Genomic DNA, 131110 nt, shown 5'->3' with positions numbered 1-131110 from the left:
CCCCAGATGGTAGCGAGCCAGTGTCTGAGCGGGCATGCCATCATTGCTTAGTATTCACAATAGAGTGCGGAGGCACAATGTAGAAGCCGTGACGGAAACGTCGGGGAATGCAAAACCGCCTTGATCTCACGGTTGACCTAACGCTGGACGCGATAACAATTCTGTGCCACGAGACCAAAAAAAGTGAACTGATGCAGCTTTGCACTTTCCTGCAGACGTGGAGCGGTGCTTTAACAGAATGGCAAAGGTACCAAAATTTTCCTAGGTACACCGTTTTAGTGAAGTATCGGCGTTCCAAGAGGGGGAATTCGAAGTACCTGGCTTCTTTGACATCACTTAGAAGAGTTTGCAAAACGAATGACCAGATGCTATTCTGTATACCAAATGCAGTGAAAGTAACTCCGAGTATTGAAATCTCAGGAGACCACTGTAAAGGCGACGTGATGTTGATATGACCGCTGGGGTTGCCAATGCAAAAATACTGGCTTTTAGAAAAGTGTAACCTTGCACAAGAGATAATACCGAAATCATGGAATGTATCAAGAGCATGCTGCAGCGACTGTTCATTGTGTACATATAGAGTAATATCATCTGCATATGCAGTGACCTTTACTTGAGTGTTACCGGGTAGAGGTAAGCCACGAATCTGCGGGTGATGTTCAATGGCCCTTAAGAAGGGTTCTTATTCAAGGATAAATAACACTGGGGAGAGGGGACACCCTTGACGGACCTCACGCGTGACTCTAAATGCGTGACTCTCACGGGAATCTAAGTAAAGGGTACTTTTTGAATTAGTGTCCATCGCATGGATTAGGTCAATGAACTTATCCGGGAATCCGTATGCGTGTAAAATATTTAGTATGTAGCCATGTTTTATGAAATCAGAAGCTTTCTCTTGATCTAATGAAACCAACAGTCCTTGCGCACATCGGCTAGTGGTGTATTGAATGATATCACGCGTTAACCACGTATGGGTGTGTGTTTCTCGGCCTGGAACAGAACAGTCCTGGTGAGGAGCGATTAATGTTGCAAGAGATGGACTGATTCGGCACACCACAATGTTGGCCAAGAGCTTGTAATCTACATTGAGCAGGGTAATAGGGCGCCAATCTTCTGGTCACGTGGACATTGGGTCTTTCCGGGGAACTAGTGTTATACGGCCTTTGTGGAAAGAGGTTGTAAGTGTAATATCTTGGAAACACTTGCGAATAACGCGTGACATAGTTGGACCAATGATAGGCCAGAACTGTACATAAAACTCTGCAGGGAGTCCGTCAGGCCCTGGGGCCGATCCCTTTTTCATTGCGTCTAATGCGCCCTTGATTTCGTCATCGGATGGCGGTGATAGCAGGACGTCATTTGACATGTTGGAATCATGAGGTAAATCGTTTAGCAGAGGATGCGAAGAAACGGTTTCTGGGTAACAGATATTAGCACCAGATTGAGCTATTGACTGAAAGTGTTGAGTGAATTCCTGAAAGTCTTGCGTACCCGCAGCAGCTGGGGCGGGAGAGTTCAGCGAGTGGGCAGGCGGGCCTGGTGGACGAAGCAGAGCTCTGCGTGCATACCTTAGAACCTCAGGGTGCGCACACGGTGAACGTCTACAGCGCCAAGCTGCAGCCGAGAGTAAAGAAGCGCACATAATATGTTGGTACCGTTCAACGAGCTCCTCTTGCCATGCCCGCATTACAGTGGAAGGACTGGGATCTCGATTGGCAATGCGTATCTTCTGGATTAACAATGACGCATCTTTCGACATACGGGTGCAAAGTCCTCTGCCCGACGCACTGCAATGATGGCGCCACTGTTCTTTGAGGCGATCCCAATCAGCTACATCCGCCCCAATGAGCGATTCGCGTAATGCTCGGGATAATTTCTCCGTAGCCTGAGAGTCCTGGAGGACGCGGCAATCGAGACGCCATGGTCTGTGAATCGTTGGCGTCCCCGCTGGCAGGCGGAGAGAGAACATAACCGGCCGATTGTCGCTAATGTACACTGGAGTCGGTGGCAATGACATTACCCCGGTGTAGTGAACTTAGGTAAGGAGACTGGGGGATGCATACACGCGATCAATTCGGCTGCTCGACGCTGCTCGACGCCAAGCATAGGCATAATTACTGCCAAGCACACTTTGCTGAATGTCACTCAATGCCAATAGCTGCACTAGACTTTCGAGTTCTGTGACATTCCAGTTTGACTGGCCGCGAACCGGACCTCGAACGTCTGCGTGTGAGTCTAAGACACAATTAAAATCCCCTAAAAGTACCACATGTTGGGAAATTAAAAGGAACGCATCAAGAGATTGGAAGAACGCGTTTGAGTTCACACGTACCGCTGAGGCATACACGGCAACAAATCTTATTCTTAACAAAAAAAAGGTGCAGTCGAACGCCAGCACACGTCTGAATGCATCGAAGGAACCATTATGGTCACGTAAAAGACCTCGATTAAAAATAATGACTCCGACGCCAGTCGAACGCGTGCTGGCGTACGAAAAGAAACAATCAATATTGAACGCGCGCTTGAAAGCGATTACATCATTTTGGTCTTTCTGTTTGTCCACCGTGACGACATCCCAAACGACCGCAAACAATACCCCAAACGGCCAACGCCATTTACAGTGCCCACCAATATTGCTCAGGTTTCAGCGTTCACACATGTGCGATTGTAAATTATGAAGCAAATATAGCGCATATCTGAGGCACCTTAACCACACAGCAATATTCTGCATTTGTGTCTTTATACTAGAAAAGACATACATAAGTAATTCTAAGAACTGCAGCGTTTATCACACTGCGCTGTTAATGCAACGGTATGCACAAAAAGACAAGTGTTCTCGTCGCTTTGCATTCTACACCTTATCGCCTTTGTGACGGGCACGCACGCCTTCTTTCGTTTTTGAAGAAAACTGCCAGATAGTGCCCATGTCTAACGTGCCTCGATGCACTCGTTCGCCTTTACTGCACGGACCGAGACACACTAATGCAGCGCCCCCTGAATACGATTCACCAATTTTCTCGCGCAGATCATCAAATAAACGTTTTGTTCATTCTCTCAAAATGCAACACTATCGTCTTTCCAGGACATTCGCAGTGAAACATGCAGATACGGGGCCATTTTTTGTATTTTGTGCGATACTGATTACGGACACCGGCGCCTGCGGACAACTATGGTGCACGTGACTCTTGTTGCTATGTGATTACAGCTCTCGCTGTAAATAGTTGGAGGACACTAGAGCTTCGCCTTCAAGAGAAGAACGTGACGGCGTAATCGGGCCCCATTGTCTTCTCAGTTGACAAGCAACCTTCGGTTTTCCTGTGGTATGCTTAAACTGTGTCTCAAAGAAACTGACTTGTGTGCGTGTAAAAGTGGTCGTTGTGAACCATCCAAAGATGTCTTCTGCAAGTTGAATTACACAGGGTCCTCTACGCTGTAATTGTACGTGTATCGAATGAACAAAGGGCTGACTATAGAGCATCCATGAGGCAACATGCGAACCTACGCAGCTGCTCACTGTGCTGGTACTTTTGCAGATGATTGTGTTCATATATCTGAAGGCTTTGTAATTGATGCGCCCTTAAACACCTACATCGTTTCACAATTCACATGTTCTGACACCTGTGGCGATCGTATACCCTTCAGCCACAGAGTATTACACGGGCAAAGGAAACACCCCTACGTGACATTCATGCAGTGTTTCTTTCCGAAGCAGTGTTAAGGCAAAGCGTGGCTATGTGGCAAAACACCTGCTTGCCACGCAAAGGCAACGATGTTGGTCATCAAGCGAACCGAAGTTTTTCATAAATATCTTTTGCATCTTTCGTGATTTTTCTATCCCGGACAGAATTATCTCTTGCTCACAACCAACTGCGCCGACGTCGAAATTTTCGTGACACGAGTTCCTCGAGACTGTCGCATTACGAGGCTTTTCAAATCACGCATTTTTCACATAATCGTCATTAGCCCATTTAAGACAGAATAAATGCATAGCGCGTGAAGTTTATGAGAAAACTACCACAACTACAGTTATGGGGGGGGGGGGGAATTCACGCTTCTCGGCTTTTCCTCAGCGGTATTTTCTAGTTTTTCAGGCAACTGGCAAGTGAATGACTATGACTTCTGATCTCTCATTTTTGTTTTTTTTTGTGTAAATGTTACTGCTTCGCAAAAGCGCTAATTGTCCTCTCCTCAATATGCAGGGTTCCTTTCACTCTCTTTTTTCGTGCTATAAGACTTTTGCATACATGTAACGCAAGCGAGCACTACTGTTTCTCCCTAGCACCCACGCAGCCGAAGTCGCCTAAGAATGACTATCTAAACCCTTGAATAACTTTTGCCTGACGGTGATTTTACGCTTGAGGCGTCTCTGGTTGATTCTTCAACAAAGACCTAACTCCTATTGTAGTCAAACACTACGAGAAATCATCCATCATAGGCGAATCTAGACCAGCACGTATTCACCACGTATACGAAACCTGAAAAGCAACATGCTGTTAAGTTTCAAAACTCACAAGCAACAAGAAAGAAAAAATAATTAGATGGTGCCACAGAAAGCAAAATCACCATTATTCTATCTCCGTAAATTCAAGAAATCGAATAATTCAGATACGTTCTCTGGTCGTGGCCATGTGACGTATTGCTTAACGGCAAACACTCGTTAATTCGGATATATTTGACTGAAAACCGTTTATTATGACGTCTGAGTGCTTGAAGTGTACTCAGATTCGGGTGCAGGTTAAAGGACCCCAGGTGGTCAAACTTTCCGGAGCCCTCCACTACGACGTCTCTCATAATCAAATAGTAGTTTTGTGACGTTAACCCCCACAAATCAATCAATGAGTGCTTGAAGCAATAAGGTGCCTGAAATGTGTGCCAAAATGCGAGAATGGATCTTGCGAACAACCGAAACGGTCACGGGTGATCAGAGAGGCGTGGTCGCCATCCACAAGTTCCCGCAATTGTGTTGTTGACCACCAAGCTTCAAGTCGCAGTGGCAATAATGTTACGTTTGCCATTTTACTCGGAACACTTAAAATGTTTCTGCGCTAATTATGAACACGTCGAAAGCGACTGGGGTAAAAACTGCGACAAGTAGTACTTCTTTAAAACTTTACTTTCTACCGGTACATGACGCGAATCTGTCAATCTGGCTATTCCCACGACGTAACAGGGTGGTCGAGCCTCCTGGCCCTGTCGTGGGCGTACTGGACAGCCAGGATTGTATTGTCATAAGCTGGGGATCTGATGAGCCTTTCGAAGCGTTCACGCTTAATACCTGGCCCCAGTGAACCGTAGTCCCAGAAAATGTGGCCTAATGTGCATGCATTTCCGTTGCAGGCTTTGCATGTAATTTCGATTTCCTCCGCTTCATACCAATCACCGATTTGAACCGGTGAATAGTACGATTTTGTTTGTAGTTGTCCAAGTGCTATGGCTTGTGCTCTGTTTGCGTGGGGGTGTGGACACATTGTTCTGCCCAGATAGAAGTGTTTAGTGATTTCATTAAACGTGGTGAGTTTATCTATGTATAGTGGAATCAATATAGTGGAGTCGGCATCATCTGTAAAAGCGTGCTGGTTGGTGAGATCGCGGGCAACGCTGTTGGCCGACTCGTTTGGATTGACTATTAGACCTTCGATTTTACCGATGTGTCCAGGGAAACCAGCAGATGTACTTAATACCCATGCTTTTTATTTAACTGACCACTCTGGCCGCCTGCGGAGCAACCCTCCCCCTTGCTAAAAGCAGTGATGCCTACCTGGAGTCACTACAAATTTCCGCGCAATTATTGTTCGTGTATGCCATCGCTATCGCTACTTGCTCTGCGATCTCGGGTTTATTAGTCTCAACTGATGCAGCGTTTGTGCAGTCCCCTTTGTGATTTACTATAACTGCAGAGTATCTGGGTTGGCCCCTGTACTCTGCAGCATCCACATAGCAGGCACCCTTCAATGCTCTGTATAGTCTCGGAATCAAAGATTTAGAGCGAGACACCCTCTGTCCATGATTATATGTAGAGTGCATGTTTCTAGGTATACAACCACTATATTATTTGTAATCTGTTCCTGTAATTGAGCATAGCTTTCATTCGCTATTGTGGAATTAATCTTACTTTTATTAAGAATGTCTTTGCGTGTTTTATTTGAGGAAAGTCGCATTAACTGTGACGTTCTTTGTGCTTCCTATATTTCAGTTAAGGTATTGTGGATGCCTTGTTCTGACAGGCTGCTTGTACTAGTGCGCATAGCTAGACCAAGTGCTTTCTTGACTACTTTCCTGTTAGCAGCGTCCTAATTTTGTGCTTGGTTTTGCGACCAGCTATACAAAGCCGCTGGATATATGACATGACTGAGGACGAAGCCGTTCGCAAGCCGGAGGTGATCGTCTTCCTTCATTCCTCTATGTTTTCCTTCAAGTCTTTCGCTTATTCTGTAGACATTCTCTGCTTTCAGCACGATCTTTTAAGCAGTGTGTTGTACCCTCCTCTAGCGTCGATAAAATATCCCAGGACTCTAATCTCATTCACTCTGGAGATTTCGTCGCCATTGGTGGTGCATATTTTGATCTTGCATTCGGACAGTGGTTGCCAACCTTTTGGTCTTCCCCCTTTTTCTTTCCGGCGTAATAGTAGGTCGGAATTGTGCGAGGAGCATCTCAGCCCAGTGGGCTTTAGGTATTCCTCCGCCGTCCTGACTGCTTGGTCTAACGCGTCTTGTATTTGACCTTCGCTTCCGTGAGAGCACCAGATGGTGAGACCGTCAGCATAAACAGTGTGTTCAATATTCCCTATCTTATTTAAATCTGTGGAGAGACCTATCATGCTTACGTTAGAGAGTATTGGAGAAAAAAGTTAACCTTGTGCAGTGTCTTTGTCTCCGAGTTGTAGCCATTCCGTTTCATTGTCTACCACTCTAAGGTTCGCAGAACGGTTCCGAAGAAAATAGTTTACGAATACGTATATCATCTCCCCAAGTCCCAGATGCACGATTGTGAATAAAATGTAGTCATGTTTGACGTTATCGAAAGCTTCTTCCAAGTCAAGTTCTAGAATGGCTTTGATCGTTCTGGAGTATCCGTCCAATATGTGATGCTTGAGCTGTATCATAGCATCCTAGGTGTACAGGGCTGGTCTAATGCCAATCATATTGGGTGTGTATATTACTTTATTCTTTTAATGGTTTTTCAGCCTGTTAAAATAGCGTGTTCAGCTACCTTACCTACCCACGATGTAAGGGAAATCGGCCTCAGGTACTCTAAGGTCGGTGGTTTTCCTGGCTTTGGGATTAAGATAACCTGTGATGCTTTCCACTCCTCTGGCACTGTGCCAGTTGCCCATGCCTCGTTGATTAACTGTTAGCTGCAAGATAGAGGGTTCATTTAGGTTTCTAAGTGCTTTGTTTGTTACATCATCTGGACCCACAGGGTGGATCTTTTGTTAAAATCATGTAATACCCTTCTTACCTCTGCAGTCGTGAAAAACTTGTTTAAATCTGGCTGTGGCATACTTTTATATGTAACTGTACAGTTGATTATTTCTCCATTGTTCAATAGAATATAGTTCTGGGTCAGTTCTCACATGACCGTCCCCACGTCCTTGCTTTGCAGAGCAATATGTATGGCCCTTACAAAGTTGTGTATTTGATTAGTCCTAGCATTGTCTTCGTCAAGAAGATGTTTCACCAATTCCCATGCTTTCCCATTTCGAAGTTGTTTGTATTTCTTTCACAAAATTCATCCCATTGTTGTTGATTTAGGTGTGAGCAATATTACTCAATATCTCCGTTAAGGCTGGCAATCTGTTTTCTTGAATTCTTGTTTATTCGGCGTTTGTTCCAATCCCATGTGAGATTCTGCTTTTTCTCAATCATGTGGGCTAGTTTGGTGCCCATAGCCTCGGTATTAATATCAGTAATCATTTTCTTCGACGCTTCTTCAAGTCATCTTTAATTTGACTTGCCCATTCGTTAAGGTTTCGTGGAGTGTGAACGCCTTGTCTTTGGGATCTGGATCTTTCATTTACGCTCCGTGGCTTCAGAGCTACGAAGCCGCCGCCTGTTGTTTTGTGTCAGCGAGTCAGGTTTATTCAGCATCAGATGCGGTTCGTTTTGTATCTTGACGTCAGCCGAGCAGGTGCCATCAGGGCCACTCGAACGCTATCATAGTAGCCTCATCGACATCTACCGTTCTCGGCATCTGCACATGTATTGCTGGCCGCCAGACCGTCGTATTGTTCACCGTGCTTGAGCAGTTCCCACATTACGTAATTCTCGGTCTCGACTTTCTCCCTGTGCACTCTGCCCTTATCGACTGCTCCACGGGCCTTCTTCAGTTGGAACTGCTTTTTGACGCCGCTGTTGCCCGTGATGCTCAAAGTCACCGTTGCGCCACCGAGTTCCTGCATCTTCCGCCGCAAGCCGCGACTTACGTGCAGCTCGTGTGTGATCCGCCTGTGCGCGATGGTGCATATGTCGTTTCACCTATTACCGACGTTGTGATAAAGCACTCCAGTGCTGTCCCGCACACCGTGGTGAGAGTACGCCATAACCAGACCCATTTGTCTCTTTTGAACTTTGGGTTCTCCACGCACGGGCTGCTTGCTGGTATTGAACTAGGCGTCATGTCATCGTCGCAAGAGTGTGATATTTCTGAACTGTCAGCTGAGCAACCTACTCCGCACGTCAACTTGCTCACTGCCCCCAACCTTTCAAGCATTGACATTGCCAAAATGATAGCGCCAGATCTTTCGCCCTACGAGGCACAAGACCTCCACCGTCTGTTGACATCCTATGCGCACATATTCGATCTTGACAGCCACTTTTTAGGCCAGACATCAGTTGTGAACCGTCACATCAACACCGGCGATGCCAACCAATACATCGCCACCCTTATCGTGTATCCGCTGCCGAACGCCCTGTCATCCAGAAATAGGTCGAGAAAATGCTCGCCAAAGGCGTTGTCGAACACTCATCTAGTCCGTGGGTATCACCGGTCGTGCTTGTCAAGAATAAGGACGACACATGGTGGTTTGGCGTCGACTATTGACATCTCAACAAGGTCACTAAGAAGGACGTTTACCCCTTACCAAGAATAGATGACGGCCTTGACTGCCTTCATGGTGCAAATTTTTCTCGTCCATTGACCTTCAATCTGGTTATTGGCAGATCGCTGTTGACTCACGGGATGGAGAAAAAGCAGCATTTTTAACCCCCGATGGGTTATACCAATTTAAAGTAATGCCTTTCGGGCTTTGTAATGCGCCGGCCACCTTTGAGCGCATGATGAATTCCCTTCTGCGCGGCTTCAAATGGTCCACTTCCTTCTGCTACTAAGATGATATAATCGTTTTTTCCCCGACGTTCGCGAGCCATCTTGAGTGACTCTCCAGTATTCTCCTAGTATTCCGCAACTCTGGGCTCCAGCTGAACTCCTCCATATGCCGTTTCGGCCATCGCGAAATAACTGCACCTGGTCACCCCATTAACGCATCTGGAGTACATCCTGATCCGGACAAAGTCTCCGCAGTGACTCAATTTCTCGTACCCTCTTCTGCTAAGGATGTCCGGGGCTTCCTTGGTTTGTGCTTCCATTTTCGCCGCTTCATCCGGAATTTCTCCGATATTGCGCGGCCTCTCACCAAGCTTCTCAAAAAAGACGTCCCATTTACTTGAAGTTTGCCTCAAAGTGCTGGATTTTCTGTGCTCATTGCAGCCCTCACGACTACGCCAATATTAGCCCACTTCGATCAGACAGCCCAGACAGAAGTTCGTACTGACGCGAGTGGCCACGGAATTGGTGCTGTTTTAGCTCAGCGTCAGCATGGACGTGACTGTGTCATCGCCTACGCCAGCTGCCTTTTGTCCCCTGCCGAGAAGTATTCCATAACTGAAAGAGAGTGTCTTGCTCTTGTTTGGGCTGTCGCTAAATTTCGACCGTACCTGTTCGGCCGCAGTTTTACTGTTGTAACTGATTATCAGGCACTCTGCAGGCTTTCCTCGATTAAGGATCCCATGGGACGTCTCGGTCGTTGGTCTCTCCGCCTCCAAGAATACACCTTCTTGGTCGTGTATAAATCTGGTCACCTCCATCAAGACGCCGACTGCCTGTCACGGTATCCAGTGGATCCACCAGACGCCACAGAGAGAGCTACGGAGGCTTGCGTCGTATCAATATCATACTTTCTTAATATCGTTTCTAAACAACGCCGCGACCCGGATTTACTTCCCATCATAGAAAGCCTATGTTCCGCTACTTCACCCACTTCTCTGAACTTGTATTTCCTTCGTGAAGGTGTTCTCTGCTGCCACAACATGCGCCCTAATTGTCCTGACCGCCTTCTCGTTGTGCCTTCCCATTTGCGTGTAGATGTTCTCTGACAGCATCACGATAAACCTGCCACTGGTCACTTGGGAGAAACCCGCACTTATGATCGCGTCCAGCGCCGTTTTTTCTGGCCACGCCTATATCGCTCTGTGCAAAATATGTCGCCAGCTGCGACCTTTGTCAACGTCGAAAACGACCAACACCGCTTCCAGCTGGCCTCTTTAACCCTATTGAGATCCCTGCTGAACCATTATACCGCGTAGGGCTCGAACTTCTCGGGCTGTTTCCCACTTCTGCATCCGGCAACAAATGGGTCGCCATGGCGACCGACTACGCGACACGTTACGCGATCACCCGCGCTCTCCCAACCAGCTGCGCTACCGATGTCGCCGACTTTCTACTGCATGACATCATTTTGCATCACGACGCTCCTCGACAGCTCGTTATTGACCAAGGCCGATACTTTTTATCTCGCGTCGTCCACAATATCGTACGTTCCTGTTCCACGAACCACAAGTTCACAACGGCATACCATCCACAAACTAATGGACTAACAGAGCGCCATAGGGACGCAACGTTACCCTACGTCACCTTCGCTTACAATTCCTCCAGACATGACACCACAGGCTATTCCCCGTTCTACCTTCTTTATTGACGTGAACCCTCTCTGCCTCTTGATATACTCCTTCCCGCTGGTTCAAGCTCCCCTGTCACATATGTCCGCGATGTCATAGAACGAGCCGACGCAGCACGACTGATTACCCGAGAAAGACTCATACTTTTTCAAGCCTCTCAGAAAGATCGATACGATCGTCACCACCATGAAATTTCCTATGCACCCGGTTCCCTAGTACTCTTGTGGACCCCATGTCGTCACATCGGTCTCTCATAAAAGCTTTTATTTCGCTATGACGGACCATACAATGTCCTACCGCAAGGTCACTAACCTCACCTACGGTATACAGCGAGTCGTCGACGAAGCGCACTCAACGCCACCACAATCTACTATTGTTCACGTCATAAGACTGAAGCCTTATATGTCGCCCAACACTGCGCTTTCGTGACAAGCGCCGTGTCGGCGCTTTAACGCTGCGGGGTAGCGCCACAAGGCAGTAGTGGGAATGGGGCTTAAAGCGGTAGAGGGTCTCTGCCTGGAAGAAGAAAGACTAGGAAGTGGATAGAGACTAGATGCGAAGATTAATTATTTTTATTTACACAGAGCTGGTCTGACACTTTCCTTTTTTGTCCGTTCTGCGAAGAATCAGAAAACTATTGAACATTATTTTGGCTCTTGTCGTAACTATGCATTAATTAGGAAAAGACTTTTAGATATTCCATCTGCGAATCTAGGTTTAAATTTAACCACGGAAAATGTTCTAAGTTTTGGTGCCTCTCTTTTGGGAAATTGCCACAGAGATGCATTCGATGCGGTGTGTAATTTTATTCAAGACTCTAAACGTTTTTCAACATAAAGCCCACGTTAACAGATACCCCCCCCCCAAAAAAAAAAACGGGTCGAAAAGTAATTTTCAATTCTGGATAAATCCGTGACATACCAAATTAATCGGGTTTGGCGAAACCAACTGTCTGGTCGGCTCCTAAAATCAAGTTGTAGCTATTAGTGTCTACTTTGTTCTTGATTCTTTTTTCTCACTATCTATATCTTTGGTTTCTTTCTTTTTTTAACATACTGTCTTCACTATACAACTCCCCCAACCCCCCCCCCCTTTTTTTTGTTGTAAGCAATAATGCAGTTATCGTCCATATGAGAGTATATGTTCTCTTGGTCGATCCCCCAGAGTGGGTACGAGCCATGGATTAGAGGATACAAACAAACAAACAAACAAACTAGACGCGAAGCTGTGTGGGATAACCACCAGCAGCCCTACGGGTGTCGGGCGTCCGATCAAACACGCAAATAGCTGGTCGTGCTTTCTCTAGGGTTTTGGCCTAAGTTTGTGTAGTGGCTGTGGTTTTTTGTCTCTATTAGGTGTTCCTATAGTGCTTTTAAAGCTAAGTAAGCGCTTTTAGCGCTAGAAAGAGCACTTAGATGCCGTTTTCTTCACTTGGACCAGGGGCTTGCCTCTGGTCTGCTTTACTTCCGCCACAGTAAATACCAGTGGATCAGTTTCTGCGCAACGGCATTCCCGCAGTTCCTGTGGCCCTCGTCCCTTGCAATGACGGCTTCATTCGGATGAAGAATTCGAAAGTGGTCCAGGTGGAGCTTAGAGCTGCGACGTCTCACTTTCACAGCATCACAGAGGTCCGCCAGTTCAGCAGAGGTGGTATTCTATGTTTTTCATCTGATCAGCTCTGTGTTTAAGACCTATTGAAGTGCTCGAGTTTTGTGACCAATCCGGTGAGCGCCTTTATTCCCCCGCATCTGGCATGTGTGAAAGGTAATGTTCGCGGTGTCGATGTAAACTTGACCCCGTCAGAGGTATTAGAGATGTTTGCCGTGACTGATACTATCTCCGTTTATAGGTGTGGACGACTGGTAGAGAAGCAGAACATGCCGACTGAGTCGGTAATTGTAACCTTTGCTGGAGCGAATCTCCTAAGCGAAATCAAGGCATGGTCATTAATATACAGAGTGGAACCGCTATCACCGCGACCACTCCAGTGTACGAAGTGCTGACAATAAGGTCACACTATTAAAGGATGCAGGTCAGAACCCAGATGCCGAGTGTGTGGTGACAACCACGAAACAAATTACTGCAAAGCTAAAGAAGAGAAATGTTGTCTCTGCAACGAACAACACTGTGCAGATAGTTCTGATTGCTCAGCTAAGGCTCGAGAAATGCGAATTCTTGAAATTATAGGGCGTAGGCGCTGTTCTCGACGAGAAGCCCTAGCGGATATACAGGCTAGAACTCAGGAGTATGCCAGTGTTGCAGCACGACATCTCTTGGAAATAAATGGGTCGATTTCCCTGAATATAGTGGAGGCCATAGAAAAGGCTCTAGAAAAGGCCACGGAACGACTGACTTCTAACCTTTGCGATTCTCTATCTCAAATTTTGGCTAACCAAATGACCCGCATATTTGGTACAACGGGAGAGTCAGGCCTAGTATCCCCACATGTTGAGAGTTCACGACCAATAGCTGACGGTGAATCTGAAAATGCGCCATCGTATTATTCGCCCGCAGGAGCCTCTGCAATAGGCGTCCACAGCCAAAATGAGGAATTTGAAACCGCACCATCGTATTCTCCGTCTGCGGCACCCTCTGCAGTGGATATAGAGTCTAAGTGAGGACAAAGCTGCATATACAAAAGATTTCGATGACATGGATTTGGACCCTAGGTCCCTGAAGCGATCTAGATCTCCTGTGTCAAGGAAAACTAACTCACCGAAACAAACAAAGAACAAAAGTATCTGGAGGAAAAGGAGAGCCTTTTAAAGAGAGATTTCTTGAAAGAAAGCATTCTAGAGAAAGCTATAGCGGAAGCAGCTCTTTCGAAACCATAGGGTCACTTAAGATTCTCCATTGGAATCGCTGATCAATTCATTCTGCATCTACGGATTTGGTATACTTGACTTCTAAATTCGCTCCTGATTTTATAGCATTACAAGAGACATGGCTATCTGTACATAAATTGTTCCATTTAAATAACTTCCGATCTTTTCAACTAGACCGTCCATCGAGAGGGGGGGGGGGTCTAGCTTTCTTTATTAATAATAGAATTAGTATGAAAGTCATACAAACATATGTCGCCAGAATGCGAAATTTTGCCGGTAGACATTACACTGCCCAACTGCACTCTTTTCACTTTAGTTAATATGTATTTTCTGGATGGATTTCAAGACACACGAAGTTTGGATCTAGCTACAAAGTCGTGGTGCAAAGACAAAGTGTTAGTTGGAGCCTTTAATTCCCATCACACGAGTTGGGGTTTTAGAACTGATCTGAGTGGGAAACGCTTGTGGGAGGCTAATGACCTGACGTACCTCAACGTCAGAACCCATAAATTTATTCGTAATCACTCCAGGTTGGCCTTAGATTTAGGTTTTGTCAGTTCGGCGATTACTACTTCTTGGAAAGCGCTGGACTGTGACACCAACAGTGACCACTTACCGATAAGTTTTGAAATTTCTTGCCCGATGATTCTTCTTGTTCAAATGTAAGAGTATTTGTAAATTACACTAAATTTAGGAATGATCTGAAGTCAGCATTGGCTCTTCACTCGGAAGAGAGCGATGATACAAAATCACTGAAGATAAACGCAGTCATTAAAAGATCCTACAAAAGAGACGAATTTACGGTTCAATCCACAAAAAGGATATATAGCTGTTGATGGAATTATGAATGTACAAGAGAGCACCGACGACGTCAGGCAGCTTGGAAGCAGCTCTTACATCATCAATCCCCCCAAAACTGGGCCGATTATAAATTCATTGCTGCGGGCTTTAAGAGAGCGGTAGCTCAAGCTAAACAAGAATATGACAGAAGACATTATGAATACCTGTCGAAGCCTAAACATATGAAAGCACTGTTCCGATATATGAGAGCTCGGAAAATCTTGCCATCACCAGTTAATGCAGCTTGTGATAATCTGTCGGTGCAAGAAATAACCACTACCTTAGAGGCAATCGGCAAAGGTCTGGAAAGCATATTTACTTCAGTAGTGTCAAACAACTGGCACAAGTCTACAACAGAGTCTGACTTTGACGAAGTGACACAGACTGAAGTATCCAACATGATTAAACTTTACCCTGTGCGTCTCCTGGCCCACATAAAATCACAGTACCCATGATTAAAATTCTGTTCAATTTATCGCCTCGAGACGTCGCCAGTGTTATTATCTACTCCTTAAAAAACTCACTCATAGGTGCCGCAGGATTGGAGGATAGCAAAGGTGATTTCTATACTAAAAAATCCGGTTGTAGGATTAACAGTCGATAATATCAGACCAATCTCTCTAACATCTAACATGGTCAAACTAGTAGAGAGGGTCCTACATAGCCGAATAAGAATCTGGATGGCAGACAGTTTAGTAATAAAACCGGACCAAATCGGCTTTCGTAGAGGTATCTCTATTTGGTGTGCCCATGCTGATTTAGAAAGCCGAATACAGCTCGCGCAAAAAAGAAGGCAATACGCTGTTTTAGTAACGCTTGACATAGCTAAGGCGTATGACAGTGTGGAGGACTTCATATTGTTAAATACGCTAAAGAGATTGAATTTCCCACAATATTTTGTTGAGTGGGTGGCAGAATTCTTAAAATCAAGAGAATTCTACTGCGTCAAGGATGGATGTTCCTCATCTAGATTTAAACAAACGCACGGAGTTCCCCAAGGAGCAGTCTTATCTCTAGTATTATTTATTACTTTAATGAGCACAATTCTAACAGATCAAGAAGTTACTGTCTACATTTATGTTGATGACATCGCATTCTTTGCTGCTGACTCTGATATTTACTCACTACAACTTAAATTGCAAAGATATATTAACATGTTAGAAATTTGGTTGCAGTCGATTTCGTTATCGTTAAATGTCAACAAAAGTGCGCTCATGGCGTTTCCGCTTGCAGAACCAATTTCAATTTCAATTCTTTATAAACAGGAGCCCATCCAGCAAGTAAACTCTATAAAATATTTGGGAATTATTTATAATTACAAACTTAACTGGAATCCACACATAAAGAATATAACTACCAAAGTACAGCGGGCTTCAGGCTTACTACACAAGCTAAGTAACCGAAAATATGAGTTACGGAGGCACACCTTGATAACGTTGTACAAGATGTATATGCGCCCCATCATGGAATTCGGCTGCATAATATTCTCGGGAGGCCCTGCTTATAAAACGAAACCTCTAGTTGTCTTGGAGCGAGAAGCACTGCGAATGTGTCTGGGACTCCCTAGATTTGTGGCTATCAACGTACTGTACCAGGAAGCGCGCCTGCCTACACTACATTGTCGATTTCAAATTTTGACCGTACAAGCATTTGTAAAATTTTATAACGTACCGGCAAGAAGACCTCAATATGCTTTTATCGCAAACCCAGACGCCTTCTTTCTTGCTCATTGGCCATGGTTTCACACACCTCAGATAATGTTTGTACAAAAGAATCTACAAAGTATAAATGTGAACATTAGAAATGTAATTGAGACTAATGACTCGAATTGCCATGTTATTATTGAGTATGATGATATATTCCCCCAAAATGCCAAGTTACAATGTCTCAATTTTTTTAATAACATGCTATTAGATTACTTGGAGCATGCAGAAACTAAAATTATAATAGCCACAGATGCTCCCGTAAATAATCAAAAGGCAGGTGTAGGCATTGCCTCTGATTCGCTTGACTGGTCCTTTTCAGTGAGACTTTCTGATTTTACTCCAGTTTTTGAAGCGGAGCTCGTGGCGATTATTTTAGCTCTTCGAAAACTTCCATCAAATCAAAACAACGCAGTCATAATGACGGATTCTCTTTCAGTTTGTGCAGCTCTGACAGCTTCAGAGAACTCTCGAATTCTAAGCACATTCAAAACATTAGTACCCCCGCAGTGGAGACTACTGAGGTTACTATGGGTTCCGGGACACTATGGATTAAGATTAAATGAATTGGCCGAATTTTTAGCACGAGACGCACTTGAAGGGCCAGTTTTGTTCATACTGCCAGATGTGGAATATATCACGTCAATAAGATATCGATAATCAGCAATCTCCACTGATACGATAGAAAAAACAACGACATGGACAGAATATAACCACTTCATGTTTCCATGGCGACCCCACTGGAGCCAGTCTAGAAAGCTCGAAGTCTTAATTACTAAATTTCGATGTCGTGCCCCCCCCCCTAAACCTGTATCTACACAGACCTGGTCAGACAACATCACCCCTCTGCGCATTCTGCGGAGAAATGGAATCACCAGATCATTATTTTTTGTATTGTTGCCGCTACGCTATATACTTGGAAAAATGTTACTAGTTATGCCATTTCTGAAAATAGGCGTTAGATTGACGGTGGAAACGGCGCTAAGCTTTGGTGCCTCAGTTTTGGGACATTGCCACAGGGATGCTTTCAATGCCGTTTGCGATTATATTCAGGCCACCAAGCGTGTACCTTTGTGATCTTCAATGAAAAAATTATTATTTATTACTCCCCAGGGCAGAGTGAAGTAAACGCAGTTGAGTAGTAATCATAACACTTCAAATCTCAAAATTGCTCAACATGACTTTTTTTTTCGTTTGCTCTTTTTATGTTGTTTTTTACCTTAGTCTGATTATAATACCAATTTATTACACATAGGTAAAATGATCACAGAAAAACTGCACTACACTTTCTTGGCCAATCCCCCTGAGTGGGTATGAGCCATCATCCCAGGGAAACAAAACAAAACAAAACCAAACTGGTCCAAGCCCGCCAGTGTGCCGGGAATTGTCGTCCCGTGTAAACGTCGTAAATATCTGGAAATATACGTTTCCTTGTAAGAATATTTAGTGTTTAAAGGAACGTGTGAAGCTCGCGCTAAGCAGCTCAAGGCTTCAAGCAGCGTATCTAAACGATTCTAATGAATAATCTGGCTGCTTTCTCGGTGTTTTAGGCCTTATGTAGGTGACGCAGGTGGTTTCTTGGTTACGTCTATGTCATTGCTGGGCTTTAGCTACGTGATTCTCTGTAGATTTCAACATTAATGTGAGTGCTATAATCTAGGTTATTCTGAGTGGTAATAGGCACTAGTTAATTGACAGCCAGTCACAGACACGACATTAGCACGCTCGTGTTGGCATATAGCCATCCATCACTTCGGCGTCTTCCCGCAGCCCCCGTGGCCTTTCGTGTAACCTTGTATTCTCTCGTTGTACGTGCTCGACGTGTGCCTCCACTGTTTTGCAACCATTTTTAGGGGTAACTGCTGCCTTTCCCCGCTTAGGCGCTAGCCATGTCCGGCAATATACCACCGTCGACACTCGTATTGCAGCACCTGTTACACCGCTACGAAAAGAAACCACCTGCGTCATCCCTCTGTCCGTCCACGCATCCGTCTACTTGTCCGTCCACCTGTCCGTCGATGCATCTGTCTATCCGCACGTGCGTGCGTCCGTACTTTATACTAGTCACCAACTTCGAAGTAGACATTATGGACCTTCGCATTCCGTTTCACTAACTCCTCATTATTTACTTCGCGAAGATGCGTGAAGTTTTGTTGCAAGTGGGCAAAGAAATTTACGCGGATTTTTTTTTTGTTCATATTTGTTAATGCGAGTGATAAAACATCATAGAACGCAGACGTTTCTGCGACATACAACCACTTGTCCACCTAAATGTCATCTTCTTCCTTTTAGTGAACCAGTAGATAATACTGAAATTCGCAAAATTTTCGAAGCTCATATATGTGCTCTTACCCCTTGGCCGTGTTCATCGTGTGATGTCACAACTGATACTTTGGCGACAAAGGTGTGCGCCGAGCTACCCTTACCACGATATGTCACCAGGGATATATATTATGGACCAGCATATTAAATAGGTTTTTTATTTGCGTCATAAAGAGCGCAGCTCGCCTGCTGTTTATTGCGACACGCATACGCGTTGCGCTGGTACGCAGTGTCGCGACATGGTGTCAGAATTGAGGCCTGGCCTACTATTTCTCTGAGGCCGTGAACGGCAAAATTCCCACAAATTGACAGACAAGCCTCCAACGGTAATACAGGGGCTCCAGCAGCCACCACCACTGGATTTTGACAAAACGTCGGTGTGGATCGACCACTTCGAGACTACCGCTTCGCCAAAGCTCTCAACGAACGTTTAAGAGAGGCCCAAGTACGTACGCTACTTTACCCAACGGGCCACAAAGCCCACGAAGTATTTGCAACATTTGGGCTGACTGGCGAAGAAGCAAAGAGTTATGATGTCGTCAAGCAGATGTTCGACAGTCATTTCGTCAAATGAAGGAACATTGTTTACGCAACTGCGTGCTTCCACAGACACCAGCAACGGCCAGAAGATTTAGTGCTTCAGTTCACAACCACCCTTCACGTGTTGGCATACCGCTGGGACTTCGCCGATATGAAGAAGAGACACATTCGAGACTGGCTTGTCATCGAGTTCTGAGATGCTCAACTGTCTGTGGCCTTGCAGATTGACCCGCAACTGGCATCGGCTGTGGCGCTGGTCAAGGCCTGCATCAAGGAAACCGTGCGACAGCAGCAGAGCCTTCAGCCGGAAGGGGTCCACATCGGTAGCCTTGTCAAGTCGCCATCGGGGACGCAGTGGGCCATATGAATGGCCAGCAACACAACGGGGAACGATGTCCCTACCGCACTGGTGAATAGACGCTGGGGCAGTACACAGACGTGCTGAGTACACAGGCTGTGCTGAGTACACAGGCATGACTACACAGGCTGGGACTCATGCTTTCCGGGCACGACTCTCACTTCGTGCCCGACCGTGGCAGCGCAGCGCCTGCGCTTGAGTAACCTGGTAAAACACGCAAGGCGTGCTGCTCGCAAGATGCTTTCTGCACTCGACGCGTTGGTGCGCTTGATGCGGTATCGGCACACCTTTGACCACTCGACAATATGTGTTTAGAACATCGCGATGAGCAGTTATGCAGTAACATCATGAGAAGACAAAATATTTTGCTAATTCGTCAAGTCATAATGACGTCCCTCGATGAGGTCATAGTATGCGCTTTCTTCGAGGAAGTCACCTGGATTCTCTATGAGTGGACGGAAGCTGTCGTGCACCACAAAAGTCAAGGAGGTTTGTTATTTAAACGTGAGTCATTCATGCATAAGGCGAAGTGATCAGAAATGTAGTTCAATTCGTGAAGAAACTTCCCCTATGGGCATTCGTCTACTTACGTATCATTCTCATGCGCTTTCTCTTCTTTTGAATTATCGCCATTGCGAATCATCTTGGGGCACCTGGGATCTTTCATCAGTTCGCTCACACTATCGAAAGACGTAATTTGTCTGTCAGCAACCAAAAGTATTTTGTCCATATGCTCAAGGAACTGAATCTGTGTGCATACAACTAGTCTTGTCTGAAAAAAAAAACAAGAAAACCAGCTTACGCTCTAACCTAACTGCAGACATTCTTAAATAAACCACTTCAATGACAGAAAGCCGCTACTCGTACATTCGCGTTCACTGATGCACTTTCACAGGATACCAGTGGCGTACAGGGCGGGTTTAGAAAGAGTTTATATTCCTCCGAACTTGTTCCATTTCTCACGTGTATGTATTTACAGACAGATACGTACAATGGCATGTATTATTATTCATAGGGCATGTTCACCCCCCTCCCAATTTTCATAGGGGGGGGGGGGTGGCGTCCTACTTAGGGATATTAAACAATGCTTCACGGTTCAAAAGTCAGAGCGCCACTTTTAGGAGCTTATAGCCATTTGCTTATTAATGCATGAATTCACTAACACAGCTGTGTACTTATGCATGCGTTTGGAGCTTTGGCATTATGGCAGAGAGATGTGTCAAACTGAAGACATGCATTTTATAGCGTAATCTACAGTAGCCGAGGATGAGCACTTTGACGTGGCTTATCGAGAGCTGTGCGGCGTACGGCTGTAGAGGAGTGAAGTCACACGGCGCCCATCTGGCACGCCGGAAAAGGTGCGGATGCTCCTGGATTGACGTGTTACTGGTAGCCTGGCGCTTGACTTGCATGAGCGTGCTCACCAGTCCACCCTCACGCTATCTATATGCTGGCATAGCCGAGCTATGCCAAGTTTTTTTTTTTGGGGGGGGGGTGACACTGGTCTAAAAAAATGGACCACAACACTACCACCGCTGATTCCCGGAATATGTTAACCTTCCAGTGCTCTGTCGACCTCAAGAAACTGCCGTGAAAGCAGCTATCAACTGTATAAGCACATCAAGCAGGTATAGAACTGAAAGCGACATCATGTGTATCAGGGCAAGGTGTACTTTTACACCAGTTTCTTACACCACACTTACCCTCAGGGTCACAGCCACTAACGTTTTTTCGCATGGGGCGTGTGTGGCGCAGAATCGTCTTAATATTTAAGGTGTGTTTGTACGTCTACACGTATATTCACACACGCAATGTAAAACGTGGGAAGGAGGGGGCTGGCACCTTATACACTCCCTTGGTTACGATACTGCTTGCTATTTCCTAAAGAGTGAAATGAGTAGGGTACTGACATATTATACTTCAAAGTGAACAACTGTAATAGAAGAGTGGAAGAAGGGGTCTTTTTCTCTTCTCTTTCAGGGTCTGAGAACTGGCTAACCTCTATGTCCTTCCGTCTTTTTCTCCTTCTTTTCCTCATCTATTTTATTCGTTTATGTAACAGACAACCAATGAAACAAACCTCGAGTTAAAGAAAATATACTGAATAGCATATTCTTTATTCGTATGCTCCTCACGGCTTATTGGCTTGTTGGTTGCATTGGTAACTTCGAAAAATAGCAATTTAGTCTTGAACCGCGCAAGAAAATCTGCTGAAAGATGTGGTACGCAATGGCTGTTCAACTCGTATAATTCAGCCTAGCAGTTTACATGTCCTGCATTGTATTTGCATCACCTTTTTTCGTAGAATTCCGCGTCGGCCAATCACTTTGTGGAAGACCTCCGACGCAACATGCACGTCAAGCGCACTCAGTGTGTCGTCAAGAAGGTAGATAGTGCTGTCGCTGTACACCGCTCGAGCAAGGGCTATTCTCTGCTTCTGTCCACCACTTAGTGTAGCACCCTGCAGGTTCAAGGAGTAATACAGTGTTCATTGCTATAAATGTTAGAAAAAGATCGCAGTTTTACCGCGACGGTGGTGCAATGAATGCGATAGCAACAAATTGTGATGGAATACGAAGTCAGGCTAGCAGCTTGCCATTCAAATCTGATTTTGCACACCTGTACAAAACGCTGGTGTAAGAAAATATGGTCGGTCAAGGGACATCTTTCGTACGCCCTCTCCGCGTTGAGAGCGTAGAACGTAGAAGGGTATACAAACCATTCGCTGACGGCTGCTGAGATAGCAAGATAGCACACGCGTTGGTGATGACGACAGAATATTACACTTCACACTACTGCTCGAGCAGCACCTCCTCCAATAAAATAAAGGAGGCGTTGGCTTGAGCACCCCCCTCCCCTAGCACTTGTTCATGCTCGTTCAAGACGGGCGGGGCGTTTTCTTTCTCCTTGAGCATTCGCTGGCCAGTGTAGCACGCGTGGGGATTTTATCGCATGCGCCCAGCAAGCGACGAAGATGCGCGGGCTCGTTTGATCCCTGCCTCAGCAGTGTTTGTCACCCCTGCTTGTGCTCTAATAAATGATGGTAGAACGTACGGTGTGTCGGGGGATCTATCAATCTGAACGTTATACGGGATACAACGACTATGGTGACGGCAATGGCGACGGCCATAGAAATGCCCCATCTAGACTGTCCATATATTCGCTATCTCAATTAAATGCTGAGAACATTGGTACGCTTCCCTTGTCGTCAACAAGGAAAACGAAGCTCCATTTACAACGCCATACACAACTAAGGCAACATAAGGCCGAAGACCGGAGGCCCTGCGACACCATAAGGCCTCATGTCATGAAGTGGGATGACGTAACTGTAGAAACCAAATCAAATCAAATCAAATCAAATCTTTATTTTTCTTTTTCATAAAAGGATGGAGCGGCCCCAAAAAGCTACTGTGAGAAGTAGCTTGACGAGGCGGATGCCCCTGAATTGACAGCTTTGGAAAACACACCAAAGAATCACAGAGTCAACCATGACACAAAAAAACAGAAATAGCAGTACTGTACGCAGAGATGATCGCGAATGAACCACGAAAATACCAAAAAATCAACACCACCAAGAAACACTGATACCTACAATCAGAACGGTGATGAACGACGACGAACGACGACGGAGGCAAAAAGAGCACAAAGGACGATTGCTCACCTGCAATCGAATGTGTTTTAAAAGGTAGGACTATGAAAGTCAGTTTTACTTTGGTACACGTACCTACTCACTTGCGCAGCCATTTCAAAATCATTGAGGTGTGACACCAAATTTTTGCTAGGGAATATACTCCTCATGTAGAATATTAAGGGATTTTAACTGAAAGAACAGCACCGGAAGAGGACGCTGACGTGATGACACAAGCACGGCGGCAATGGCAGAAACACGCACGTCATTTCGTCTCTATCTTGTTCCAGAACAGTTGCTTCAGTCAAAATCACTATGTACAAACACACCCAATTAAAGACACTAATACAGATTTAGAGAACTGGCCGACACAGATGGTAAGAAGGCGTTATAATAAATTCCAAGCATTCTAAGATGTTAGCATGGGATATTATAGAAGAATTCTTAATAAAGAAGAAGGACCAGACGCTTTTATCGTGGCGCGGCCATCGGAGATTTCTTCCATCAGCGTGCGTCAGTGTAGAACTTTTTATATACGAGGTGCGTTAAAAAAACTGCATACTTGTAACACCGAATGTGATCTGGCAACATTGTGTCTAACGAAATGTCACAGATTTATCCGTTTATCCCGTCCACTTTCTTAGTCTGATTTACAACTTCGTACAGCCAACACTGTAATTCTGACAGTGCCATAAGCGGAATGAGTGAGTGAGTGAAACAACTTTATTCGGTCCACAATAGACGTGAGTTAACTCAGCGTCACCTGGCTAGGCGCACCCGGGGACGGTCAGGTTCAACCTGACCACCATCGCGCGGGCCCTCTGGACGGCCAGGATTTGAGAGGTGAGGTCCTGAGCCCTAATCAGCTTCTTCATTTCTTCTCGGTGGAAAGGAGGATCAGCAAAGACACAGCCCCCAAAACATGCTCGAAGTCCGCATAACTACCACACATGGGGCAATCCGGACTTGACAACCGCTCGGGGTATATCGTGTGCAGTGCCGCAGGGCTCGTGTAGGTTCTTGTTTGGAGGAGTATGCGAGTAACATCTTGGGCCCTGCACAGCGAGGAGTGTGGCAGAGCACAACTGTTCTTGTGAGATAATGGCGTTTGCATATCTCGTTGTACATGCAGACAGCCTCGGATCACCCATGAGAAGACGCGTGGCGTTCTTATGTGTTACAGAAAGGAAGCATCGGAATTGAGAACAGTGTTTTGCCATGACGTTGTGTGTTGAACCTGGTTATTCCATAAAGAGCATGGTCTATCAAGAACTCAAGCTTCCCCACGAGAAAAAAAACATTTTTGGGAGGCTGAAAAAACTTTGAAACTGAAGCTTGCTCAAGGAGGCCTGCAACTTCGAAAATTCACGAAAACGTCGAACGTGTGAAGGCTCCTCTGAGATCAGTGCGTAATTAAGAATAAGGATGATATATGAGGAGCTAAACACTTTCATTTAACATCAAAATTAGACAGACAACTTGAACGTGCAAAAACGTTCTTCGTGCGAGACCTGACATTGAAGGCAAGTGGGTGCTTCATAATGACGGTGCCCCTTGTAACAGTCCTCTTCATCAGTGAATAGTTTACCTCAAAATGCATTATCCTTGTTCCTCAGCCCCCTATTCACCTGAATTGAGTTCTTGTGACTTTTTACTTTTCTCGAAATTGAAACATGCCATTAAAAAACGTCATTTACAACTCTGGAGAACATTCAAAGGACTGGCACCGGCCTGACGATTTGAAGATGCGAAAGCGTAATTCGATAAAAACCAGACACTGCAGACAAGTGGTGGCTTCATGATCACAGTGCCCCGTGTAACGTCTCGGTGCATCTGGTCGGTTAACGTGATGTCGGGAAACATGCACAGTTGAGTAGCTGGTGAGGTGAATGAACGCTGCGGGGTTAGCGGCGAGATCTCGTATGCGAGTTCGGTAACTCGGCGAAGAACTCGGCAAGGCCCTATGTAGTGCGACAGGAGTTTTTCACTCAAGCCAACGTGACGCGAAGGCAGCCAGAGCAAGACCAGGGAGCCAGAGATGAAACGCGAGCCATGGTGGTGACTGTCGCAACGGCGCTTTTGGTCGGCCTGGGATGCCAGGAGTTCATCACGGACAACACGGCATGCTGTCGCCACGCGAACGAAAACACCAAAATGAGTGGTATAGGTCTGGCCAGAAAAACTTGTGCGCACACGATCACAAGTTTCGTAAAAACCCAAATCACCAGTGGTGAGAGCATCGTGTAATTGCGAGAGAATAAATTATCGCAGATGCTGAGGAACAACTAACACCAGTTCAACATTGTGTGGTGTCATATTGCGTTGATACAAAGTAACGACGTGCAGTACAAACATACAAAGACAGCCATTCTTTGGTGATGAGGTGAGAAGTTGTATAAGGGATCACAAATTGTGGTCGTGACGCTGTTCGTCGGTGACGTGTAGGAAGGAAGCCACTGAGAGACAAAATACAGGTATCCGAATCACTTTTGGTGGTGTTAGGCTGGTCAAGAGGGTAACAAAACAGGCATTCAGTGAACTTGTGTAGCCGTCCAGGCTTGTACGCCACAGAAAATGTGAATTCTCGGACACGTAATGCCCAACGACCAAGGCATACTGTAGGATCTTTAAGTGAGGAGAGCCAACATAAGGCATAATAGTCTGTTACCACGGTGAAATGCCGTCTAAACAAGCATGGGCGAAACTTACCAATGGCCCAAACAAGGGCAACGCATTCATCTTTTGTGATCGAGTAATTGCGCTCTGAAGGCGAAAGAAGGCGGCTAGCATAAGAGATTACCCAATACACAATTGATCTCCCCCTGTCGCTGGGGAAAATAGCGCCACTACTATGGCCACTTGCATGCGTACGAACTTCCGTGTAAGCAGATGGGTCAAAATGACCCAGAAGGGGCGGATTCACACAGCGACTCGTAAGTGCTGAAAATGCTTGAGCTTGCTCAGGTTCCTAACTGAAAGAGCTGTCCTTTAAAGAATATTGGCTAAAGGAGTCGCAATTTTGATGAATTCCTCAATAAAGCGTCTGAATTAAGAACAGAGCCCTAGGAAACAGGACGTCATCAGAGGTACGACGAGTTGGAAACTCGCGGACTGAGCGCACTTTGTCGGGAATAAGTGGTACGCCTGTTGCGTACACCAGGTGACCGATAACTCATGATTGACGACGGCCGAAATAACACTTCGCAGGATTTAGCTGTAGGCCTGCTCGTTGGAAGACGTCAGGGGTGGCCGAGTGCCGGTGGAGGTGGCTGTCAAACATAGCAAATAAACAATAATGTCATCGTGATAACATACGCATGTGAACCTTTAAAACCCACGTAGGAGAGAGTCCATATTGTGTTCTAAGGTGGCCGGGGCATCACATAGTCCGAAATTCTTAACTTTACATCACTTTGCATTCATCACTTTGCAGAGACCGTCTGGGCAGACAAACGCCGTCTTCTCACTATCTCTTTCATCGACTGCAATTTGCCAGTAGACAGAACGTAAATCGATCGAAAAGAAATTACTGGCACTATGAGTCCAGTGCGTCATCAATACACAGAAGCGGGTAAACTTCGTTTTCCGTGATTTTGTTCAGATTACGATAATCTACACAGAACCTCTAAGTATTTTCTAGCTTTTTACTGGAACGACCGTGGACGCCCATGGACTAGAGGAGGGCTCGATAATATTAGCACTGTTCATATTGCCACGTGCCATTCCTCAAGCTTTGTTATCGCCCCAATACACTACACAATCCTCAGCGCAAACCACGTCTGCAGTTTTCAAGAAGCTTTGGGACTGTAGTACATCATTTCGATAAGATCATGCCCACTCCACGAACTGTAGAGATTATTCTGGAACACTCGTCACCGCCAGCGATAACGCTAGAACATTCGATGGCAAGAGTATAAATGCCGACGCACTTCGCCGCTTGTCAGTAGTTGATCAACGGCGGACGCTCCGTTCGCCGCTATCAGTCCAAGACTGCTCCTTTAATCTGACTTTCGGTTTACTGGGCACAGGCTCGCCCAAGTAAACAGTTAAATTCCAACACAAAGTCTCCTGTCTTCGGCCACGTCACGACCCCGTGACAATATACTGTCGCGCTGCCTAGCGAAATTCAGGAGCGTCCAATAGGCAGACGCTCCAAGTGCTTCCTTGTATGGTGGTGCTAGCCGCAATGTTGACGCATTCGCAAGAAACTTACACCAACCACTATATATGTTTCGTGCATCATTGAATATATCTGACTGCCCGTGACACGATTAATCTGATTCGTTTTTGCGAGACGCGCAATTTTCAAGAAAACACGTCGCAACTGTCGCTTTCGATTAAAGCCCGCAGAGTACACATATCACTTTTGCTAGATTTTCTGCAGCCACTTTGGATAGTTAAATATTCTCGTCTTACCATCCAGTAAAACTCACCTTGTTTTACGTGCGTATAGCATCAGTCAGTGCTTTTGTAGTGCATGAACCCCAAAACATTCATTGTACCCGGAAAGTATCGCAGGTTCGCGATTTGCGTTTTCAAACCTTGACGTATACACAGTTACACTTGTTTTTTTACGTTAATTGATAGATGGAAGCACACTGCAAGTGATTCTTTTCTTGCCGGCTATCGTAGCGAAATGATCACCGCAGTGTCCGCACGGCGCACCCCATGTAAACGTGGTGAGTGTGCCGTATGGGTGTTGTGCGTGGTGAATTACGCGTTGTTGGTGCTACTGTATTCGTTTGGCGGAGAGAATCCCTCAGATTACTTTAGAAGTGGTGTTCACAGAAACCGTCTTGACGTCGAGGATTTTTTACTGGACATAGGTGGTTGTTAACGTGTTGAAAGTGACAGCGACGATGAACGATCAGCTTTTAGCTAACGAGCTGCGAGTTGCACTTCACATCCCGTCGTGCGTTATTATTGTTTTTTCACGCTGCTAAAGCGCTTTGATTGTATTTATTGTGTAATACCCTTCAGCAAGCTCAAAATAAAAGCAAATTTCTTCTTGTGCATGGAATGCCCCAATTAGATAGGATATTACAAAGCGCCGCATGCCGCGAGCACGCTCGAGCTCGACCAGCTAAGCGAAATGGTTTGAGCAATGAAATATGCAGTTACGACGGCAGTCCACGCTAACTTCTCCTTCACTTCATTGGTGCTGTCCGAACGACGTTGTTCGACAAACTTTCGCATTGTTGACGTTGCGAAAAGCGTTCGGGTGCCGATATATTTGTTTCAATCGCACTGGTGGAACCTGCAACATCCGAGTGCACAGAATTGCACATTGTTAGAGTTCGCAATGGTTATGGCTGGGACACAAGCACTACTTAATGAGAAGTTAAATGCTCGCGTTTCGTTGAATAAGCAGCTGCATGCTGCTTACAGCGCAACGAATGACGATAGCATAATATGTTTGCGAGTTATCCCTACGTTAAATATTCGGTCCTGTGCAGCCGCGATGGCACGCTACTCGCTAGTAACCTACTAGTACGGTGAATCCACCAGACAGGCTCGGCACAAATTATTTCAGAGTGACATTCAGTTCATATGTGAATTCTAGATCACGCATTTTTTGTACTACGCACAGATTTACGCAAAGCATCGTTGATACACGGTCGATCAGCTGACACCACCACCCTTTTCACTGTGGCAAGGAATGAGGTAGCGAACACGCAGCAGCAGTTCCTATCGGTTGGGAAATTACTTTGGCTCGATATACATTCATTTGACGATCAAGAGTTCATCCGGGGAAAGCGGCACAAGGAGTACGTCCATGTGTCCTATCTTTTCTTATGCTGGTTCACGGTTTGATCATCCTTCCGCAGCCATCTTGGATTGTACGGTGCGCCACCTATAGGCCGTGGGCATTGCAAATCCTTTGACGGGATTTTCTCGACTTATGTTTGTATAACGTGACGTTTTGTCGCCGACACACAATAGCGACGCCTATGGATGATCGTCGCGTCACCAATGTTGATCGGGTGAGTAACCAGGTGGGTTCGACCTAACGGACGATTATCTAGTCAAATATGTCTTTCAAATACATCTTCGTAGGACACCAAAACGCAATGAATGGTGTCTGCGTAAGAAGGCAGTAGGTCTGGAGCTCTCATTTTTGTGGATGGGTCATTAGACGGCGTCGTCGGAGCCGAAGGTTGAGCAAACTCAGATTGTTGTTCACAGCTGAGTGTAGATACTTTGGGGTCTTCAAGAGGGGCAACGCAGCTAGAGATACACACTCAGGAAGATCTTGTAGGGACGAGGTGAAGTTCAGGAGAGGAAGCCAAACGAGGTTGTTCGTGAAGGTATTGGAAGAGCTAGGGAGAGCTCTTCCAATACCTGTGGTGCCGCAGTAAGGCTTTGTTAAATGGAGACGCCACGTAATTGCTATCCTGAAGTGGTGAGCATCGCGACATAGGCACATAAGTCGCACAGTCAAGTTGTAGCCGAACAAAGGCAGTGGAGTGAATTCGAGGCTGGATATCAGCACTAGCGTCGGAAAAACACTGTGGTAACTCAAGCCTCAGAATACCGATTAAGCACTCGGTAAGCGCAGAATGAGCAGTCAAAAAGTTCATTCCGAGAATCACCTCGTGAGGGCACTCGGCAAGTACAGTGAACAGAACTAACGTTGAGTGGTCAACGATGTTCATACGGGTGGTACACGCTACCTAATAAAGTGAAGCTTCGAGCTTGTTTCTTTAGCATTAAGTAGTACAAACAGCGCAAGATTCACGTGTGCATATCGCGCTGTTCGTACTTCAAAATACACATTCCAATTGCGTCCGCTGTGCTGTGGTTGGCTACTCGTAGGTGGGCGATTCGGCGGGCGTTAGCACTTTTCGAAGTTGGCTACGAAGGTCAGAGCGCACGACCTATACATGAGCTCCAGTGCCGATTAGTGCTTAAACAGGCGAATTTCAATTAGGTTTTGTTTACGAGCGAGGGTCAACAGAGGCTTTGCAGTCAGAGTCGTCAACGCAGCTTCACTTCCATTGGCTGCATCGGTTAGTTTCCCGAGGAAAATTATTACGTGTGCGGGGGTCGTCGAGATGTAGGGAAACGGGACGGATGGCACTGTGGAGAGGCCGAACGGCTAGTGAAGCGAGGAGGAACGGTAGGGTCAGCTTTTGGTGGTTCAGCTTGAGTCGACAGAGAACGAGGTGCGCGTTCGTAGTGTCGGTCAGCATAAGGTGGGGGCAAAGAATTCCAACGGTTATGGCAGTGGTGCGAGATCTGGCCGATCCGGGAAAACACGAAGCAGATTGGTCTGTCATACGGCGTTCGACATTAAGATCGGTATCTGTACCGGTTGGTGGAATACTGTTGAGGCACAAGAGAGAGAATGATCGGGGCGGCAGAGGTGAGACATGGGCTAACCGGGGATAAGATGTCTATATTTGCAACTTTTTCGGTGAAAAACAGCTTCAATGAGTGAGTTTAATGCGTATAGGGACCACGAAAGCTCAGAGCCGTAGCCTCAAGTTCACGACGTAAGGCTTGATTCAAACTTGGTGATCTTGGTTGATGCGACAGCGCAGGGTCATTACAGGAAGAGGTCGGAGCTGCATTAGGAAGCCAGTCGAGCCTTTGCATGATGCGCTTGCCTTTTGTTTGCTCTAAATGGCGGCCCTCTTTGGTGAAGGAATCAACTGTTGTCCAGCTCCTACATGAGAAGCTGAGTGCATCGTCGCCAATGTCCTTCTTAATTTGTCCGACTTTATCTGCCTCCAGCATGTTGTCATTGACTTTTCGGAAAAGTGCCAGAACGTCCTCAATGTATAGAATTTACGAATTCTTGGGTATCTGGGTATGGTATGCGAGCTTTTCTGGGCTTCTATTTGGTGTCCTATTAGTCTCCCGAAAAGATCACGTAGCCTCTCTTTGCAGAAGTCCCAACTTGTGAGTTCGGCATCGTGCGTATGAAACCACGCCTTTGTGGTGCCCTCAAGGTTGAATATCTGGTTCCCCAGCATAAGTGTTCGATCCCAGCTCTAACTGTTAGCGACGCGCTGATACAACGGCAGTCACTCACCGACGTCGACCTTGCAGTGCCGCTAAAGATTCCCGGGTGACGTGGAGTCATGACACTTTGCAGTGATGTCTGAGTGGTCGAAACACTGTCGGTAGCCATAGCAGTGGAACTGATGGAATGCCTGCTGCCGAGATCCAGCTCCGACTTTCATAGAGACTACCCAGCACCTCTCAAATCATAAGCATAGAGTTGCAACTGTAAATGCAGTTGCCGATGCGCTAAGGCAAGTGCGACACCACCGGTTCTCAACCCAAGAAATTTCAACCTCTTTGATGGCTTCTAGTTTCCTCTAGTCGACGATGGCACAAAGAGCTGCAGCCGCAGAGGCCCTCAGGCAAGTGCGACACCATTGGTTCTAAGCCCGATAACCTTCACCACCTTTTATGGCTAGTAGCGTCCTCTAGTCGACGCTGGTACAAACACCTACTTAACGAAATTAAGGCCTTGCCATTGCAAACCAATCATCTATTTGCCGTACATACTGCATATGAGCAATTTATGCATACAGATTGCCCCGCCACGGTGGTCTAGTGACTAAGGTACTCGGCTGCTGACCCGCAGGTCGTGGGGTCGAATCCCGGCTGTGGTGGCTGCATTTCCGATGGAGGCGGAAATGTTGTAGGCCCGTGTACTCAGATTTGGGTGCACGTTAAAGAACCCCAGGTGGTCAAAATTTCTGGAGCCCTCCACTACGGCGTCTCTCATAATCAAATAGTGGTTTTGGGACGTTAAACCCCACAAATCAATCAATTATGCATACGGATTTGAATTGTCCTGAACACAACAGATTTTAATGCGATAGTGTTTGTAGTGTACACGTATCCTGAAGGAGTACGGCCACTAGCGTGGGTGCGGTCTTAGCGAGCTGCAGGCACGCGTTAATCGTCGCCATGGCGAGAACACGATACTGCTCAAGGTCGCAACACTTTATTCTCTGTGGCAACACCAAACGCAGTACAGCCCCTTGCAAAGGCACGGTGGAAAATCAGATGGGCTTATCCACGCCACGGGCATAAAAGTACTACACAGTATGCCACGAGCACGTCTCCGTGGTAAAGGTGATTCACGGAGACTCCGGGACCAAGGCCCGGTTGCTCGAGCGAAGGCAAATGCGCTCACGTTGGCTTCGGAGGGAGACGGGTTGGCGCAGCTTGGCAACGCACTAGGACACCCTACCACCCTTCGGCCGAGCGTATGAAGAGGGGCAAAAAAAAGGTGAGCGTTTGCCTTGGGCGCGAGGCGCCGTCAGCGAAGTCCGACGAGCCCCGACAAACGGGAGTCGCCGGACGGAAATATTGCGTGGCTCACCACAGAACACCTGGCCTGAGGCTAGCCCGTGCAAAGGCGGTGGGCTAGCCTCCTTTCCCACACGTTAAAGAGCTCGTGTCGCAGAAACCTCACCGCCGAGGTCGGCCCCGTTAGTTGTGAGCGAAATATTGTCCGCGTGTCTGTGACCGAAAAATAAAGTTACCGAGATAGCCGCGGGATGCCGCTACTTGTCCACGCGTGTGCGCGTGATCACACTGACAAAGCTGCGTATTCGAAGAAAAAAGAAGAGCTCAAGGTCACGAGGCGCGGTAGTTTCTTTGCCCTGCCACCCTTCTCTGCTTAACTTCCAGCGCTTTCATCGGGACGCGAGAAGAGATAATGCCATTGCCGCATGCGACAAACCTTTGTAACTCCACTCGCACTGGAAAGATTCTTAAAATTTTTGCGGCGTTGAATTTGTGAGGCAATAAGCCCTTCTAGTGAACTCATTCTATGGTTACTTGAAAAAGTGTTTTAGGGCCCCTTTAACGCATTTTGTACAACAGGTGTTACGACGAAAATGAACCCATTCGTCGATAATAGCGCACGCTGGTCCAATCTAGTGTGTGCGTGTTTGTGTGCGTGCGTGTGTATGTAACAAAACATATGAATAAGTATGCACTTAGTGATTGAAGGGTGCACTGGGGGCCGGATTTCGCTATCGCGTTCAGCTCCCAAAGGCGAAGCTTACGGGTCCCCCAATTTTTTTCCTCTTTGATGAACTTTCCAACCCACCCACCCCCCCCCCCCCCCAAAAAAAATAAGTCAGCGTCAACTAGGGGGACAAAGTTGCAGTATAGTAGAGCTTGTGGGCGGCCGAAATACTATCCGTGCCTTGATTTACGTGTTGTTAATAAGCAGCGTCTTAATCAGCATGATCCAATTTTTACAGTGTCAACTAGGGGGTCTTAGCAAGATCATAACAAGCATGGTGATCATAAACTAACTCTAGGCCACCTGTAGGTAGCCGTGAAATAAATAAAATGGTCCTTTTAGCCTTGTCAGCCTGGCTTTGGCGAACTGTTTATTCGACAAATTCTAACTGACTTGGTCTTATATTCAAAGTACAAATTAGCAATGTCGTAATTATTATGGCGTTAGCTGTTTAAATTAGCCAGGTCTAAATTAGTATGGCTTGAACAAGCACTGCCTTTTTCTTTCTTTTTCTCTACCAAAGTACAATGTGATACAGAAAAATATACAATTATCTCTATTTCTCAAATGTATGTCGCCAAGACCATACTTTCTTTATTATCAATTCCAAGGTGAAGAAAGAAAACAGAAAGAGAAAGAAAGAGCACCGGCTGCACTATTGGCTGCAAGTGCAAGGCGCAGTGACGCAATATACGTCGCAGTGTTTTGATCATGCAAAATGTTGAAACGAAAACCTTGAATAGTTGCGCAGTTTAATGCTCTTCTGTTCATGCTTCCAAATTTCCGTTGCTTGATTATGGGCGTTGGCTGATCATCATCATCATTATCAGCCTGACTACGTCCACTGCAGGACAAAGTCTTCTCCCATGTTCCACCAGTTAACTCGGTCCTGTACTTGCTGCTGCCAATTTATACCGCAAACATCTTAATCTCATCTGCCCACCTAACCTTTTGTGTCCCCCTAACCCGCTTGCCTTCTCTGGGAATCCAGTTGGTTACCCTTAATGACCAGTGGTTATCCTGTCTACGCGCTACATGCCCGGCCCATGTCCATTTCCTCTTCTTGATTTCAACAATGATATCCTTAACCCCCGTTTGTTCCCTAATCCACTCTGCTCTATTCTTGTCTCTTAAGGTTACACCTACCATTTTTCTTTCCATTGATCGCTGGTTCGTCCTCAATTGACTGATAAATGCCTTTAAATAAGCACCCAGAAGCTGCATTTGCAGAGTTTACATATTGATACAGAACAGCCGCCGCAGCCTTGCTGCATGAAAGAGAAAGAGGACGTCGGTTGCTCCTTGTTGATGAACTGGCGCCATCTTGTTCGCCGGTCTCGGTGCATCATATATGTTTTAATGAATAAGTTACTCGAAACATCATTGGTGGAGATGCACGACCCCCGTACCTCGATGAAGACGCGCAGTGGTCGCAACACCGGTGACTCTTCGACTACTTCAACTGCCAGTGGCTAATCACCACCGGCCTCTCCAGCTGAGTCGACCACGTACGTCACCCTGCCACCCCTGCGGAATCCTGTCAGTTTCTCCGCTGACGGTACTATCAACGTTGACTCCTGGCTGCACCGGTACAAGCGTGCCAGTGCTACCCACCGCTGGGATCGCACGCTCATGCTCGCCAATGTTGTGTTCTACATCGAGGGCACGTTGTGGACATGGTTCGAAACCAATGAAGCCGAAATCACAAGCTGGGATCTCTTAAAAACGAAGATTCGTGATCTTTTTGGTGATTCATCTGGTCATCAGCTCGCTGTCAAGCAGACTCTCGCCACTCGCGCCCGGACGTATACTGAAGCACACGTCTCATACATTCTTGACGTCTTGGAGCTTTGTATCAAGGTAGACCAGCGCATGTTGGAAGACGAGAAAATCAATCACGTCCTCAAAGGGATTGCTGACGGTGCCTTCAGCCTGCTGGTTTTTAGTAATGTCGCGAGCATCGACACGATTCTGACAGAATGCCCCGCCACGGTGGTTTAGTGGCTAAGGTACTCTGCTGCTGACCCGCAGGTCGCGGGATCCAATCTCGGCTGCGGCGGCTGCATTCCCGATGGAGGTGGAAATGTTGTAGGCCCGTGTGCTCAGATTTGGGTGCACGTAAAAGAATCCCATGTGGTCGAAATTTTCGGAGCTCTCCACTACGACGTCTCTCATAATCATATGGTGGTTTTGGGACGTTCAACTCCACATATCAATCAATCCATCTTCACAGAATGCCGCCGTCTAGAACAGGCTGAAGCCCACTGCATCACCCACGGCATCACGCGCCTGCCGAACACAATGGCTACTTCCTCTTGCGATGACGCCTTCCGCCAAGTTCCCCGATGTGACAACCTCACCCGCATCATTCGTCGCGAGGTCGAGGCAGCTCGTCCTTCCATTCCCAACGCCTTATCCGTCTCCGACCACGATCTCACTGATATAAGCCGTCCTTCGTCAAGAATTATCGAACGTTGGCCTACACGCCGTTCAACCAGTCTACTCTGCCGCGCTTTTTTTATCGTCGTCCCTCCGCTCCTCGCTTTGGTTCCAACTACTCTAGACAGCGCAATTTGTCCGAATAATGTACACTGTATGACAAGCCCATATGCTTCAACTGCCGACGCGTTGGTCATATCGCTCGCCAATGCCGTAAGTACTGGGCTCTGGCGGCACACTATGGGCCTTCTTCCCAGGCCACTTCTGTCCACCAGTCGTCCTCAGCATTTGATTTTGATTCCACTATGCCGAGAACATTCTCTGATTCTGCCGCCCCTCTGACAAGACCTCGCTACGCCCGCTCACCATTTCCTGCTCGCCGTCAATCTCGTTCGCCCCCACAACACCGTCTTGCTTATCCGACCTATTCGCAGCGCTCCCAACCGGAAAACTAGGCAGTGCAGCTTCTGGAGGTGGAGCTGCACTGACGAGGACCTCTGAAAGAAATCCTCGTGTAACATTACCGACCACCCGGAACCTTTTGGCCGTTACTTTAGAGAATGTACCTGTGCGCGCATTGATCGATACCGGCATGCATACTTCAGATGCATGGTTCCACATTCTGTTACGACTCGATAAAATATTGCGTTGTCATGGTGTCAACAAACAAACGAAACTTTCTTGAATGACCCTGTAAAACACGTCACCACACGTCAAACTTGTCAAAATAGGTCTCACTTTTTTATTTAATTTTTGCAGCGTTTATAAAAAGCTCGATGCAATAAACGCCCTCGTGTATACGTGCTCAGCTGATATAGTAGTAGGTACGGAATCATGGTTGACAGAGGACGTAACGAACAGCGAACTTTCGTTTCCATCATCTTTTGTTCTGTTTTGTAAAAATATAATGGGTTGTCGAGGTGGTGGCGTTATGAATGTCATAAAATAAATCTATCAGCCATCGCTTGTTCCCTCAGATTCCCTCCTTGAAATCGTCTTGGTTTCATCAACTTTTGATCACATTCATAGCATAATTGATGCCTGTTACTGACCCCCTGATTGCTGGCAAGATTTTGTTGAGCATCTTCAGGAAGCCATTGATTCCATTCTCTTCAAGTTTCCTCATTTTTTCCTAATACTTGGTGACGACATTCAATGTCCTTCAATCAACTGGTTCACTTTATCTGTCCCAGCTCATCCTAATCGCCATGAACAGCTTAGCTTTCTGCGCCTTCTCCATTATCACAATCTGCAACAGATTGTGCAGGAACCAACTCGTGACAGCAATGTTTTAGACCTTATGATAACCAATCATCCCGACAGCCCTAAAGTGGAGATCTTGGAAAATTTAGTGATCATAGGGCAGTTCACTGCACTCTGCCTCTTCCGCATTCTAAGCACGCGCAGACACAGAATGCCTCTTCCGCATTCTATGCATGCGCAGACACAGATAAGCTTAACAGGTTGCTAGAGTCTTTTTCCGATGAATTTATATCTAACTTTCCTAATCAGTCTACTGATAAAACGGGTGCACATTTCGTGACAAATTAAAAGAAATAGAACGTGTTTGTGTGCCGGTGATTACAATAACATAATGAGCGGACGATCCATGGTTCACCCGTGACATTAAAAGATGGCTTCATAGAAAAAAGAGCGTACACTAAAGCGTCGAGAACGAACGCGTTGGAGGACTGGCAAAACTATGAAAACGTTTCCGAACAAAGAGAAGCTGCTATTTCTGAAGCGAAAAATAAGTATCACAATGACACAGTACCTAACATGTTCAAAACTGACCCTAAGAAGTTCTGGAGCACTCAAAATAATTAATAAGAAAAGAGAGTCCGTGCCAGCACTCTGTGGAGAGGATGGCAACACCCTGACCTTAGCCGGCTGTGCTGAAAAACATAACCATTTTTTCCCGAAGGACATTCAATCGAGAGATCGCTCCATAGCAACCTTAATTTGCCACAGCCAACTATCTCTAATCAATTTTCTCCCATCACAATTACTGCACACGGTGTAGCTTGTGCAATAGATCGTTTAGCTATTAAAACCAGCCCCGGTCCTAATGATATTAGTGCTAAGCTTTTAAAACTAACCAGCCACTTTTCGGCCTCTGTGCTCGCGTTAACATTTCAACAATCTTTAGATACAGGTTGCTTGCCAGAGCACTGAAAATCTGCTTAGGTAATCCCAATATTCAAATCTGGTGATAATACTCAGCCCAATAACTACAGACCAATCTCTTTGACGTCCATATGCTGCAAACTTCTCGAACATATCCTATTCACAAATATAATAGCTTATCTTAAATTAAATAACTTGCTCCTAAGCAACCAGCACGGTTTTCGTCCAAACTTCTCATGTCAGTCGCAGCATCTCGAATTAATTACTGGCTTTCATTATGCGCCTAACTCTTCCCGTCGTGTCGATGCCATCTTTATTGATTTCTCAAAGGCATTTGATAGGGTCCCCTACAAATGTATAAAACTGAAAATTCGCAATCGGAACCTTGAAAACAATACAACTCAATGGATACTGGAATTCCTTACTAACCGTTTTCAATCTGTAAAACTAAAGAGCTACATCTCTAACCCTACTAGCGTTTTATCCGGTGTTCCCCAAGGCTCGGTTCTAGGTTGTCTTTTGTTCTTAATATACATAATGACTTAGCATGTAACATAAGTTCGCAAATTCGGCTATTAGCAGACGACTGCGTAATTTACAAAGAAATAACTTGCCCTGCCGACAATACCATTTTACAATCCGACCTCGATAGGCTGGCTGAGTGGTGCGACACGTGGCAGAGGAAAATTAATATAGGGAAAACGAAGCACTTGGAATTTAGTTCTCCCCTAATCCCTTTGCATAACTCATACACCATAAATGACCTTCGAATTTAATCAATACAATCCTTTAAATATCTTGGGGTATTTTTAACAACCAATTCATACTAGACTACTCACATTGAACATATTACTACTAAAGCAATAAAAAAACTTGGCATCCTCAAAAGGCGATTATGCCTTGCCAACAAATAAACCAGACTCAATTCATACATTTCCCTGATAAGACCATCGCTGAAGTATGATTCAATCATATGGTATGCTCACACTGAAAATTTGACTTACCTGGTTGAATCAATTCCAAACAAAGCTGTGCGCTTCATAACGTCGTCATACTCACCGTATGAAAGCGTAAGTTGCTTACTGAAATCGCTTAATCTGCCCTCCCTTGCCACGTGCCGTAAACTTACAAAGCTATCTAATTTCCACTGACTCTTCCACAACTCCCAGTTTGCGCGCAAGCATATCCTCTCGCCATCACACATTTCAGCCCGTGTGTATCACCCTGACAAAGTTAATCCCACCTTCCCGAGAACAAAAAAATACCAAAACTCGCCCTTGGCCCTGTCAATAACCAACTGGAATTCCGTGCCAGCTGATGTAGCCACTCTAACAGAATCTTCATCCTTTCTTAAAGCGGTAAAAGTGTTCTTAGAACTTCCAATCGATTAATGTAGTTATGCGGTGGTGATGCTCATGTGAATTACTTGATTATTTTGTGTGTGTTATTTGCGCCTACACTTGGTTACCTGAAGCCTATTGTACTTTAATAACGTATATATTCTTCTGCAGGGTTTATATATACGCTTTTTTCCTTATCACTGCTGTTGTGTGTACTCTTTTTTCCATTTAAGCTTTATATGATGATGCTTCTGCGCATTTAATGTATCTTACACATGTTGAAAATCTTCCATATCCCCTCCCCTATGTAATGCCCTCCCGGGTCCTTAGGGTATGTAAATAAATAAATGTGTCCATAATTAGTGCTGCTCTTCGTCGCCGCCTAAAGAAAGTTGTCACACCCGCCTTGAACCGAGCCATTCGAGTCGCCGACGGGAGAACTGCCGCCATTATAGGCATGTGCTGTGCCCGTGTGACTATTGCTGATAGAAACACTGCTGTTTTTTCACCGTTATAGAAAATTGCCCTCCTTATCTAATTCTACGTATAGATTTTCTAACTGCTTGCTCGGCCCTTATAGATTGTTCAGCCGGCTGTCTTGACCTTGAGATGCCTCTACTTTCCGATCCGACCAATCAACCCTAAAGCCGTCTTTGCTGCATTGATTTCGTACGCCTTCCGTCTAACTGTGTTACACACATCGACCTCTCCTCTACGCCACCTGTATCTGACGGCGATTACATGGTGGCACCAATTCACGCCGTGGTGCTTACGCATGGCGTCGCTGTTCCACGCACAATTTTGACAATTGTTGGAAACCATACACCCCTTCCTATTGTCAATTTCGCCCTCACTTCCCAAATTCTTCCCCAATGTATATCCCTGGCCGAAATTACTGCCCTACAAGACCATACGGTTGAGCCCTTCAGAGTGGATGATTGCTGTACCTCAGACCATGACCCAATTCTATCACGTTCATCGGGCGTCAACGTTGACCACATGGTACCATCAGACCTCGCTACTGCTGAAGTGGGAGCCCTCCGTCACGTCCTGGAGTCCTATAGTGACATTTTCAACTTTGCCAGCACGGCCTTAAGTCGAACGAGTGTTGTTACTCATCGCATCAATACTGTTGACGCGAGTCCCATTCGCCGATGTCCATACCGTGTTTCCGCGTCCGAGCGTACAGTCGTACAACAGGAAGTCGAAAAGATGCTTGCAAAAGACATAATCGAGCCCTCGTGTAGCCCCTAGGCTTCTCCGGTCGTCCTGATCAGAAAGAAGGATGGAACATGGCGCTTTTGTGTATATCATCGGCATCTCAACAAAATTACGAAGAAAGATGTGTACCTGTTGCCTAGAATTCATGATGCCTTAGACTGCCTTTACGTTGCTACGTATTTTTCCACTATCGACCTTCGATCTGGCTATTGGCAGATCGGTGTCGATGAGATGGACCGTGAGAAGACCGCATTTGTCACTTTAGACGGTCTTTATCACTTCAAAGTTATACCCTTCGGTCTCTGTAATGCGCCGGCCACATTCGAAAGAATGATAGGCTCATTGCGTCATGTGTTTAAATGATCCAGCTGCTTATGTTATTTAGATGACGTTATCGTTTTCTCACCCACGTTCGACTCCCATTTTGATCGTTTATTGGCGATTTTTGAATTTTTTCTATGAGCCGGACTTCAATTGAACTTTTTAAAATCCCACTTTGCTCGTCGTCAAATAACCGTACTTGGCCACCTCGTCGATGCCGCAAAAGTCCGCCCAGATTCCGAGAAAATTCGCGCTGTCATGAGCTTTCCTGTTCCGAAGTCCACAAAGGACGTTCTCAGTTTTGTGGGCTTGTGCTCCTATTTCCGATGCTTTTTAAAGACTTCGCGATCATTGCACGCCCACTCACAAACCTCCTGAAGAAGGACACCCAGTTTTTCTGGGGCGTCGATCAAGTCTCATCTTTTTCCCAGCTCATGACCCTTCTTACAACACCGCCGATTTTAGCTCATTTCAATCGATCAGCTTTAACCGAGGTTCGCACTGACGCTGGTGGGCACGGCATAGGAGCAATGCTATTGCAACACGAACGTGGACATGACTGTGTTATAGCATATGCAAGCCGACTGCTATCTGCTGCCGAGCGCAACTATTCAATTACGGCGCGTGAGTGTCTCGCTCTTGTGTGGGCAGTCGCCAAGTTTCGCACATACTTATACGGGCGTCCATTCCGAGTAGTTACCGATCACCACGCACTCTGCTGGCTGGCCTCGCTCAAGGATCCAACAGGACACCTCGCTCGTTGGTTCCTACGTTTACAAGAATGCGCGTTCGCCGTAACGTACAAAACAGGGAGGTTGCATCAAGATGTAGATTGTTTATCACGCTACCCTGTGGAAGAAGCTGCCCATACTTACACCTTTCCAGACCTTCTGTCTATGGCGCAGCTACTCAACCTTGGCCACGAACAACGCCGGGATGCTTACCTGCGAACCATCATTGACAAGCTTGGGTCAATGCCTCACGACGCATCTCTACAAATGTTCCTGGTCAAAGACGGGATCTTTTATCGCCGTAACCTCGATCCATATGGCCATGACTTACTCCCTGTCATACCAGCACATCTTCGTGCGACTGTCCTCAACCAACTTCATAATGCTTCTTTGGCGGGCCACTTAGGCGTCTCTCGCGCATACGACAGTGTACGTCGTCGTTTCTTTTGACCTGGTCTTGCCCGTTTTGTTCGACGCTACGTCACCACGTGTGAGCCCTGCCAGCGCCACAAAAAGCCATCTTCCCTACCAGCTGGATTCCTTCAGCCGATCGACATTCATGAGCCTTCTTTTTTTCGAGTTGGCCTCGACCTGCGTGGCCCATTCCTGATCTCCAGCTTAGGCAACAAATGGATTGCTGTCGCCACTGTCTATGCGACACGGTACGCTATCACACAAGCACTTCCGACGAGTTGCGCAACCGATGCGGTGGACTTTCCGGTCTACGATATTATTTTAGTACACGGAGCTCCACGCCAACTTCTCACTGACCGGGGCCTGACCTTCCTATCAGCTGTCGTTGACGAAATCCTGCGCTCTTGCTCTGCCAAGCACAAGTTTGCCACTTCGTACCGTCAACAAACGAATGGTCTTACAGAGCGCCTCAACCGCACCATAACCGACATGCTTTCTAAACACGTAGCGGCCGACCACCTGGGACGTTCATTTGCTATTTGTGGCGTTCGCATATAATTCATCGTGTCACGACACTGCCGGCTATTCCCCATCCTATCTTATATACGGCAGAGAGGCCGCCTTACCCTTTGACGCCTTGCTGCCCTCGGTCACTAAATATGCCAGCGAAGCCATCACGCGAGCCGCCCACGCACGCCAACTCGTCCGCAGCCGTCTACAGGCCTCACAGGAGCACCAAAGACAGCTCTACGATTCCCAGTATCAAAACGCGCACTTTTCACTGGGTTCCCTTGCCCTTCTCTGGTTCCTTACTCGGCGTGTAGGTCTTTCTGAAAAACTGCTGTCACGCTACACTGGGCCATACCGCGTCGTTCGCCGAGTGACTGACGTTGCATACGAGACCATTTCAGCCAGTTCAACGTCATCATCGTCAGCTTCAAGAGACATCGTGCAGATAGATCGACTGAAGCCTTATCATCCTCCTTGTACCACATGCGAGTAGCTCAAGCACCGAGATGGTGCTTCTACCGCCGGGGGGTTATGATACAGAACACCCGTCGCAGCCTTGCTGCATTAAAGAGAAAGAAGACGTCGGTTGCTCGTTTTTGATGAACTGGCGCCATCTTGTTCGCCGAGCTCGGTATATCGCATATAATTTAATAAATAAGTTACTCGTAACAATAATGTTGCCTGAGCGTTGGAGATAAATTAGCTAGCCGTACCTTTTGTCCAACTTCCGTGAGGTTTCCAGCTGGAAATCCAGTCATGTCCTTCAGGAGGTCGCAAGCAGACAGGACCCTATTGCACAGGGACGCGTCGTACGGTTTTCCGAATAAGATGTTGTCCCTTATGGACATGTTGTAGATGCATGCACTCTGTGGCACGCATGCTATGGTGCCCTGGGAGAAAAAGACTCGTTAGTGAACATGGGCCCCACAGAAGTTTATGGGCTACTAAAACTGATGTAATTGTGATAGCCGCTGAGTTTTGAAATAGGAATATGAAACGTAAACAAAATCCCATGCTGCTAAGTGCTCCAGCGTGCAGCGTGTTTTCTCACAACAAAGTCAAAATGTGTAACACCTATACCCAAATTTGGCTAAGCTTAAAATATTGGCTCAAGTTCCTCCATTCTAGACGGAATGTGAGTATGAACTGTCAATAGGCAAATCAGAGTCACTGCGGATGATACTAGCCACAATCTGAATATGGGTATAGCGCATGTATGCGAATACAAATCATAACCTATCATAGTAAACCACACCTTACTATGCATTCATCTCTAGCAATGCTATTATTTCGTGTCACTTAGTAGTAAGGGCGCGTTTATAAGTTTAACGAATGCGGTTACCATTCCTGACGAGGGCATTATACCCAGTGGCTTAATCTGGTTTATCATTGAGCCCAAAACTCACCAAATACCCAACGCACGCCCATAGCAACCATGCGCACTCACCGTCACCCTGAAATGGCCGCTTATTTTTTGAACGTCGCCTTGAAGTGAGCTCAGCAGGGTCGACTTTCCGCTTCCCACGGATCCCACAATTCCAACCAGGCAACCAGGCTCCACTTTCAGGCTCACATCACGTAAGGCAGCTTCCGCAGTTGCTCCAGAGAAGGCTTCTGCATTGCTCCACGTGAATGAGCACTCGTCCAACCAGATAGACCCTACGCAGAAAATAAGAAGTTGCTATTCTGTGCTAACGCCGATCAAATGCCAGGAACGTACGTACATCATGCAGTTAGCGTAAAACGTTCGCACGTTAGTGTTTTCGCGCTCATTTATTCTTGCGCCACTTTCACAGTGCCTAAAATATTACCACGAAGACGAGAACGCAATGTCATACTTTAATATGCAGCACAGGATCACCAGAAGAAAAGTGCGGTCTTTGGTAGTAACCCGTCATACAACTGAACAAGCTTAGGCTTAGACATGTAGGCAATCTACTTCACTGTTTTTACGCACTCGCTGACAAAAAAGAGCACAGAAGAACGACACACCAAAAGCGCTATAACTTAGAACATTTCATTTATTTCTCAAAGCGCTACAACGGAAGATCAGCTGAGATGCAGCGCACGCAGGTGCGGTCGAAGGAAATAAGACATGGCAATGCCACATGCCCTCCTTACCATTTATTTTATGTGCCGGCCACAATACACGTGTAACGGTTGCTTTGCGCAAAGAACACTTAATGACGTACTCTAGCAACCATCTAGGTAATATTAGAACCTACCTACGACATTACGCGCACAACTACAGCACTAGAGTTTCTTCTGGAGCTTAACTAGCCACTAGCCATAACGCTGAAATATTCTATGACGAATGTGTAAACGCCAGCGTGCTTCACCGTTCGTCAGTTTTATCCACGACCGACACTCTGTGCGTCGATATCAGCGTACAGCGTGCATTGTTTGCTGTAGTCTGATATACCGTTTCGTGGCCGCAAGTTCGGCAAAATAAAGAGTTCCTTGTTGCATACGTCAGTCACTGGGTTCGTCAACGTCCCGACCCCGTAACAATATGAAAATAGCAACTTGTAGGGGAGGAACACCGGGACAATGACTTTAGTTACGACAGTTGGCAAGGTCATTACGTCTGCAGATGTGAAAAATTCTGAAGGAACGCAAATTGTTTGTCTAATAAATTGATAGCGTGCTAAGTGCGAGTTACCCAACCTAGAAATTTCCGCTACTTCGATACATTAAGATGAAGACCAGCGCAAACGACACGGGACATGATAGAAAATTGGAAACACCAAGCTTGTGGAGCATGTGTGTTAGTAGGCCATCATTAGAACAGATAAAGAAAGAATCTGAGTTTTTTTAAGAGAACGTGGGCAGTGACTAGACGTCGTGGACACATATTGAGCCCTCGTCATTATGCAGGGTGTTATTGTTGATTGATTGATATGTGGGGTTTAACGTCCCTAAACCACCACGTGGAGAGTGTTATTGGTAAAGTGATGATGATGATGATGATTGGTGTATTTTGGCGCAAGGGCCATTAGATGGCCAAAGAGCGCCAGTTCATGGGAGTAGAGATGTGGACAATGACTGCGATGTGTGGCTGTATAACGGCCTTAAAATTCCTAGCCCTTCGGTGGGTAAAACCGTAGAAGCAATGAGATCATGACCATGTCGTGAAAAGTGAGCAGTGTCCATGAATGACGCCAGTTTGTGATAATAAAAAACCATGGCGGACATGTATGGCATTAGCGAACGTGCCTCGTTATCACACCCTTGCATCCAACGGCCGTGGGGCAAGTGCTTTATTGAGTACAGCCACCGCAGCGGAAACCTCTCTGGAGAGGTGGTGCTACGGAGTGCCCGGGTATATGATATGAAAGGTACCAACTTCTCTAAAAAAGCCAACACCGATTCATGTGTGAAAACTGGTTCCCTACCGACGAACAATGAAGGGTGAAGTGGTATCTTATGTTGGTAGGGTGATGGAAAGTGTTGTTTTCTCATCGTGTCTTATTGTTTGCACTGAATTAATATATGAAGTACAGTGAGTGTGTCTCCGCATTTACCACACAAAGGTGCATGACCACCAGACAAAAGATTGATTGATTGATATGTGGGGTTTGACGTCCCAAAACCGCCTTATGATTTTGAGAGACACCGTTGTGGAAGGCTCCGGAAATTTCGACCACCTGGGGCTCTTTAAGGTACACCAAAATCTGAGCACACGGGCCTACAACATTTCCATCTTCATCAGGAATGCCGCTACCACAGCCGGGATTTGATCCCGGAACCTGCGGGTCTGCAGCCGAGTACCTTAGCCACTAGACCACCGCGGCGGGGCACAAGAGAAAAGAAATGAACGTGTAGTGTACGTATGTCCTGTAGTTAGCCTTGTAAGTATTACTTCTGTGTGGCATGATTTTGATACTGGTGGCCAATGACCAAGTTTCGGCTTGATAACTTGCACTTTAATACCTGTGCGTGTGCTCCATATGCTCTGCCAATAACCTCTGAGCTTTCGCTTTGAAAAAAGTTTCAAGTCGAGTGCAGAAATTCGTATCGATGTATTGGTAGCGGTTTTGTTGGCGGATCCAGCTGGCTGGTCCACCAGAACGTTGCCTTGTATTTCGCAGTGTCCTGGCACCCAGCGGACTACAACATGCTGTTTGGATGAGGAGACTGTGCACAAGAATAAGTAACGCAAAACAAGAACGGGTTTTGTGCTTTTTAAGAGTTTTTCAGGGCTTTTACTACGCTTAATGAATCTGTATATATTATTGCCTTCTGTAGTTTTAATTGTTTAATGTGTTTAACAGCCGCAAGTATCGCATGAGCTTCGCCAGCGAAAATGCTTGTATCTGAGCGCAAAACGTCGGCTTGGGCCGACGGCTGCGTACGAGACAGAAGTGTTGGACTTTGAGACATTCGTAAGAAACTCAGAACATGTATACTTGATGTAGTTGACGATGTAGTTCTAGGAAGCATGTCTGTGAGGAGGGCTGTCTCATAGAAGGCCGTTTCTCAAACAGAGCAAGGCTTGACATGTCATTAATTGTGGAATGTGATTGAGTGATCCTTGTCTGCATTTACATTCAGATAATATTTAAAAGACATGTACCATCTCTGTAAGTGCAGCGACCATTTATTTGATTCCACGTACAGGCTTTATTTACACGGGGCTAGTGCCAAAAGCACCCGTAAAGAGACGGATGCCTAAATGATAAACCGGATGAAGAATTTTACGGGCAGTAGGTGTCGCAGACTGATATGCTATTGTCCCATAGTCTAGGCGGGTACGTACGAGGCTTTTATACAAATTCATTAAATACTTCTTGTCACGTGCCCACGTAGTGCGTGACAACACATTTAGAACGTTCATTGATTTTATGCACTTGTTTTTTTAATACTTCATGCGTGGTATGAAGGTTAGCTTGGTGTCCAACGTTAGGCCTATGAATTTGCGTTCGGTATTAACGGAAAGACGTTGCCTATGCAGTTAAATATCAGGTTCGGAAAGAATGCCTTTCTTCCTGGAGAACAAGACACACGTGCTTTTCTCTGCATTTAGTCGGAACCCGTTTTCTTTTGCCCAAATGGAGGCTTTGTTCAGACAGAGCTTAACCTGCCGCTCACACATGGCCACATTACAAGAGCTAAAACCAAGCTGGACGTCGTCGACACAAGTGCAATAAAACATATCGCGAGGAATGGACAAGCGCAAAGGATTCATTTTGATGATAAAAAGTGTGCAACTAAGCGCACCACCTTGCGGGGCGCCTGTTTCTTGGATAAATGTTTGAGAAAGAACGCTGCCCACTCGAACACAGAATGTCCGTTTTGACAAGTAACTTTCGATAACGGTAAACATTCTGCCACGCACGCCAAGGTAGGACAGGTCTCTGAATATTCAAAAGCGCCATGTTGTATGATATGCCTTTTCGATACTGAGGAACACAGAAAGGAAGTATTGCTTGTGGACGAAAGCGTCCCTGATCTGTGCCTCGATACCAATAAGGTGTTCGGTGGTGGATCTACCCTCTCTAAACCCACACTGAATTCGTCGAGCAAATTGTTTCTTCCAAGGAAATGTACAAGTCGGCAGTTTATTTATTTAAGTTTAAACATTTAGCTTGTAAGTGCAATAAGTCTATACCTCGAAACTGAAGACGGTTCCTTGTCCTGTTTCAAAGTGGGAATAACAATAGCCTCTTTCAGGAAGTAGGGATAGTGCCAGGGAACCAGATTGCGTTGTACAAGCAAAGTAAGGTTTTTTGTGTGTTTTAATTCGTAGGTTTTTTTAGCATTTCATACATCACTTGGTCAGAACCTGAGGCGGAATTACTGCCGGACTTTATTGATGTTTGGAGCTCAGCTAAGCTGAATGCTTGGTGGTATGCCTCAAATCTAGTACATTTGTGTTCGAGTTCCTGCTTTCCTATTCTTGTTTTGTGTTCTTGGAAAGCGTCAGTCTAGTGTGACGAGCTGGACACCCATTTGAAGTGTCCACCGAGGAAGTTAGCCTCGAGGCTCTTTCAAGGTGCCACCCTGTGTGTGCACGAGTGGGAGTGAGTGCACTTGTCTTTCTGCTACCCTATCAAACATGTTCCAGACTTAGCCTCCTGTGTATATGAATTGATTCCTGACAAAACTTCTGCCTGCTTTCTCTTCTGGCCTGCCGACGCGTTCTCCTGCCTCGATATTTTAGTTTCTCAAAGGTCTCAAGATTTTCAGCTGTTGGTGAATTCTGAAGCAACCTCCATGCTTGTTTTGCTGTTTGCGAGCGTTTCGGCATTCAGAATTCCACCACGGTACACGTCGTTTTTTAGGGTGCTTATTCGTTGGTAGGGTGCAATTTGTTGCAGCATCAATCAACAATGTTGTGAAGTAGTTGACAGCAGCATCAATGATCAATTTACACATATATCATTCTAACCTAAACGAGCGATGGTGTAAAACTGTTCCCAGTTGGCTCTGTTTATGAGCCATTTTAGAACCCGTGGTGGACACTCAGTTGCTGTAGCTGTGCTCAAAACTGCAGGAAAGTCGTCACTTCCGTAGAGATTACTGATGACTTTCCACTATATTAGAGCCAGAAGGGACGAAGATACTATGCTTAGGTCTATGAAGGAGTAGGTATTATTAGCGAGATTATAATAGGTTCTTTATAATATAATATATAATTATAATATATCATATTAGGTTCTATAAATAGGTCCATCATGTAATAATATATTATATTAGCATTATAATAGGTCCTTTTCGATTCAGAAGACACGCACTCGACGAGAGCAGGAACTGTTAAATCAGTCTACCTCGCGCGTCGCAACGAAAGTCACCACATAGCCTGCTATGCGCATTCAAGTGTCCAAGGAGAACATAAGGCTCCGGAAGTTTGTCTATTAAGGACTGGAAGTCATGTTTCTGTAGGTGATAGGTCGGAGGTACGTAAAGAATATAAATTGTGATGAGTTTGTTGAAAAGCACAGCTCCAACAGCCACTTCCTCAAGAGATGATTGGAGTTGGAAGTATGTGCATTCAATCCCTTGATTCACTACATTGGCAACACCTTCAGATGTTGTCATGTCATCAACATGGTTCTTTCGGAAAATAACGTATTTACGGAGAAAATTTCTGTGTTTTGAATTAAGGTGTGTTTCTTGTACACACAGCACTTTTGGTGAGCATTCGTGTAAGAGTTCGTGAACGTCATCAAGGATCCTGAGAATAAACCTGACATTCCACTGTATAATTTGTGTGCTCATGATGAAAGTAATGTATTACTGTGTGTACAAAAAGTGAGTGGCTGTTTGGGTGGGTAATGAGAATTCCAATAACAGGGCTGTCGCTGGGCTTGTTATTTGCTTTTTAGTTTTCCTGGTGTGCTCCAAGGAGCTACGCCGCTCTTGAGGCACCAGGGGTACCGTTGTGTCCATTGCCTCCTCAGAGGCACTGGATGCCCGCACGTGCGAGCTAGTTGTTCGAAGTTTAGGCCTCACCTGCCAAGGTGAGGCCTTGTGACCTGAGGTCTTTGGGGTCTGTGATCTCTGTTCGTGAGTAGGTGAAGTAGGCTGAACTACTGCCGTCTTGGGGGCTGGTGCTACAGCCGTCGGCTCGCTTTGTGCAGGCCGAAGGAGTGGCGACTGCTGGCGTGAAGCTACTTCCAGACACGCCGCATCAGCGTAGATTGAGCCATAAAATGGCGAAACTCTTCTTCTTGCTTCTACAAATGAGATATCTTCCCTCACCTTCAACGTAACAATCTTTTTTTTTACTTTTTTCTAGAATAAACGTCACCATGCGTAGGCAGCATGATTTCCGTGACAGTTCACACAATGCGCTGGTTGTTCGCAGGTTTCGGACCTGTGGCCAGAAACTCCACATTGGGCCCAGGCTTGCCGACCACGACAGCTTTGCGAGCCGTAGGCGTATTTCTCACATTAGAAGCAACGGCGAGGGTTAGGAATGTATAGGCGAACACGAAGCTTTATGTACCCAGTTACTAGCGTCTGTGGAAGAACGCTAGAGCCGAACGTAATGTTGGTGTGTTTAGTTGGGGTATCTTTGCCATCTCGCTTCATAATAATTATCTTCACATTCACTACATTCTCATCTTTCCAGCCGTCAAGAAGTTCTGCGTCTGTCAGGTCAACTAGATCATCCTCCGACACAACTCTTCGGACAGTGTTCATTGAACGGTGTACCGATACAGTGATGGGGGCATCACCAAAGGTCCTTAAGTTGGATAGTCTTTCATATTGTTCTTTGTCCCAGGTTTCAATAAAGAGATCTCCACAAGCCATTTTGTCGCTTGGTAACGTGTTCCAAGTGTGCTTATCTGGCACCTTGAAACTAGAAACGAGGAGAATTTCCTGGCTTGTTTTTCAGGTGTGTCACTATGAATAACATGGTAGCGCGGGAAGTTGTCCTTGTTAAGGTGTAAAGGTTGAAAGGTTGCTTCTGTGCGCACCCTCTTCAAGAAGCGATCAACGGAGAGTTCGAAGTTTTTTTGCTCTAAAATATGCATTGTGTTCGGTAGCGGTGGCAGCAACCCACCACAGAGCCCAACGAGGGGATGCTGCAAGACGCGAAAAAATGGCTTGCATACGCCTGCTGTACCTCATCACTATAACCTGGTCTGATGCAACCCAAGGTGGGGTGAACACACGAGGTTAACCCTTGCCGCCAGGAAGAATTGGAAGTAAACAGAAGAGAGGAGTAGACAGGACAGATAATAACTGAGAAATAAAGACGAAGGTGTAGGGAAAGAGATAGGGAAAAGTGACTGCCAATTTCCCTTGGGTTGGTCAGCCCAGGGGTGCCATCTACGTGAAGCCGGACCCAAAGAGGTGCGTTGCCTCTGCCGGTGTGCCTTAAAGGTCCAATCACTCAGCGTCGGCTCATTCCCAGGATCCCCTATTCCCCGGACAAGGCTCAGTCACGCACGGCTATGCGTGAGAAGGAGTCGACCCCCCCCCCCCCCCCCTGTTCCCGTTATCTCGGGTCCGTGGTGTCGCTACACAGCAAACGCCTGCTTGCACAGACGCGCCTGTGGGTTAATGTTCAAGTCACCTTCATGATACTGTAACCCACGATGGAGATGTTCTATGAGCTTGTTGTTTTCATATGTAGACCGTTCCTTACAAATGCATCTGCGTGCGCTACTTTTCGGCCTAAATATGGATGTGATGCCGTCAAGGATAAGTCAAAGTTCGAAGTTTGCGCTGCGCCTCATCGTTTTTCTGTACCCCGGTAAAGTCAAGGCCCTTGTTTAAGAACCAAAAACTTCGATGATTTCTATCTATCTTTTTATCTATCTATCTATCTATTTATCTATCTATCTATCTATCCATTCATCCACCCCCGACTTTGTGATCGCGCCGGTGAATTTTCTGGCCATTTCCTTTTTTTTCCTTTTTCCCTTCTCTCTCATCTTTTCTTTTTTCTCTGTGTACCGTAGTCAAACAGGCATTTTCCCGGTGAACATCCCCACTTTATCTTTTGTTTTATTCCTTCCTTTTTAAATGCGGAGCATTTCTTAGTCCTACCATGTCTCTCGTCGTCGGCGTACTGCGCATGCTTGGCTCGTCTACCCTCCCTTTCCCTCTCTCCCTTTCATCCCCTCTCCCTCCCCTTTTTTGCTTGATTTAACTCTTTACTTGACTTGAGTAGATGCGATGGAAGCAACAGTTGGCAAAAGTACCTTCAACCAGTACTGGGGCACAACCAAAAATTATCGTCCCACCGCTCGTTCAAGGCAACGTTACTCACCCTCACCGTCTTCACGGTCTACAACAGCAAGCAACGCAGAATACAAGACTGCGAAGAGACGAGTATACGACGCTGAACGCAAGCGTTCGAAGCGAGCTGCAGATCCTTCATTCGGGCAACAAGAGGGAGCTGCGAAATGGCAACCCCAAGCTGTGGATTTCGAACTTCGTACACGAGAAGCAGCAGCGAAATGTGACCACCAAGCTTTAAGATCAGAGGTATGACCATTCACGAGATACCCCCCCCCCTCCCTCTGCGACGCATTTGCTCGTGTTGCCCCCGTGGGAAGATGCCAGCAACTTTTTCTCTCTTCCTCCTGTGGCCCTCTTTTTGACTTAGTAATAGAGAGCTTTCACGGATGATAGCGACGCCATGCACTCTGGGTGGGTCAACATTTTAGTCAGAGGTAGCCAGAGCGTTGCTGTCGTTTTCGTGGTGTCGGAACTGCCTGGAGTCGTAATGATGCACTGTGTAGCTGTAGGCTGCAGTATTTACAGCCAGAGAAACGTGAAGAAGCTAAAGACCTACACGAAAGACTACAACTTCTTGAAAACCTCAAAAGCGCACTTATTCGAGGGAAGGAAGTTGAAGTAGCTGTCGGAGCGTCGGTAGCGTGAGAGGCCGTTGCGCATCATGTAGACGCGACATTCAAGAAGCTAACGCCAATAACGATTTCGTCCTTTTCGTGTCAGGTACGTAACCACTTCATGACAAATCAATGTACTATACCGGTTATCATTTATTGTAAAGGTTTATTTTAAGAAGAAAGAGCCACACTTTGCAACACTGACAGGCTTAGCATGTGTTGGTGCCGAGAGCATTTCCAGTGCAGAAATATTTCACGCTCCTCATGCGATTGCGTAAAACACCTCTGAGGTCGACCTTCACACCTATTTGACGACTGCGAAGCCGACTGATGACGGCAACCCCGACCAGTCTTTACACTGTAGGACATCGTGCCCTAACTCTGTCAGTTTCGCTGTTTATATTTTATACTTTGAAGTAGTGAGAGCACTTTTCCTTGCACCAAGCTGCTCCGAAAGCATAAAAATTGTGATAATTGCGTTGAGCTGCTCCAAAACATCCTCAAAAGCAAGAATTTTCATGCCAACCTCAGTGCCAACCTGAGCGTCAGTGTAGAAAGATTATATATACGTGAGTGAGCGTGGCGGAAAACGTGAACTACAGTATTGCTCGTTAACGGTCACTTCAAGACACTCGCCGCTAGCGCGACAAACCTTGCATGCACTGCGAAGGTGACAGACGAGGTATGTAGCACGAATTGCATTCTCCGACAATACATCCACTTGCTTCGGGAAGTACGCCAAAGCCACTTAGATCTTCCGAGAATGGAGCAGTGTTCACACCGCAGAAACTACGCACGCAAGACACATTTTGGGCAGATTGCAGCCTAAGAAAAACTTGTTCATCGTAGTAGACACAGCATCCATACTTCACGTGAACGAACGCTGAAACACACCGTAGTCGAAATGCTCTCTGCGCATCATCCTAGGCGTATTTGCGGTATGCGGACAGCTAGTATGTCATTCTCGCCGATGTTGCGCATCGCCGATATAGAAATATCAGCCTACCTCTGCATCTGTGCATCATGTGCGCTACAGTGGAACCGAACGAAACCTCTTCATGGAAACTCAGACTTCTGATAGCTTTACGGAGCAAGGAATGCCAATATTGATATGGCAGTCCCATACGCTTTCACACGCGATGTGGGCGACTTTTGCACAGTAGAGGCGTGGTGCTGTTGCTGCCACTGTAGTGAACGAGATAGAGACAACACCCGTCTTTCGGGTAAGCTGTTCTATCTCACCCTACTTGTGTGCTCTGATTTGGGTGCCTGTGAGAAAACCCCCGGTGCCTTGAATTTCCGGAGCCATCCACTACGGCGTCTCTCATAATTATATGGTGGTTTTGGGACGTTATAAATCCCACATATCAATCAATCAATATCCTGCCCAACTTCACCCTTCTCTTCCTCCGCACGCTGCCCCAGAACCCTCCTGTCGCTGTCCATTACATTCGACCATGCCGCGAACCTGACAAAAAAGTGAACGCTAGAGTTTCAGCAGAAGAAAATGCAGTCTCCGCAGATCAGGCTGTGGCGCGATGGATAGCTGCGCTGAGCAGATCCAACCTCCAGAATTCACTGTGAGCCACCCGGCAAACCCGTGAGGTGGCAAGGAGACAGGGTCCGGTCTTCTTTGGCGGTGGCCTAGGCACAAGCCACGAATAAGCCAGAGTTATTCATAAAGCTGTTACCACCACCACTACACTTCGTTTCGGCTGCAGCTGTCCGAGTCTTTTTCTATGAGACGTGACACGTGCACGGCGAAGTTATTTTCCTTTTGATTGCCCCGCAGCGGTGGTCTAGTGACAGGTACTCGGCTGCTGACCCGCTGTCACACAGGTCCCGTTAATTAGGGAGGCAATCACTGGGCTAATTCCAAAGGCCGAAGTATCGGCCCCCCGAACCGCATTACGAAAGCGTGGACAATTTAGAAGTGGTCCTTTTTGGCGCGCCAGCGGACGCCGGCTGTGGCCCAAAGAACAAGTCAGAGCCGAGAGTTGATAAACAAAACAGAATTATATTCTCAATAATGGCAGATCAAAAACAATACACAAGTATGCACACTCCACAATAGTTGAATACAATATGGCTCCCACCAAACAACATACTACACAGTACAATCAGCCACACTCGAAACAACGGACACAGACAACAATACGCACCACAATGCAGTCGCATGCATTGAACAACCAAGGCAAATAAAGACTAAAGAGATAGAAAACCTATTCAGTCCAAAGTTCTTGGAACAAAAGTCTAGATGATACTCTTCCGAGAATCACTCACTCAAAGTCCAGCGTTGTTGTCATTCCACGGCCCCCGAAGTTTCTCTTCCAGGAAACCTCACGTCTCCAATAGGCCTCTCTCCAAGCTTCAAACTTCTTCGCCGGAAACACGTCGGCTTCACACACGCAGCTGTTGCCACGCGTCTTCGCTCGATAGCGGTAAACACACGCTCTTGCCTGTTGCTCGAGCCTTCACCCCTCCGGTGTAAATCCTCTTCTTCTCCTGCTTTGTCGCTACGGACAAAACCTTCGCCGACTACACGGCGGAATCCCTACGCGCTCTGGCGCTAACTTCCGTCTTCTCCTCCTGCTTTCTCGTCTCCGCTGCTCGGTTAAATACCTTCCGCACGACATTCCAGAAAGTTCTCGTCATTTTGTCGGCGCGATACGCAGCGAAGGCTGGGTAGAGGGTGAGATGGTTCGAATGCCCTCGGCGATGGATGACTCAACCGGGCGTGACCACGCCTCTTTCGTTCTAGAATTCTCGCGGGCTTGCCCGGCCGCCGATGTGGGGTGAGGAGGTTAGTCGGCGAAGCCACGCTTCCGAGGGGAGAGCGCGCGCCCGGGGAGCCTTGGATGTTTGTTTTCTTTTTTTTCTCTTTTGACCTCCCGGCGTCTCTCCCGCGCGTTATCGCAAGAATTTGGCGGCGCGCCCATTTTTAGCGCTCGTTCTGTGACACTGCCCCCCACTTTAAGAATATTATCTCATAATATTCAAAACCACACAAACGAGCGCGAACAGTCACCACACACTCTGGAAGACTGTAACACAAACCGTCGCTCATGACACTTCACATTCACAATAGATCGCTCAATACAATCGTACATTGTAGTTCAATTCCACAAAACATTAAATATAGCCACAGGTACATGACTACAACACTTCATCACACATTCCAAACAATACAAACGTACAAAGTTCCGTATTTACAACAATTATACAACACTATACATTACATCATCGCACAGAACACTTTGACTCGCTCGACATACACTCGTGACACAGGATAACAAGAACATTAACACAACATATGTCACTCAGCCCTGCCAAACACACTCCGATTCCACCTCAGCATCTATCCTGTGTATTTCGAGCTGCGCCTGCGTCCTTTCTTGCGGTGCTCGCTCGATCTCTTCTTGGTTTTCCTTGTTCTTTTTCGGCGAGCCTTTTCCAACGACGGGGTCTAAGGCGGCGTCTCAGCCATCGTTGTCACTTCCGACACTGTTAACGGGTGATAACGCTCAACCGATCCTGTCACCCGCTTGTTCATGTCACGACATTGGGCCTGGCTGGCCGACTCCATCACCTTTACACTGTCTGTCGGTTGAGATCATGCCGACGTACGTCCAACTGCCCAGCACGTGAACTCATTCAACTCGATCGTCTTCTCATTCGCTGTCTCTTGTGCCGCGGCTTCACCTTGGGCTCTAGTGAGATCCGTCACGGGATGCTCCGCCACTGTATCTCGCGGTCGCTGGGTTGGCGAGGGCTCTATCTTAGGTTCTTCTCCCAAACATTCCGGATCATTCGGTCCCCGCGCCCCGTCGATGTTTCCGATGACAAGGTCGTAAAGGGGGACGTCATGCATAAAGCAGTAATCTTCCCGCTGAAGTACGGGGTGTCAACCTCAATCTCTGCTTCGGGAAGCATCCGAACCGTACGGTCAATTAGGCAAACCGGTTTCGTTCTGCCTGTCAACTCACTTTGCCGTAACAAATTGCCGCACGATAACCGTGGAGCTACCGGTGTCTCTTAACACCGTAATCTTCTTGCCCGCAACTTTTCCAGGCAGCGTTGGCATTCCCTTCGTAACACCGGTTGGCTGTTTTGACATTACAGCACCCACAATAGGAATTTTCTCCCCATTTTTCAACTCTACGAATCCATCTGTGACGGCATTATTATCGGATTTTGGTGCCGCTAGCACACAGGATACCTGGTGAGTTTGACTCGCTCCGTTTCGACATGCGTCTGCTTTGTGCCCAGTCTGACCACATTTGAAACATTTTACAACCGTGGGGCTCGTGAAGTTAGTTCGGCAGTGGCTAGCACGGTGACCCACTCTGTTACACAGAAAACATCGCGGAATATTCTCCGATGCACGCTTCTTTTCCTCGGGAGCCGATTTCTTCGAATCCTCGGGACACTCCTTCTTGACTTTGGCCAAATTAGTGCCACCTTGCGCTTCCAAGAATTGATCAGCTAATTCAAGTATGTCTTCAAGTGACTTAGCTCTCCTCTCTTTCAAGTACAGCGACAGGCTTGGGTGGCCACTAGTAAGAAATTGTTCTCTAATTAGGAGCTCTCTAAGCTCATCGTACTCCTGCGCTGTCCCTGAAAGTTCAATCCATCTGTCGAAATAATGGCAAAGTCGGGCGGCATACTGCGTAGCCGTCTCACCATCAGCTGGCTTTCCTGTCCGAAATCTGTCCCGGAAACCTTCTACAGTAAATCTAAATCGCTTCAGCAAAGCAGCTTTCACCTTTGCGTAGTTGGCTGCATCGGTCGGCGTCAGCCTACCGTACACACTGAGCGCTTCACCACTCAAGCAAGTACTCAAAGCAGTTGCTCATTGATGTTCCGGCCAATTCTGGCTCCTTGCGATCGTCTCAAATCTGTGAAGGTACGCGTCAAGGTCGTCCTTCCTTTCATCAAACGCTACGAGCAGCTTGCTTGGGTTCAAGCGGAAGCCATGATCTTCCCGTTCACTGCTTTCAACTCTAGCTTGGACGGGAGTTTCACTTCGCTGTTGCAAACGGAGCCGCTCGAGTTCCATCTCGTGCTGCCGCTGCCGTTCCCTTTCAGCCATCTCCGCTTCTCTTTCTTCTTTCAGCTGTCGCTCCCTCGCTTCTCTTTCTTCCTTCAGCTGTCACTCCCTCGCTTCTCTTTCTTCTCTCGCCCTTTCGGCTGCCAACCTCTCTCTCTCCAACTCCAACTTCAATTGCTGCTCTCTTTCTTCCCTCGCCTTTTCAGCTGGCAACCTCTCTCTCTCCAACTCCAACTTCAATTGCTGCTCTCTTTCTTCCCTCGCCCTTTCAGCTGCCAACCTCTCTCTCTCCAACTCAGCTGCTTTTTCTTCCTTGGCTCTCTGAGCTGCCAACCTCTCTCGTTCCAACTCAGCTGCTTTTTCTTCCTTGGCTCTCTCTTTTTCTTCTTTTTCCTTCTGGGTGACCCACTTCCGTAGTTCGGCGCCAGAAAGACCCATCTTCTCACCAAGAGCGACTAACTTTTCGAGATCCATTGTGTCTCGCAACTCGCAAATAAACCCTTGCCACGTGCAAAAAGTATCTGCCTAAATCAGTCTATCGGAACACTCTCCTGCACTCGTTAACGAGAACACTGAACAACACACAAAATCGTTCCGATAACCCTATCAACAACTCGAGGCTCTTTCTCACTACTTTGGAAACACTGTGCACCAAAAGGTCCTGTCGCGGACGCCAGATTAATTGTCACACAGGCCCCGTTAATTAGGGAGGCAATCGCCGGGCTAATTCCAAGGGCCGAAGTATCGGCCCCCCGAACCACACCACGAAAGCGTGGACAATTTAGAAGTGGTCCTTATTGGCGCGCCAGCAGACGCCGGCTGTGGCCCAAAGAACAATTCAGAGCCGAGAGTTGATAAACAAACAAAATTACATTCTCAATAATTGCAGATTGAAATCAATACACGAGTATGCACACTCCACAATAGTTGAGTACAATATGTCACCAATCAACCAACGTACTACACAGTACAATCAGCCACACTCAAAATAACGGACACAGACAATTCACACTACAATGCAGTCGCATGCATTTAACAACCAAGACACTTAAAGACTAAAGAGATAGAAAACCTATTCAGTCCAAAGTCCTTGGAACAAAAGTCTGAATGATACTCTTCCGAGAATCACTCACTCAAAGTCCAGCGTTGTTGTCGTTCCGCTGCCCCCTGAAGTTTCTCTTCCAGGAAACCTCGCGTCTTCAATTGGCCACTCTTCAAGCTTCAACTTCTTCGCCGGAAACACGTCGGCTTCACACACGCAGCTGTTGCCACGCGTCTTCGCTGGATAGCGGTAAACACACGCTCTTGCCTGTTGCTCGAGCCTTCACCCCTCAGGTGGAAATCCTCTTCTTCTCCTGCTTTGTCGCTACGGACAAAACCTTCGCCGACTACACTCTGGCGCTAACTTCCGTCTTCTCCTCCTGCTTTGTCGTCTCCGCTGCTCGGTTAAATACCTTCCGCACGATATTCCAGAAAGTTCTCGTCATTTTGTCGGCGCGATACGCAGCGAAGGCTGGGTAGGGGGTGAGACGGTTCGAATGCCCTCTACGATGGATGACTCAACCCGGCGTGACCACGCCTCTTTCGTTCTAGAATTCTCGCGGGCTTGCCCGGCCGTCGATGTGGGGTGAGGAGGTTCGTCGGCGAAGCCACGCTTCCGAGGGCAGAGCGCGCGCCCGGGGGAGCCTTGGATGCTTGTTTTCTTTTTTTCTCTTTTGACCTCCTAGCGTCTCTCCCGCGCGTTATCGCAAGAATTTGGCGGCGCGCCCATTTTTAGCGCTCGTACTGTGACACCCGCAGGTCACGGGATCGAATTCCGGCTGCGGCTGCTGCATTTCCGATGGAGGCGGAAATGTTGTGGGCCCGTTTGCTCAGATTTGGGTGCACGTTAAAGATTCTAGGTGGTAGAAATTTCAGGAGCCTTCCACTACAGCGTGTCTCACAATCATATGGTGATTTTGGGACGCCAAACCCCACATATCAATGAATCAATTCTCTTTTGCATATAGAGACTGACCTTCGTGTCGTAAGTGCTCGCACGCCAAGTATTTTCTCAGACGCGCTAACTGAACGCGTTCAGTAATTCTGAATGGTTCACCGATTTTTGGGAGTGGCTTCTTTGCGAGCCCGCTGCCCCACTTTACATCCACAATTCATCACCGATTAGGAGCTGGTTTATGGCGACTGTCATATTAGCGCTTCTGATCTTCTTGCGCTTTGGTAGCTTTCTTTATCCCCACAGCTCTGATCTTCTGACGGGTGGATTTGCAATTGTCGCTGCGATTAACAATGATGCGAGCATCTAGACTGAGGACTGAATTCAACTGGGGCAGTTTTTCATAGACTATTTCATACGGCGTTTTGCCGGTGAATATCTGCGGCGCCATGTTTGCCGCAAAAGCGGCTAATGGGAGTTAGACATCTCAGTCGGCCTTCCCCTTCTCTACTCTTGTAAATGAATTGAGTAGTGCCTGGATACTCCGGTTGTTTCGCTCTAAAGACTGTCTACCTGCGGATGAAACGCGGATAAGTAGTGGTGCTGCTCACCCACCGTGCCATTGTACTTTCTTAGTTACTGGCTGGGGAACGTGGTACCCCGATCGTATAATAATTTTTTAGGCAAAATATGCCTCCATTGAAAGTTTGAAAGTTTATTTAACATAGGACATGTATTTATTTGTTACAAAAACATACTTCTAAGACCCAGCAGTTTGTTGAAGGCTCCCAGCTTATATAAGTCATTTTCTGAAAAACGATTTCAAATCGGTGCTTGGGACAATCAACTGAATCAGCTGAATCAACTGAATCTGCACTACTGACACAGAAGGAAAATATGCTTAAGGCTTTTCAATTAAAACAGATATGTGTGGGCATTCACATAGATTTTTCAAAGGCGTTTGACCGGATTCAGCATGCAACCTTCTTAGAAAAACTGTACTATATGGTGTTCGCGGCACGCCACTGCCTTTGATAAAATCCTACTTGAAGCATAGGTTTCAACGTGTCAGCTTAGGAACAGCAGTTTCATCGTTGCAGCAGGTAGTCACTGGCGTTCCGCAAGGAAGCATATTGGATCCTTTATTGTTCATTGTTTACATAAAGGACATGATCACCATCAACAAAACACCAACTTATGTAATTTACGCTGATGACACCAGCCTATTTTTAACTGGAAAAAATTTAAACGTTTAACTGCTGAAATAAATAACACCCTTGAAGACATACAGAAGTGGAGTACAGAAACCTCGCTGTGGATCAATGATCAGAAAACATAGGCCGTTCTTTTTCATCCGCGTCAGCTTTCAGTCACCAGATGTTTCCTTATTTTTAGGCACGGCGCCTATAGAATTTGTGAACTCAATAAAACTTTTAGGTGTGCTGTTCCAAAACAATATGTCCTGGGACGATCATTTTGACCACATTCAATCTCACGTAGCTAAGCGTGTGGGTGCTATTGCGAAATTTTGACACATTCTTCCTGTATCGATAAAACTCATGCTCTACAACACGCTTTGTTTACCTCACATAAATTATTGTTTTTCAGTGTGGGCAAATACCATACAAAGAAATAACCATAAAATACTTATGTTACAAAAAAGGGCTCTTTGATCCGTAGCTAACGTTGAATATGATGCGCCTACAAAGGAATTGTTTTATCGTTTTAAGGTTGTACCCATAGTAAAATATAATGATTGAAAACTAGCTATCAGATATAAAAAGTCTGTTTATAAAAATCAGCAAGACCTTTTAAATCTTCCCAACTTAAGAGGAAACGCCCCTTTCTATTCTCTCCGCAAACAACACTTCTGGAACATCCCCTTTTGCCGAACTGAATACGGACGACAAATGTTACAGTATTGTTTGCCTCACTTGCTAAATACACTCTTCAAAAGTGAAATAATAGTAGAGAAATGTAGTATAAGTCATATTTAAAAAAACACTTCCTGTAACCAATCTCCGTAAACACACACCTACACACACACACACATTTGCTGTACTGTATGAAGAGAGATATATTTACATTACTTTTGTTCATTTTATGTTTGCCTTTAGCTTTGAATTAATTATTGGGTCAAATTATCTCTAACGATAGACTATCGGTACGACTATTGGTGCGATTGAATGTCGGCACGAAAATCTACACATACCCTGTATTATTGTAGTCATAAGTATTGTAGAAACAAGGTTCAAAGTGTTACATTAAACATTTTTACCCCTTTCACTTTTTTTCATATGACGTGATGGCATGATTTAGTGATAGTATTTGTGTTAGTATTTTTTTCTTCATGTATGTAACGCGCTAGTTGTTTTTTTATAGTATTATCACATCCTTGAGTGTCTCTGCTGTATGCCTTGTATATGGGGCTTGGGCTTTTCTCAAGCGAATTGTTTCGCTTTTTCACCAAGCTTACCCACATCTTCAGGGTGTAAATAAAACTGATTTGATTTCATTTGAAGTCTATAAGTGGATGCAAGCGATGTTACGGCTTCCACTTCCGTCCATTTCGACGAGTAGTTTACTGCTGCAATGATGCAGCAGTTTCCAGCGTTTGTGGTGGGTAGGGGCATAGGTTGGCAAACTAACTCATGAACTGACTCACTCGGACTCGCTCAGGCTCAGATTGAGCCGTGAGTCTAAGTCTGAGCGAGTTCGGGTGAGTGATATTTTCGTGAGTCCGAGTGTGTCCGGTTGAATAAAATTTTCGTTAGTGTTTCTCTGAGTGAGTTCGACTCGAGAAATTTTGGTGAGCTTGAGTTACAGTGAGTGAAAAGCGTGACATATATTTCTTGGGTGAGTCTGAGTGAGTTCCACTTTCTTTTGACCAACTAAAGTCCTATATAACTATGTTCAGCATCACTATAAGCCTACCTCGATTCACATATATACTCACGTCCACTGACCCGTATTACAAAGCCATGTTATCGATACACCATTTCAATAATTATTGATCAGAGGCGGGAATTACGTAGGTGGTTGCCTAGAACTCTCCCTTACGAACTCTTAAGGGAAAGCTACTGTTTAATGCTATGCTATCATCTCTTCCAAGAAAAATGACTTTACTCGTTCGCAAGCCCTCCGCAGTCGTTTTCGAAGCTACTATATCAAACGGTGACAAGAAGAGCACCGATTACGTGAGATATTCGTGTTAAAGAGCATTGGCGCCATAGTCCAAGAAGCTAATTCAAAGATAACGGACTCACGAGAGTCACTTATACTGCGATAGAGCCGTGAGTCTGAGTCTGAGTGAGTCAAGATGAGTAGCGTTCTGGTGAGTTGAGTCCGGGTGAATCTTGTTGAGGAACATTTTGATGAGGGTGAGTCCAAGTGAGTCCGGTTCAGGAAAATTTTCGTACGTCTGAGTTCCAGAGAGTACAAAGCTTGAAATACATTTCATGAGTGAGTCTGAGTGAGCTCCACAAGGTTTGCCGACCTATGGGTAGGGGTTCAATTTAGTCGATTCCAACTGTGTGGAAAATATTCTCAGGTATCGGAATAGGTGTCAGTAATCGAAGCTGGTGCCCCACCTGTCGCTCCAGCTGCTGACAGACTTCGCAACTGGCGACGTAAGTAAGGACGTAGCATCTTCAGCCACCAGAAGCATTCCTGTACTTTGAGGTCATGGATCGTTGGCCGGTGTGTCCACCTTGCGGGGTGTCATAAATGTCTCACAGTATCTGGCTGGAACGTTGTAGAAACCACGAGAACGTTGCGCTTTTCTGACTGATCTTTTTTCCAGTGACGCCGGTACATTGTGGCGTTGCGCATCAGAAACTTCGAGTTCTTTTCCCTGGCAGTGATATAAGCTATGATTGATTTGTTCTCCTGTTGAGCTTTGGAGAAGTCGAGCTGGTTGAACTGATATGATATTCCCCAGTTTTGGGTACGATGTGAAGAGGGTTCCGTGATAGGGCATTGGCGACGTTATTTAGCCCTACGACAAGATGTAGCACGCTCAAATCGAACTCTTGCAGCGTGGTTATCCATCGGGCAAGCTGGTGTTTTAGTTAGTGGTTGGAAAACATCCAGGCTATTGCAGCATTATCAGTCACCACTTAAATTTGTGCCTGAAAAGATAATGTTGGAATGGCCATGGTACTTATGCCATGTATTGACGCAACCCCGCAATCGGCTTTCGGTAATCGATAACATTACGTCATCAGGCCAAGAGCGCCAACGAACCAGTGAATTTTTCCTTTGCAGCCAAACAGCTGCTACTTTTTGCTCGCCCTGAATTTCGGTAATTTTGGCGGAATACGTCGAAGGCAAGGTGGCGTGTGCCAACGCTGCTGTAAAGGAGGCGGCGACGCTTACAAGCTGCTTGAACAGTGTACGATGCCCCGCGTGACCACCGCAAGGTCACTGGAGCTCGCAAGCGAGTCATCATACTTGACTTCTGACGACGAGACTGACGTCTCTTGAGTTGCGGCACCAAAGTCAAGCTTAGAGGAAGCTTGTACGGTGTTCCTTGGTGTTGAAAGGGTTTGTGAAGTCAACTCAGTTGATTCCCAGGCCTGAGATGCAATAACGGCTCCATACAGCGCGCTGGCTGTGGTACCCGTGGTGGCCATGTCGGAAGCTGTAGCCGCGGTAGCCAAAGCAGCGGGACGCTGTGGAGAGATTTCAAATTCCGTAGTGCGGTTTCTTAATGCAGGTCGTCGCACGGAGGTTGGTTCCACGGCTGCGCCGTTGTAGTGGACGAGAAAAACACAACCGTGTTTCGGGCTGATTATGATGCTTCTTGGACCATTGGCACCCACCCACCCTAGGGTATCGGCCATGAGTCGGCCGGATCATACATACTGGATTTCGGGCAAGCTGTTCTATTTTACCGCACTTTGTCCTTCTTCTCCTCCGCTCGCTGCCCAGAGTCCCCGTGCTGCTCTTCATTACACCACCTATTAGTGTATCTCGCATTCAGTAAGAACCTGACCATGAATTTCCGGGAGGTGGATCATTGAGCACAGATTCTGTAACCCGAATATTTTCTTGAATCGCATGATCGACTCATTCGACACGAACATCGCTTTGGACACGACCCTCACATTGACACACCACTGCGGTATCTTGGTGTCACATTTAACTCATTCCTTGACACGTTGCACCTGATTTCCACCCATCAGCATGCAGAAATCAAATTACTATAAGCACTTCATACTTGGTGGCAGACTATACAATGTGAGGCATGTTTACATGCTGATATGCCTGGGAGTCCACACCGAACGTCCATGCATCTGCAAAGGCAATCTGTGTCAAGGCCAGCGATCGAGCCCGCCTAACGCGATCAACTAGACGACGTGATCAAGCGGCGGCGCCGGTCTGTTCTACGCAAGGCACAGCGAGCTCCCTCAGCCCACGATCCCGTTGAAGCAATCAGTGCCTTCCAGTCTGGTGAGTCCTACGCCATGCGTGGCAACACCACTCGTTCTTGCGTACAACCCAGCGGTGTGGCGGGTCCCCATTGGAGGATTTTGACATCACGGCCAGGGGCACTTCTGGTTAGACGTTGGTGACGCCAATGTCCACGCGGTGCCTATAAAAAAAGCCAAGCGGCGCGTCACCAGCAGTTGACCAATACGGCAGAGAGAAGCCGATGGATGCGTGCGAGAGAAGACATCTCGGCTCTTCGAGTCCCTAAGCTGTCGGCCCCAGTGCTGAATTTGTAACACCTCTATTTCTCTGCTGCACATAAATATCGCCTTAACTCACCGTCGTCTTGCCCGCTAGTCTATCAGCTCTGCGTAGAAGCAGTCGCGAGTTGAGAAACACACGCTACCAAACGGCTGGTGACCTTGGCGACGAGTTTCGGAGCAGTGGCGCCTTCGGGAGGGTGTTGGCGTCGCGCCTTCGTAACAATTCCAACTGCGCAGTCAAAACTCAGATCTGTGAAATAGCAGGGTGTACTGGAGCTGCTAATGGTATACGTGAGCGCTGAGTTATGAAATTTTCGCCGTGGTCATGGGAAAAACTGTGGGACTTCCAACTGAAGTTCACCCAAATCAAGTAAACATGCACACTATCTCTGTCCACCCCCTTTTCCTAGCCGTGCCTCGACACACGAGAGTGGAAGCGCGGGCTAGTTGGTGCGTAGTCATATTTGCAAGATGTTTCAGCGCGCGAACAAAGGAAAAAGTACAGGGTAGACAGAAAGAGCGCTGACTTCCAACTAACTTTATTTCACAGAGTGGCAAGAATATATACTGCTACAAAGGATGATAACAGAGCATGAAGATAAAATGCAAGCCTAATCTATACATCAGTAACAAAACACGTGTGACAGGTCCTCTCTTGCCTCAAAGCCCAGCCAGGTAATCACGTTCAGTCTGTGATAAAGCAATCGATGATGTGCTTACACATTTATCTTCTAGCAAGTGTATTTTTTCAGCTTCGATAATTTCTCGGGTAAGCTGGTCCCTGTGCCTTGCCAATATTGAGCACTGATCAAAGAGAGGGGTGCACCCACAATCTCGGCAATGAATGCTAAGATGTCCTTGTACAACATTGTGCACAATGTTTCGGTGTTCTCGGAGGCGGTCATTTATGCACCTGCCGGTTCGCCCGTGCACCCATTGCAGAGGCTTTGCAAACGGGTCAATGCACCTCGTGCAAATTCTGCCTCGTGCTCTGTCACGCACAAGACACGCTACGTCCCATGCGAAGTGGGAGTCGTATACTTGATTCTACTGACGTGTGGGTGCATCTATGTCGGGCAAACCAGCAGGTGCATAAATGGCTGCCTCCGAGAATACCGAAACAATGTGCACAATGTGGTACAAGGGCATCTTGGCATTCATTGCCGAGATTGTGGGTGCACCCCTCTCTTTGATAGTGGCTCAATATTGGCAAGCCACAGGGACCAGCTTACCCGAGAAATTATCGAAGCCGAAAAAATACACTTGCTAGGAGATAAATGTGTGAGCACGTCATCGATTGTTTTATTACAGGCTGAACGTGTTACCTGGCTGGCCTTTGAGGCAATAGAGGACCCGTCACACGTGTTTTGTTACTGATGTATAGATTAGGCTTGTATTTTACCTTCATGCTCTGTTATCATCCTTTTTAGCAGTATATATTTTTCCCACTCTGTGAAATAAGGTTAGTTGGAAGTCAGCGCTTTTTCTGTCTACCCTGTCATTTTTCTTTTGTTCGCGCGCTGAAACATCTTGCAAACCTGCCTTAACAGGTGCAACACTCTGTCATATTTGCACTGTGTCATAAACAATAAATTTTTATCTGTGAAGAAAATTTGGCTCAGTAACACAAAATCGAGCGCACTCTTCCTTGTATGGATGGCCGCCGTCGCGGCTGCGGTCACTTTTGCCAATCAGCGGCCTCAGCTGCGCTGCCGCTGGAAAGCGGCACTCACGAGCGGCGAGCTGTCCGACTAGCTTTGGGTCATCCGGCAAGCTGAAGATGCCGCCCGGGTCCAAGGACTTCGAGCGGTCACCTGAGGCACCGCCATCATAATCGACCAATAGTGGGAAGGGAAAGAGCTTAATCCCCTCTTCTCCCACCTCGCCCGGTGAGAACTGTCGGACTTTCAATAATTTTCATTCATTTTCACTCATTCATTTCATTCGTTTTTTATTCAATTATTCAATACTATTTCCAACCATACCCACTCTCAGCGCCACCCCCCCCCTCTTTTTTTTATTGAAACACGGCCAAACCTCCGATTGATTGATAGGTGGGGTTTAACGTCCCAAAACCACCATATGATTATGACAGGCGCCGTAGTGGAGGGCTCCAGAAATTTCAACCACCTGGAGTTATTTAACGTGCTTCAAATCTGAGCACACGGGCCTACATTTCCGCCTCCATCGGAAATGCAGCCGGCGCAGCCGGGATTCAATTCCGCGACCTGCGGGTCAGCAGCCGAGTACCTCAGCCACTAGACCACCGCGGCGGGGCAACCTCCGAAAATCATTGCGCATGGCAGGTGGTGTCTTAGAGAAAAACTTATGGTACTAAATTTTTCATGTTAGTCAACCCCTTTTCTTGTGTGTCTCTACGCTTCTGCTCACGTCTGAACTCACTGGAACTACTCACACCGTCACATCTGGGTGCAGCAGTGACTGTGCCCGGCTGCTCACTGAAGATAGCGGGTTCCATTCCGGCCCAGGCGATCACATTTCAGTGGAGGCGCAATTCTAGATGTCCGTGCGTTTCGTGATCTCAATGCGTGTAAAAGAACACCAGGTGGTAAAATTTTCCGGATCCCTTCACTGTAGTGTGTCTCATAACAGAAGTATCGTCGTGCTTTTGGCCCGTAAAACCTCTATTATTATTGGATAAAACTATCGAATAGACCCAGATTACTTACGGCATTCGCTAAACACACCCACTCACTTTGTTATTTCGTTCGCGAATACTTGCTTACCTTGAGGATGTACGTCGCCCTCGGAAATGCTCGCGCCCTCAATTCTTTCTGGTTCTGTGCATGCCTTGGAAATCCTCTTGAATCCAAAAGCTGCCTGTGAATCCAAAGAGTGGTTCTCTCATCCACAACTACCAACAATATTGTAATTTATATGTAACATTTGCTACTTTTCAATTGCAGCCCTAAATCGCTCAAATAAAAGACCCAAAATGCTTTGATTCACTCAGGCTAACTCGAGGAATATATTTTTCTGTTTGTGCCAACTCGGACACACACTCACCAAATTATTACTCTGTAGGGCCCACTCATACTCAGACTTACCCGAGGTTACACGGCGGGCTTGTTGGTGTTCCATAGCATGTGACGTCGCATCGAGGACTAGGCACAGCAAGAGACGCACAACACGAAATGAAGCGCAAACATTCACCAATTTTAACATGGCAGTGTTAAAAGCTCTTTTGTAGAAATTCTGGTGTCGGAGTTAGCGTCGTTGGTTGTGAGCGGAAAATCGTAATCCTATGCGTGACCGAGAAATCAATAACGATGCAAATAAAATAAATGATGACCAATTCATTCAGCAAAGGGGGAACTGAACCAGGGTTGCTTGGGTGCAAGTGGGGATCGAGCACCAGTCGTTTGCGTGGCAAGCGGATCTTCCACTACACGGTCACGCCTCTGCTTGTGCAAACACTGAAAAGAACTTCCTCTGCTTGGAAATGTGGTGAAAGTAGCTTTCATAGTTCACAAACACACGCACCATGTACACATGCTTCACAATGCAACTTGAAGTATTGCAGTTATAACGCGTAGTAAAAGCGTCCATTCCCAATGGCCGTCAGAATATGTTGTTACGATGGGGCGTGTTTATTGACAAACAAATGGCGAAATGTAGCTGCGCCGACACCGAGCTGCTTCCAAACAGACCATTTCGTTCCCCTCTTCCTCCCTTCACACGTTGCCACTTCAGCGTAGCACTCCCCCTTTCCCAGACGAATCCCCTGGGTGAGCATCAGTCACGAAGATGAAATCGCTTTAGGCGGACCCCGTGAACAAGCTGCGTCTGCCTAGAACGGTAGCCGCGAGATACCAAACGAGCGTTTGAATACGTCACATCACTTAGGCAATCGACGATGACAAAAATACCGGTGTAACGAGCCATGAACTTCTGGTACAGGCCACGCTTGCGAAAGGGTGTCCATAGTCATACTTTTTCTCCTTTTTCGTACGACACGTTCTTGTGCCGTGAATCATAGGCGAACTTGGAATGGTCTTGGGTTGTCAAAGTACGGAGCTGAGCTAGGCGACGTGCTTCCTACGCGCGGCAGAGAGTCTGGGCAATGGAAGTGTACTCATGCGCATGAAAAGGCAGAATGGTTCAAGAAAGTGGCAAGGTGGTCTGCCATAAAAAAGATAGAATGGACTGTGGCCACGCAGTACTGTGTCCATAAATCTTTCAAATGTCGCTGGGGCGATGCAAAAACCAAACGTCCTGACAGTGAATTCAAACAAGCCATGTGGCATGACAAAAGCGGTTTTCTCTTTGTCGGCGGATTGCATAGGTACTTGCCGATAGCCCGATCGGAAGTCCACAGATGAGAAGTAAGATGTCGAATGAAGACAGTCTATAACGTCGTCTATGCGGGGAAGCGGATACACATCCTTTTTTGTCTCCGAATTTAGACGCCAGTAGTCGACACAAAACCTCCAAGGCCCGTTTTTTTTTCTTCAAGAGAATGACCAGTACAGCCCAGGGGCTAGAAAAGTCTTGCATGACGCCCTTAGCCAACATACCTTCCACCTGTTCGGAGATCACCTTGTGCTCCGATGCAGCCACACGGTATGGTTTCTGCCTTATGGGATGTGTGGACCCCGTGTCAATCCTGTGGTGAGCCCGCGCATTGGGAACACAAACTTTGGTAGCGTCCTGGGTGAAATCAAACAATGAAGCATGACTGCTAAGGATGCTGACCAGGGCTCGACGCTTCTCAAAGGATAGTGCCTTGCTAATCATGTTAAAAAATGACAGTCTTCGGGAACACCAGGGCCAGTCTTGTGCGCACGGGATTGGTTCGAGGCGTGATTGCTTAAGGCATCGATATTAAGGCCCGTGTCAACTTCAAACGAGGCAAGTGGCATACCGCTTGGAAGCACAACAGAATGGTTACACAAATTTGACACCCACAATGTACTTGTGCCACAGGCCACAGAGACAATACAGTGAAGCACGAGCACACCCTTCTTTGCGACGATTGATGGCATCGGCTCAACAACAGCGTCGAATACATCGTTGTCGGCTCTAGCAACAATAACCTGAACGCTGGATAACGAACGAGGCGGTACGAAGGAACCTTCACAGACGGCAAGGGTGAGCGAACTAATAGCAGGTTGGTTAGCAACAAAAGAAGAGACAAAAAGCTCCCCGGTACCGCATTCAAGAGTGGCACCAAACTGTTGCAGGAAATCGGTCTAGACCCAGAATCACATCATGCGTTGATTTAGTGAGCACTGTGAATTCGGCTTGATACACGTTATTAGAGAAATAGACGTTCGCGGTACCCACACCAAGATGTCGTAGCAATTCTCCACTCACAGCACGAAATGTGCTCGCATTATTCCACTTGAATATCACCTTATGGCCTAATTGGGTTTTGAAACTCATGCTGATAACGGAGACACTTGCTCCCGTGTCCACTAAAGCTGTCGTTGTAACAATGTCCACAGAAACACAAATCTTGTTATGACGCATGGTCACTGGTGGAGGCGTAGTGGCGTGTAGCTGAAAATTACTGGCAACCTCACCTCCATCAGCCGTGCCACCTAGTTTCCCGGCGTCGGTGAATTGGGACGTCGTCGAAGAGATGGGGAGCTTCGGTAGCGTGAAGGTGGTGGCGTCAAGCTCCGCACAGACACCGGTCAGTCAATGCGGGGATTCTCCCGAGTGTTTGGCCTGCTGTCAGAGTCTGAGGGCCAGGGTGTATCGTTAACGTGCTGATTGCTGTGCTCGTAGAAAGTGCGTGGTCGCCCATAGGACGGTGCTGCTGTGCGACGGCGATCGGGGCAGAATCGGGAGACATGACCGCGGAAGCCACAGTGAAAGCATATGGGACGTTGGATGAATGGCCTGGCCGTTTCATGCCTGATAAACGGTAGGTGGTCTGCGTGCGTATTCATCATACAATGGGTAGTACGGATGCATAGTGTGCCTTGGTCCTCGAGGACGAGGCGTATTGTCGTAGTGATTAAGGCGGCGGCGTTGATAGTCATGGCGCTGAAGTTGCAGGGAGGAAAGGGTTGTCGGACATTAGGTGACGGCCGAGAAGCCGCCTCGCGTAGGTCGAGCTTTTCCCGCACTACTTGGCGAATCATGGACGCGAGATCCGGTGGGGTTGGATGCATGTCGACGCTGGCGACATTAGTGACGTTGGGCAGGCGGCCGAACTTTGTTGTGATTCGCCGCGCTTTCAGCGCCTCAAACGTACGGCAGTGCTTGGTAACGTCACTTACACTCTCCAAACTTTATTTTGCAATGAGGAGCTGGTAAACGTCCTCCACGATTCCTTTTATAAAATGACCAACCTTGTCCTCTTCTGTCATCCAGGGGTCCAGTGCCTTGCGCAACTTGAGCACCTTCTCAATATACGTCGTGCAGGTTTCTCCGGGAACTTGCACTCGTTGCATAAGAGTTTGCTCGACACGCTTCTTCTTCGCTGCCGGATCCTAGAAGTACAACTTTATTTCACCGACGAACTTCTGCCACGTCGTCAGGCTTTCTTCATGATTTTCGAACCATACCGATGCGGTTCTTTTGAGGAAGAGTCCCACATTGTTGAACTGACTGGTAGCATCCCAGCCATTAAACCGACTCGCCCGTTGGTAGGAGCTGAGCCATGGGTAGACATCCTCTCCAGGTTGTCCAGCGAAGGATGGAGGCTGGATGTAGGGCTGCCACAGAATGCGGGAAGCAGGTGGCTCGTTGTCATCGTTATCGTGAGACGCCATCGCCGGCGGCAGACCAGCAAGTCGTCAGCTTCAGCGAAGCTCTGCGTATTGCACCTTAGCGGTCGATGAGTCGCCGTCCGTCGGGGGCACCGTTATGGTTCCCAGCACTTCCACCAAAACTGTTACAATGGGGGCGTGTTTATTGAAGAACGGATGGCAAAATGTAGCCACGCCGACACCGAGCTGCTTCCAAACAGACCACTTCGTTCTCCTCTTCCTACCTTCACCCGTTGCCACTTCAGCCTAACAATATGATTGCCATAATGGCTGCGTGGTTGAAAGCTGGTACCCCACTACATAAGGCACACACGCTACTGCACGCTTATTCCCTTAAGGCCACGTAGTGGGTGCATAGCATATTCGAAAAGGTTTCATGCACTAAGTGTTTGAAGTAGGCATTAGAAAGAGAATGTCGTTATCGCATTCAACTCCTAAAAGGGAAGCTTTAGGGTCCCCTAATTTTTTTTCAAGATTAGCGCTGCGTGCGTGTGTGTGTCCTGCTCTGTCCAGTGTTTTATGCGCTATACATTGGATGGCGAAAGATAGCCGCTATAACTTACAGCTTGATATTTGTCTTAGAGCGAGTGTTTGTCAGTCAATACATATGTGTATTAGGCTATTTATAGGGACAAAACCACCATCGTTTTTTTTCTACTATCGTGATTCATATCACGACACATGGCATGACCTTTAACTGCATTCTAGAGTCAGCCTCATTGCGTGGATTGTGCAAGTGTTGTATATCAGATACTTTCTTGCCTTTTACTTCTGGAAGAGCATTCTTATTGTCCGTGTATACACTGTCTTGTAATATTCTTGTTAATTCTTTTGAAGCTTATGCAAGTTGTTAATGTGACCTGTAGATATGTCAATCTGGTTTTTACGCTTCCTGCGAAAATGAAAGAACGTATTACTTAATGAACGTTTGCATTCTCTTTCATCAATGAAATGTCGGAGATTACCTTTCTATACATTCTAGAGTTTAAAATAAATCTATTTTGCAGGGCTAGCTGTTATTCCTTTACCCTAATAGCCATATTTTCGATTTCCAAGAATCAAGTTTGTTCAACAACGATGTCAGTTTACAGAAAAGTGCGTACAGGATTGGTAATACACGCAAGGAGCCCCAAAGTTAGAAACTGTCAGGGGGCTCCCATACATGATGCTAACGGGAGAAGAAACAAAATATCCAACATTCAGTTGTTACGGTATCTTCAGTAAGAAAAAAAGCACAGTGCGAAAAAACGAAAGTATAAAATACATATATGTTCAGGAAGGCAAAAAAGAAAACTCTGAAAAACAAGCAAGCGCAGGCTATAATACAAAACGTAAGGACAATATAACATATAGCAATTGTTATCGCTACTTTAAAAAGTAATTGCCAAGATGAAGAAAACTGTTGCAAAAAAATATTTCTTTACTTGTTTTTTGAATGCAAATTCTGTGGTTGATGATTTTATTACGTAAGAATGGGAATTCCAAAGCTTGATTCCCGTAAATGTAGTGATGAACTTTAATCTAGAGACTATGCCCACCGCCCATCACAGATGTAACTGATGATGAGCAACAGATGTTTTGCATATTACCACTTAGTCAAGCAGGTGTTTCCAAAATTTTTTTAGAAAGAAAATACTCCTGCCGGTGCGTCCTGTTTTCGAGGAGTCACGTGCGCTCAAACACACTTGCACGCTTTGCGTTTTTGTCACGTTTTTTTTGGAACAGTTGTTAAGCAACGGAAAGTGCATCGTTGTGTAATTTTAATTATCGAAAACATTCGTAGCAGAAGAAAGTTAGCGTTACCTAACGTTAACGTTTCGCTACCTAAACCTGATTGGCGGTAACACGTCTATACAACCATAACAAGTCACCAGATAGGTGGGCTTGCACAACAATCCTACCTCTCTCTGTATGCGTTCCCTACGTGTTCCTTTTGTATAGGTTTCACTATTGTGGAGTAGGGCTGTGCGTTCCATACAACTCAGGAACACAAGCAGGTAGTGAGTGGCATAGTGAAGAAACCAACAAATTGTGTTGTCTCAGCGACAGGTTATGTGACCACTGTATGTAAGCATTAAAGATGACCGACATACCAGCACGACGAGCCTGAACATGCCAACGATGTTGCTGCAGGATGGATCCAGAAGAGACAGGGCGTAGATGCAGCTGAACGAAAGCGATGCGGTAAGTTCCTTCCCGGGATTAAACAATGCCCATGTTCCGAACAGAATGATGGCCAACTGCATGGAATCGCGAAAAAAGAAAAAGGACGTGGTCGCTTTGTATCTGTTTGATAACTTGTGAACCACATATTTTTTGTGCAGATAGCGTATAATAGCGCTCTCTAATAGCAGAAAAGCTGTTCAACCTTAGCCAACTTGGTGCCGAATTGGGTAGGAATTGTCATCATCATGAACGACCTCTACTAAGCGCACAGCAGCACCTAGCAAGTCAGACATACTAGCTCGTCTCTCACCGATTACCTTAATGGTATTCTTCATCTCTGCTACATTTTTGCGATACCATGTAGAAACATAGTAAGTATTTATGTCACTCAACACGTGCGCAAAACGTGAGGGGGATGTGTAGTGGTTTCGAGGAAGAAAACCAATACCTGGCTGATCTCTGTCACAGGAATCGGCATAAGGTGAAAGTGAAACGTTCCTTCACAGAAGTACCTGAACGGTTGTTGTGCATTACCTTGCCAGAAGAGCGAAGGAAGGAATGCCATAGCAATAAATTATAATGTCACGCGAAGAACGGCAAGCAGCTCTAAAGATGCAGCGCTCGATACGAGAGGATGCTTAGAAAGAATATGCACAGGAAGAGCGCGAAGTAACAACTGTCACAGCCCGACACTTGTAACGCTCTGTTCAAACACAAAAGAGGAAACACGAAACGAACGTACCAGTGTACACAGGACAATGATGACTTTTACAGTTTGTCAAGAGAGCGGCGCACTATTTTCGAAAAGTGGGCGCTGCATGCAGTACGCGAAGTGACCGTGATGTCTCTAGCTTACGTTGAGAGCATGAGACGCACCAACCACTTCCATCACAAAATAAGTGCGCGAGCTAGCGTATCGAGTGGCGTGATTATCTTTAACGCGCACTCATCGAGCTTTTCTTCGTCATCTTGCTAATGATGACGAAAACACACCGAGTCTATTGAGGTTCGAGTAATGCCAACAGTAAATGGTGTATATGCCAGTTTGGTGTTACCGAACTGATCAACGTATTAAATAAGGAGTATTTCGTAGTCGCACGATGTCACGGGCAGTGCGTCCGCGGCGATGTCCGCACCACCACTGCGCATGCTCGCGACTCGCGCCTCGCGTATCGTGCAGCATGCTTATACGCCTCGTGCCAGCTGTTTGCTTCCCGCCCCCATCTCTCGCCTCGTAAGGCCGACGCAGGCAGCGTCTCTTAGTAAAATTGACTGCTGGAGCTGCAGAACTGTTTACTGGCCACCTCGTATATGCAGGCACTGGATCGCACATAAGCTTCCCACCACTCATTGAAGGCAACGCTTCTATTTCATTCAATAAATAAGAATATGAAGATGAAATAACAATCCAGCCTTCCCAAACCATACCCTAATACGCAACAATCACGCTTTACTTTTCACCACTCTGCGACGCACTTACTCGAGTTCCCCCCATGGGAAGATGCGAGTCGCATTTTCTTTTGTGGCCTAGTCGCATCGCACCACGCGTTAAAGAGCGAGGCGTCGTAGGTTCGACTGCCTGCACTGAAAATGTTTTTCCTAGTTTTTTTTTGCTTGGTTATTTGCTAATGTGCAATTCACAACGTCATATGTGGGACGAAAATACGTCAGTGTAGCTGGAGTGAATTCCAGCATAAAACATTTTTGTGTTGAAAATACGCTCGTTTCTGCAGCGCATGAGCGTCAGGGCTGAAAAATGGTGATATATCATGGGCGAAAAGAGCACTGTTTATTCCGAAGCGAAACGTGACGGACGTGAACAGTGTTCACTGAAATGCCCCGGCGGCCACCAGGCACGGACGAAGGGTCGGACGAAACGACAGACGTGAGCATGAGATATTAAAGGCGTTCACCTTAAAAAGCTTTTCTGGGCAGGTGGGTCTCCTTCAGGAAGTCGGCTTTCTAATTTCTGCAGTCACTTCCGTCACCGAATGATTAATGCATTCGATGAAGAAAGGAGAAAACAGTTCAAAATAGGAATTGTGAAACAGTGTCATCAAGCCTCACAAGCACACAATTTCGCATGGACTAAAAATGTGGCATCATCCTTTGATGTTGAGGTGCTCCTTTCAGAAAAAAAAAACAATAATCAAATTAGTAAAATAATGTCTATTGGAGAACAAAAAGCATAAAAAGTTAGGTTAAATAAACGCGGTGTGAAGCATAAAGGCACTCTAAAGTCCTGTGTGTTAGGAGTGACAGACAAAGTACCTTTAACCTGTAGTAAAGTGTACATCGGGTAAACGGGGTTCTGTCTCTATTTGCGGCTAAAACATCACTCTGCAACCTTGAAGACCTGCACGCATGACAGTGTGTGTTCGCACTGCCAATGGGTCGGTGCACGCGCCTGTTCAGAGACAGGACAGTTTCCCTTCAGTGATCAGACGACAAGACAAATAGTCGAAGCCTTCTGCATCAGACAACGAGAGTCATGCGTGAGCGAAACATCGGTTTCTTTGCATGCAACAGAAAAAAAAACTCATCAGTGGTGTGTTTGGCTGACCTGGTATTTTCTTGCTCTGACGCAATTTCCTCATCGTGAATGTTTGGTCTCTCGTCAGCTCATCTGCGCCTGTTTATTATGTCTATCGTAAGTGTTCAAACACTTTGTATGTTCTAATGTAACACCAGCTGAGAGTGGCGCTTCTGTTGTGTTATCTTATATTCGTGCCATGCGTGTGAGCATTTTTTCACCTGTAATGGCCCATGAGAGAGCGCAATAGTCGGATGGATGGGAAAACGAACTCAGGCAGTGAAATAAAACCATATAAAGAAAGCGTGAGAAGAATAGATATAAGAAAAGGCATGACAGAAATAATGGCAGGAAAAGAGATGAAGAGGTAGAAAAAAACTATTAGGGCATACAAAAAACAGGGAATAAAACAGAAAGAAAAAGAAGCACATAGAGAGTGAAAACGCAAGCGTGAAATAAACACACAACACGATATCAAGGGGACGGAGAAGCGAAAGGCGAGTGAGGAGGAATGAAAATAGGAAGGTGGGGGACAACCCTGACGTTGGTATTCACTAAATAACCTGCTTGATCGAAGCAAAGGAGGTCTATGCATGAGCGATGCATTGGGTCCGGAAAGCAGTTCGAAGCAGCAGTGGCATTAGTCTCAGGTATACGCCAAAATTATTTCATAGTCACTCATTTCAACACGCTTTATCTAATTATCTTGATTTTGGAAAAAAAGGTGTCGGAACTTAGTTTCAATATTTAAATACACTGAAATTGCACAACACAACAGCAAACAAAGCCAGTCAGTGGGAATTCATTGTGGGCCTTGGAATATTAAAGATGCCGTAAAGTGGAGGGCTCCGGAAATTTACACCATCAGGTGTTATTTAGCATGCACTGAGATCGCACAGTACACGAGCCTCTACTATTTCGCCTCCATCAAGATCTGAGCACCTTGGCTGGGATCGAATCTGCAACTTCGGGTCAGCAGTCAAGCACGCTAGCCACTGTTCTACTGAGACGCACAAGGGGTGCATATATAGAAGTAGTGACTGAAGATTCTGTCTTGTCAGATGTACCACCCCCCCTCCCCATCACTGTATTGTGCACTTCACTAGAACGAGAAGAGAAACACTTAATCAGAACATTCCTCATGTCCACGTACCACAGAACTGGTGGAGACAAAAAGCGAGTCCAGGAGGCCATCCGTGAGATTGAGGCGGAACACGTGGTTCACCTCTGGACTCCGGAGCTGAGTCAATGAATCGGCAAACGTTTCCTCCCAGGCGTAATACTTCACCAGTCGTATGGAAGACAGTATGTCAGTCACCTTCTTTAGTCGAGCATCACGACACTTTATTACACGTCCCTGAAAGCAATGAAGGCGTCGAGATTATTCTTTGTTGAACGAGTAGGTGATTGGCTTATGCTGCGCAAGGTAGCCTTTCACCTGCGCCATACTAGTAATGTGGCTGTGCACTCAGCTTTGACAATTCCATATCAGCAAAACGCGTAACCACCAGAGAATTTGTTTCGTCACTGATATTTCTCATTGACCATTTGGCGTCAACGCAGTAATTTCGGACTGAAGTCGTACCTTTTGCTGGCTCTTGGGAACTATTTCAGAAAATTACTTCTTTTATTGCGCGGCTATGTTCACTTCATTTTTTGTTCAACGCATATTACACCCACAAGCCTCACGTAGATTTCGCACAACAATTGTTTTCATAATATGCAGTGCTCGGCGATTAAAACGCAATGCTCAGGGTGCGTGACTGGTGGCGGTGAATGCGATGGTGAGGCTTAAAGCTTTTGCAACGCATAACAATGTCTGGTAGACAACTGCCTAGTTCATGGCTATTGGTGGTTCCGACAGATGGTTGCAATGCTTGCGATGGCTTCAACTCTCACGTGTCGCACAACGTGATAGGGTTGAGAGCCAGTGGGTGTGCGTTGCGAAGGACTACAGCGTTCGGCAGGTGCCACAGTGAATAACTCACTAAACGACTGTTTACCGAATGCTGCCGCCATATGCCACCAGCGTTATCAGCCTCACAGTCACCTTCTCAGAACGCAAATGCATGCCGTTATTCGAGGAAACAACATTGTTAGCTACTCACCGTTACGAAAGTACTCGACTCATCATTGAAGTATAGGGGCTATGGCAAATGGAAGCTGCGTCAGCGAGACATCCATCGCACTTACAAAACCAAAAAAACTAAATTACCTAAATTCGCCGCCACGTGTTTTTTCTACTTAATTTTGCTGTTACTTGGTTTTATTTTGTTTTTTTTTTCACCCATGTGCTGATATGGTTATGATGTCATGTGACAGGTATACATTTTTGTGTGCTGCTTCAATAAATGTTTGTTCGAGGTTAGTGCTTGTCCTCGTCATTCTTTTTGTCTACTGTCTACGTTTAAATGCAAATCATTTCTTCACGAACTTCGGTGAGTTTGACTCTATCTATCTATCTATCTATCTATCTATCTATCTATCTATCTATCTATCTATATCTGTCTATCTATCTATCAATATATCTAGCAGCCAACGACTTTTAGCTCTTCTGGCCGTTTGGATAATAGGAGATAAACCAAAATTAGTATGCCATACCATGACTGTATGACGAGCATGGGTGACTAGTCATAACATGAAAATCGTGACATGTATGTCATGGCCTACATTTCATGGTCTTGCTGCTCTTGTGGAGGTTACGTTCACATGATATTTTACGAAACAGGTATGATATGACATGACTGCATGGCGAACACATGTGAGAGACTCTAACATAGAAATCGGCATGCATGTCATGATTTTCTTGTTATGGATAGTCGTGCCTACACGCCACACCCATAGTGGGTTCGCGGTCCTTCTGCTAGCTTCACGTTTACTAAATTTCGTATTACGGGACGTGAATGGATGACAAAGGTACATGACTGGTGCAAACATGATAATCATGAGATGTGTATCATGTAAGAACATGACTACAAGCCACACTCATGACGCGCTCGTGGCTGTTTTGCTAGCTTCACATAAACCAAATTCGGTATTACGTGATGTCAATGAATGACGAAGGTATATGATTGGTGCAAACACGGTAATCATGAAATCAGTGTCATGCAAGAATATGCCAATGTACCACGCTCATGATGCGCTCGCGACCCTTTCACTAGTTTCACATATACCAAATCTGGTATTACGTGACGTGAATGGACGACGAAGATAAACGACACGTTCAAACATGATAATAGGAACATGCCTGTCATGTAAACATGACTACCCGCTACGCTCATAGCGCGCTCGCAGCTGTTTCGCTGGCTTCACATATACCAAATTTGGTATCCCCTGACGTGAATAGACGACGAAGTAGATGACACGTCCAAATATGATAATAAGTATATGCGTAACATGCGAAACATGATTACACGCTACACTCATGGCGTGCTTATGGCCGTTTTGCTAGCTTTACATATCACGTCACGTGATACTAAATTTGGTGTCACGTGACGTGAGAAGACGACGAAGGTAAATGACACACTCAAGTATATTAATCATGGCATGGAAGTCATCTACGGCATAATTTACGCACACCTTGTAACGTTGTGCTCATTTTAAAGTGACATCTCGACCTTCCTCATTCATGGTTCGCATATCATCGATTCCCACAGTACGTGGGACCTGCCCATTTTTGTGCTTCAGTTGTAGCTCAGTTGTAGCAGGTCAGGGTTGTGAAGTCCGGCGACCCAGCGTCACATTTTCGTCAACATACGGACCATGCACTGCTTCCACTGGTAGTCAGTACTGCTAATATATTTTTCGAAGCCTAGCAAGCTTGTGAAATTTAGACCACTTGTTCTTTCAGAAGTTTAGAACGTCAGAAGCAGGAGAGGAGATTATTCTGTGTATAGCTAATCACAATGCTTATATTTAGTGACTTGACCCTCTCCTTTCGCATTTAAAATGGCTTAAGGAAACGAATGCTGAGAAAGGGGGTGGAGGGGCTGATAGCAGAAAAGCACTACTTGATGGAAAAGAGTTACAGCTCAACGCCAACAATTCAGGCCTTATTTGGGCTTTGTTTCTGGCACGGCCCGCTCGATAAAAAGGAATGTAGCTTGAGCCCGGCCCGGGTCCGAGCTGAAAAGACGATGGCCCTCCTGAACGCGGCCCAAGGGCCGGGTAGGGCTCGTACTTTCGGGCTACAAGTGTGCACTTCAAGTCTCTGTCATATGAGAGGTGTGTGAGTGGCGCCTGCACCAGCTTCTAGCAGTCTTTGATAGATGGCACACTCGTCTGGGCTTGTTCGGTTCTGTGTGCGCATGCAGTGAAGACTCATTTCGTAACATTGGATAGAAATTATGCAATGGGCGCTTCAGTGAGCGTGGAATGGTCGGCACAGTTTGTGCGGGAGACATCTTTACCTCGGTCCACTATGGCTCAACGGACATCACTGTGTCGCCATGTTTTGTCGACGACCGAGACTTTTGATTGACTGCCTTAAGGTGACGTGAACTGTAGATTTGAGGGGAACGCGTGTTGGGAAATCAGAATTGTGCTTTTATAGCTAACACGTACAATCGAATGGATGGCCCGTATTTCGAACGAAGTAAAAGCATTTGCGAAAAATGTTTCGGGCCCCTTGATGGACCAGCACTTAACTCGCGATAACACTACGAAGCCCTCCCGAAGTCCATTTTATCCTCTTTATTTCGACTAATGTGAAACTAAAATCTCTTTTTTTGACTGAAATACTTTGCAGTTCGTCTTGTCTTTTAACGTTACACTTATCATTACACCGATGGATAAAAAAACACAACTTTGCTACTTACGTTAATTTATGGCCGAATCCTATGGCCGCTGCTCACTTTTGAGCAGCGGCCATAGGATTCGGACGTCTACTAAGAATCTGTTCTCTCCGCTACAGACCGGTGCAGTCCAGGTGTTTCAGCCGAGCAGCCTTCTTCCGTGTACAACCACGTCTCGTGTCAACACGAGCCAACCTCCTGTGCCTCCCCTGTGCCTGACTGCGCCGGCGCTGCGTGGCTACCAGAAGTGGCTCTCGGCGCCTGCGCTACGTGGCTACTGGAAGATCGACATCGACTCGCTATCATCGTCTTTAGCGACCTGTCATTCGCACGTGGAGCGCTACAGCGCGTGGTCACCCCTGCGCCTGCACTGGCCTCATCGAAGGTTATATAAGGGAGTCCCCAGCACACCCGAACCACTTTTGAGCAGCGGCCATAGGATTCGGACGTCTACTAAGAATCTGTTCTCTCCGCTACAGGTTGGTTCTTGTACTATTACCCCCGCTCGTGTTGCCTACTCACATGCGGCTGCTGCTCATAAGTGTTGCCTTCTGGTTTTGCTTGCACACTATGCCTACTAACACCGAACTTGCTAAAAAAATCGAGCACCTTGAGTCCCCGCTTCATGCTAAACTTGACAATCTTGTTGATGATCTTGTGTCTAAAATATTGAAAAAATTAGATCAGGGACTAGGCAATCTTTCTGCACTTGCCGATAGTGTACGTTTCATCAGTGACCAATATGATTCAGTGCGCAAATCTGTAGATGAGCTGGTGCAGTCAAACAAAGCACTGAGGGCAGAAAATGACGAGTTAATCAAAAAGATTGCAGATATAGAGCAATAGAGTAGGCTCAATAACATTGAAATCAAAGGTGTTCCATGTACACAAGGCGAGGACTGCGCTGTTCTTTTGAAAACCATTGGACAAGTGATTGAATGTCCTATTTCATCGACAGATATTGATGCAGTTCATCGCGTCGCCAGTAAAACAGCTGACAAGTGCATCATCGCGCGCTTTTGTTCACACGAGAAGAAAAATGAGTTCCTTCGCAAAGCGCGTAAGGCGCGACTGCGTGCTTCCCAGTTAGGACTATCCGGAAGTAATGACAATCCAGTCTTTGTCAATGAACGTCTTACCATTGCCAATAAAAAGCTGTACAGTAAAGCGCTTGTTCTGAAAAAGGAAAAGAAATGGCGGTTCCTTTGGACAGAGAATTTTCATATCAAGACCCGCAAGACGGAGGACAGCAGGTTATTTTTGGATTAATACGGAATCTGATCTCAACCTATTCACGTTACGTTGACAAATTTGGTTCGCCTTTCCCACCTCATAGCTTTCGTCGTGTATCATCATGTCGTTGCTTCCTTTCGTGGAAACTAAATCCCTCCTTCCTAATTCTACTTCATTGCTGCACATCAATGCGCGTAGTTTGCCAAAAAACTACGATAACATTATTGGATTCACTGACTTACTCTGTCATTCCTTTTCATTTTTATGTATTACTGAAACATGGCTAGGATCTTGTGATGGCAATCTGTTCGGATTTCGATCGTTTAACTCTGAATATTGTCACCGCGATTCGGGTCGCTACGGCGGCTCGGCCATATTTATATCGCCTGAGATAAAGTACAAGCGCAGGACTGACCTATCTTTGAATATTCCGAACTGTGAATCTGTATGGATCGGGGCTGCCTTCCCCTCCTCTGTTAATATAAATAAAGTGATCATTGCATGCATTTACCGTTCTCCATCTTCGTCTATTCCGCATTTTCTACATAATTTAGCTGCTGTACTCGACATTATCACCGCAGAAAATAAGCAAGTTGTTTTGGTTGGTGATATCAACATTAACTTAATGGATACAGATAACAACAGCACCATAGCATATAGTGATTGTTTTCTTGGCTTCGGTCTTGAATTCTTAATTTCATCCCCCCCCCCTCGATTTTCACCCACTGGAACAAGCACGCTCATTGACCACGTATTAAGCAATTTTTCGCCAACCCCTAGCGCAGGAGTCATAGATGTGTGCATCACTGATCATCATCCTGTCTTTGTAACTTTCGCCGTAAATCTACCTCGCCTTAGCACGTGCCATTTCACGTCAACCTTCGATCAGGAAAACTTTATCAATGTGATTCAAGGCTCCGAGTGGTCTTTCATTAGCACCTTAGAAAATCCTGAAGAAGCACTAGGCAACTTCTGCTCCCTATTTCTTAAAGTTGTGCATGCAAACACTAAAACTGTTAAATGCAAGAAAATATATAGGTGTCAACGTAATCCCTGGTTAACTCAAGGCTTGTTAACTAGTATGCGAAAAAAAGATAATCTCTACAGGAAAACAAAAAAGCAGCCATTTATTGTGAATTTGCGACTTCGGTATAAAAAATATAGTAAGATGTTGAATAAACTGCTGAAAAAATCAAAACGACTTTATTATGAGAAAGAATTCTGTAAAGCAAGAAATGACCCAAAGAAAAAATGGAAACTTTTCGATGACTTTTTAAACAGACATCAGGTTAGTAATGTCATTGATAAAATTAGGTATAAACAGCAAATCTGTACTGAGTCCTCTGACATAGCCGAGTCTTTTAGTGATTACTTTTATGAAGTATACAATGATAGGCCCAAAGTATCCTCGTACACCCTTACCCGCTGTATCCATTCATTCTTTCTATTTCCTGTTACCATTGACGAAGTATATTCCACAATCGTGAGTCTAAAAAACTGTAGCGCTGGACTAGACAATGTATCGGCGTTCCATTTAAAACTTGCTGCTCCAGACATCTCAGAAGTCTTAAGCAATATAATTAATGTCATTTTAAACATGGTATATTTCCGAGCTCACTGAAAAAAGCCAAGTTAATACCAGTACACAAAAAAAGGTGATACGACAGATGTCCGTAACTACCGCCCTATTTCTATTTTGTCTTCCATCAGCAAACTTATTGAAAAATTAGTTGTGAAACGTATTAACAAGTACCTCAACAAATTTAAGCTGCTAAAGCCTTGTCAATTCGGTTTCCGGGCTAGTAGTTCTACGAATTTAGCATTGCTATCATTAACCGATTTCTTGAAAACGTCCATCGACAACGGTAATTTCACAAGGTCTGTATTTCTTCATTTCACGAAAGCCTTTGATACCATTAGTCATAATATTTTATTTAGCAAATTAGAGTCCTTGGGTATCACTGGCCCATCCTTGACCTTCATAAAAAACTACCTTCTTGATCGTGAACAATCAGTCTGCATTGGGGGCGTTAATTCTAATGTTAAAATAATTAATCAAGGGGTCCCACAGGGTTCTATTCTTGGACCCTTACTGTTTTTTATCTATATTATTGATTTTCCTGACTGCCTTGGAAATTCTAAAGTTATTCTTTACGCTGATGATACGACCATTTCCATCTCGCATAAATCATTACCTACTCTGATCAATATGTTGAACAAAGAACTGACTAATGTCGTTGAATGGTGTCGCTTAAACAACTTAATTTTAAACCCGCTCAAAACTCAGTTCATGGTTTTTAAAACATCACAAAAAATGCTACCTTTCATTCCACGAGTGTTCATTGACAATCATTTCATTCCTGCGTCTAACTGTGCGTGTTTTCTGGGCGTAAAATTAGACCCTCATTTAAAGTTCACCAATCATATTCTTTACGTCAAACAAAAAACAGCATTTGGTATAAGATCACTCATCAAATCTCGTCCTTTTTTTTCACTTGAAGCCTTATTGTCTTTATACTTTGCCTTTATACATAGTCACATCACCTATGGCATTACATCATGGGAAAATACATACAACATTCATATTTCGTCTGTACAGCACATTCAGAATCAGGCCATTCGCATTATTACTAACAGTTCATCTTATTCTAATGCTACCCCACTCCTTCAGGCTAGTTGTATTCTTACTTTGTCTGGCTTATTTAATTTTCACTTAATCATATTGTTATATAAACAACTTAACAAACAGCTTGTGTTTGATTTAATCGATGCTAGTTTACTCACTAACACCAATAGCACTAGATTCGCCCACAGTCACAACTTCCTTTTACCCAAATGTAACACCAATTATGGCAAAATGACGTCTGCCTTCGTGGTCATTAAATTATGGAATAACCTGCCCTATACACTAAAATCATCGTTATCTTTTCATGCATTCAAACGTGATCTTAAAAACTTCATCTTGCATAACTAGGTTGACAACGATGATTACTTAACGATTCTTATGTATCCGGACATGAAATTAGAAAGACTTTGCAAATTTAGATTATTGCTTTATGGCGTGATTATGTTTTACTTGTATAACTTATTACTATTGTTCTTGTGTCGCATTCTGACTGCTTTTTTTGTTTTTTGATGTTATTTTATGTAAGTTCACTGTTTACATTTCACATGTGTTGCGTAGTTTACGTGCTGTTATAATAAATAATTTTATTGTTATTGTTAACCGAGGGTCCCACTGCAGTCGCTTGACTTTGGGACCCTCGTCTGCATACAATATTCTACGAATTTTGTATTTTGAATGAATGAATAAACTGAATAACTGAACTGAATTATACGCTACGCTTCACTTTCGCTACTCAAATATACCGAGACCCTTGACTCACATTTCTATTGTGCTCTTCACAGATAGCGCTTTGCCCTAAATGAAACTATTGCTATAACTTGAGCAATATATAGTCGTATAGGCACATATACACTTACCCACAATTTGCGCTGAAGTTTCGTGGCCGGAATGAGTAAGAGAGTAACAAAAATGTGCCATGAGACGCAGCAAAGCACGGGAATTGTGCCTACTCGAACCCAAAGGACATAGTACATGACAGGCGTGAACAGGATTGAAAAGAAGATCCTCGTCACCACGGTGAAAGTCGTTGTTATGACACCGCAGTCTACTCCAACAATGGAAACCATATACCCCGCTGGGTACCGGGGCAGTGTGGCGGGACTCATGCGCATCATCTGCAAATAATAAGAAAGACAACTTCCAAATTTGTGGCACACGGGTTGACAACATGAGAGGGGGTATTGGCTGGGTTCCACGAGCGCTTGTAGTCATTGAAACAGCAACATACGTCAGCAGTAGCTTCTGACAGATCCGTGTGGCGGTACACATAGAGCGTATTACTTTCCATGAACGGTACGCAGTGCATAGGTGCTCCACTGCCTCAAATGTTCTTTTAGTATAAGATGTAGACTACCACGCACTTTCATGAGAGTATTGTTTTCTACCTTAAGTGAAACAGTAAACGATCAAGAACATACGTCTTTACTGCTATTTTGCTTTCCTAGATAAGGAATGGGACAGGCATTCCGAGAGATGGCTTGGATATTACAGCGAAAGCTATATGTGACTAGGAGAATTGAAAAAAGTCACACTTTCACCTCAAGGGCGCAACAATGAATGCGATAGCAAAAACTTGGAATGTAACGCTGAGAACGGCAAGCACATTGAAATGTGCAACACGCTGCTTGCTCACAAACTACGCATGAAAATAACTTACACTAAACGAGAGCCAACTGACATCGTTTACCGCTCAGAACTTAACGCGTTGTTTAAACAAACACAACGCACTAAACGTAGTCACAAGCACAGATGAGTGCAAACTAACAACTGTCTCAGTTGTTATACTTCACTGTGTATGAAAAGCGTGCTCTGTTCGCAAGGGGCTTGGGCGTTGAACGAAGTGGCCTTTCTGAGCCCGACAACTAACGCAATCGTTCCGGTCAACGCCGAAAGCACACAATTCTCCCCACCGAAGGATAAGCGCACTTGCACAAGCATATCCCCCCCCCCTATTCGCGGTGCAAAGTAGGCGTATGAGATAAGCGCGTATTGCCGAATTGTGACGACGTGGGCACTGTCAGCTTTTTAAAGGCGAATGCATTTCTTATACCGGTGTCACACGGGCATTTTTAATTCCGATTAGTGCCGATCAGGATTAACCACGATCAGGAATAGGTGCTGCTGCACGGTCACTCTTAATCGCGATCAGGCCCGATCGGGATAAAGACTATCGCGATCCGCGCATCGTGATCTGGCTGAGATATCGCGATTTCGTGTCGTCTGCAACCCGTGGCTGAGCTTGTTGGAAGCAAAGTAAACATAAAAATCAAGCATAGTCCTGTAGTAGTAGTAGTAGTAGTAGTAGTAGTAGTAGTAGTAGTAGTAGTACAAAACTTTATTATGTACATAATCTATACAGGCAAGATCTGCAGTGCCCCGAAGAATATCTGTAATATTGCATATTTTAAGATTCGTATCGACAGCATGTAGTTATGGGATAAGTAAATGATAAGCGGATGACACATTAAACTCTCACACTGTCGCAGTTGCTGTAGCACCACGAAACAAAGTGATTATGAGTGTCGCCAGCTTTTTCACTACGCCGCAGCGTACGCGCACTTCGTGGTCGAATGAAGAGACCTCTACAGTAATTTTATTTATTTATTATTTATTTACAAAATACTGCAGGCCATGTGGCCCATGCAGGAGGGGCAGGGTACAACATAAATACATCAACAAAGCACAATTGAATATCATAAACAAATCGGGTAACAATAAAAAACAACTCTAAATAAAATTTAATTAGGAAATAGTGAAGAAGTAATCCTGTATTGATTCAGTTGAGTCCAGATGATCAATATGTATTTGGTTCCATTTCTCTATGGTGCGGAATTAACCACTGACAGGGGCTGCTGGAAGACTCTAGAAGTGAAACTCTGTTGTGTACAACGAGATTGCCGCTTCGCTGCGACTGGACGGCTACGAGCAGGTTCCATCAGAAATAAAAATGAAGATTAAGACTCTCGCACAGCAATGCAGATAAGTGCAAAAAACTGTACGGAAAGATGGATTTATGAAAAACTTTTGTAGTGGCACGCAAAGTTTTTGACGTTGGAGCGGTTCTTGCACGAATAACATATTGCTGATAAATATTTGCTGATAAATAACATATTGCTCTGTTGAAATATCGTACGGCGAATTTTGTCAATGATATGTTTTACGGTACGCAATCGCAACTTCGTGCATTTCATCCGACCCAAACTCAAATCGGATTAGCTAGGGCCGGGTAGCAGTGGCCATAAAGTTCATCCCGATTGATTGATTTGTGGGGTTTAACGTCCCAAAACCACCATATGATTATGAGAGACGCCGTAGTGGAGGGCTCCGGAAATTTTGACCACCTGGGGTTCTTTAACGTGCACCCAAATCTGAGCACACGGGCTTCGACATTTCCGCCTCCATCGGAAATGCAGCCGCCGCAGCCGGGATTTGAACCCGCGACCTGCGGGTCAGCAGCCAAGTACCTTAGCCACTAGACCACCGCGGCGGGGCGTCATCCCGATCAAGACAATCAAACCGGACTGCCCTGATAGCGATTAAAAGTGCCCGTGTAACACGAGTATTAGTCGGGCTGTGGTAGGCGTCCATCGGGGTCCGCCCAGCACCCTCTCCCACAGCAACAGCTGCGAGCGCGTGCGTCCTTAGCAATCAGAGCCCCCACCATGCACCATGTCACGCTTCGGTGTCGGCAGCTGAAACCAACAGCTGTGGGTGCGCGCGCTTATCCTCCCTCCTAGCAACAGGAGCCTCCACCTCCTTGACTTGAACGTGTCTTGCCATCGCCTCAGTGCAGTGCGTTAGAAACGCATTTGTAGCGTTTGTGCTGACAGCGTTTGTGTAGCGTTTTTTAACCGCCCAATCTAGGTACTCGAGCTGGAAACGCATACCACCTTTCTCGCGACAGAAAAACGCCACGTGCGGTGAACGGCGCTATTGGTTGCGGGGTGTAACAAAAAAAGAAAGTATTGTTCTGTTAACGCTGGATTCTCCCGTGCGAAGCGAAACGCTGTTATCAACGCTACGCAATCCATTCGCACTTGTTCGCGATTCCCTTCGGGGAGGTGAGAGAATTTCTCTTGTTTTTGTGTTTATATATATATATATATATATATATATATACGGTGAATGACGGTGGCGGCGATGGCAAGAAAGCAGAGGAGATGGTTCATGCAATTGCTATCGCAATCACTCTGTTCGACATCAACGTCACAAGCGGTCTCCATTGGCGTCGTCACGCCGTGCATCCCGTCGCAGCCAGGGCAACGATCACGCTCGCATAAGTTTCTACTGAGACTTTCAACATGGGTAAGCCACGCACAACTTTAGAAGAGGGCTGACGAGCTAGGTACTCGAGCTGGAAACGCATACCACCTTTCTCGCGACAGAAAAAAATGGCAGCATATCTACAGAGTGAATGATGGATAATGGGGCGAAGCATTCGTTTGTCCATGCGTCCATCTGTGTGACCGTTCATGCGTCTGTTCGTGCGCCTGTCCCTGCGTTCATTCATGCATCCGCCCCTGCGTCCGTTCATGCGTCCATCCATGCATCTGTCTGTTGTGTCCGTTCGTTCATCTATTTAACAGTCCAAGTCCCACCATCTCGCATCTTTTTATCATATATTCCCCATATAGAAGCACCGCCATTCAGTGGACATTCCAAGGACTAAACGAGAGGTGGCACACGCACACTTTCTTACGGCTTGCGCTTCGGGTCTACTTCCCACCTTCAACCACCTTGAGTTCACGGTATATACTAGTTCACTGTATTTATGGCACTGCAGCCCAATGCTCACTAAACCTTTCTAAAACCAAGGAGATTACGCCCAGCGAGTATAACGTAGCAACCTTTTCCTGTCAGATAGTGCTCAATATACATGCCAGCGACTGCTAATGTGAAATGAGAGACAGGAGGATTCAACCTTTAATTTCTTACGGCTTGCGCTTCGTATCTGCTTTCCCCCTTTGACCACTGGTGGTTACGTACTACGAGGAGGTGTTGAATAGAACAGCCTTTTACTAATTAAGCTATTGAAGATAGTGTCATGCGAATGTACGAAATCTCAGGTACCTCACACTCGAAAACTCGAATACTGGCAAGGCAAGCCATGGCAGCTGGTTTATCCGTTGAAAACGCAGTTGAGTACCTGAAGCTCGAAGCACGGGCAGCTTCCTGCGGTCATGACTGCGTGCAGCGGCGGCCCCACTCCTCTCGGCCGGATTGAATAGATGGAACATGCGCGTCACCCGTAACGCTATCCACGGGTTACGCTGCCCATCAGGGTTCGCATCGGGAGCATGGTTGAACTTTTTCGCGGTAGCTATGAGGCAGCCATAAATTCCTCCCTCCTCATTATAAGCCTGAACCTCAGTACGTCGGGAGACTATTGACAGCGTATCTGAAGCGCAACTTTACGTTCGGCGTACAATCTGTACTCTGCTTTCTTGTACAACGATCTTACTAAGCAATTTTACTTCGCTTGAAGGATCTATACGCTGCCGAACTCTAAACGAAATAGACCTCGAGCTTTAATATCAAGCCTTCTACGAATGGGGCAGTACTGTACTCACCTACTCCTTCACATGTGCGCTTTGCAACGACTAAGCGAACGTGAATCATATGCGATTAAATTTCCCGGCGTTACGCTATAGTAAAAACGGTAATTCTTTCCACTGGGAGGTGCTTCTACGTAGCCTCTACGTCGATGGACTGTCCATCAAGGACGCGGCGTGTTCCGACGCCGGAGATGGGCTCTAAAGAACAACAATGAAGTTTTTTCGTCCATTAATCTTCGATAGAGATCATACTAAGCGTCTTGTATTATGGTTTTTCGCACCGTTCTGGTTGAAAGAACGAGCACGCCTGTGGTAGATTTTTTCTGTTTGCCAAGGCATACCTTATCCTTATTGAAAGAGCATGTAGGATTTCTATATTGAAGCGTGACATTTACCGTGATGGTAAAAGTGGTTATGCAAAGCTATTTTGCAACGCATACCAGAGAATGTAATAGAATATGAACGGCTGTAGACTGCATAGCTACAAGGGGGCTGAATCAGTGGTTAGTTTCCTTGTCATAGTGAACCTAACGTATCTAAAAGATAACACAGCGAAGCAAAAAGCATAGCTATTATTAGTAGTGTTACACTTTAATGTAGTAATCCTGCACGACAGAAACGCAAACAAATGACAGTGGATGTAAAAGCACTTTGGCACCGCTTGGAACCGACCCTGCTTCCTTCGAGATAACACGACGGATGATCTGGCTCTGTAGTGATACATCTCAGTGCGTGGCGGAAGCCAAGGAAGTATAAGGCTTATTGTTGCGAGAGTTGGTTCGTACTTCCAGGCAAACCATAATGTGCGCAAATAATGACACGGACACAAAAATAACACACAGGAAAGGCACCTCTTCCTCTTCATTGTTCCTGTGGCCCTGTCATTATTTGCGCTCACCAATTTACCTTCAAGAAGGCAGTGAAGTTGGCAGTCGTACTTATAGTTTGTTTAGACATCACCGTGCATATTCCGTCTTCCAATGACACCACCGGACAGAAACATCTCTATCACGATGTTTAGATGTGAGTGAAAACGCCACCGGTATATATAAACTCTCATCTTTTACGTAATCATTCTTGCCCTCCCCGCTATCCATGGATAGCCTACATACCTTGGTGAAGATGGAGCCCTGGAGCAATGCCCTGACTCGTACAGCAAGCGCGTACGCACACGTGCTTTCGAAGCTTCCCGTCAGAAACTCAGCAGCGCAGCTGGCCAGCAGCAGCGCTGTTATTGTGGTTACCTCTAGTCGGGTGTTCGCTTTCAGCAGCAACCTGCAGCAAAGCACTTCCAAAGAACTGATTCTGCACAAACAGTGAAACTGGTACAGGAATGGTGAGTAGATACGCTTGCGCTTACAATGTAAAAAAAACTGCGCGAAATAACGACAATGAATTTTCTTCCTCTCCGTACTGAATAGCATGGGAGACACGCGCATTGGATTCTACCATAGATACCAATTCGGTGCCTTGAGTCCACATCGTGACAGGCCACGCAAGGCTCGTATCAGTGTCTGCATTCTCGACACGTTGAGTAATGTGTTGTGTAACCTAAAAACCAAAATAGTGCGGCTGCGAAACCACTGCGAAAAAAAAAGCTCAGCCCAAATCTGCTTCTGAGGCTGACGCTACTGATTTGAGGCCACCTGAATAAAAGTAAAGGCAGTGAGTGACATTCTGTCAGTATTCTGCCAGAGTCCTCCAGTAAGGACAGGTGGTGAGGTTCACGCGTCTTTGTTGGTTTAGCATTTACGTGGTAGCCCCCGTGCTTTGTCGGCAATAACAAGCGTGCGAATGTGTACACCCTACCAATCTTTTTTGTTGATTTTCATTTTAGTTATCTGTGCTATACCATTTGCCCTTAGTCATTGTCTTGTCCCACGTACTACAATTTTTACGGCGTCTATCACACAAATTCTAAAGCCTTCACACCGTCGTTATATAGGTTTCAGTTGCGTGGTGCATTGTTGCGAATATCGAAGAATACAACAATGAGGTTGCTTTGCTCCTAATGGCTTTCACGCGTCGATAATTTCAAGAGTCACATGGATTAAGCTTCACCTACACACTGTGAGACTGGTGTATACTAATCTAAATCTCGCGCGACTTTAGCACCACTTCTGCCGATGCTAGATCTCGGACAAGAAAGTACCTTGCAGAAAATATTTTGACGTCCTGAATGTATTTCTCTTTGCTATCTTTACTCAAGGAGTTTCTAAAGTCACAATTTGATTGTAGCAAAACTGCTTTTTATCTCTCCATGCGTTGTGTTTCATAGATTGGTTAAGGTATCCTTTAGTTCTTTTTTAGGTTGGTTATTGTAATACCTCTTTAGTTCTATGCTGACAAAATGGGGTCACTGCTTTCTTCTGACTTTGTTTCGTTTCATTAATTTTTATACTGCCTGTATTTTTTCATGGCATTCAGGCTATCTCGGCTAATGAATTCAACTGACAGGTGAATAAAAACAAGAAAACTATTACTGGTGATTCCCAATAGCAGTGCAATGACTCTCCCTAAAATATAAAGCAACTAAAATGAACGAATAATCCCCTTTTCTGTTTTTGGCATCCAAACCCACAATCTTCAAATTACACGTTTGATGCTCTACCATTCGAGCTACAGCAGAGGCTTGTGCACTTTTCGAGCTATTTGTGCACCTTTTAGCAGAATTTTTTATGTGTACTTAGAAGCTGGGATTTTGAGGTAGCGCCACCCGTGGCCCGATCTGCATGTGTGCAGAGTTGTTCTTTGCCAGAGGGTTTACTTCTTTTAAAAAACTGCGCGAAAAGATGGCGAGAGGTGAGGATGAGAAACTGAACGTTATCGCGCCCGTCCTATGTCTCTTTATTGCCTCTGGTTGTTCTCTCTTTTTTCCGTAGCTTGCATGTACCACTTTGACATAATACGCCACTAACACCAGTAAGATACCGTTATTTTGTTAGTTTATTCATGATAACGTCGCTCTTTCGAACGCGTCAAAAAGCCGCTCTTTTTACGTGTACCTTGATTGCCAAGCGACCGGCGTCTGCGTTCATATGAAACGCTGGTTGCGCACGGCCATCACATTCCACAAAGGTACGAAACGCATGACTTTCCGAACTACTTGGCGTATGTAGTACGTGTGCAGAAGCGCCACCCATGTAGCTTTTCCTTCATTTCCAAGAAAAGTTGTCTGAGAGTGTAGGTCTATGATAAGGATTTCCCGGATGCGTCGAAGTATTCTGGAAAGCAGTAGTGAGGTATCGTATCGTATACATTTATCGTGGTAGTAGCTTGTATATTCATCCCAAGTAATCTTTACCGAGTGTCTTGTATGGTATCGCGGTACAATTTCAAAATACCTTTGCCCAGCCCTACTCCCACTTTGTTTCTTTGTTAAGCACTGTTTGTGTCTTAGCGTAGGGGACAACTAAACTAGTGCTTGAGAAACAAACGAAGTGCTCCTAGCTGTGACTTTCAGAAATGTTTCGTTTAGGTTAATCCCATGAGGTATATTCAGTAACAATAATGTTTGCGTACTCTCATTTATTGAGAGCAAACTTGTACAGTACACAATGCTTGGTCCAGCTGACAATTTTCCAAGCTTTATTGCAATAATGATGAGCCATTTCTGCCTGCTAACTCTGCTTGGCTTTTGCAATGCTTCATATTGTAGACACATGATGGAGCCCTGAGCAGAAAATAGTTTAGGCACTGAAATTTCAACTGATTCTTTGCCTACTTTTTCATTCACTTCTTCGTGATAGTGTTCCAGCGAGCGCTGTAAAAGCCTTGCAAAAAACATATATATAATACTCACTCTAAAAGAGGTACTCTCACCAGTAGAGATATCAAGATGGCACAGTTAGCTGCTGCGGTTGTGAGTACATCAAGCAGCAATACTCTGAGAGCGCCTGTGAGAAAGCCAAGGGGTTTGTTGATGATCACGTGCCTAAAAAAAATTGAAGAAAATAAGCTTGCAAAAACAGCCGCACATCGACAATAACACACATACCACTCGATGGTGGACAGTGAAATCTTGCCGACTCAGTAACAGGCGGCGCTTTATAATGACGCCTTGCATTAGTGGAAAACAAGCTCAGTAGAGTTCCGTAGTAGGCTCGGGTAGTGTATTGGTTATGGTGTCCGGCTGCTGAGGTGAAGTTCATGGGTTTGATCCCTTCTGTGGCAGTCGCCATTAAATTAACCAGTGTGCTACGTGATGCGAGCACACGTTAAAGAACAGCGAATCATCAAAATTTCCTAAGCACTTTACTACGGGACACCTCACTATGATACCAAAGTTTCAGACTGGTTAAGATCTCGGCCTTTCTTTTTCCTCCTGTTCCTCCTCCATTTAGTGTTATTACTAGAGATCTGCAACAAGAACTTCAAGATACCGCATAATATATAGGAGGGCACGCATATTGTAGTACCAGTCAAGTAGCAAAAACAGTGGCTGTATGTGCTAACCTGGGCAAACTTATGCTTCCTCACAAAGCTTATTGCAGCGCTGATCTCATGAACTACAACGTTGAGGGACATGACTCGTATTTATGCAGCTGGAGCATCTTTTGTGGTAATATTATCCGTGACACCCTAAATGAGTAACAAGCGGGTTTTTCGCCAAAGCGCCTCCAGTACAGTCTTTTCAGCCTTATGAATGGCTCACAAATGTCTCCCATAAAAAGTAACGTGCGAATATTCAAGTATAAAATGGAATCAAATAGTACCTTGCTGAATCATTTGATTCAATTTTTGTTAAATAGTATTCATCCTGCCCAATATTTTGATCCTAAAACACAACCAAGGCTCCTGATGCAGCTTTGTTAGCATGTGATAGCTAAAACTAACGCCAACGCCGTTACAGAAGGCGTTTGGGTATAAAGTGTAGCAATATATTGCTTTAAAAGCAAGCGCTTGTTATTTTAAAATATGCTGTGTAATTTCCGTATTCATGGTTTAGTAGGGAAGACCCAAGAAGTCTGAAAAACGGACGTACTGCGAGCATAAAAAGAAGAATCAGCACACCTTGTAGTCGAGAGGTACAAAATACTTCAATGAGTCCCTGATTCCCCCATCCCGCAAGCAAAACAATCTTACTTTGAAACACTTGGAAGAGTACTCAGATACTGAAACAGCTTTGATATATGTCGACGTTGTTGTGACTCTAAATAAAATAATCGCAGCCGGCAAAGATGAAACTCTCTATTTCAGCGAAAGTTTGTGCCCCCAAAAGAACGACCCTAAAATACAAGGTTATTCGCACAAACAGTCATTGGTCGTCGAACAATCTGGTCAATGCTAAGGCACGTCGGCATGTACACTTAAGGAGGCTAGACGTGTGGGTGCGTTGGTAGTTCATTGTACTTCGGAAACTCTCCCGAGTAAACAAACACGTAATTTCGGGACATAAATCTCCTGTCAACATAACAATAAGCGATTACAAGACAAAAGCACTTGTCATGTGTTCAACTTGTTTCGCGTTCAATTAGTACGCTTTAGTCTGGGCAACATTTATGCATGTAGCAGCTAGGCTGATTGGTGGTGACCGTGTTAGTTTCAGAATAAGCTTTACTGTTTCTTGCCGTGCGCATAAGCTCACCAGAACACTCTGAAATAATCGCGGGGATGTTCAACAAGCGGTGCACGCCAGACTGGCCTCACTTGTAACGGGTGTGGACGAATGTAAATAGAAGCTCGCGTGGTAATATTTATTTAGCAAGCATAATACAATACAGGTCAAGGTGGCTCGGGAACAGAGCTTGTGAAATGGTGTGAATGAAAGCTGGTTTACCACAGCTAGAAATGAACTGATAATTAGTGACATATTCTTTGAACAGAATTATTCCTTAATCTGCGAATGAAATGCATTGATTGTATTCGCAGAAGTTTTTCTTCACAAGTAGCAAAAAAAATTGACGAAGTAGGTTATCAGTTGTATTCACAGAGACCATTAGAAGCTTGCACAATTAAATGCACAAAACTTTGCAGATGACCACACGTACCGTTTTCGTGAATTCAGCAGTGCCGCTACTAAGACGCGGCTTCGGGCAGCTTTACCAAGGTGAGGCAGCTCGGCGTAAATGGTTTTGTTATACCTCACAGCATTCCACGTATGTCTGGAACCAAAGAAAACAAGAAATGACTTTATCGAGACGTGTAGCTCATTTTTATAGGACAAATTGGTAAATGTGTACATATATCCCCTTGTCGTAAAGACGTTGTTACACGGCAATCCGCACGTGTCTTCGATTATTTTGGATTCCCACAATTTGCCGTGAACCCGCTTTTTTAGCATGTTTTTATCTGCCTCCAGCTTTTTAACGTGTGTATATATAAGTGACATGCGTTATCAGCAAAAAAAACTGTAGCACGTTTCCACACATCTGTCTTCTCATTTCCTACTTGCGCCTGAAATCAGTGCGGCAAAAGAACGATCATTTCACTACCCTTCACTGGTCCCTTCTGCCAAAGCCGTTTATCCATCTTCACCGGAACCCTTTACAATCCAAACACCATTTACTTGTGGTCTCCGCTATTCCATGAACTCCGTGTGCGTTGACTAGCCGCTGTCGCCATGCCAACCCGAGCTCCTACAAATCTTGCCGGTACGGACCCGGTGCTTTGAGCCCGCCTTCAAATTATCGCCAATATGATATACTCGTGTGGTGACACGCCGTGCTAGAGCATCAGCACGACGAACAACAAGAACGATCGTGGGCATATGCTTTTTGTTTCCTAGAATTTGTGGCGCGCTCGCGGCTTTTAGCGCTGCCACTAGTGGCATCGTTGATCGTGACGGCATTGTGCACACAATGCATGTGTTTACTTGAAATGTTTGAAAAATATCGGAGATACTTTAGGGTCCTCTCAAGGCATGAGAGGTCGCATATCATTGTTAGGTCCTTCGGAAGGCCATTCCAGTTCTTGAGGTTTGAAAGTGTATGAAGCCAGTTCTGAGGTGACAGATTTTACACCCACTCAATCATACAAATGTTTTTGGGGTGAAGTTCTTTATAGTGGCACCCGTTCGTCTCTCGTTGTCGTAGTTGTAGTCGTAGTGTGTAACGAGTTTTACATTTTCACCTCCAAGGTGGTGCCGGTGAGAGATTTCTTCTGTGTGTTGCTGAACAATAAAAAATTAGCAGCGTGCGCGTTAACTGAAAGCCGAATTCTCCTGTCTCTCATTCCTCCTTAGCAGCTATTAGGATGTACATTGACAAGAAATGGTTGCTATCTGACACTATCTGACAAGAAAGGGTTGCTACGTTATATTTATTTATTTATTTATTCCAAATACCTTACAGACCCAACAGGGCATTGTGTAAGGGGAGCATAAAAGGAATATATACATGAATTGGTACAATTTCCATACATACAATAAACATAAACTAATTGTCAATTTTTATACAAGTCCTAACAAGAATAACAATGAGAAAATTATACTTTATTAGAAATAGAACGACAATGAAAATTTTATGAGTATAAATGTGTGATAATGATGTAAAACAAGCTAAAAAGCAAGCACAAATTGTGAAAAGACTTTCCATTATTTAATAGAAAACATCGCTCAAGAATACACAACAGAACTGAATGGCATGTTAGTAATCAAACCATTAAAAGAAAAGTTTAATGTAAGAGAAAAAAATTGAGATAGTAGTGAACGAACGCATAGGTGTTAATTTTAATATGAATAAAACAAGCAGTTATTCCTGGAATTGGGTGAGTATTCGCTGGGCGTAACCTACTAGCTTTTAGAAAGGTTTAGCAAGCGTTACGCCGCAGTACCATGAATACAGTGAACTAGTATATACAATGAACTCGAGGTGGTTAAGGGTGAGAAGTACACACGAAGCGCAAGCCGTAAGAAAGTGTGCGTGTGCCTCCTCTTGTTCAGTCCTTGGAATGTCCGCTGGATGGCGGTACTTCTATATGAGGAATAAATGATGAAAGTATGTGAGATGGTGGTACTTGGAGTGTAATAAGTGGGCGAACAGACACACAGACAGATGCATGGGCGGACGGATGGACGCATGGAAGGACGTAGGAGCGGATGCATGGACGAAGGCGGGGACGGACGCACAGATAAACGTGTGGACGCACAAACAGGCGCACGCACGGACGGGCGGATGGACGCACGGGCGGCCACACAGACGCATGCATGGATGGATGGAAGCAAGAACGAATGGATGGACGGATGCTTAGCCCCACTCTTCATCATTCACTCGATGGATATGCTGCCATTTTTTTTTTGATGATGTGGACTTAAACGAATGTGCCTCATGCCCGGTGAAGAGTAAGAATTATTATTAACATGAGCTTTATCAATTACCTCTCTAGCGAATAGTAAATCATTCTTTCCACTCAAGGTGGGAACCATTCCTCAAACGTTTGATGAAAAAAACCTCCTAAATCTTGCGTAGAGTGAAGAGTTAGAAACAATTGCAGTGGTCTAAAATATCGGCGAAAAAATCTGCGTAACACTTCCGTACTTCAATGTTCCCGAAAAAACTAGCCTAAATTCATAGAAGTAATGAACACGGCATCGCGTGGTCAAAAACGAACTTCAATACATTGCTTAAGATTGCTATCAACGTTCGCTCTCAGCGTGATGAACGACGACTGAATGATTCTGGTTGCCTCGCGATTCCATACGACTTCGAATGACATGCTCCACCTTCAAGCAGCCGTCCATCCATATAAACATTAAAGGTAATGCCCACACTGACTCGACACACAAGACTTCACTGAGATATGGCGCAACCACTTGAGCCAAGCTGGCTGCTGGAGAAGGCTGGCATTCACGCTCAAGACCACCGATGACGTTACCACGAGCTAACACGACCCTCAAATCACATTAGCGGATGTAAGCAGGCCTGCATAAAGTGATTATCGTTATTTGCGCATCACGTCACGCTTTGTCATATTTTCTAAAACCTACGGTTCACTGTATCCTTCCACTTTGACTTCACATCAAACGCACAACAGGAAAACGAGGCTACAGTTTGAAGGCAGCTGTAATAAAAAGCATTTCACAAAAGCATTTTAGCGAAGATGTTTTGCGTGAATGCCAAACGCAATTTTTCTGAATAGAGTTGCATGCTAGTTCAACTGATAGACGTTAGACATTGCTGCACTGCAGTAAGAACGAAGCATCACTGGACTGATAATCCAGCCATAAATTTGTATACTGGCGATGTACAATATGTGCAAACCATTTCGAATATGACATTTCCGGGACGGCAATTTTATTTTTTTTTTTCTAGGGGCAGGCGTGCATAGCGACAGCGTGAAATACGTGTGCCACATACTTTCCTTCAATGCACCAGAACATTATGGAGCGTTCGCATATATCGTAGAAGCTTTAATTCAGCCAACATATTTGCAAAGCGGGAAAATATGCATTTTATCACAAGTAAGGCTTTACCTGAACACAACGGTGGCGGCCAATTTTTGAAACACACAGTGCGTCTCTTCATTCCCTGCACTGCATACCTGTAGGGTACAAGCCACATGCATCGACGAAACGTTATGAGCTGTGTATTTTTGCCGCTCGTAAAATTGCAGCGTGGTGCTACAGCGCTATGGAAAATAAGCTGGACGAAAATCGGCATTCATGTCAAGAGTGCGTCAGGCTGACCTTTTGGTGTATAAAGCACGAAATGCTTACCAACTGCTCTAACTCAGCGCGAATGGTTAGTAGCTTCTCATTTTCCAAATCCAACCTTCCCCCGACAGGGTCACGCATTTTTTCACAACCGTTCCGTCGTCATAACTCGACCCCTAGCAGGCCTGGATTCTCATAGGCGGGTCGTGGGTGATGCGAAAGCACGTCAACATGTTTTTGTAAGTAGCAACGCGCAAATCCGAAAACTAACTAGGCAGTATTTTTTTTGTATTCGCGTGCATAAAGGCATGCATGCACCATCGTTTATTATTTAATTTTACCGTTGAAGCTGTTCATGACCTGTTTCATTATTCGAATTCTTGGGCTGGTGGATGGCGGATTCATTCTTAGTTAACATCGATATCGGAGGCGTAAAAAACGTTTGGCTGCCAATCTATAGAAATTAAAACGCATTTTTTGCCCCTCAAAACTCGGCCTCCAGTTATACGTCTGCAGTACACTTTACGCTCACTAGAAAATTCGGGATTCTTTACACAGAATAGCAGTGGTACTAGTAGTGGTATTCCGCAGAAAAAAATGGCACGTAAATACCACATTCATCAAACAAATGGCGCTGAAAAAGAAAATAAAAGTAGACGTAGGAAATTGCTTTAGCATACCTGCCCATCTCTGTGAATGTCTTTTGGTGTGTACTGACATCCAGAAAAGATGAAGCACCCGCATACTGAGAACAAGAGTACAGCTGCCAATGTACCACAAGACTCATTGGGTACGCACATGTTATTTGCCTGAAAACAAAAAAAGAATGTTTCAATGGCGACAGTGCATAACTGGACCACTTAGTAATTTGTTATCGAATTCGATCTCGTAGCCTACTTCAAGCAATCTCCTGTTCATCCTGTCGGGGGCCGCAAGCAATCAATTTTTTTCGCTACTTGTTATTATGCGTGAAAAGTGTTGGAAAGCATGTACCGGATGCACCTTCTGTCTGATTTCATCCGAAAAGTGCTTCGCTTTCATAAAAATCCAATATAGACAGTCGAAGGAATGACATCATTATAAAGCTGAGTTCAATTTTGTTATTCAATGTAACACCATGACGGTTTATTATAAAGGACATCTTAGCTAACGTCATGGTATCAAGCTCATGTAACGGATACTGAAACGCCACCCTTGGAACATTTACCAATAAGAACAAAAAAATAGCTACACTTAAAATATTGATGTACAAGAAGGATTACCATTGGCGTTAACGTATGGCAAGGTAACGTAGCCGCAATCGTTCCAATATCTCGGCACATTTGTAAAACTCTCAGCTCAGCTTGAATAGTAAAATGTAAGAAATGAGGCGTTAAGATGTAGCAGCTGCCGAAGCAAACTCATCGCTCGCGTTTACACGCTTTTGACCTATTTCAGTAATAGGTGATGAAAATGATGACACAGTGAAAATATTTAATGGCGCAAAGACAAGCGCAAGCAAAGCCATGTGTCTGACAATACCCCAGAAGAATATACAGGTAAAACTGCTGAAACACGGCGTGCTGCTCAACACCTCTATTACGTAAAGAAGCACGAAGCATCTGTGGCGATCGTTGTAATTAACGTGCACACTTGTTGTCCTGAAAATTGTAGAAATCTGTCGCACGGACTCCGGTGCACGCAGCAGTCACTCTACAGAAGCGCATTCGCTCTGGCATCAAGATCGTAGCTCCAATCACCAGTTTCGCTGATTGGCCTCACTAATGGTGACCAGCACAATGTGGGCGTGCTTCCGGGATGTCTGCAACGTGAAGTATTATTGCCGCCACAATGTCAGATCTCCTCACGGTCTTTTCACGCTATGTATCTCTCATATATTCGACGCAAGTTCACATGGCAGCTACTTTAAACACTGTTCGCTGTGGGAAAATAAACATGATGGAGGATTTTCCTTATAATAAATCGGCCGAAAATGACCTGTGTGTAAACCACTGCCTTAGAGAACGCTACAATATAATGGCGCGTTCTTCCAGCAGTGACTTAGCCATGATAATATATCTGAAGTTTTACGTCCCAACACCACGATGTGATTATGAGGAATGCCGCAGTGCAGGGCTCCGGAAATTTTGACAATGTGGTGTTTCTTAACGTACATTGACATGACACAGTACACGGACCTGTACCATCCAGCCTCCATCGAAATGTGACTTCCGCGACTGGGATCGAACCCGTGACCTTCCGATCAGAAGCCGAACAACGTATCCTCTGATGCGAGGCTGCATACATGGATGTGATGCTATATTTGGGAAATGCACAATACTAGTGCTTTATTCTTGCCAACGAGCACGTGAACTATACGAGCAATATTGCATCGACAAGAAAAGGTGATATGTGCGTGAGCGCACCTTCGATAGCACCCCTCTCCACCGAACTGCCACATATATTCACGTGAATGATGGCTTGTTCAATATTTTGAGTTGATTACTGGGAATGTTTCATGCAGACGCCATGTCAGGTGTACTGATATTTCACTGTTGTCCTACCCCTCACATCCTTTTGCGGTCCACCAAAAGCAAAGAACAAACAAACCAATAACATAACTCAGTACCGCTTTGTCCTGCTGTCCTGGGCTTCGCGCAGTTTGTCGTTTTCTGTGGACGCGTATCAACAAGCCCATATAAGCACTCTAGGGCTTTCTTCGTGCCTCCAACGGCCAGTAATCACTGTGGACTGTGGAACAACGGTGTCGTGTGCTCTGTCGCGACCAACAAAATGAATATACACCTCCTTAAAAATGTCCTTTTCAAATATCTCACCTATCGATTGTTGTTCCATCGCACGCTGTGTTGGCCTAGTTTAGTCACCTCGTGCCTCTTACAGCGAAACCTGTTCTGAGAACACAACAACGCTATCCTGCGCCTCAGTTGTCCGCCGCAGACACCACCGGTGTCCGTCCATGAACACTATTACGCTAAATTGTGGAAATAGTGCATAAAAACATCAAGGATACAATTGAATTCGAACCCTGGTCGTGTGCGTCCCAGCCAAGACTTTTACCACGTAGCCATGCCGCTGCTCGAAACACTGTTGCAAGCTAGCCTTAGGCAGGCTTCATGTGGGGAAAGCGTTTTGATTAGTATGAGTAATAAAGCGTTTTACAACATCCAAGGAACAACCAAGCGTCAAAGAATGCGCATTGTGTAACGAGTGGGTCGTCGAATGCTCCAATGCATTACGAAAACTTCCAGCATAATTATTCATCGTCGTCAGCAACAGAATAAAATATGCACAAAGTTCATTGCAATTGTGTAGCTGGGGCGACGCTTCACCGAATAATGACGAAGTATGGCATAGCAAATGCCTGCTCAACCTCTCACAGTGGGTCTGAACCATAAGAGAAGGTGAACGAGAACAAGAGTGCCTGCCTACGAAAAAAGAGTTACGATGTTTTATGGCGTAGTGGGTACCCGGCAAGTGGGCTTGCAGCAGCAACCGAAATAGTGTTCAAAGAAGGCTCTGAAGGGCCGCTTTTCTAGCTTTCTCTGTGACAATGCTGCGCTTTTCGCGCAGGTGTACCCGGTAGGCCCATGGCTGAAACAATGGCCAACTCCTCCGCCTGGCCGGCTGTTCGGGCGTGCACGGTACAGGCTGTTAACAGTTCTCCGGTAGTAGCTCGGACCACCACCGCTACGAAGTCGTTGCGTCTCCTCGGATACCTTGTGGCGTCCACGTAGACTGCACCCTCGTCTCTTTGGTGCTGACGGGCCAGCACCACCACTCATGCCGCTCGCCTGCCCTCGTCTCTCTCTGGGTCAGTGTTCTTGGGCAGCGGGTAGACGATAATCTTCCTCGCCGTTTTGTAGCTTAGGAGAGCTTGCTCTTCCAGTTCGCCGTACGGTCCTGTACCCACACGTTCGCCTGGAGGTAGTAATCCCGCCCGGTCTAGAGGTCTTCTGCCCGCTGCCGTGCTGCTTAGGCAGCTCAACTGCGGTGCTCTCTGGGCCTCACTAATCTCCGAGAGCGTGTTGTGTGCTCCCAGAGACACGCACGGTGCTAAGCGACTGAAGTCGGCAATCAAGAACTTCGCCCGAGGTACAATCTGGCAAGGCACGGAGCGGCTAATGATGTTCATCGAGGCCACGTGGGCCGCCCGAGATGGCGCTGTGAGACCAACCATTGCTCTCAAGTGGTTCTCAGCCCACGTGGGTCGGCAAATAGCACCCGACATCAAAAAACGCAACGGGGAGGCGGACGCCGTGGCCCGTGATCTCATTACGTGCCGGGACGCGGCAGCCCGTCCCTCCGAGACCAGCGGAGAAGACCAAAAAGAAAACTTCGAGCCCCTCACCGATTAAGGTGGGATCCTGGCGGCTTACAGAGAAGTCAGGAGAGTCTTCCCGCACCCACACCAAGAACTCTCGCGTGAAGACGCGGTAAAGTTCCGACAGTTGCAAACCGAGTGCGTGCTGACATCGTCTCTGGCCCGGCACGTGTGCCCCGACATGTTCGTGGACGCAAAATGCAGTGTGTGCGAACGTGAACTAGCTACTCTCCACCACATCAAGTGGGGAGGGTGTAACAGTGCTATGCACAGTGGGAACGGGCAGTGCCAGGACGCCACGTATTCCGAAGAAGTGAGAGCGAGGATGCGCTCCGAAGACCTGAAGACGCAACGAAGGGCCATCCAGCGGCTTGAGGAGTCTTTGGCAAAGCAACGAAGAAAAGGAGCCGACGACCCATCTAACGGGCACGGAGGCACCCGAGTAACTGTCGCCTAGTCGGAGCACAACATCCTCGAGGTCTAGGCTCTGAGATTATCGGACTCTAATAGCCGTATTCTTAAGATAGGGAACATCCGAGCCCTGCGAGGCCAGGGACTTCCTCCACGCTAGATGTATAAATAAATCTTATTTTTCTCTCTCTCTCCGCGCAGGCTAGGTGGGTGGGCGGATGGACGGACGGATGAACGAATGAATGAATGGAGAGACTCCATCAACATTATGTTTGTTCACAAAAAGTTACTTGCCGTTTAAATATGAAAAATCACAAGTAATTAGGTATTGCTCACCTCTGATTGCGTGAGAAGTAGGAAGTCCGAGATTACGGCAATCAGATGGAGAGAGTGCCCACCCCAAATTGCGAACGATGAACCAGTTTGCAATAGTCTTGCGCATACAGCAGTGTAAATTGCACACATCTGAAAGCAACAAAAACCAGTGCACTGCGTTTATACGTAAACAGTACGCTTTCCTTTTATTCAGATATTGGTCACTCGCAACATTTGGCCGCTAGGCACTGCATGGGAGCAGGCAATGAAATAAACTAACGAGACTTGCATCTGTGCGAAACATAAACTTTATTGTCAATGATCACTCTTCGCTATCGAGGACTCTCATTTGATATATGTAGATTGAGGCACTAGTTCTATTTGTTGGACACAATATTTATTTCCTTCCATTATTTTGTCGTAGTTGTAAAAGCGAAAACTGAAGCACCAAATCTATTGAAGATTGCAGTATTTACAAGACAAGGCAATGACAAGCGAAACAGTGAACTGAATAGACCGTTGCTGAACTGCATGTCCACTGAGCATGAACAGTCTTACCGTGGGAAGTGACGCGCCTGCATTTTTGTTTGCCTAATTGCACAATGTAATTTATTCATTGTTGCTTGAATATGGTCTAATTTATACGGTTTTATGCGTCGCGCTCTCACTCGGCTTAGTATTGGTGACAGCATTATAAAAGTTCCACACGCAGCAACGCACTGAGTGAGACGCGCCGAAGGTGCAGTCTGTGAAGCCAGGTAAGCAGGAAAAACAATAACGAAAGCCTGTCTGTAAATCGCATGTATGGCATTCCAATTAGGCTTAAATTTATGGTCTATTGCACAGGCACTATCATGATTTCAATATAGACAGGGCTTATATTTCCATTACTCATCAAGTACAGTGTTAAAGATTTGGCGAGCTGATATGTCGTACTTGAACTGGTCCATCGCATGACGGAAAGAAAGCGATGACTGAGCCGGCCAACACAACAGGATTTTCCAGTTGGTGATGCTGATGCTGGTGACCTCAGATGGATGGCACTCACCCACCGAGGGAGATTGGCCAAGAACCGGGCGGCAGGATACTTAAATGAAATTAAAATGAAATTAAAGCCAATCTGAAAAATTAGTTTACAGATAGAACAGCCAATAGGCAAAATTGTTGCTGAGCAAGCGGTCAAACCAACTCTTGTTCCAGACAGACAGTCCTGTTGTGTTGGCCGGCTCGGCCACTTCTTCTTTCTAGTTTTGGGTGGACCAATCTAAGTTCACTAACCTTGTATAAAATATTGGTGGGAGAAATCGCTACCACTAACGCTTTTCACCTCTGTGCCTCAATTTTCGGTCATTCGAACGAGTGAAGCACTTACCATTGCAATTGCCAAGCAGCACAGTGCGCAAACGTGGAGCTGATACGAAATCGTCAGTGGCCATATGTCTAGTAAATGCTGACTTATTCGCAGTCCTTGAAATGTGCATAACAAACATGTGGTGACGTTGCTGACCTGGAAGGTGAGGATTCAAACTTAAGGGTTGTTTCTGACCAGAAAGTTTAGTATTTTAAAAATACGGCGCATGGGCAAAAATGCTACCTAGCATCATTTGCGGTGAACGTGCGTCTAGTGGGAGTTCTATATTTGTTATTGGAACAAAATTACTGAAAGTTGGTATTCTATCTTCGGGAATATAAGGGAGAAAATGAAGTATTGGCTTCGTATAGTGCAAGAATGAAGAAATAGTGATTTTCGAAACTACCTCGGGCTCCTTCATTGACACTGCCAATCAGTGCCACGCTTCATTTTAAGGGGGAACCCTTTGCTGTCTCATCAAACGCAAAAATTGTCTGGAGTTCCACTTCGTGGGCGTCAACACGAACAATGTGAATAATGATCACCCCGTGATGGCCTCAGAGCATAATTTGTCATATGATGGCGCAGGGCTGTGTAACCTGTGAAGTCATCATGAAATTATAGGGCGTCACTGTGCGGTTGATTACGAAACGTAATTACAATGCCAGGCCAAGCGTGGGCTGATGCTAGAGACAGTGCTATACTAAGTGGCTTGGAACAAAGCATACAATGCCTCCAATTTTAGAGGCATTGCAAAACTACGTTAATTGTAGAAGGCTTTAAGAGGAGAATTCAAGAGGATCAAGGTTCACTACCTCGACAAAAAATTATATTATTTGCACACATTGTGTAGATTCCGGGACACGAAGGTCTCGAGGGAAATGAAGTGGCACACATCGCAGCCCGCGAATCCGTCAACCGGGCGTTCCCGTACGAGATCCGCCTCCCACTAACAACCGAAGCAGAGGCAAGAGAACCCGTACCACTAACGTATCATGCATTACTGCAACACTATCGGCTCGAATGCAGGTTATACCCTCCGCCACATCCAAAACTCACAAGAGACAAAGGGACTGACTATGGGCGTCTTCAAAGCAACACGTTCACACACGGCGTACTATTGCACCATATGAGGCCAACGTTGCACAGCTACATCTGCCCTCACTGCAATGTGGCAGACACTCCGGCGCACCTCCTACAGCAGTCCAAAGTAAGCGTCCCAAGACTACGAGCAGCAGCACCAGATGCGGACCAAGACCTCCTCAGTTAAGCGTGGGAGGCTGCGATCTCTTAGCCGGACCTGGTTGAGCAGCGTCAACTCGTCGCTCGAGCTCAGCGGGCTATCCAAGCCAGAGGGTTCCTGGCATAAGGTACCCTCCCACCTTCACTCACAAGCTTCTTTCAATAAATGTTTTCTCTCTCTCTTACCGTCATTTTCAAGTCGACTGATTCGTATGTATAAGGGACGTTGGGAGGTTTTTTTTTTCGCGTGAAAGGTCATGCCGCCAGGCTTCTGTTCAGGTCGGGGAGCACCGAAACTGTATCACAATTCACCCCGTGAGATACGGCCGTCAATGAAAACTAGTTTTTGACAAGATAAACACGACAGCTGACCAATCCCTCTTGATAATATTCACTTCTATGCAGTAAAGTACAGCACTATTGTCGCATTTTATCGTTGCGAATGTCGTTTTTTTTTTTTTTTGACAGTGAAGCAGTTGCAGCCGTCTAATGATAGTTCATCGGAACACGCGGTGTTCCGGTAAACTATCATCCTAATACCGGCCCGCTCTATCACCATCATCGTCTTCATCACCCCAAACATGCCCTCCCGACGCACGCTCTCCCGCTGCGGCGATTTCTCCTGCGTGGGATGCAACAACTCGAATGGCCAAGAAAAGTTGAACAGAGTGAGACAAAAATGAAGGAACAGAAAGAATAAATATGGAGAAAGAAAAAGACATATAAGAAAAGAAAGAAACAAAAAGAATAGTTTGAATGCCAGACAAAGATATAAATAGATAAGTAAAGAGATATAAAGACAGAAGAAACGAGAAATGGAGAAAAAGGGAGAGCAGAAAGGGGAGGGGAATGTTGAGGAAAGATACGTGACCTGTTTTTTCAAAATAACGTCACGCTATTCACGTTGCTAAGGATCAAAAACATACCACTAGTCTCGTGACATGTTCCAGGCGAAAGAAATGCCATATGATACACATCACGTACCGTGAAATGACGCAGCACTAGTCACGTTGTATGTCCCCTGTAATGGAACGTAACGCTAGTAACGCGACATATTCCCGCCAAATGATGTCCTGTAAGGATGGAAGGGACGCGGACGTGGGAGGGCCGTTTCTTGGTCGGGAGTCAGAGCACTCTCTTCAGTATTGCTTCCAACCTTGCACCGAAACGCTGATTGATTGATTGATTTGTGGGGTTTAACGTCCCAAAACCACCATATGATTATGAGAGATGCCGTAGTGGAGGGCTCCGGAAATTTCGACCACCTGGGGTTCTTTAACGTGCACCCAAATCTGAGCACACGGGCCTCGACATTTCCGCCTCCATCGGAAATGCAGCCGCCGCAGCCGGGATTTGAACCCGCGACCTGCGGGTCAGCAGCCGAGTACCTTAGCCACTAGACCACCGCGGCGGGGCATTGCACCGAAACGCTGATCGCGTGGCCATAACTTTCCAGTGCGGTACGGCACGCATGGTAAACCAGACTACTTTGCTTACTAGTTGATGGGAGACGCTCCACCTCGGTAGCTTTCTTCCATAGCCAAGAAAACTAGTCCACGAGTGTAGTTCTGCATGCTACAATTTCCTTCTCATTTTTTTTCGTTCTTGCTTTAGTAGGTGCCAAGCCCAAAGTGTAGAAACCTCCAGCAGAACGCAATATCATCCTCCACACCAGAGATGGTTGTACTGTACCCAGGGTAGACACCAACAAGGTCCTCGGCATGATCATCGAGTCCCGCGGAACCAACACCCAAACTGTACACAAGCTCAGGACTAAGACCGAGAATGCCATACGACTCGTACGTAAAGTAGCCAACAAGCACCATGGCCTCAAAGAAGACAACCTGCTGCGTCTCGTACACGTGTTTGTTTTGTTTCATTTTACCTACGTTGCCGCTATACACAAATGGCTATGTGCTGAGCGCGATCAACTCAATGCGCTTATTCGCAAGGTGGTCAAACGAGCCCTTGGCCTCCCTATCACCACTCCAACGTGCAAACTCCTCAAGCTTGGCGTACATAACACGCTAGAAGAGATCGCCGAAGCTCAGGAACGCGTGCAATCGACCTGACTCAGCACCACCAAGGCGGGCCGCTATATTCTTCGCGAGCTCGGCTTCTTCTCCTCGAAAGCCAGAGACCCTCCAAAGTTGACTCTAATTCCCCGTGAAATCCGCGACCTTATCACGATCGCTCCCATTCCACGAAATGTACACCCCGAATACAACAGAGGCAGGCGCCTTGCGCGGACGACCGCCATTCTCAAGCACACAGACATGGAAGCGGACAACGTCTCGTTCGTGGACGCCACTGCCTATCACAACAACCGAGTCTTCGCCGCGGTCGCGGTATCATACGCGCAGCAGACTCTTAACTCTGCCACAATCTTCACTCGGAACACCGAAGTAGCAGAGCAAGTAGCTATAGCTATAGCCATGCTCGGCAGCAAACGAGAATTCATCTAGAGTGACTCCAGGCCGGCCATCAAAGCCTTCGAACGCGGAGTCATCTCCGACTATGCGTTACGTATCCTGCGCAAAGTGGACCCTAGTGCCCTGAAGCACCACATTGTCATCTGGCTCCCCGCCCATCTCGGCCAGGTGCCGGGTGCCCTATCAAACCTCAACGAGATCACCCATGATGCAGCGCGCGCACTTACCGACCGCACCGCCACAGGGCAACCCCGTCTTGCTGAGTTAGATACCAATCGGGATGCACCCATTACGTACAATGACATAACAAAGCACTTTTACCTGGAACACCGCATTTTTCCACCCCACATCCGAAACTTAACAGACCACCGGCATTAACCCTACGCCTATTACAGACACACACGTACCCAAACCTTGCCACGCTTCACGTTTGTTATCCTCATGCATACCCCAGTGACACTCGCACACATGCTCTGGGAGTGTAGAACAACTCCTCTCGACTCTACCTCAAGCAAGTGGGAGAGGTCCCTCAGGAGCTCACTTCTCGCCGACCAGCAATGGGCCGTCCAGCAGGCCCACGAAGCGGCCGCCAGATACTCCCTGTCGGTCCCTACGTGGGAGACGCCCGCTACGCGCTAAGCGCGTCCTGCAGGAGTGAAATAAAGTTTTTTTATTCCATTCCATTGCTTTATCAGGGGAAGCTGTTATGAGATCAGAGCAATAAAGTTCACGTGCGATGCCATAGTCACCCGCTGCAGCCACTGGTGACCATAACAACTATTGCGAGAGATAAGAAAAATAACTTAGTAAATAAAACATACCAGTGACACAATTTAACTCGAAACCAACTCCCCTGCGTTCCATCCCAGCATTCTGCCACTGAGCCACACCGGTGCTTGTAACTCGTTTCTAATCTGGCCTTAGGAAGGGTTGATGTTGCGAAAAGAATCGCAATAATATGAGTAGTAAAGCGTTTTAAAGCATGAAAGCAAGAGCGAGCAGTCACACGATGCGAATTGCGTAACGAGTGGGTTTTCCAGTGCTCGAACCTATTACAAAAGCTTGTTCTTGGTCACCTATTAAGTGTGGTGCATACCCACTTCAGGCATAATTATTCAGACCTAATAAGTGTGTAGCAGATACCACGCTTCTCCAAAGAGTGATGAAGGATAGCACAGTGAAAGTCAGCCAACTGCACAAAAGTTATGATTCGCGTTCCGTAAGACCAAGTGAAATTATTTTCCTTCTTTTCTTATATAACATTTAGTGGGTACCCAGCAGGGTACTTGTAGCAGTTACAAAAAAAAAGTTATTAGAAAAAGCTCTGAAAGACCGCTCTTCCAGCTTTCGCTGTGACTGTGCTGCATGATCTGCGCAGGCTTGGCGTTCGTTTTTCTTTCTTTCTTTTTTCTTTCTTTCTTTCTTATTTACTTTTCTCTTACTTTTTTCTTTCTTACTTCCTTTCAAGCATTGTTTCATTCATTCTTAACACATACATAAAATGGAACAAAGTACAACGCCCATGCGAAAGGATGTCCAAATTTTGCAAATCTTAACCATGAGCTACTACGTTTATTGATAACTTTATTTGAAGCAAGTGTTGCTCTTCGTGATGTTGATTGTGCAATATGTTCATACATATGCCCATCTATTGTTTAAGCAGTTTTTACGTCACATGATGCGCGTATGACCACGATTAGCTTTTGGACATTCAGTGATATACTTGTACGAAGTGTAGCTGTGTGACGCTGGCTCTTCATTGAATGCGTTAATGTTCACAGCAATGCAAATAATAGCCAACCGAATATTATTTTGAGCTTGTACTGTCTGTTGCTTTAACGAGACGCACATAGATTCTCGAATATTAATCGAGATAAAATAAAAAGCAAACATTGCCACAAAAGGCCACGTTTATAGCGTAGTGCCCAGCGAATCTGCCGCAAACATGATCAAACAGAGTGGCAGCAATGATCATTACAACTGTTTTGATTTATGACTTGCAAAGTTAAACTTGATTACATCGAATATATTCATGTGTGACCACAGTGACGGCTGAAATTTCGGATGCTGACCAGTAGGTTCAGTACTGGCCGTGGCAGCCGCAGTCCAATGGAGGCACTGGCTCGTGCACTGTGTGATGCCAGTGCGTATTAAAGAACACCAGGGCCCGGATTCACAAAACTCACTTACGAAAACATTTTTGCGCAAGATAAATTTTGTTGCGTAAGTCGATTCACGAAACGAAAAAACGTCGTAAGAGGCCATAGTTGTCACATCGGCCACTGCAGATAAAGCGCGCTGTGACTGCCCGGGAACATGTCAGCGATGGTGATGCAGTTGCTATATTTGCTTACGTCACCGAAAAGTGCTCGTAAGTGGATTCACGAAGCGAAATTGTGCGTAAAAACAGCATGGCTGAGAGAAAATCCCAAGAGTGGTCCGGACCACTCTTAGGAACAATGTGGCTACTTCGAACCGGCTGCCGCAGCGGTATACTTTGGTGCCCTGGCTGGTTTTGAGTTAATTCACGCCCATTAAGGGCTGCCTGATGACTGCAGGTGCGTTTTTATTTCTTTCGGCGCTTTGAGCTTCGCGTGTTGTTTCCCTTGTACGCAGTGGATGGTGTTGACAACCACCACCGTCCAATAAGTTCGAAGTCGCAGTAATTGAAGAATTCTATTGGGCGTCAATGGCATAAAACTACGCATGTAAAGATTTGTGGTTGGATGAAAACCAATGTGATACGTGAATGGTCGGTGCATTCGAACGCGACATGACATAGGATCAACCTTATTTGTTATGTTGTTGTGTTGCGCCCCATCTCATCCAATTAAAAGTGCGACTCGAGATCCTTGCCTCATTGGTGGAAATTACCACCAAAGAGGTTAATGGGAGCACATTCTTTGCACGCTATTGGAAATAAAAATGAGAGGAAGTTTTCGGTGAGTGGTTCCTAAAGTTTGTGCTCTAGTGTACTTTCATTGGCTCTAACTGTCCAATGGTTGTGATCTCTGAAATACAGCTGTCGATACACTTTGGGACGATCTGGAACAAAGCGTACTTTGTAAACCAAAGCGTATTAGGGGTGCGCGTGATTACGCATGGAACTACAAACAAATCATGCATCTTCACCTTCACTGTTCAGACACCGATATGGACCGTGATATTATGGCAAGCAATCGGAATGAAACGACCCTAGTAACATTGTATGACACCGAAAATATGCAAACCCTCACGATTCTGGAGCAAACCTTCGCTGAATTCATCCCTGCGTCAATTACCAGCCATTTAACTTGGTGCACGAACATCATTCAAAGGTAGAGCGAGCCACTGACATGTATTTTGTGCGACGTAGCGACCACTTGACCTGAGAATAATAGCGTTGCGAAGGCGAATCCCCTGTCGCATGCTCTGATCGAAGCAGACGACAAACGCGAGCAGACGACGGCTTGGCCGACAGGCACAGCTTGTGATTGGTTGTGAAGCAATACCCTCTACATCAGCTCACTCCGTGACGTTGCCAAAACACTTCTTTCATCTGGCACGCCTGTCCTGTTCGTCATATCACCCCCCTCGCACATAAGAGAAAATTTTTTCACGCCGTGAAAATAGTGCAAGTACTTTCTAAGAGCTCTCTTATCATCTTATGTGCTGCGCAGTTGTCGAAAACAACATGGCGTCGTGAACAGCATATCGGTCGGTGCGACTTTCAGCAAATGCTTCTCGCACGAGTTACTTCAGCGTTTGACCGGATGTGTTGTGATTACAGCAGCTCTTTTGGTGCGTGTAAGCAGTGCGGAAAGCTGTGGCAGTGCAATGGTGTACGGTGAAGCGCAGCGAAGCCTGTGCGTCGGTGTGGTTATCAAGCGGGGATCGGCGTCGGTGTATCGACGGCAACTAGCACTCGAGAAGCCTGCAATGTGTGTTTGTGTGCCGGTAACAGTTCGTTCGCTTGACTTTCCAGTCTCTCAGTTTGGTGCTGTGCGACATTTCGGATTGACAGCGTTTTGACACGTTACTTGAGTGATCCCAAGTACGTACGGAAACGTATGAACTACGCGCTCGGTTCTTGCTTCGCCACTAGTTAGCCCGTACGTTTCTATTTACTTGAGAGCAATGTACTGTTCGGGAGTGAAACGATGTTCGTTGTGAACAGTGGTGCTGTGTTGACGTTCCAAGACTTGTGAACAAGCTGTGCTCGTGTGACCGAAAATTGAAAGGCAGCGTTGATAACTGTTTTGCCCTGCGAAGTCGTGGTGGGGCAGCTTGGCGCTTTTGTTTGTTAAGTCGTCACTTCTCCTTTTTGTTATAACCATAGTCCTAGCGCTGTGATGTGATCAACCAAAACTGCGAGATGCTACATTCTGTTGTGGATCGTGTTACTTTGGAAGCGCGCTTAGACTGTTCTTCGGTAACAAATTGAGAGTTCTATGTGGCAGCGAGAGCCCGTGAACGTCAAGCTTCCCTCCATCCCCCCCAAAAAAGCAAAGATTTCACCGGTGCATTGCTTTGGATGAAGTTGTAGGCCAATATCGCCTAACTACAGGTTTCCGAGTTCGTCTGGCCATCGTTTTGCACGGCACTACAGCCTTGACAACAGCCGGTCATGGCCAGTTCTTACACTTTATCAATGGACGTGCACGCCTGGCCAGCCCTTCATTGCTGTCACCGGCAGCTTCCAGTCTGCAGATGCCCTTTGCCTGTTGGCCGTACTTGGTTCCTTATGACACCGATGGCTAATAAATGCTGCCATCGGTGAGTTCACCTTGCAGAACTAAATTTCACTGGTACTATAATTCACGCAGTTCTATAACGTGTGCAAGTTTTTAAGCCCATCAGATGTAATGTTTCTCTATGGTAAGTTGAAGCATGAAAAATTTACTACTACTGTTATATACATACATATATTATGGAGCAAATACATAAGAAGTTTTTTGTGATTTGATACCAGTGAGCTCTTGTTTGATTATGAGGTTGGGCCTGTCGATTTACCACGTTTGATAGTTGGAAAGTTAATGTGAATTTCTTTTTCAGGAGCCAGGTTGCACTTAAAAATTTATGTTATTTTGAAAAATTAGTTCTATAGACGATTACCACTGTGGTAGTACTATACTTCAGTAGGACATATATATTGCGGTACGTAAATTTTACATGAGGCCTCAGTTTATTTCAAAGTGAATATAGCTGATTTTGGTCACTTTAACGAAGTGATAGCTTCCTCAAATAAGTATTAGGAGTGAGTGCTTTTAATGATTGTTTTTAATTAAATATCTCGTTTTTGGCTCTTCACAGATCGCAGAGATTGGTTTGTTAAGGTCCTGTGATGCATCGGTTGCACATTCTGGCACATCAATCCTCATCATTACTTGGAGCACCTGTACAAAAATAGGAAGGACACGTTCTACCTAACTGTGCAAGCCTATGTCACTGCTGGGACTGTTATCATTCAGCGGATGTGGCGTGGAAGCATGCATGGCAGCCTCATCTGGAAGGACTGCAATCTGCTTGGGAGCTTTGAGGGCACAAAACTGCCTAACGGCTGGCTGCGAGGTTAGTTTTTCTTTAATACATACGATTACGTGAACACCACTTACTGTGCACAAATTGAAAACCCAAGCATCGTTGCTTTCAGTGGATACCTGTAATATTCTTACACATAATTCTTATTCAACATTTATAGAACTAAATTGCAAGATAATTCAAAATGTTGAAAGCTGAAAGCCTGCAGCTTATGAATTAAACTCCAATAATCTGAGACTCAAAAGCTTGTGCTTTGAAACGAGCACAAATACTTTGATTCCTTATTGAGCTCTCGAGCTTGTGACTCCCTCTGTGGATCAAGTGCTCTGGAAGGAAATAGCAAGTGGGTGAAAATTGCCTGGCTGTTCACAACTTGCAAGGAGAAAGACCTATTGAAGAAGCCTCAGATGACATAGGGCCAGTAACTGCATCTTTTACCTAATGTAGCTTTTTCTCTCTCAGTGCTGTTGCTTGTGTTTCAGCCGAACATGTTCACCACGATTGCATAGTGATATATATTTTTCTACAAATTGTACCTGACCTAAGTATGCATTGTTGATCTCTAAAGGTGACGTTCAGTGTGTTTCAAAGCCATGGCTTCTCATTTCTTTGTCTGTGGCTAGCCTATTTCAGCAGCAGAGCGATGCAGCTAGCACACACGCAATCCAAGTCATGGAGCGCTCCTTTGGTGTTCTGTGCAGGACGCAGCATATCCATCCGGCAAGACACTGGTATCTACAATAATGGTGAGTGTTGGTGGCACCTGTAGGAGCCTGTTGTGTTTGTTGCGTATGATTATTTCCCCTGATGAAGTGCAATTTTGAAAGGTTTTCTTCATTTAGAATAATAGATGTCAGCAACAAGCACACTCATAATCCACAAGTTCTTTGTGTCTTCTAGACTGCCCATTTGCTCCTATATGCGGTATGGTGAGCTGGTTATGTTAGACAGCCTTAAAATTATGAACATTGGCTGTTGTGTTGTAATGCAGTCTAACTTGTGTTTCTTAGTGAACTTATTTGTGGTCTACTTCTCGCACCTAGTGTAAAGTCGAAATAGAAGAAACTCTATTGGCTTTTTATGCCTGTCAGAAGTTTCATGTCTTCATCTATAACATTGTAGTTTTGCTCTTGTATCATATTAAATATATTTTAAGTCTTCACTGTTTGTGTGTGTGTGTGTTGAGGCTTCTCATTGGCTTCTGAAAATACAATATCTGTAAATATGAGCACATAATTGACAACTATACACTCTTGCATGTAGCATGGTTGTAACAATGATCTGTATTTTTCTAAGTTCCAGCATTAACAAGGGGTTCGGTGCTCCACGGTCATGAACAGTGTATCAAGAACAGAGCACAGAAGACCAACAAGTATAAAGGGACTGCCAGTGAGTGTTCTCCTGCTCAAAGTTTACAACAGCAGAAAGAGCACATTGTGATGTCAGGAGCAGCTGCTGCTTAACTTCTTAGCAGTGCATTATTCAGCAGTTCATTTGCTTGCATTCGAAATTATTTAAATTTTGCATGGAAGATACCAAACTATGACACTAATTTAAAGGCTGCTGTAGTGTTAGTGGGCAAATATTTTTGAGCTGAAGTTTTTAACATGTGTGTTAAGTGCCTGCGTGCCTCTACATTTACATGCCAGAAATCACAGCATCTATGGTCGCCAATGGTAACTGTGTTTGCATTCTTTGTAGTACAAGAAGTAAAGCCTTGGATGCAGTAATCATGTACTTAGTCGATGTAATCCTTCAGTGTACACTCATTTGTATAGCACCAATGATGCCATGAGTGTATAAGCTCTGGGAAGTGACTATATGTGAATTATTTAATTTGGAAGGAAGAGGATCATCACTACTCCTAGTATATCTTAACAGTAGATTTTAGTGCTTGGGTATTATCCCACTGCCTATCCGTCCTTCAACTGTGTACTTATCTACTGTGTAAGTGTAACTTTTGAAGTGTATACTTTGCTCGGATAGGTTTGTTCATAATGTAATGCAAGTGACTTATCATCTATGCAGCTCTACTCAGACTAGAAATAAAAGTATATATTTTTATATGTAGCTATAGCATGCATTCACTTGTGTTTTTCTAGGTGCCTGTACAATTGTTTAGCCCTACAAAAGTGCTGGTATACTCTAATATTCAATCTGGCATCTTAAAATGGTTTGTTAGTGGAAGTAAGGATGTGTTTACGACCAATATTACTATCCACAGATGAACTGTGAAAACTCTGTGGAAATTTATTTACATTTATTGAACTTTGTGAAGGCAAATGTTGTTATGTTCTTTTATTGTGGTCCCTGTTTCATGCAAATGACACATAATTACTTTGCAGTGGCATAGTATTAGTTGTTATTTTACACATATTTGCTGAGCAACATCGCAGTTGAGGCCAGCAGCAAGACATACATGCAGTGCACTGGAGCATCACCTCACATAGTGTACAGTCTTTGCCCACCAGTAAACTCAATATTTTTCAAGCAGACTAATGGACAGCTGTATGGGAACTGTGTTGATGCCCAAACTTTGAAGTCTTCTTGAGGAGTGTTTTTCATCATTTTTGTCCAAGTGAAGTAGCTACCCAAGGCCACAACTGGTGGGAATGTGGTGGTTTCCTCTCTCCAAAAGCACTCCTACCAGCTGCCTCAATGTTATTATGGTGCTCTTTGGCCAACAATTGGCCCTTGCGCCACTAAAAACTACTCATCATCATCAATGTTATTATGGGGTGAATTCATGAACTGGAAAAATAATTGGTCTTTGTTTTCTTGGCCGAAAGAGTCACTTCCACCGTTGAGCCACCACGATGCGCCAGAATAGAAACTTTTAGCTAAATAAAGTTGATTCTACTTTTGAGAAGTGTTTTGGGGAAACGAAATGGCACTTATAGCTGTCAATATAAACACTGTTTGCACCAAGGAGCTTAGTAGCTTATAATTGTATTATTCATGTATTGTCTAGAATTTACTCACGCTGTGCCAACTTTCAGCCGAAGTGTCCTAACATGCTTTGTTAGTGGGTTGTGAATGAGCCAAGCTATGTAAATAAACAGAGTGATATTGCAGACATGTACAAAATATTGATGCACAGCCCTTTTCTTTGGCAAAATATTGTCAAGGGCTTTATTCTTCTGTTTTTTAAAAAAACTGCTTGTCACTGGGCAGCAGCGGAAAACTATGCATCAAGCTTTTGCGAGATGGTTCGAGAAACACCGTGTTCAGACATAACAGTGCCGGTGAATTTCTCTCGTAAGTTACTTTCTGTAGTATATTCAAAATGAGTGCATTAGAATCGTTGTTTTATAGCCATTCATTTTAATATTTACACCTGAGTGTGTGTGTGTATGTATGTATGTATGGGTGTACATATGTATATGTGTGTGTGCGTATATGTATGTATGTATGTATGTATGTATGTATGTATGTATGTATGTATGTATGTATGTATGTATGTATGTATGTATCTTTTAAATAAGAATCCGTTTATCATTGGTGAGTAAGTTTGGTAATGATTTGGCTGAATTTGTTTCTAGTTATTTCTCTTTTGAGCCATTATACATTTCAATTTGTTTTGTACTGCATAAAAATAAATGTAACCTTACACAGAATATGTGTGTTCGAAGAAGTTTCATTTACCAACCTACAGTCATGGGCAAGAAATTGGGTAAAATGGAACGAACCTGCGAAGATTAGTTTAGAGCATAGCTACTTTACATGACATATCTCGTACACATTGCGTTGGTTGAATATGTCGATTTCAACCTTTTAATTTTAATCAGAATAAGCAAGCTATCACCCGTGGTTGTACATGTGTGTGATATTTATGCATACTGTGATACCGGTTTGTAATTATAATTAAGGTCACAAACCTAGTCAAGCTGAATACACGAATTTTGTCCATGCACCTTTCATCTGCACTGGAACTGTTGTTAATAAAAAATAAACTTCAGTTTAGAAATTTATTCTAGTAACCATAAGCAGGGTATCTCTTTATCACACAAATCAAATTGCCATTGTTCTGTTCCATTCTGGACAATAGGGGACCCTCTCAGCAGAACTCGATTAACTGCTAGAGTTCATTTTAACCATTGACAGCGACATTACACTGAAGCGTGCAGCATGACAAATAGCGGGAGAGAAGACACAAACTAATCACTCTGTTTGCGTCAGCTCTAACTGTCCGTGCTCTTTGGTCTTGCTGCATGTGATGATGCCCACCAAATTAGCACGAAAGCGTGTCCCTACAAAGGCAGTCAACTTGGCTGCAAGCAGTTAGCTCACTGCATGTGTAGATTTTCTTCAAAACACCGTGAAGACTGATTGCTGGTCAAATATCCAAACACGTGAAAAGTAATATACCAGGTATGATATTGGTATTTCAGCACTGGACACTTTTGCGATAAGAGAGGATGGAGGAGAAAATTATGAACCCTGAATTGTTAAATTTTTGAAGGAGCACAGTACAGCGCTTTTGGGTCAAAAGGGGAGTGAAAGAAGCAAGTGCGAAAGCCTACTTCTCAAAAAGTTAGTACCCGCCACCACGCATAATGTCAGGCCGGGCAACCTCTTGAAAAAAAAAAAAAGTGCTCAGTGATTCTGCGAATCGAACCAAGTACCTCCTAGATTGTAGTTGAGCGCTGTAACCGCTCGTCCACTGCAGCAGTGCTTGTGTTCGCCCTATTGCTGATATATCGTCATTCCTTCGAATGAAGCCAAATGCAAAAATGTCCCGTGAAACTTTGTCAAAAATAGAAAAAAATAGTTAGAATGCGTTTTCCCAAGGTTACTAGAAGATAGAAACCGCCACGTGTGACTGTATAACCGTGCGCTATTTATTCTTGTACATTACTGTCATGACGTTGGGATAGCCGGCTCTAACGTACGCTACCTTCTCATAGTTTGCCAAATATAGATAAGAAAATAAAAATATATATCGGCCTGTGACAACGCTAATCAACTATTATGAGTTCACTGTCACTAGTGTCACTTTCACTAGATGAATGCTCAGTTTGCTTCCATTATCGTTATTTAGGAAAGTTTTGGCTCATTAACTCAACTCTCTTAATTAGCATTGATTCTCACACCTAAGGACAGTCACACTTCATCTCGATTTCTGAGTGGCTGTCACTCCCATATAACGCGTACTCCACCTTTTTATGCTCTCCGAGCATCTGACCCTGCTTTGCGGAGACCTTCCCTGACGTCTGCTGGGCCAGAAAATTGTCTTTATTACCTATCAATTTCAAGCTTTCGCGAAGCCGAAACGAGAGTCTCTCTCTCTCTCTTTTCATCCTTTTCGCACGTGTGATAACGTCTCTCGACCTCAAGACTCGTATACACGTCCCTTGCTTCGTTTGCGCACTCAAACAACGCTGGGCGAAATATTTGCACCGTGTTTTGTGAAAAGCATTAGCACTGAGACACCTCCCGACGAGTCTCCCTCATTTTACGTAGACATATACCTAAGCGTAAGCGTATGCACGTTCTCGCATTCCGGCTTTATAAAAATGCTGCGGTGCATGGAACCAGCGAAATTGCGCTCACAATTTCATTTGATTACTGCTGTTATCTATTTCCGCACAATTCGTCTGCAGGCACCAATGTCGCTCTTGTGTCTTGAAATAAGAATATTGTAACAAAGGCTACCTTTGACTATAGGTACAAAACACCCTTACGTTCACCACTATACCGTGCTAGATTGCACCGAATTAGTTAAGTAGCAGCGCAGCTTCAATGAAATGTAAGGTAACTGGTCGCGTTAAATAGGGGAAGACATTGGAGGCACATTTTCAAACATTGCATGCATCGATTTATGTGTGGTTTCATTTATGTGGTACACCTGGAGTGTTGTTTACTTGTACTTGGCGAGATAGTGCATGGATTGCTCGGTGGCTTAAGGCCATCGAGCATTTATTTTTTTTAGCTACAGTCGTTAATTAAAGGCGAGTGCTTGGCTTTGCACAGCCCACCAAAACGTCTATTACAACGTATGCGGCATCCCGTAAGCGCTGTAGCAGACGCTCGCGGAACTGAAACTTAGATGCAGCAAATCATTGGCTATCATCGTATACTCTAGATGCTAGACGCTTTGCGTGCTACCTTGATATTATCGGCACACCCTTCTTTCTTTCCTTGTCGTTTCATCGGCTATCGTGTGTCCTCCTTGCCCTCTTAAGTGCCGAATAAGTTAAATTCATACCAGCGCTGTAGTAATCCCTCCAGATAAGAGAACTTTTGGCTAAGAAAATGCGTAGCCAAAGAGAAAGCTTTGTGAATTCGGCCCCAGATAGGCAATATTTTCGGAGCTCTCCACTAGAGCGTCCCTCGTAATCGTATCATGATTTCAGGACATGAAATCTCAGCAATAGTTATACGACCTTCAAATTGCAGCCCATTTGCCCACCGAAGACGGGAGCAGGGTTTCCCACTGTCAGGATCGGGAAAGGTGGCAGTTATAACACGTGTCATGCTGAGACACGTGAACCTTTCAGTGTTGTGTTCACACCCGTCCGGCACCATTTAACAGCCCTTAGGCTTCATAATGAAATATTCGGAGCGCAGAAGCTTGTCAAAGGAAACGCGAGGACAAGTGTACATAGCAAACTGGGCCCGATGATGGGGCTCTTCTTTTCTAACAGCCTGAGGCTTGTCACTGCTGATAAAGAAGGGTGTCTTGTTGTTCGCTCTCAAGAACAATATGCTTCGAAGGCATCGGGTGCTATCAGGAAAAACTTCAAAGAAGTTTCAGAAAAACCAGCTGAAGCTAAGAAACGAGCCATCGCATTGCTGGAAGCTGGCAACACGTGCTGACTTGTAACTTCAGTGAAAAGAGAAAAAAAAAGATTGCATTGGAACCAATTTTTTTAGAAAAGTTTCATAAAGAAGACATCGCTTTTCGAACATTAGTTACGGAATGAAGCACATGGCAACATGAAGTTCCAACGTTCCTCCAGTTTTACTTGTCTGCCTTGAATTTTGAGGACCCTTTTTTGGTAAAGAAATCCAACCAGGTTGTCGACTTCTTAGCAACCAAAAAAGCCTAATAGCAGTGGTTTCAGTATTACTGTTGCCAATTTGTTTTCCTCGGTTCCACACCCTCAACTTATGAAGTGTGTAAAAAATGCATCACGCAGGAAAATTATGAACTGTCATTCATAAACAGTTGTATGGTGTTTGGTAATAGCTTCATGGAACTACTCCTTTTTTACTTGAATATAACTCTTGTATTTTGGGGCGATAATTTTTATGTTCAATAGTCTGGCATTTGTATCGTTTCTTGTGTAGCACTGGTCTTCGTGGCATATTGTCAAGTTCTTTTTGATGGCGCTTTGAAACGGCACTGAGCAGGTATGCAGGTGATTACCTTGGCCTCGTTGATTCAGCTTCCTTGGAAAAAAAACAGGATAACATTAGAGATGCCTTCGAACAAAAAGGACTTGGATGGCGTTTCTCGCGCTAGGTCCCCCAAGATAATATATTGCAGTTTCTCGATCTTCAGTTATCTCTTCACGCAGATCACCTTTGCTGGTCTCACTCTCCCCGTTCAAAGGAACCATTCCTAGACTACTCTTCTTTGTATTCTAAAGTAGTAACATCACGTACAGTGATTAACCTTCTCAATTCTGCTGTAACTAAATCTTGTCACCATAAAATAGCCTGTCTTTCTTTTTGTTAAGTCAAGTAAATAGGTTGCAAGGGGCAGGCTTTCCGTCCAACGTTCTAATTTTCGTCGCTTAGAAGGCATTGCTAATCAACATAGAAAAGAGATGCCCTATAAAATATGCAGATAAACGACAAAGGTTTGAAGTAGCTCCGTATGTGCACGTGTTCTCGCATAAGATAAAAATATGTAAAAAGTTTAACCTTGATGTTTTTGTTTTTTTCCACCAGTCAAAAATTACAGCAAATGTGGTCTGGAATTGACTTAAAAAGCAGAGTGAAGACAGGCCTCGTAAAGAAAGGTTGAGAGTTTTTGCATGCGAATTGTCTCGCCAATTGTCTGTCAAACGTGGTTTATTGTATCCCACTGTCTTATAGCAGGCTATATATCGGGTAGACTGGGCGATACCTAAACGTTCGCCTGCGAGAGCACTATATTGATCTGAAGTCGGCCCCGGGTCTACATTTGCCCGCCCATTGCACAAAGTGTGGCTGCGTACCTGAATTTACGCGCACGTCTATATTTATACATATGGCGACACAAGGAGTAGGGAGAGTGTGGAAGCTTTTTTTGTAAAAAAGAATAATGATAGTTGTTTCAGCTCATCGTCTATATCACTGGTGAAATCTTGCTTCTGGACGACACTTGATCACGGTGAAACATTTTTCTTTGTATTTCCCGTTTCCTTCTTGTCTGAAACTGCGCTTGTTTGTCTCCTTTGCGTCCCGTTAGTTTGCGCTCCCAATATTTCATTAGAAATATATACCAAGCAGCCCGCGTGCCAACCTTTCTATGGCCCTTAGGCTACTCGCTGTCTTCTTCGCGGCACAAAACACAATAATCAGTCGAATTTCTACAAACCGTATAAGCCAAGTCGAATATGGTGAGGTCCAAAGTTTTTCGCCGCCTTTGGAAAGTGTTCTCACATATTCCTATGAAGCTCAATAGAAAGCACACGGCGGCACTTAGCTTTAGGGCAGATGAGGCAAGTGCTGGAACTGTTTGGTCCTGAAGAAGGAAAGAAATGAGGTCAGTATCAAAATGGTTATACGAGATTGTGGTGCACTATGCGTTGTATTTGGATGTCAAAATGCTTCGACAGTCATACCTACGCATGATAACGGCATTTAAGATGCGCTTACGGCTGTTGCAGTTAGCAGCAAGACATTTAGTTGAGCTTGATAGGTACGAACACGTACCCATTGTACTTAACTGAACATTTTGCTGAGAAATTTTCTTAGCAGGCTACACGAAGAGATGAATCATCAATGCCCGGATTGAGGGGAAGGTTTCTGTACTTAAGCCCACATACTCTGGCACTGACCTGTGTTACAAAACTTCAACAGCGAGGACTGGGAGAAGGTGATCCCGAGCTCTAAGCCAGAAGACAGGTCTAAGGCAGTCCAGAAGACCCGCGAGAGAGCGGAGAGGCTCCAACATAGGATTAGCCTACAGCGAGACATGGGTCATCTGCTGAACTGCACTGGCTGGCTCCTCAAGGCCTTATTATTGTTCCCTGTCTGTCTGTCCGAATGACAATATAATGAAGAGCCGGGTTCCCTGCCACCGTCAATTTGTCAATTTGCAGTGATGATTTTCCCAGCAACATCGATGTTCTACAAGTTGGCAATGTCGTCCGTTATACAAGTAACGTTAATATTAACGGACCTTGTGGGTTGTGATGACAAGCTGACATTTTTCTGGACCAGGAACAACTAAACCTTCGAGGGCGTTTATAACGGCACCTGAATATAGAACTTCTAAAAAAAGAAAAACAAGCGACATATGAGTACGCTTGCGCAGTGCGTGTAAGCTGTGTTTGCATTCTGATAGGTTTACGTCCTAGTGGCTGCCCTATAGATTGTACTGCTGCCACAGACGCAAACATCACTCCCGCCTACAACGTACTCACCTCAAGTCCATTTGCGCGCAGTACTATTCTTTACAAAGCTAACACTGCTGTCTTGTAGAGCAACACAAATGCGTCGCCAATAGTTGCAAATGCGAGGCAGAAGGTGCCTGGGCAGCGCCAAGTTTACTTGGCTTAATGGCAGCATATTCGCTGCTCAAGGCCATCTGCCAACTCTTTGAATGTTTTACCAATACATCCAGCTTTGAATTTACTGTACTGCCACCATTGCTCTCCTTTCCTTATTTTGTTCTTACAAAATATAATGCTGAGATATTACCATACACAAACTTCTAGTGTTTCCTTGAAAGCATTAGAATATATTGGCACGTGAATCTATTTATTTTGTACGTGAATAAATATTGCGGCAATGCGGCAATCGAGTTGGTTCATTGAGTAAGCCTAGGGCAAATGTCAGGCCGCGTGCCCCTCCCGATAACGCAATATCAGTAATTGATTGATTGATTGATATGTGGGGTTTAACGTCCCAAAACCACTATATGATTATGAGAGACGCCGTAGTGGAGGCCTCCGGAAATTTAGACCACCTGGGGTTCTTTAACGTGCACCCAAATCTGAGCACACTGGCCTACAACATTTCCGCCTCCATCGGAAATGCAGCCGCCGCAGCCGGGATTCGAACCCGCGCCCTGCGGGTCAGCAGCCGAGTACCTGACTTGACCTCAACCAAAACTTGACCTCAACCTATCAAATGAAGCAATACAGCGTGCGCATAGGCTTGGTGCCTATGTTCCCAATAAGTGCCGGCCTATTATTGTTAAATTTCAGTCGTCAAAAATAAAGGATAACGTTTTTTATCAGAGGAAGAAGTTTCAACCCTCTAAGGTGTCAGTTAGTGAAGATTTCTCGAGGGCAACGCGACAATGCCGAAAAAAGTTACATGAATTTGGTAAAAACTCTGGACAGCCGTACTCGCTACGAGTAAACAAATTGTATATTAACAAGACTGTCTATGTGTATTGCCATGTTACCGACCGTGTGTGCGAACTTGAGACACGCGAGGAGCGCAACAACAGTAACATTGGTAATGCTTCCCCCGTCACTCTTCCAGCTGCTGCCAGTTTACCCGCCCCAGCAACATAGCTAGCACGAACGCAATCAGCCAGTCAGGTGTCCCTGCTGTATTCCAATGTGCGTAGTGTGTGTAACAAGCGCGACGACTTATCTTCCGTTATCGACACGTGTTCTGCAGATGTGGTACTGCTCACAGAAACTTGGCTCTCTTCCGCTATTCATGACTTTGAAATATTGCACTGCGAAGCGGGCTACAAAATTTATCGTTCGGATCGTACTGGTAGTCGAGGCGGTGGTGTGCTGATAGCTGTCCGGGATACTTTCATCTCTAGTGCGATTATGGTCGACACCAACTTAGAATTTGTTAGCGCATGTGTATTTACAGGGCATAGAAAGTTCATTTTCAGTGTGTGCTATAAACCGCCACAGTCTTCAACAGCATTTTGTCAAGAATTACATGATGTCCCAAATAAGTTGACTGTGCGGTTTCCCAAATGTCCTTTATTTCTTTTTGGAGATTTTAACTTGCCTTCTATAATCTGGTCTACTGACCCGCCAAGTCTTGTGGAAAATTCAATAGAATGTTCGTCATTTTTGAATGTTTGTTTAGATTTTAACCTTAAGCAACTGGTACTTCAGCCTACTCGTTGCTCACCTCATTCTGCCAATGTACTAAATTTGCTACTTACGACCACTCCAGAACTCGTCTCACCCCTAGTATTTATGCCCGGTCTAAGTGATCACTGTTTTATTCACTGTAGTATTCATGCCCATTTACCTTGCACGAAGCAAGTTAAATTTATTAAAGATTATAAAAACGCCAATTTTGCTGCAATAAATAATGAACTTGCTAATTTCATCACAGACTATATGCCTGGTTTTTATACACGCACCATTCAAGAAAATTGGTTTATGTTTAAAGAAAAGGTCGCTTTTTTGATTGACCGCTACATTCCTAAAAAACAGATCCTTTCTTCTTCTAAAGCCCCTTGGTTTAACGCCCATTTGAAGCGCTTACTAAACAAGAAGAAAAGGATTTTCCGCCGAGCAAAAGTGGTGATGACGCCTGAGCGTTGGCACGCGTACTTCGTCGCTGAACAAGAGTACAAAAACGCCATTGCGCAGGCTAAAAATGTATTCCACAACATTACCCTACCCACCCTACTGAAAGATAATCCCCGGCAATTTTGGAATGTAGTTCGTGGCAGCAGATCTACAACGTTTCACCTACTAGATAGCAATGGTGATGCTGTTTCCAATCGTGACTGCTGCAATGTGATGAATGATGTATTTGTTTCTTGTTTTTCTGGGGCAACACCCTTTTCTATGCCTTCTGTCGATGACCTTTCTTCTTTTTTTTCTATGGATTTCATATCTGTTGATTCATCTGGAGTGTGCCGTATAATAGAAAAAATGAAATTGTCTAGCTCTGCAGGCAACGACGGCATCAATTCAAAGTTCTTAAAAAACACAAAACTTTATTCTTCCATTATACTCGCTGAACTTTTTTCGCAGTCTTTGCAGTCTTCCACTTTGCCAGATGATTGGAAGGTGGGTAAGGTGGTTCCACTTCACAAATCAGGTAACACCCACTCTCCCCTCAATTACAGGCCAATATCTTTAACCAGTGTACCCTGCAAACTTCTCGAGCACATCATCTATTCAAACTTAGTATCTTTTCTCGAATCCAACTCATTTTTTTCCCCTTGGCAACACGGTTTCAGGAAGCACTTCTCTTGTGAAACGCAGTTACTTTCTTTTACTAACGATCTTTTTCGTGCTTTCGACAATAATTTCATTATCGACTGCATCTTTTTAGATTACGCTAAAGCCTTCGACACTGTTTCGCATACTCTCCTTCTTCTCAAAATGAGCAAGCTAAGTATAGATCCTAACATCCTTGACTGGATTCACTGTTTTCTAACAAACCGTCTGCAGTATGTTCATGCTAATAATTAAAACTCTCCTACCGTTGCTGTAACATCAGGCGTACCACAGGGTTCGGTTTTAGGTCCATTGCTTTTTCTTATTTATATTAATGATTTGCCTGTCGGAATTAATTCTACCATTAGGCTTTTTGCTGATGATTGCGTACTGTATCGTGTCATTCATAATCAACATGACGTTTCTACATTGCAGTCCGACATTGACGCTGTTTCTAACTGGTGCGACAAGTGGCTCATGAAATTAAACATCAGTAAGTGTAAAGTTATGAGAGTAATGCACCACAATAAAGTCAATGACCATTTTTCCTATACCCTCAAAAACTCCTCTTTAAACCCCGTTACTAGTTACCGTTACCTTGGCGTGCATATAACCCACAACCTCTCTTGGAATATGCATGTTGAAGATGTAATTAATAACGCTGATCGCATGCTTGGATTTCTCCGCCGTCATTTTTCATCCGTTCCTTCAGATTTAAAACTTAAATTGTACACAACACTCGTTAGATCGAAATTGGAATACGCTTGTTCTATTTGGGATCCATTTAGCTCCGTATTAACTACAGCCCTTGAATCCGTTCAGAACCGTGCAGCTCGTTTTGTGCTCTCTAACAACAACCGCTACGCCAGTGTTTCTTCAATGAAAGCTACCCTGGGATTACCAACACTTAAGTCACGCCGTAAGTACTTCCGTCTCAACCTATTTCACAAAATCTTCTACACGAATCCAACACTTAAAAATGATCTTTTCCTTCCCCCAGATTATGTATCATCACGGTTAGACCATCATCTTAAAGTTAAAGTTCCCATATGCCGCACTAACACTTGCCATGCTTCTTTTTTGCCTCAAACAAGCAGTGACTGGAACCACCTTCCTGCCTCCATTGCTGCAATCGAAGAATCTGCCGCCTTCAAAATTGCAGTTATTGATATATTGTTGTCAGACCACTCCTCTCTGTAATGCCCTCGGGCCCTGAGAGTATGAAAATAAATAAATAAATAAATAAATAAATAAATAAATACCTTAGCCACTAGACCACCGCGGCGGGGCCCACAATATCAGTAATGACAAAGACAACAAGACTGATGGTGACCTAAGTGTCACCCTCTACAGTGGTGCTGCAGCAGATATGGGAGTCAGCAACTTTCCGTTTACGGCCTTAAATAAGCCGTACGACCACAGTTAAGTCACCATTTAAGACACGAGAAGCTGGTTCGAAGCACACGGCTGGGTTGCCAGGCTAAAATAGTGCGACTGCAACCAAAAGTGGCATCATATATATATTTAACACTTGAACAGAGTAGCATGGTCTGATTCCATAACCCGAAGGCCGTCCTTATGACCTGGTGCTCATTTCGCACCGCATTGGTGGGCACTCAACCCCAAGAGCCGTCCGTAAGGAAACAAGAAAAATCTTGCTGTAGCTACGTCTAGTAATCCCCGATGGGAACATCGGCATGCACACAGAAGTGATTCCTTCATTTCACCACGACGACGCCGATACGTCCGCGGGAAAAGAAGATTAGCTTTTGTTACGGATATAAAAAAAAAGAACTCTTTGTTGCCCCTTTACGCAAGCCTCCCAAGAATTCTCGCAATTCGAATAGGCCATATCAATCGTAGAGTCGCGAGAAATCCGCACCACTCCATACTGCCATTGCATGTCCATTATCAGCTACGGTGACATTCAAGCGCTGGGAACACCAATCTGCGCTAGGCCACCAAAGCGACCGAGCCGGAGGAGCTGTATAAATTGCTGGTTTCAACACCCAGCGTCCCATAGTTTTTATTGCTACCAGGAAATTTAGCAACTACTGTGACTCACTGAACCGGAGTTGTCTCGATCACAATTGATGCTCTGCGCTGCGACAGCGTGCTCCACGGCCGCGGCAAGCCAATGCACTGCCGCAGTATCATCGCTACCGAAGCAATACTGTCTGCTTGTGAACCAATAGAACGCTTCACCCTCACCGGCCACGTTTCACTTTTTACCGTGACAAGCACGGGAATATACCAAACACCAAGAATGAGGCAGTTTGTCATAATTTAGGAAAATAATGGGACATTGTCTCACAGCCCCTTTCACAGCGAAGCTGTGTTTACATAGATCATTATAACTGCAAGAACCAATGCCTATCAAATTATGGACGTATTTCACATTCAAATGAATAAAAATAGAAACGGTCACCATGTACTCCAACGGCAGCTAACATGCTAGGCCAATTGGTAGTCGTGACTGTGATCCTTAGAGGGATAACAAATGTCAACAAATTGTATCTTCTCGCTTGATTACACTGCCAACAATTACCTATAGGTGGAAGAAAACCAACAGCGCGTATGGGGGAAGAAATTCGAGAAACACGAATACTGACCATACTTCCAGATGGTTGGTAACAACTTTATTGGGGTAACAACTTGATTCCATACTTCCAGTAAAAATAAAGTTTTTCC

General features: G+C 45.4%; 2 protein-coding genes across 4 annotated transcripts; one reads left to right on the top strand and one right to left on the bottom strand.

Annotated features, from left to right (window-relative positions):
- Nucleotides 1-36790: 36790 nt before the first annotated feature.
- Nucleotides 36791-104687, bottom strand: LOC142765851 (ATP-binding cassette sub-family C member 2-like). The gene is made up of 10 exons (XM_075867659.1): nt 104302-104687; nt 92031-92193; nt 86221-86478; nt 77865-78068; nt 74106-74252; nt 71593-71733; nt 69808-69940; nt 43722-43933; nt 42988-43164; nt 36791-36859 (listed from the first exon to the last, which is right to left on the bottom strand). The coding sequence occupies exons 1-10, from the start codon at nt 104685-104687 to the stop codon at nt 36791-36793; spliced, it is 1890 nt and encodes a 629-aa protein (XP_075723774.1).
- A 9123-nt stretch (nt 104688-113810) lies between these two features.
- LOC142765269 (uncharacterized) lies at nt 113811-119719 on the top strand. 3 transcript variants are annotated; one of them, XM_075865998.1, is made up of 4 exons: nt 113811-115337; nt 115875-116132; nt 116804-116848; nt 117399-119719. In XM_075865998.1, exons 2-4 carry the CDS (start codon nt 116036-116038, stop codon nt 117563-117565), a joined length of 309 nt encoding a protein of 102 aa, XP_075722113.1. In that variant the 5' UTR covers nt 113811-115337; nt 115875-116035; the 3' UTR covers nt 117566-119719. The 3 variants fall into 3 exon arrangements, with proteins under 3 accessions (XP_075722113.1, XP_075722111.1, XP_075722112.1); XM_075865996.1 differs by having other exon boundaries at nt 116726-116848; XM_075865997.1 differs by lacking the exon at nt 113811-115337 and having other exon boundaries at nt 115347-116132; nt 116726-116848.
- The last annotated feature ends 11391 nt before the right edge of the window (nt 119720-131110 follow it).

Source organism: Rhipicephalus microplus, chromosome 6 (genome assembly GCF_043290135.1).
Source record: "Rhipicephalus microplus isolate Deutch F79 chromosome 6, USDA_Rmic, whole genome shotgun sequence".
Lineage (NCBI taxonomy): Eukaryota > Metazoa > Arthropoda > Arachnida > Ixodida > Ixodidae > Rhipicephalus > Rhipicephalus microplus.
Note: the sequence above shows the minus strand (reverse complement) of the source record. Positions and strands in the feature narration are given on the sequence as shown.

Bases quoted from the DNA above. Each gene is read 5' to 3' on its own strand.
- LOC142765851 (XM_075867659.1), bottom strand. From the start codon at position 104,687: ATGGTTGGTCTCACAGCGCCATCTCGGGCGGCCCACGTGGCCTCGATG. The intron at 74,253-77,864 runs GTACGTGGACAT...GATTCCATGCAG, and splicing joins TTGTCTCCACCAGTTCTGTG to TTGGCCATCATTCTGTTCGG. The intron at 71,734-74,105 runs GTATGTCGGTCA...TTGTACTTCTAG, and splicing joins TGTTCAGGCTCGTCGTGCTG to GATCCGGCAGCGAAGAAGAA.
- LOC142765269 (XM_075865996.1), top strand. From the start codon at position 116,036: ATGTGGCGTGGAAGCATGCATGGCAGCCTCATCTGGAAGGACTGCAAT. The intron at 116,133-116,725 runs GTTAGTTTTTCT...GTCTGTGGCTAG, and splicing joins GCCTAACGGCTGGCTGCGAG to CCTATTTCAGCAGCAGAGCG. The intron at 116,849-117,398 runs GTGAGTGTTGGT...TATTTTTCTAAG, and splicing joins CACTGGTATCTACAATAATG to TTCCAGCATTAACAAGGGGT.